Source organism: Odontesthes bonariensis, chromosome 19 (genome assembly GCF_027942865.1).
Source record: "Odontesthes bonariensis isolate fOdoBon6 chromosome 19, fOdoBon6.hap1, whole genome shotgun sequence".
NCBI classification, from domain to species: Eukaryota; Metazoa; Chordata; class Actinopteri; order Atheriniformes; family Atherinopsidae; genus Odontesthes; species Odontesthes bonariensis.
Genome location: NC_134524.1, coordinates 190,095 through 327,500, shown reverse-complemented (window position 1 = coordinate 327,500; position 137,406 = coordinate 190,095). Strand labels below are relative to the sequence as shown.

At 45.7% G+C, this 137,406-nt stretch overlaps 4 protein-coding genes and 1 long non-coding RNA gene across 9 annotated transcripts in view; 2 read left to right on the top strand and 3 right to left on the bottom strand.

Moving 5' to 3' along the window:
* The window catches only part of ctc1 (CTS telomere maintenance complex component 1), a 40,076-nt gene extending 5,027 nt beyond the window's left edge, over positions 1-35,049 (bottom strand). The window contains exons 1-23 of the mRNA XM_075451791.1: positions 34,812-35,049; positions 21,857-21,953; positions 20,198-20,297; positions 17,956-18,178; positions 17,284-17,525; positions 17,076-17,205; positions 16,349-16,681; positions 16,153-16,275; positions 15,847-16,076; positions 15,435-15,711; positions 11,665-11,867; positions 9,836-10,002; positions 9,644-9,758; positions 8,741-9,128; positions 8,515-8,604; positions 8,056-8,193; positions 7,934-7,980; positions 7,744-7,823; positions 5,710-5,845; positions 4,658-4,726; positions 4,430-4,586; positions 1,059-1,111; positions 814-970 (exon numbers count right to left, since the gene is read on the bottom strand). Coding sequence (XP_075307906.1) covers positions 814-970; positions 1,059-1,111; positions 4,430-4,586; positions 4,658-4,726; positions 5,710-5,845; positions 7,744-7,823; positions 7,934-7,980; positions 8,056-8,193; positions 8,515-8,604; positions 8,741-9,128; positions 9,644-9,758; positions 9,836-10,002; positions 11,665-11,867; positions 15,435-15,711; positions 15,847-16,076; positions 16,153-16,275; positions 16,349-16,681; positions 17,076-17,205; positions 17,284-17,525; positions 17,956-18,178; positions 20,198-20,297; positions 21,857-21,953; positions 34,812-34,862 — 3,606 coding nt within the window. The 5' untranslated portion in view covers positions 34,863-35,049. The remainder of the gene's footprint in view (positions 1-813; positions 971-1,058; positions 1,112-4,429; positions 4,587-4,657; positions 4,727-5,709; positions 5,846-7,743; positions 7,824-7,933; positions 7,981-8,055; positions 8,194-8,514; positions 8,605-8,740; positions 9,129-9,643; positions 9,759-9,835; positions 10,003-11,664; positions 11,868-15,434; positions 15,712-15,846; positions 16,077-16,152; positions 16,276-16,348; positions 16,682-17,075; positions 17,206-17,283; positions 17,526-17,955; positions 18,179-20,197; positions 20,298-21,856; positions 21,954-34,811) is intronic.
* An 11,773-nt stretch (positions 35,050-46,822) lies between these two features.
* hmgb2b (high mobility group box 2b) lies at positions 46,823-60,025 on the top strand. The gene is made up of 5 exons (XM_075450521.1): positions 46,823-46,978; positions 50,423-50,581; positions 51,211-51,362; positions 58,750-58,924; positions 59,015-60,025. Exons 2-5 carry the CDS (start codon positions 50,432-50,434, stop codon positions 59,138-59,140), a joined length of 603 nt encoding a protein of 200 aa, XP_075306636.1. The 5' UTR covers positions 46,823-46,978; positions 50,423-50,431; the 3' UTR covers positions 59,141-60,025.
* Positions 60,026-72,580: 12,555 nt separating this feature from the next.
* On the bottom strand, positions 72,581-98,782 carry atp1b2a (ATPase Na+/K+ transporting subunit beta 2a). The gene is made up of 8 exons (XM_075450851.1): positions 98,475-98,782; positions 92,534-92,662; positions 89,078-89,182; positions 84,945-85,024; positions 84,541-84,666; positions 83,055-83,114; positions 73,490-73,585; positions 72,581-72,749 (listed from the first exon to the last, which is right to left on the bottom strand). The coding sequence occupies exons 1-8, from the start codon at positions 98,581-98,583 to the stop codon at positions 72,585-72,587; spliced, it is 870 nt and encodes a 289-aa protein (XP_075306966.1). The 5' UTR covers positions 98,584-98,782; the 3' UTR covers positions 72,581-72,584.
* Positions 85,439-86,310, top strand: LOC142368645 (uncharacterized). Of its 3 annotated transcripts, XR_012767400.1 has the most exons (4): positions 85,439-85,526; positions 85,611-85,918; positions 86,003-86,128; positions 86,185-86,310. It is a non-coding gene; the product is annotated as an uncharacterized LOC142368645 (long non-coding RNA). The 3 variants fall into 3 exon arrangements; XR_012767399.1 differs by lacking the exon at positions 85,439-85,526 and having other exon boundaries at positions 85,541-85,904; XR_012767398.1 differs by lacking the exon at positions 85,439-85,526 and having other exon boundaries at positions 85,541-85,918.
* A 419-nt stretch (positions 98,783-99,201) lies between the features above and the next one.
* LOC142368986 (uncharacterized) lies at positions 99,202-121,188 on the bottom strand. Of its 3 annotated transcripts, XM_075451207.1 has the most exons (8): positions 121,087-121,181; positions 115,836-116,070; positions 106,340-106,825; positions 104,887-105,360; positions 103,125-103,524; positions 102,964-103,038; positions 101,896-101,970; positions 99,202-101,800 (listed from the first exon to the last, which is right to left on the bottom strand). In XM_075451207.1, the coding sequence occupies exons 3-8, from the start codon at positions 106,817-106,819 to the stop codon at positions 101,001-101,003; spliced, it is 2,304 nt and encodes a 767-aa protein (XP_075307322.1). In that variant the 5' UTR covers positions 106,820-106,825; positions 115,836-116,070; positions 121,087-121,181; the 3' UTR covers positions 99,202-101,000. The 3 variants fall into 3 exon arrangements, with proteins under 3 accessions (XP_075307322.1, XP_075307321.1, XP_075307323.1); XM_075451206.1 differs by lacking the exon at positions 115,836-116,070 and having other exon boundaries at positions 121,087-121,188; XM_075451208.1 differs by lacking the exons at positions 115,836-116,070; positions 121,087-121,181 and adding an exon at positions 117,981-118,516.
* Between the last annotated feature and the right edge of the window lie 16,218 nt (positions 121,189-137,406).

The following is a 137,406-nucleotide window of genomic DNA, read 5'->3' as shown; positions in this document are numbered from 1 at the left end:
CACAAACACAAACAAACAAAGAAACACATAAACACACACACAAACACACACATGCACACATGCACACACAGGTAGGTGTGAACACTCCTTTTCCTCCACAACAATAGGAATGACAGATAGAGCTGGGTATCGTCAGCATAGCGTACGATCCGGCCCAGTGAGGTGGTGTTCATGGCAAAGAGAAGAGTAACCAGTAAGATTCTCTTTCTGGTTTTTAAATCTCTGAATAGATTAGCACCTCCGGGCATTTCAGAACTACTCACAGAATATGTTCCAAATCCAGCTCTGAGATCATCAGGTGCTACTTTATTAAATATTTTTTTAAATGAAATATAAAAAGACGGGTGAAGAAGCTGCTTTCAGTTTTTATGCACCAAAAATCTGGAACTCTCTACCGGTGTATATTCGTCAGGCAACAGATATTACAAACTTTAAAAAGCAGCTAAAAACACATCTATACACCCTCGCCTTCAACTAGTTTTATAAATGTAATTATTATAATTACTATTTACATATTACATTTATTGTTTTTCTATTTTATTGGTAAATTCCTTTTTTCTATTTTTAGTACTTTATCTTTAATTCATAACTAAATTATAAGATGTTCTATTGTGCTCTATTTTGTTATTCTTGTAGTTATTTTACTTTATTTACTTTGTATATTGATCGTATTTGTAAAGCACTTTGAGCTACATTTTCTGTATGAAAGGTGCTATATAAATAAATTATTATTATATTACCGAATGGAAAACATACAGAAAGAAAAGAAACACAACGTATCAATCTAATCAATCAGAGACAGCAGGTACTGACCAGGCTCCGCCCCCGGGGGTAGACTCTGATGTCACCTTTAACCCTGAGCGCTCTCTGAAGCCCCTCCCACTGAGGATCAGCCAATCCCAGCAGAGAACGAACCACCGCACCTGAGAACCAGACGTGGGCCTCACCGGTGCCATCGTCAATCACCAGCCTGATCAATAAAGATAACTGAATCAGCTGAAGGTCGATGAGTGTTTGAACATCAAATCAATAATCAATCAAACAGAAAATGTTCTTACTTTGCTGTGGACTGAAAAACCGACGAGGACGATCCACACTGAGAGCTGCAGCGCTGAAGCAGAAACTTTATTTAAACCGAAGCAGAAACTTTATTTAAACCCAAGCAGAAACTTTATTTAAACTGAAGCAGAACCTTTATTTAAACCGAAGCAAAAACTTTATTTAAACAGAAGCAGAAACTTTATTCAAACTGAAGCAGAAACTTTATTTAAACCCAAGCAAAAACTTTATTTAAACAGAAGCAGAAACTTTATTTAAATGGAAGCAAAAACTTTATTCAAACTGAAGCCTGTGTCAAATACCTGTGTGTAGTACTTGTGTGTAATACCTGTGTGTAGTACCCGTGTATAGTACCCGTATGTAATACCTGTGTGTAATACCTGTGTGTAGTACCCGTGTATAGTACCCGTATGTAATACCTGTGTGTAATACCTGTGTATAGTACCCGTGTGTAGTACCTGTGTGTAATACCTGTGTGTAGTACCTGTGTGTAATACCCGTGTGTAGTACCTGTGTGTAATACCTGTGTGTTGTACCTGTGTGTAATACCCGTGTGTAGTACCTGTGTGTAGTACCTGTGTGTAATACCCGTATGTAGTACCTGTGTATAGTACCCGTGTATAGTACCCGTATGTAATACCTGTGTGTAGTACCTGTGTGTAATACCTGTGTGTAATACCTGTGTGTAATACCTGTGTATAGTACCCGTGTGTAATACCTGTGTATAGTACCCGTGTGTAATACCTGTGTATAGTACCCGTGTGTAATACCTGTGTATAGTACCCGTGTGTAATACCTGTGTATAGTACCCGTGTGTAATACCTGTGTGTAATACCTGTGTGTAATACCTGTGTGTAGTACCCGTGTGTAATACCCGTGTGTAATACCTGTGTGTAGTACCTGTGTGTAATACTTGTGTGTAATACTTGTGTGTGGTACCTGTGTGTAATACCCGTGTGTAATACCTGTGTGTAATACCCGTGTATAGTACCCGTGTGTAATACCTGTGTGTAATACCTGTGTGTAATACCTGTGTATAGTACCCGTGTGTAATACCTGTGTGTAATACCTGTGTGTAATACCTGTGTATAGTACCTGTGTGTAATACCTGTGTATAGTACCTGTGTGTAATACCCGTGTGTAATACCTGTGTGTAATACCTGTGTGTAATACCTGTGTATAGTACCTGTGTGTAATACCTGTGTGTAATACCTGTGTATAGTACCTGTGTGTAATACCTGTGTGTAATACCTGTGTGTAATACCCGTGTATAGTACCCGTGTGTAATACCTGTGTGTAATACCTGTGTGTAATACCTGTGTATAGTACCCGTGTGTAATACCTGTGTATAGTACCCGTGTGTAATACCTGTGTGTAATACCTGTGTGTAACACCTGTGTGTAATTCCTGTGTGTAATTCCTGTGTGTAGTACCCGTGTGTAATACCTGTGTGTAATACCTGTGTGTAGTACCCGTGTGTAATACCTGTGTGTAATACCTGTGTGTAATACCTGTGTGTAATTCCTGTGTGTAATTCCTGTGTGTAGTACCCGTGTGTAATACCCGTGTATAGTACCTGTGTGTAATACTTGTGTGTAATACCTGTGTGTAACACCTGTGTGTAATTCCTGTGTGTAATTCCTGTGTGTAGTACCCGTGTGTAATTCCTGTGTGTAATTCCTGTGTGTAGTACCTGTGTGTAACACCTGTGTGTAATACCTGTGTGTAATACCTGTGTGTAATTCCTGTGTGTAGTACCCGTGTGTAATTCCTGTGTGTAATTCCTGTGTGTAGTACCTGTGTGTAACACCTGTGTGTAATACCTGTGTGTAATACCTGTGTGTAATTCCTGTGTGTAATTCCTGTGTGTAGTACCCGTGTGTAATACCCGTGTATAGTACCTGTGTGTAATACTTGTGTGTAATACTTGTGTGTGGTACCTGTGTATAATACCTGTGTGTAATACCTGTGTGTAATACCTGTGTGTAATACCTGTGTGTAATACCTGTGTGTAATACCTGTGTGTAATACCTGTGTGTAATACCTGTGTGTAATACCTGTGTGTAATACCTGTGTGTAGTACCCGTGTGTAATACCTGTGTGTAATACCTGTGTGTAATACCTGTGTGTAATACCCGTGTGTAATACCCGTGTGTAATACCTGTGTGTAATACCTGTGTGTAATGCCTGTGTGTAATACCTGTGTGTAATACCTGTGTGTAATACCCGTGTATAGTACCCGTGTGTAATACCTGTGTGTAATACCTGTGTGTAATACCTGTGTGTAATACCTGTGTGTAATACCCGTGTATAGTACCCGTGTGTAATACCTGTGTGTAATACCTGTGTGTAATACCTGTGTGTAGTACTTGTGTGTAATACCTGTGTATAGTACCTGTGTGTAGTACCCGTGTGTAATACCTGTGTGTAATACCTGTGTGTAATACTTGTGTGTAATACTTGTGTGTGGTACCTGTGTATAATACCCGTGTATAGTACCTGTGTGTAATACCTGTGTGTAATACCTGTGTGTAATACCTGTGTGTAATACCTGTGTGTAGTACCTGTGTGTAGTACCTGTGTGTAATACCTGTGTGTAATACCTGTGTGTAGTACCTGTGTGTAATACCTGTGTGTAGTACCTGTGTGTAATACCTGTGTGTAATACCTGTGTATAGTACCTGTGTGTAATACCTGTGTGTAGTACCTGTGTGTAGTACCTGTGTGTAATACCTGTGTGTAATACCTGTGTGTAGTACCTGTGTGTAATACCTGTGTGTAGTACCTGTGTGTAATACCTGTGTGTAACACCTGTGTGTAATACCTGTGTGTAACACCTGTGTGTAATACCTGTGTGTAACACCTGTGTGTAATACCTGTGTGTAACACCTGTGTGTAATACCTGTGTGTAACACCTGTGTGTAACACCTGTGTGTAATACCTGTGTGTAATACCTGTGTGTAATACCTGTGTGTAATACCTGTGTGTAACACCTGTGTGTAACACCTGTGTGTAATACCTGTGTGTAATACCTGTGTGTAATACCTGTGTGTAATACCCGTGTATAGTACCTGTGTGTAGTACCTGTGTGTAGTACCTGTGTGTAATACCTGTGTGTAACACCTGTGTGTAACACCTGTGTGTAATACCTGTGTGTAATACCTGTGTGTAATACCTGTGTGTAATACCCGTGTATAGTACCTGTGTGTAGTACCTGTGTGTAATACCTGTGTGTAACACCTGTGTGTAATACCTGTGTGTAATACCTGTGTGTAGTACCTGTGTGTAATACCTGTGTGTGGTACCTGTGTGTAATACCTGTGTGTAATACCTGTGTGTAATACCCGTGTATAGTACCCGTGTGTAATACCTGTGTATAGAGGCTTCCACAGAGGGAGCAGCTCCACTGCAGCTGCAGAAAGAGGAAGCATACCACATGACCTCTGACCCGACCCATAATGCACCCCTGTTCGCTGCACGTAGACCACTGACCCAGGTGCATGATGGGAGCAGGAGGCGGGGCACAGCTGAGAAAAGAAACACCTGTCAACCAACTGACAACATAAATAAACCAACAGGAGAGCTGCTGTGAGGGTACCTGGAGTCTGCCAGTGACATCACAGTTATACAGCTGACAGGTAAGAAGGAGCAGTACACGCCTCCCGACCTGCAAGACACACAGGTAAACAGGTGCGCAACATGAACACAGGTAAACAAGCCTCACCTGAACTGAAGCTTCAGAGTCAGACTGACAAGTCTGACATGCATCTCTGCTTTCAAAAGGCCACGACCAGGGAAAACTGTGTCACAGGTGTGTTTAACTGTGTCACAGGTGTGTTAAACTGTGTCACAGGTGTGTTAAACTGTGTTACAGGTGTGTTTAACTGCGTTACAGGTGTGTTTAACTGCGTTACAGGTGTGTTTAACTGCCTTACAGGTGTGTTTAACTGCCTTACAGGTGTGTTTAACTGCCTTACAGGTGTGTTTAACTGCGTTACAGGTGTGTTTAACTGCGTTACAGGTGTGTTTAACTGCCTTACAGGTGTGTTTAACTGCGTTACAGGTGTGTTTAACTGCGTTACAGGTGTGTTTAACTGCGTTACAGGTGTGTTTAACTGCCTTACAGGTGTGTTTAACTGCGTTACAGGTGTGTTTAACTGCGTTACAGGTGTGTTTAACTGCGTTACAGGTGTGTTTAACTGCCTTACAGGTGTGTTTAACTGCGTTACAGGTGTGTTTAACTGCGTTACAGGTGTGTTTAACTGCGTTACAGGTGTGTTTAACTGCGTTACAGGTGTGTTTAACTGCGTTACAGGTGTGTTTAACTGCGTTACAGGTGTTTAACTGCGTTACAGGTGTGTTTAACTGCGTTACAGGTGTGTTTAACTGCGTTACAGGTGTGTTTAACTGCCTTACAGGTGTGTTTAACTGCGTTACAGCTGTGTTGTGTTTAACTGTGTTACAGGTGTGATACAGGACATAACCCAGAATCAGTGACTGTTGGTCAGTACTTATTGGATCATCATCGACTCTTTGCAGAAACCTTCAGGTGTTCTGCTCACTGACTCAGACTCAGCTGTACAGGTGTCTGTCCCACTGCATTCATCTGAATTCCAAGAATAATCCAGTTTAAACCTGAGAGCGTGTTACCTGGACAGCTTCCTCTGGAAGGCAGACAGCAGCACGATGTTGCCAGGCAACAGGCCAGGTGGGTAGGGGGTGTGGCTCAGGTCCAGGTACACTCTGAGACTCCTCCCACTTTGGTCACAGAGTGTGAGACGCACACCTGAGGGCACACACATTGTGATCAGAGAATGGAACTGGTCCCATAATATGTCCCAGCTTTTCATCTTTAAGGCATCGGTGAGTGTTGAAACATTTTAAGAGGAAATCTGACACAAACCTCTGAAATAGTCCAGGTGATGTCAGCTGACAGTTTTTAAACATTTGTTCGTATTCATTCATTCAAACAAATGATTAATAATAATAATAATAATAATAATTAACTAGAAAATTTCTGAAGAAAGTGTGCGTATCGCTCAACCAATCACGGCTGCTCAGGAATGGTTCGCAAGGCCTAAAGAAGAAGCATTCAAGCCTAAACGCCATCAAAGGATGACATGGTTGCTTCTTCTTAAAGCGGCGAACTGTCCCTTTAAAGCGGCGAACTGTCCCTTTAAAGCGGCAAACTGTCCCTTTAAAGCGGCAAACTGTCCCTTTAAAGAGGCAAACTGTCCCTTTAAAGCGGCAAACTGTCCCTTTAAAGAGGCAAACTGTCCCTTTAAAGCGGCAAACTGTCCCTTTAAAGAGGCAAACTGTCCCTTTAAAGAGGCAAACTGTCCCTTTAAAGCGGCGTGTATATACCTGTGTGTATACCTGTGTGTATACCTGTGTGTATACCTGTGTATACCTGTGTGTATACCTGTGTGTGTACCTGTGTGTGTACCTGTGTGTATACCTGTGTGTATACCTGTGTGTACCTGTGTATACCTGTGTGTACCTGTGTGTGTATACCTGTGTATACCTGTGTGTGTACCTGTGTGTATACCTGTGTGTGTACCTGTGTGTGTACCTGTGTGTGTGTACCTGTGTGTATACCTGTGTGTAATACCTGTGTATACCTGTGTGTATACCTGTGTGTATACCTGTGTGTAATACCTGTGTATACCTGTGTATATACCTGTGTATATACCTGTGTGTATACCTGTGTGTAGTGTGTACCTGTGTGTATACCTGTGTGTACCTGTGTATATACCTGTGTGTACCTGTGTGTATACCTGTGTGTACCTGTGTATATACCTGTGTATATACCTGTGTGTATACCTGTGTGTATACCTGTGTGTATACCTGTGTGTACCTGTGTGTATACCTGTGTGTGTACCTGTGTATATACCTGTGTATATACCTGTGTTTATACATGTGTGTATACCTGTGTATATACCTGTGTGTATACCTGTGTATATACCTGTGTGTATACCTGTGTATATACCTGTGTGTATACCTGTGTGTAGTGTGTACCTGTGTGTATACCTGTGTGTGTACCTGTGTATATACCTGTGTATATACCTGTGTGTATACCTGTGTGTAGTGTGTACCTGTGTGTATACCTGTGTGTGTACCTGTGTATATACCTGTGTGTACCTGTGTGTATACCTGTGTGTAGTGTGTACCTGTGTATATACCTGTGTATATACCTGTGTTTATACATGTGTGTATACCTGTGTATATACCTGTGTGTATACCTGTGTATATACCTGTGTGTATACCTGTGTATATACCTGTGTGTATACCTGTGTGTAGTGTGTACCTGTGTGTATACCTGTGTGTGTACCTGTGTATATACCTGTGTATATACCTGTGTGTATACCTGTGTGTATACCTGTGTGTAGTGTGTACCTGTGTGTATACCTGTGTGTGTACCTGTGTATATACCTGTGTATATACCTGTGTGTATACCTGTGTGTAGTGTGTACCTGTGTGTATACCTGTGTATATACCTGTGTATATACCTGTGTGTATACCTGTGTGTATACCTGTGTGTAGTGTGTACCTGTGTGTGTACCTGTGTGTATACCTGTGTGTACCTGTGTGTACATGTGTATACCTGTGTGTGTACCTGTGTGTACCTGTGTGTATACCTGTGTGTATACCTGTGTGTATACCTGTGTGTGTACCTGTGTGTACCTGTGTGTTCAGACTCGGCGCCCCTGTCCCTCACACTGATCCTCTCAGACAGCAGCCCCTGTAAACACACCACCTCGGAGCTGAAACACACAGATCCATCAGACTTATTGATCCATCAGACTTATTGATCAGAGTCCAACCAGCTGCAGTTCCTCAGGCAGCCACAGGTGGCAGCAGAAAGACGGCTTACCTGCAGCCCAACACCTCAGAGACCGACAGGACCGAGGGGGGGGCGACCTGAGGGGGGACACAGAGACAACGGGTCATGTGACTCAGCGTCATGTGACCGTTTATAATCTCTGGTTCTGTTACCTGTCTGCAGGTGGGCAGCCGCAGGGGGCGTGTCACAGTGTGGAACCTCCAATCGGATCTGACCTGAAGCGTGGACTCAGTGCGGAGCTCCACCTGACTCCACCCACGGATTCCACAGCCAATCAGAACCCTGGGGTCCTGTCGGAGAGAAACCAACGGACCAATCAGGAACACAGAACAGGGTCAGCATCAGGGTTCTGATCTCTGTTAACTTTTTAAATTTTTAATTAATAATTACATTTTTTAACTTAATTCTGATCTCTGTTAACTTTTTAAATTTTTAATTAATACATTTTTTAAAAATTAATTCTGATTTCTGTTAACTTTTTAAAATGTTAATTAATCTTTTTTTTTAAACTTAATTCTGATTTCTGTTAACTTTTTAAAATGTTAATTAATCTTTTTTTTTAAACTTAATTCTGATTTCTGTTAACTCTAAAATCATCACAGTTGTTTTACCTGAGTGTTGGCAGCCACGAGTCTGTAGAAACATCCGGGCTGGAGGACGGGGAACCAGCGGGCAGACGCACCTGAGAGCACCAGCACCACCTGCACACACACACACACACACATACATGTTTAGACACACACACACACACACACACACACACACACACACACACACACACAGGTGAACAGCTGACACCACAGGTGCATCATGGGATCCTCCAGCTGTGTCCCTCACCTTCTGTTCCGCCTCTCCGTCCATCTCCCTTTCTGCCATTGGTCCATTCTTCGGGTCCTGCCCCCAGCTGACCGCTGGACCAATCGCAGCAGATCTGACTGAGAAGCTCACACTGAGCCCCGCCCCCTCACTGTCTGACTCCGCCCCTGTGTTCTTCCAGGCGACGCCCTCCTTCTCCTCCACCCTGATCACCATGGAGACGCAGGGCTGGGAGTCCGCCGTCACGGTAACCGAGGAGGAGGAGGAGCCCGGTTCATCCTCTTCTCTTCTTCTCTTCCTTCCTGTGACATCATGTCCTGACTCCTCCCCCTTCCGCCTCAGGTGTGTAACCATGGCAACAGACGGGCTCAGAATGTGGACGTTATCCAGAGAGAACTGCAGGTAAACTCTGTCCAACACACACACAGGTGGTCAAGTGACTGTGTGAATACGTGTGTGCATGTGTGTGTGCGTGTGCTTGTCTGAACACGTGCGTGTGTGTCTGTGTGTGCGCACGTGTGTGCGCATGTGTGTGCGTGCATGTGTGTGCGTGCATGTGTGTGTGTGCGTGCGTGCGTGCGTGCGTGTGTGCGTGCATGTGCGTGCATGTGCATGTGTGTGCGTGCGTGTGCGTGCATGTGTATGCGTGCATGTGTGTGCGTGCGTGCATGTGTGTGTGTGCATGTGCGTGCGTGCATGTGTGTGCTTGTGTGCGCGCATGTGTGTGTGCGTGCGTGCATGTGTGTGCTTGTGTGCGTGCATGTGTGTGTGCTTGTGTGCGTGCATGTGTGTGTGTGTGCGTGCGTGTGTGTGTGTATGTGCATGTGTGTGCATGTGTGCGTGCGTGCGTGCGTGTCTGAACATGCGTGTGTGTGCGTGCGTGCGCGCATGTGTGTGCATGTGTGTGCGTGCATGTGTGCGTACCTGCAGTGTTTGTGTGTGATGAACCTGTCCTCGTCCAGGTGTTGATAGGAGGGGAAATCTGATTGGAGGAATCTCTCCGTTACCATGGTGAACTGCAGGACACACACCAGGCATCCTGAAACACACACACACATTTTAACCTCTGACCTTTGTGAGGACACAGTGTCGGGTCAGAACTATAAAGGTCCGTACCGATCCAGGCGGTGTTGAATGACGCCGTCTGACCTCCGTCCACCTCACTGGTTTCCGTGACGACGCAGGCCACCGCTCCTGTGGCGTCTCTGAGCTGAAGAGCGTGTTGGAGTTCAGACGTCTGCGAGGGAAGCTGCAATACGCCCACCAACAGCAGGGGGCGGGGCCTAAAACAGCGATGAAACTCATTAAAGCCACACCCACCAACAGCAGGGGGCGGGGCCTAAAACAGCGATGAAACTCATTAAAGCCACACCCACCAACAGCAGGGGGCGGGGCCTAAAACAGCGATGAAACTCATTAAAGCCACACCCACTAACAGCAGGGGGCGGGGCCTAAAAGAGCGATGAAACTCATTAAAACCACACCCACCAACAGCAGGGGGCGGGGCCTAAAACAGCGATGAAACTCATTAAAACCACACCCACCAACAGCAGGGGGCGGGGCCTAAAACAGCGATGAAACTCATTAAAGCCACACCCACCAACAGCAGGGGGCGGGGCCTAAAACAGCGATGAAACTCATTAAAGCCACACCCACTAACAGCAGGGGGCGGGGCCTAAAAGAGCGATGAAACTCATTAAAACCACACCCACCAACAGCAGGGGGCGGGGCCTAAAACACAGCGATGACTCATTAAAGCCCCACCCACCAACAACAGGGGGCGGGGCCTAAAACAGCGATGAAACTCATTAAAACCACACCCACCAACAGCAGGGGGCGGGGCCTAAACACAGTGATGAAACTCATTAAAACCACACCCACCAACAGCAGGGGGCGGGGCCTAAAACACAGCGATGACTCATTAAAGCCACACCCACCAACAACAGGGGGCGGGGCCTAAAACAGCGATGAAACTCATTAAAACCACACCCACCAACAGCAGGGGGCGGGGCCTAAAAGAGCTATGAAACTCATTAAAGCCACACCCACCAACAGCAGGGGGCGGGGCCTAAAACAGCGATGAAACTCATTAAAACCACACCCACCAACACCAGGGGGCGGGGCCTAAACACAGCAATGAAACTCATTAAAACCACACCCACCAACAGCAGGGGGCGGGGCCTAAAACACAGCGATGAAACTCATTAAAACCACACCCACCAACAGCAGGGGGCGGGGCCTAAAACACAGCGATGAAACTCATTAAAACCACACCACTAACAGCAGGGGGCGGGGCCTAAAACACAGCGATGAAACTCATTAAAACCACACCCACCAACAGCAGGGGGCGGGGCCTAAAACACATCGATGAAACTCATTAAAACCACACCCACTAACAGCAGGGGGCGGGGCCTAAAACACATCGATGAAACTCATTAAAACCACACCCACTAACAGCAGGGGGCGGGGCCTAAAACACAGCGATGAAACTCATTAAAACCACACCCACTAACAGCAGGGGGCGGGGCCTAAAACACAGCGATGAAACTTAGATCATAAAGTCCAATTCAAGCCAATTGGAATTCAATTAATTAAATTAAAACCACACCCACTAACAGCAGGGGGCGGGGCCTAAAACACAGCGATGAAACTCATTAAAACCACACCCACCAACAGCAGGGGGCGGGGCCTAAAACACAGCGATGAAACTCATTAAAACCACACCCACCAACAGCAGGGGGCGGGGCCTAAAGCACAGCGATGAAACTTAGATAATAAAGTCCAATTCAAGCCAATTGGAATTCAATTAATTGTAATCATAATTATTCATAAAATAATCCAATTCGTTCACATAGAGCCAATTCAAAAACAGTTTCCTAGCTAAGGAAACCAACAGATTGCACAGAAACATCCCTGTCCTAACCCTTCAGAACTGTGAAGCTTACCTGAGACCGGTTCCTGTCCGCGGGTCAGAGGACAGAGTCCGGCTGGACCAGGACAGAGCCGAGTTGATCTGGGTTCTGGTTTGATTGGACCCGTCCGGAGGCAGCAGGGAGCGCAGAGAGACGGAGGACCAGCAGGTGGACTGCAGAGACTGAAGGAGGTCTGATACACTGAGGTTCTGATGGGCTAAAGGGTCCGGCCTGTACTGCAGAGACACAGATGCAGCGTGTTCAGAACCTGACTTCCTCCCATCTTCCTGTTCTCATTTGTCTTTGCATGAAATCTGCACAAAATCTTTCAACTTATCTGGACTGTTGCTTGTTTTTAAATTCATTTAAATTATTTTATTTGTTTCTCTTTATATTCTTTTATGTATTTTAATGCTTCTTCCACTCCCTGCTGCAATGCTTTTATTTTATGTAAAGCACTTTGAATTGTTTGTACATGAAATGTGCTATATAAATAAAATTTTAGGGCTGTGACTCGATTAAAATTTTTAATCGCGTTAACTACAGGCTTTGAAATTAATTAATCGCATTTTAATCGCATATACTTTATCCTTTAGAAAATTAACATTTTCAACAATATTTCAACAAACACAGAACATATCCCTATTTGAAATCTGAAAGTAGCATGCATGAAAACACAGTATATGGAATCTTGGATGTTAAGCTGCGTTGGGCCCCCGTTAGCTTCCACGCTAGCTGCTACATGTTTAGCGTTGAGGTGATATGTGAGGCTTGATACGCTGTGGTGATACGCAAATTCCTTGTTGCATAATCTGCACACAACCACGCTCTTGTCGACGCTTCCATCCGTCTGTATTTAAAAAAATAATAATAATAAAATAAATAAATAAATAAATTATAGTGTGCGATTAAAATGCGTTATTTTTTTTAACGCGCTAATATGTGTGTAGTTAATTAATCGAAATTAAACCGCTAAAGTCCCAGCCCTAATAATTACAGATGAAATACAAATAAATATTACAGATTGAAGTGCAGTGGTAATATATACATCTATATTGAGAGATTGGGGAGCAGAGTTCAAAAGGCAGACAGCTCTGGGGAAGAAGCTGTTCTTCATTCTGCTGGTTCTGCTCCGGAGGCTTCGAAGGCGCCTACCGGAGGGCAGGGGGGCAATATTTTGCTTTCATAAGGATTATTCAAGACGTAAAATGCCAGATGTGTTCCCCCAAAGCGGCCTGCTGGGAATATATACAGGCTCACTTTTTGTTCACCAAAGGCAAGGCAAGTTTATTTGTACAGCACAATTCAACCACAGGGCGATTCAAAGTGCTTTACAGAGACATTAAAACAGTAGAAATAAAAAGCACGATTAAAATTTTGAACAAAAAAGAGAGAAATAAGAACAATAGATAAAATCAGATAAAATCAGCTGTTAAGACGTGATAAAGTTTTGAGCTTCATTCAAACGCAGCTGAAAATAGGTGTGTCTTCAACCTGGACTTAAATACACTGAGTGTTACCAAAGCTGGGGGGGGGGGGGGGCATCCGTCTCAGGAAAAACCAGCCTGGTGTTATCTATGAGGTGTAAATTTAACCTAACACCTACAAGGATGAAAGACTCTGGACCCAAATTCCAACCTTTTTTTAACAATTTAACAAAGAACTCTCAGCAACCAACTCACATGGATAAATAAAACAACAACAAACTGGTGTTATAGCTGCTGAACAGTGTGGAAACTCAGTCTGGGACACCCTACTCATCATTTTAAGACGTCTGGGACACCCTGCTCATCATTTTAAGACATCTGGGACACCCTACTCATCATTTTAAGACGTCTGGGACGCCCTGCTCATCATTTTAAGACATCTGGGACACCCTACTCATCATTTTAAGACGTCTGGGACGCCCTGCTCATCATTTTAAGACGCCTGGGACACCCTGCTCATCATTTTAAGACATCTGGGACACCCTGCTCATCATTTTAAGACGTCTGGGACACCCTACTCATCATTTTAAGACGTCTGGGACGCCCTGCTCATCATTTTAAGACGCCTGGGACACCCTGCTCATCATTTTAAGACATCTGGGACACCCTGCTCATCATTTTAAGACGTCTGGGACGCCCTGCTCATCATTTTAAGACGTCTGGGACGCCCTGCTCATCATTTTAAGACGCCTGGGACGCCCTGCTCATCATTTTAAGACGTCTGGGACACCCTGCTCATCATTTTAAGACGTCTGGGACACCCTGCTCATCATTTTAAGACGCCTGGGACGCCCTGCTCATCATTTTAAGACATCTGGGACACCCTACTCATCATTTTAAGACGTCTGGGACACCCTGCTCATCATTTTAAGACGCCTGGGACACCCTGCTCATCATTTTAAGACGTCTGGGACACCCTGCTCATCATTTTAAGACGTCTGGGACACCCTGCTCATCATTTTAAGACGTCTGGGACACCCTGCTCATCATTTTAAGACGTCTGGGACACCCTGCTCATCATTTTAAGACATCTGGGACACCCTACTCATCATTTTAAGACGTCTGGGACACCCTGCTCATCATTTTAAGACATCTGGGACACCCTACTCATCATTTTAAGACGTCTGGGACACCCTGCTCATCATTTTAAGACGCCTGGGACGCCCTGCTCATCATTTTAAGACGCCTGGGACACCCTGCTCATCATTTTAAGACGCCTGGGACGCCCTGCTCATCATTTTAAGACGTTCCATCACTTTGTACGTGCCTCACTACAGAAGTTACCAAAACATTACAATAAAAAATTCTTCCATGGAGCCACAGTGCCACCTAGAGGACGTGGATATCTGACACTAACGATATCGCTCTGGCTTTTAACCCAGCAGGGGACTGTTTCTGTTATTGTTTTATTGTTTTAATTGTTTTAATATTGTTGTTGTTTATTGTTGTTTTTGCATTGTATTTTGTGTTGTACAGCACTTTGTTTCAGCCACGGCTGAGTTAAAAGGCTATAAAAATAAAGTTGAGTTGAGTAATTAAAAGCTCCAGTAATTAGGAAGACTAATGACATGTGTGTTTCTCCCATTTTAATGCCTACAAGTGAGATTCAGTTGGACTAAAATGTACAAATAATAACCCAATTACATCTGGCTTTGGCCATTAGAAATGACCTCAGGTAAAGAAGCTTTGTTGTGTTTTTCTCTTTATATATCGAGGAATTCAGTGCCAATAACTGTTTTGTTCTCATGTTTGTGTTCATGCATATTCTTATTTTTATTATCAATGTCTGTGTTATGGACATCATATGATCTAATCAGTGAATGTGATGTTATTACGTGCTTAAAAGAGTCCACCTTATAAGAATATTATAAGGTATAATATATATATATAAGATATAATATTAAGTGTTGATTGGGCTAAAACGCGGAACGCCGTCCTCTTGACTTGATTCATCCTCTTTTTCTTAATTCAATCTCTTAACTTAACTCTGCCACATGCATTTTGACTTTGTTAAAACTTCATACCGACCAATCAGAGGTCAGATACCTGTGTGAGTGGACAGGTCAGAGGTCAGATACCTGTGTGAGTGGACAGGTCAGAGGTCAGAGGTCAGATACCTGTGTGAGTGGACAGGTCAGAGGTCAGATACCTGTGTGAGTGGACAGGTCAGAGGTCAGAGGTCAGATACCTGTGTGAGTGGACAGGTCAGAGGTCAGATACCTGTGTGAGTGGACAGGTCAGAGGTCAGATACCTGTGTGAGTGGAGAGGTCAGAGGTCAGATACCTGTGTGAGTGGACAGGTCAGAGGTCAGATACCTGTGTGAGTGGACAGGTGTGCAGCTCGTCCAACATCTCTGAGTAAATGTCTCTGCGCCGACGTCCTGTTTGTCTCCGCAGAGTTTTCATCAGCTTCCAGGAGAGCAGACACACACACTGATGCTGCAGCACACCTGGAAGCAGACTGACAGACAGGTGAGAGACAGACAGGTGAGAGACAGACAGGTGAGAGTCAGACAGGTGAGAGACAGACAGGTGAGAGACAGACAGGTGAGAGACAGACAGGTGAGAGACAGACAGGTGAGAGACAGACGGGTGAGGTCAGCTGGTGAGAGACAGACAGGTGGGGTCAGCTGGTGAGAGACAGACAGGTGGGGTCAGCTGGTGTCAGCCAATCACATCAGTCCAACAGAAGGACGATGACATCACACTGAGCAGGACACGCCCTCACCTGTGCAGCAGCTGTGAGGTCACGTGACACGCCCACAGGTACTCCGACACACCGGTGTCGCTCTGCAGCAGTAACCGTGGTAACACTCCGTCTCCAGGACAACGGGGGGAGGGCGGAGCCCCGCCCACCCTGCTGAAGGCGGTGACTCTGAGAGTGGAGCGCAGGCAGCAGCAAAGCATGCTGGGAGGGAAGTCGGGACAGGGCCGGTGCAGCAGGTGGACGTGGTGCAGCTGCAGGGAGAGACGATCGACCAATCAGTGAGCGCCCGTCAGAGCGGGGCGGCCAATCAGAGCGCAGCACACTCACCTCCACGCCGTCGCCCGCCCGCAGCTTCCTCCTCGCTGCCGGCTGATAGGCCACGCACAGACCCACCTCCCTGTCAATCACATACAGCCCCGCCCCCTCGCTCACCACCTCGGTCACTGTGCCCTATCACAGGAGAGGGGCGTGGCTTAGAGCACATGTCCACACTGCAACATGCTGTCAGCCAATCAGAGCTCACCTGGTAACTGATGACCCTGGACTGCTTCATCCTCTCTCCTGATTGGCCCACGTCCTCCCCAGGCTCCGCCTCCCCAGGCTCCGCCTCCTCACACCCCTCGTCAGCCTGTGACATCATCAGCAGGGGCGTGTCCTGCTGCGAGTCGGCGTGTGCGTGGTCAGCAGGAGCGTGCACGTGTCCCGGCGTGTGCGTGTAGTCCGTGCGCAGCTCAGAGCGTTCGGTCACACACAGGATGTTGTTTCCTCTCCAGCCTCGCAGCGCACACACACGCAGAGCCGTGACACACACGCTCTGTCCCACGCACACACACGGAGACCACCGCAGCCCGCCGTCCTGCACGCACACATCCAGGTACAAACACACACACAGGTAGACACACACACACACGCACGCACGTTGGTTGGTTACACACATAAGTTGCTATGATAAAATAATAATTAATTGCTTTAAATCTTTAATTTGGTTGCAGTACAGAGTACAATTACAACAACATTATCAATCTATTCACTTCCTGAAACTTCAGGAAGTGACGCCCCTAAGAGGAGCCCTGATTGGTTAAATTACACACACTTCCTGTAGTGTGTATACTTGCAGTACCACGTCCCACAGACGAGGGGTCTCCACTGAGCACACACACACACACACACACACACACACACACACACACACACACACACACACACACATCCTCCTCTTCCCCACAGTCTTCATCAGTTAGCTTTCCCACCTTTATGAGGACAGGAAGTGTGTGCGTGGCGTCCGTCAGCGTGAAGCAGAAGAAGGTCGTTCCTGCGACGGCCAGCAGGGGGCACACGGAGCCCACCCGCCCGTACACCGACACGCGCTGACCTCTGACCCTGAAACCACACGCAGGTCATTCAGAGCTCAGGTGCTGGCGCAGCCAACAGGTCATGTGACCCGGTCATGTGACCCACCTGTTCTGCAGGAACGCCGCCGCCTCTCTGACGCCCACCGCTCCGCTAAGCCCCGCCCCTCCGCTAAGCCCCGCCCCTCCCAAACCAGCAGCCAGTCCCTGCTCAGGACACAGCACAACAGGAGAGCCAATCAGCTCCAGGTGTCCTTGGTCCTCTTCCAGCCCCGATGCATCATGGGGAATGTAGTTCCAGTGGGGCAGGAAGACAGGACGGTTGAGCCACAGAGGGGAGGGAGACAGGCACTGTGGGTGAGACAGGTGAGACACAGACAGGTGAAAGAGACAGACAGGTGAGACACAGACAGGTGAGAGAGACAGGTGAGAGAGACAGGTGAGACAGGTGAGACACAGACAGGTGAGACAGAGACAGGTGAGACAGGTGAGACACAGACAGGTGAGAGACAGACAGGTGAGACACAGACAGGTGAGAGACAGACAGGTGAGACAGAGACAGGTGAGAGACAGACAGGTGAGACAGAGACAGGTGAGACAGAGACAGGTGAGACAGAGACAGGTGAGACAGACAGGTGAGACAGAGACAGGTGAGACAGAGACAGGTGAGACAGACAGGTGAGACACAGACAGGTGAGACATGTGAGACAGAGACGGACAGACTGAAGCTCCGCCTCCTCCTCCGACTCATCCTGAAGCTCCGCCTCCTCCTCTGACTCACCTCACACCTGACGCTGCCGCTGCTGTCCGTCAGCCTCCACTCTCCGCCCCGCCCCTCTCTCAGACAGCCAATCAGCAGCAGGTTGACCCGCCGCAGAGCCCGCTGCCCCGGCAGGGAGAGCTCCGCCTCCTTGGCCCACGCTCGGTGCTGATTGGTGCTCCAGGACAGGTTGCTGACACAGGCCAGGTGCTGCTGGGAGACCAGCTCAGAGACAGACAGCAGCCTGCAGACAGACAGGAGGACAGGTATGAGGACAGATATGAGGACAGGTAGGAGGACAGGTATGAGGACAGACAGGAGGACATGTAAGAGGACAGGTAAGAGGACAGACAGGAGGACAGGTATGAGGACAGGTAAGAGAACAGACAGGAGGACAGGTAAGAGAACAGACAGGAGGACAGGTATGAGGACATGTATGATGACAGACAGGAGGAAAGACAGGTATGGGGACAGGTATGAGGACAGGTATGAGGACAGGTATGAGGATAGACAGGAGGAAAGACAGGTATGGGGACAGGTATGAGGACAGACAGGAGGACAGGTAAGAGGACAGACAGGAGGACAGACAGGAGGACAGGTATGAGGACAGACAGGAGGACATGTAAGAGGACAGGTAAGAGGACAGACAGGAGGACAGGTATGAGGACAGGTAAGAGAACAGACAGGAGGACAGGTAAGAGAACAGACAGGAGGACAGGTATGAGGACATGTATGATGACAGACAGGAGGAAAGACAGGTATGGGGACAGGTATGAGGACAGGTATGAGGACAGGTATGAGGACAGACAGGAGGAAAGACAGGTATGGGGACAGGTATGAGGACAGGTATGAGAACAGGTAAGAGGACAGAAAGGAGGACAGGTATAGGGACAGACATGAGGACAGGTATGAGGACAGACAGGAGGACAGGTATGAGGACAGGTATGAGGACAGACAGGAGGACAGAAAGGAGGACAGGTATGAGGACAGGTATGAGGACAGACAGGAGGACAGGTAAGAAAACAGACAGGAGGATAGGTATGAGGACATGTATGATGACAGACAGGAGGAAAGACAGGTATGGGGACAGGTATGAGGAAAGGTATGAGGACAAGTATGAGGACAAGTATGAGGACAGGTATGAGAACAGGTAAGAGGACAGACAGGAGGACAGAAAGGAGGACAGGTATAAGGACAGACAGGAGGACAGGTATGAGGACAGACAGGAGGACAGGTATGAGGACAGATATGAGAACAGGTAAGAGGACAGACAGGAGGACAGAAAGGAGGACAGGTATGAGGACAGGTATGAGGACAGACAGGAGGACAGGTATGAGGACAGGTATGAGGACAAGTATGAGGACAGGTATGAGGACAGGTATGAGGACAGGTAAGAGGACGGACAGGAAGACAGAAAGGAGGACAGGTATGAGGACAGACAGGAGGACAGGTATGAGGACAGACAGGAGGACAGGTATGAGGACAGACAGGAGGACAGGTATGAGGACAGACAGGAGGACAGGTAAGAGGACAGGTAAGAGGACAGACAGGAGGACAGGTATGAGGACAGGTATGAGGACAGACAGGAGGACAGGTAAGAGGACAGACAGGAGGACAGGTAAGAGGACAGGTAAGAGGACAGACAGGAGGACAGGTATGAGGACAGGTATGAGGACAGACAGGAGGACAGGTAAGAGGACAGACAGGAGGACAGGTATGAGGACAGGTATGAGGACAGACAGGAGGACAGGTGTGAGGACAGACAGGAGGACAGGTAAGAGGACAGGTAAGAGGACAGACAGGAGGACAGAAAGGAGGACAGGTATGAGGACAGGTATGAGGACAGACAGGAGGACAGGTATGAGGACAGGTATGAGGACAAGTATGAGGACAGGTATGAGGACAGGTATGAGGACAGGTAAGAGGACGGACAGGAAGACAGAAAGGAGGACAGGTATGAGGACAGACAGGAGGACAGGTATGAGGACAGACAGGAGGACAGGTATGAGGACAGACAGGAGGACAGGTATGAGGACAGACAGGAGGACAGGTAAGAGGACAGACAGGAGGACAGGTATGAGGACAGACAGGAGGACAGGTATGAGGACAGACAGGAGGACAGGTATGAGGACAGACAGGAGGACAGGTATGAGGACAGGTATGAGGACAGACAGGAGGACAGACAGGAGGACAGGTATGAGGACAGGTATGAGGATCACCTGACCGGTGGCTGTGCTGGTTTCAGCAGGTGTGTGAGACTCACCTGTAGCTGACAGGTAAACTGTGAGCGACACACATCTTCTCCCGGATCGTTTGCAGCACACACACACTGAGCTGGGACACACCGTGGTCACAGGACACACCTGAAACAGAGAACTGATTGGTTGGTGGGGGGGACACTACCTAATGCTACGACCTATTGCTACTACCTAATGCTACTTCTTAATGCTACTACCCAATGCTACTACTGAATGTTACTACCGAATGCTACTACCGAATGCTACTTCCTAATGCTACTACCTATTGCTACTTCCTATTGCTACTACCTAATGTTACTACTACCTAATGTTACTACCTATTGCTACTACCTAATGCTACTACCTATTGCTACTACCTAATGTTACTACCCATTGCTACTACCTAATGCTACTTCCTAATGCTACTTCCTAATGCTACTACCGAATGCTACTACCGAATGCTACTACCTAATGTTACTACCCATTGCTACTACCTATTGCTACTACCTAATGCTACTACCTATTGTTACTACCTAATGCTACTACCTATTGCTACTACCTAATGCTACTACCTATTGCTACTACCTAATGCTACTACCTATTGCTACTACCTAATGCTACTACCTATTGCTACTTCCTATTGCTACTACCTAATGTTACTACTACCTAATGTTACTACCTATTGCTACTACCTAATGCTACTACCTATTGCTACTACCTAATGTTACTACCCATTGCTACTACCTAATGCTACTTCCTAATGCTACTTCCTAATGCTACTACCGAATGTTACTACCGAATGCTACTACCGAATGCTACTACCTAATGTTACTACCCATTGCTACTACCTAATGTTACTACCCATTGCTACTACCTATTGCTACTACCTAATGCTACTACCTATTGCTACTACCTAATGCTACTACCTATTGCTACTACCTAATGCTACTACCTATTGCTACTACCTAATGCTACTACCTATTGCTACTTCCTATTGCTACTACCTAATGTTACTACTACCTAATGTTACTACCTATTGCTACTACCTAATGCTACTACCTATTGCTACTACCTAATGTTACTACCCATTGCTACTACCTAATGCTACTTCCTAATGCTACTTCCTAATGCTACTACCGAATGTTACTACCGAATGCTACTACCGAATGCTACTACCTAATGTTACTACCCATTGCTACTACCTAATGTTACTACCCATTGCTACTACCTATTGCTACTACCTAATGCTACTACCTATTGCTACTACCTAATGCTACTACCTATTGCTACTACCTAATGCTACTACCTATTGCTACTACCTATTGTTACTACCTATTGCCACTACCTATTGTTACTACCTATTGCCACTACCTAATGCTACTACCTATTGCTACTACCCAATGCTACTACCCAATGCTACTACCCAATGCTACTTCCTAATGCTACTTCCTAATGCTACTACCTATTGCTACTACCTAATGCTACTACCTATTGTTACTACCTATTGCCACTACCTAATGCTACTACCTATTGCTACTACCCAATGCTACTACCCAATGCTACTTCCTAATGCTACTTCCTAATGCTACTTCCTAATGCTACCCACAGACAGACGGTGCTCCCTCTGAACCACCGCATTCCCCTGACGAACCTTTCCCGGTTCTGTCTGTTTCTGATGAACTCACCTGTGGACAGATCAGCAGCAGAGGGGGTGGGGCCACAGCTCACAGGACTCAGGTGTTGAGTGATGAAGGTGAAGATGTTCTTTAACCAGGCGGCCTCCTGAAACAGGAACAGCTGGTCAGTGATCAGTCTGAGCTGTGTCAAAGCTATGGTAGGTAATCCTAGAGAGCTAGCAAGATTCGAAAGTGGCCCCTCCTCTAAGCTCCACCCCATTACATTACATTTCATTACATTACACTTAGCTGACGCTTTTATCCAAAGCGACTTACATCTTATTTAGATACAGGGTATTGGTTACAGTCCCTGGAGCAATGTGGGGTTAGGTGCCTTGCTCAAGGGCACAGCTGGTCAGTGATCAGAGTCTGAGCTGTGTTAATAACAGGTGAGCCATAATAACACCTGCTCTGGTGTGTTAATGGCCTGATACAGCTGGATGGAAACAGAGAGAGAACAGCTGGATGGAAAGAGAGAGAGAACAGCTGGATGGAAACAGAAAGAGAACAGCTGGATGGAAACAGAGAGAGAACAGCTGGATGGAAACAGAAATAGAACAGCTGGATGGAAACAGAAAGAGAACAGCTGGATGGAAACAGAAAGAGAACAGCTGGATGGAAACAGAGAGAGAACAGCTGGATGGAAACAGAGAGAGAACAGCTGGATGGAAACAGAGAGAGAACAGCTGGATGGAAACAGAGAGAGAACAGCTGGATGGAAACAGAGAGAGAACAGCTGGATGGAAACAGAGAGAGAACAGCTGGATGGAAACAGAAAGAGAACAGCTGGATGGAAACAGAAAGAGAACAGCTGGATGGAAACAGAAAGAGAAACAGAGAGAACAGCTGGATGGAAACAGAAACAGAAACAGAGAGAACAGCTGGATGGAAACAGAGAGAGAACAGCTGGATGGAAAAAGAAAGAGAACAACTCATAACCATCAGCTCATAACCACCAGCTCATAACCACCAGCTCATAACCATCAGCTCATAACCACCAGCTCATAACCACCAGCTCATAACCATCAGCTCATAACCATCAGCTCATAACCATCAGCTCATAACCATCAGCTCATAACCATCAGCTCATAACCACCAGCTCATAACCACCAGCTCATAACCATCAGCTCATAACCATCAGCTCATAACCACCAGCTCATAACCATCAGCTCATAACCACCAGCTCATAACCATCAGCTCATAACCATCAGCTCATAACCAGCTCATAACCACCAGCTCATAACCAGCTCATAACCACCAGCTCATAACCATCAGCTCATAACCACCAGCTCATAACCACCAGCTCATAACCATCAGCTCATAACCATCAGCTCATAACCATCAGCTCATAACCACCAGCTCATAACCATCAGCTCATAACCACCAGCTCATAACCACCAGCTCATAACCATCAGCTCATAACCATCAGCTCATAACCACCAGCTCATAACCATCAGCTCATAACCACCAGCTCATAACCATCAGCTCATAACCATCAGCTCATAACCAGCTCATAACCACCAGCTCATAACCAGCTCATAACCACCAGCTCATAACCATCAGCTCATAACCACCAGCTCATAACCACCAGCTCATAACCATCAGCTCATAACCATCAGCTCATAACCATCAGCTCATAACCAGCTCATAACCATCAGCTCATAACCATCAGCTCATAACCATCAGCTCATAACCACCAGCTCATAACCACCAGCTCATAACCATCAGCTCATAACCATCAGCTCATAACCATCAGCTCATAACCAGCTCATAACCACCAGCTCATAACCAGCTCATAACCACCAGCTCATAACCATCAGCTCATAACCACCAGCTCATAACCACCAGCTCATAACCATCAGCTCATAACCACCAGCTCATAACCACCAGCTCATAACCATCAGCTCATAACCATCAGCTCATAACCACCAGCTCATAACCATCAGCTCATAACCACCAGCTCATAACCATCAGCTCATAACCATCAGCTCATAACCAGCTCATAACCACCAGCTCATAACCAGCTCATAACCACCAGCTCATAACCATCAGCTCATAACCACCAGCTCATAACCACCAGCTCATAACCATCAGCTCATAACCATCAGCTCATAACCATCAGCTCATAACCATCAGCTCATAACCATCAGCTCATAACCATCAGCTCATAACCATCAGCTCATAACCAGCTCATAACCATCAGCTCATAACCATCAGCTCATAACCATCAGCTCATAACCACCAGCTCATAACCACCAGCTCATAACCATCAGCTCATAACCATCAGCTCATAACCATCAGCTCATAACCATCAGCTCATAACCAGCTCATAACCACCAGCTCATAACCAGCTCATAACCACCAGCTCATAACCATCAGCTCATAACCACCAGCTCATAACCATCAGCTCATAACCATCAGCTCATAACCATCAGCTCATAACCATCAGCTCATAACCACCAGCTCATAACCACCAGCTCATAACCAGCTCATAACCACCAGCTCATAACCATCAGCTCATAACCACCAGCTCATAACCACCAGCTCATAACCACCAGCTCATAACCATCAGCTCATAACCACCAGCTCATAACCACCAGCTCATAACCAGCAGCTCATAACCAGCTCATAACCACCAGCTCATAACCATCAGCTCATAACCACCAGCTCATAACCACCAGCTCATAACCATCAGCTCATAACCATCAGCTCATAACCATCAGCTCATAACCACCAGCTCATAACCAGCTCATAACCATCAGCTCATAACCAGCTCATAACCACCAGCTCATAACCAGCTCATAACCACCAGCTCATAACCACCAGCTCATAACCACCAGCTCATAACCACCAGCTCATAACCATCAGCTCATAACCATCAGCTCATAACCAGCTCATAACCACCAGCTCATAACCATCAGCTCATAACCACCAGCTCATAACCACCAGCTCATAACCATCAGCTCATAACCATCAGCTCATAACCATCAGCTCATAACCACCAGCTCATAACCACCAGCTCATAACCATCAGCTCATAACCATCAGCTCATAACCATCAGCTCATAACCATCAGCTCATAACCACCAGCTCATAACCATCAGCTCATAACCATCAGCTCATAACCATCAGCTCATAACCATCAGCTCATAACCACCAGCTCATAACCAGCTCATAACCATCAGCTCATAACCATCAGCTCATAACCATCAGCTCATAACCACCAGCTCATAACCAGCTCATAACCATCAGCTCATAACCATCAGCTCATAACCAGCTCATAACCACCAGCTCATAACCATCAGCTCATAACCATCAGCTCATAACCACCAGCTCATAACCAGCTCATAACCACCAGCTCATAACCACCAGCTCATAACCATCAGCTCATAACCATCAGCTCATAACCAGCTCATAACCACCAGCTCATAACCATCAGCTCATAACCACCAGCTCATAACCATCAGCTCATAACCATCAGCTCATAACCACCAGCTCATAACCAGCTCATAACCACCAGCTAATAACCATCAGCTCATAACCATCAGCTCATAACCATCAGCTCATAACCATCAGCTCATAACCATCAGCTCATAACCATCAGCTCATAACCACCAGCTCATAACCACCAGCTCATAACCATCAGCTCATAACCACCAGCTCATAACCAGCTCATAACCATCAGCTCATAACCATCAGCTCATAACCACCAGCTCATAACCATCAGCTCATAACCATCAGCTCATAACCAGCTCATAACCACCAGCTCATAACCACCAGCTCATAACCATCAGCTCATAACCATCAGCTCATAACCAGCTCATAACCACCAGCTCATAACCAGCTCATAACCATCAGCTCATAACCATCAGCTCATAACCATCAGCTCATAACCATCAGCTCATAACCATCAGCTCATAACCACCAGCTCATAACCATCAGCTCATAACCAGCTCATAACCACCAGCTCATAACCATCAGCTCATAACCATCAGCTCATAACCACCAGCTCATAACCAGCTCATAACCACCAGCTCATAACCATCAGCTCATAACCACCAGCTCATAACCACCAGCTCATAACCACCAGCTCATAACCATCAGCTCATAACCAGCTCATAACCACCAGCTCATAACCATCAGCTCATAACCATCAGCTCATAACCATCAGCTCATAACCATCAGCTCATAACCAGCTCATAACCAGCTCATAACCATCAGCTCATAACCATCAGCTCATAACCACCAGCTCATAACCATCAGCTCATAACCATCAGCTCATAACCATCAGCTCATAACCACCAGCTCATAACCATCAGCTCATAACCACCAGCTCATAACCACCAGCTCATAACCATCAGCTCATAACCAGCTCATAACCATCAGCTCATAACCATCAGCTCATAACCACCAGCTCATAACCATCAGCTCATAACCACCAGCTCATAACCATCAGCTCATAACCAGCTCATAACCATCAGCTCATAACCATCAGCTCATAACCATCAGCTCATAACCATCAGCTCATAACCAGCTCATAACCATCAGCTCATAACCATCAGCTCATAACCATCAGCTCATAACCACCAGCTCATAACCATCAGCTCATAACCATCAGCTCATAACCAGCTCATAACCACCAGCTCATAACCATCAGCTCATAACCATCAGCTCATAACCATCAGCTCATAACCATCAGCTCATAACCAGCTCATAACCAGCTCATAACCACCAGCTCATAACCATCAGCTCATAACCACCAGCTCATAACCAGCTCATAACCATCAGCTCATAACCACCAGCTCATAACCACCAGCTCATAACCACCAGCTCATAACCATCAGCTCATAACCATCAGCTCATAACCAGCTCATAACCACCAGCTCATAACCATCAGCTCATAACCACCAGCTCATAACCACCAGCTCATAACCATCAGCTCATAACCATCAGCTCATAACCACCAGCTCATAACCATCAGCTCATAACCACCAGCTCATAACCATCAGCTCATAACCACCAGCTCATAACCAGCTCATAACCAGCTCATAACCATCAGCTCATAACCACCAGCTCATAACCAGCTCATAACCAGCTCATAACCATCAGCTCATAACCATCAGCTCATAACCATCAGCTCATAACCACCAGCTCATAACCAGCTCATAACCAGCTCATAACCAGCTCATAACCATCAGCTCATAACCATCAGCTCATAACCAGCTCATAACCATCAGCTCATAACCAGCTCATAACCATCAGCTCATAACCATCAGCTCATAACCAGCTCATAACCATCAGCTCATAACCAGCTCATAACCATCAGCTCATAACCAGCTCATAACCATCAGCTCATAACCACCAGCTCATAACCAGCTCATAACCAGCTCATAACCACCAGCTCATAACCATCAGCTCATAACCATCAGCTCATAACCATCAGCTCATAACCATCAGCTCATAACCATCAGCTCATAACCATCAGCTCATAACCACCAGCTCATAACCAGCTCATAACCAGCTCATAACCACCAGCTCATAACCATCAGCTCATAACCATCAGCTCATGACCACCAGCTCATAACCATCAGCTCATAACCACCAGCTCATAACCATCAGCTCATAACCATCAGCTCATAACCATCAGCTCATAACCATCAGCTCATAACCATCAGCTCATAACCACCAGCTCATAACCACCAGCTCATAACCATCAGCTCATAACCACCAGCTCATAACCACCAGCTCATAACCATCAGCTCATAACCACCAGCTCATAACCATCAGCTCATAACCACCAGCTCATAACCATCAGCTCATAACCACCAGCTCATAACCATCAGCTCATAACCATCAGCTCATAACCACCAGCTCATAACCACCAGCTCATAACCATCAGCTCATAACCACCAGCTCATAACCAGCTCATAACCAGCTCATAACCACCAGCTCATAACCATCAGCTCATAACCATCAGCTCATAACCATCAGCTCATAACCATCAGCTCATAACCACCAGCTCATAACCAGCTCATAACCAGCTCATAACCATCAGCTCATAACCATCAGCTCATAACCACCAGCTCATAACCATCAGCTCATAACCACCAGCTCATAACCATCAGCTCATAACCATCAGCTCATAACCACCAGCTCATAACCAGCTCATAACCACCAGCTCATAACCATCAGCTCATAACCATCAGCTCATAACCACCAGCTCATAACCAGCTCATAACCACCAGCTCATAACCATCAGCTCATAACCATCAGCTCATAACCACCAGCTCATAACCATCAGCTCATAACCATCAGCTCATAACCATCAGCTCATAACCACCAGCTCATAACCATCAGCTCATAACCATCAGCTCATAACCACCAGCTCATAACCATCAGCTCATAACCATCAGCTCATAACCAGCTCATAACCATCAGCTCATAACCATCAGCTCATAACCATCAGCTCATAACCATCAGCTCATAACCAGCTCATAACCATCAGCTCATAACCACCAGCTCATAACCATCAGCTCATAACCATCAGCTCATAACCATCAGCTCATAACCATCAGCTCATAACCATCAGCTCATAACCACCAGCTCATAACCAGCTCATAACCACCAGCTCATAACCATCAGCTCATAACCATCAGCTCATAACCACCAGCTCATAACCATCAGCTCATAACCATCAGCTCATAACCAGCTCATAACCATCAGCTCATAACCACCAGCTCATAACCACCAGCTCATAACCATCAGCTCATAACCACCAGCTCATAACCACCAGCTCATAACCATCAGCTCATAACCACCAGCTCATAACCACCAGCTCATAACCATCAGCTCATAACCATCAGCTCATAACCATCAGCTCATAACCACCAGCTCATAACCATCAGCTCATAACCAGCTCATAACCACCAGCTCATAACCAGCTCATAACCATCAGCTCATAACCATCAGCTCATAACCACCAGCTCATAACCATCAGCTCATAACCACCAGCTCATAACCACCAGCTCATAACCATCAGCTCATAACCATCAGCTCATAACCACCAGCTCATAACCACCAGCTCATAACCATCAGCTCATAACCACCAGCTCATAACCACCAGCTCATAACCAGCTCATAACCATCAGCTCATAACCATCAGCTCATAACCACCAGCTCATAACCACCAGCTCATAACCAGCTCATAACCACCAGCTCATAACCAGCTCATAACCATCAGCTCATAACCATCAGCTCATAACCAGCTCATAACCACCAGCTCATAACCAGCTCATAACCACCAGCTCATAACCATCAGCTCATAACCAGCTCATAACCAGCTCATAACCACCAGCTCATAACCATCAGCTCATAACCACCAGCTCATAACCATCAGCTCATAACCATCAGCTCATAACCATCAGCTCATAACCATCAGCTCATAACCACCAGCTCATAACCATCAGCTCATAACCATCAGCTCATAACCATCAGCTCATAACCATCAGCTCATAACCAGCTCATAACCATCAGCTCATAACCATCAGCTCATAACCAGCTCATAACCATCAGCTCATAACCAGCTCATAACCACCAGCTCATAACCATCAGCTCATAACCAGCTCATAACCATCAGCTCATAACCACCAGCTCATAACCACCAGCTCATAACCATCAGCTCATAACCATCAGCTCATAACCAGCTCATAACCATCAGCTCATAACCACCAGCTCATAACCAGCTCATAACCATCAGCTCATAACCATCAGCTCATAACCACCAGCTCATAACCACCAGCTCATAACCATCAGCTCATAACCAGCTCATAACCATCAGCTCATAACCAGCTCATAACCACCAGCTCATAACCATCAGCTCATAACCACCAGCTCATAACCACCAGCTCATAACCAGCTCATAACCAGCTCATAACCATCAGCTCATAACCATCAGCTCATAACCACCAGCTCATAACCAGCTCATAACCACCAGCTCATAACCATCAGCTCATAACCACCAGCTCATAACCATCAGCTCATAACCATCAGCTCATAACCATCAGCTCATAACCACCAGCTCATAACCACCAGCTCATAACCAGCTCATAACCAGCTCATAACCATCAGCTCATAACCATCAGCTCATAACCATCAGCTCATAACCATCAGCTCATAACCAGCTCATAACCATCAGCTCATAACCACCAGCTCATAACCACCAGCTCATAACCATCAGCTCATAACCACCAGCTCATAACCACCAGCTCATAACCATCAGCTCATAACCATCAGCTCATAACCATCAGCTCATAACCATCAGCTCATAACCAGCTCATAACCATCAGCTCATAACCACCAGCTCATAACCACCAGCTCATAACCATCAGCTCATAACCATCAGCTCATAACCAGCTCATAACCATCAGCTCATAACCACCAGCTCATAACCATCAGCTCATAACCATCAGCTCATAACCAGCTCATAACCACCAGCTCATAACCATCAGCTCATAACCACCAGCTCATAACCATCAGCTCATAACCACCAGCTCATAACCATCAGCTCATAACCATCAGCTCATAACCACCAGCTCATAACCACCAGCTCATAACCATCAGCTCATAACCATCAGCTCATAACCATCAGCTCATAACCATCAGCTCATAACCAGCTCATAACCAGCTCATAACCATCAGCTCATAACCAGCTCATAACCAGCTCATAACCATCAGCTCATAACCATCAGCTCATAACCATCAGCTCATAACCAGCTCATAACCACCAGCTCATAACCATCAGCTCATAACCATCAGCTCATAACCATCAGCTCATAACCACCAGCTCATAACCACCAGCTCATAACCACCAGCTCATAACCATCAGCTCATAACCAGCTCATAACCACCAGCTCATAACCATCAGCTCATAACCACCAGCTCATAACCACCAGCTCATAACCAGCTCATAACCAGCTCATAACCATCAGCTCATAACCATCAGCTCATAACCACCAGCTCATAACCATCAGCTCATAACCATCAGCTCATAACCAGCTCATAACCACCAGCTCATAACCATCAGCTCATAACCAGCTCATAACCACCAGCTCATAACCACCAGCTCATAACCATCAGCTCATAACCACCAGCTCATAACCACCAGCTCATAACCATCAGCTCATAACCATCAGCTCATAACCAGCTCATAACCACCAGCTCATAACCATCAGCTCATAACCACCAGCTCATAACCAGCTCATAACCAGCTCATAACCATCAGCTCATAACCATCAGCTCATAACCACCAGCTCATAACCAGCTCATAACCACCAGCTCATAACCATCAGCTCATAACCACCAGCTCATAACCATCAGCTCATAACCATCAGCTCATAACCATCAGCTCATAACCACCAGCTCATAACCACCAGCTCATAACCAGCTCATAACCAGCTCATAACCATCAGCTCATAACCATCAGCTCATAACCATCAGCTCATAACCATCAGCTCATAACCAGCTCATAACCATCAGCTCATAACCACCAGCTCATAACCACCAGCTCATAACCATCAGCTCATAACCACCAGCTCATAACCACCAGCTCATAACCATCAGCTCATAACCACCAGCTCATAACCACCAGCTCATAACCACCAGCTCATAACCACCAGCTCATAACCATCAGCTCATAACCACCAGCTCATAACCAGCAGCTCATAACCAGCTCATAACCACCAGCTCATAACCACCAGCTCATAACCAGCTCATAACCATCAGCTCATAACCATCAGCTCATAACCATCAGCTCATAACCATCAGCTCATAACCAGCTCATAACCACCAGCTCATAACCACCAGCTCATAACCAGCTCATAACCATCAGCTCATAACCACCAGCTCATAACCATCAGCTCATAACCACCAGCTCATAACCACCAGCTCATAACCACCAGCTCATAACCAGCTCATAACCACCAGCTCATAACCATCAGCTCATAACCACCAGCTCATAACCAGCTCATAACCATCAGCTCATAACCATCAGCTCATAACCACCAGCTCATAACCAGCTCATAACCATCAGCTCATAACCACCAGCTCATAACCATCAGCTCATAACCACCAGCTCATAACCATCAGCTCATAACCATCAGCTCATAACCATCAGCTCATAACCATCAGCTCATAACCATCAGCTCATAACCATCAGCTCATAACCACCAGCTCATAACCATCAGCTCATAACCACCAGCTCATAACCAGCTCATAACCATCAGCTCATAACCATCAGCTCATAACCACCAGCTCATAACCAGCTCATAACCATCAGCTCATAACCATCAGCTCATAACCATCAGCTCATAACCATCAGCTCATAACCACCAGCTCATAACCATCAGCTCATAACCATCAGCTCATAACCATCAGCTCATAACCACCAGCTCATAACCATCAGCTCATAACCACCAGCTCATAACCAGCAGCTCATAACCAGCTCATAACCACCAGCTCATAACCACCAGCTCATAACCATCAGCTCATAACCACCAGCTCATAACCATCAGCTCATAACCAGCTCATAACCACCAGCTCATAACCATCAGCTCATAACCACCAGCTCATAACCATCAGCTCATAACCATCAGCTCATAACCATCAGCTCATAACCATCAGCTCATAACCATCAGCTCATAACCACCAGCTCATAACCATCAGCTCATAACCATCAGCTCATAACCATCAGCTCATAACCATCAGCTCATAACCACCAGCTCATAACCATCAGCTCATAACCACCAGCTCATAACCATCAGCTCATAACCACCAGCTCATAACCACCAGCTCATAACCAGCTCATAACCATCAGCTCATAACCACCAGCTCATAACCATCAGCTCATAACCACCAGCTCATAACCACCAGCTCATAACCATCAGCTCATAACCACCAGCTCATAACCACCAGCTCATAACCACCAGCTCATAACCATCAGCTCATAACCACCAGCTCATAACCATCAGCTCATAACCACCAGCTCATAACCAGCAGCTCATAACCACCAGCTCATAACCATCAGCTCATAACCACCAGCTCATAACCATCAGCTCATAACCACCAGCTCATAACCACCAGCTCATAACCAGCTCATAACCACCAGCTCATAACCACCAGCTCATAACCACCAGCTCATAACCAGCTCATAACCAGCAGCTCATAACCACCAGCTCATAACCATCAGCTCATAACCACCAGCTCATAACCACCAGCTCATAACCACCAGCTCATAACCACCAGCTCATAACCAGCTCATAACCACCAGCTCATAACCACCAGCTCATAACCACCAGCTCATAACCACCAGCTCATAACCACCAGCTCATAACCAGCTCATAACCACCAGCTCATAACCATCAGCTCATAACCACCAGCTCATAACCACCAGCTCATAACCACCAGCTCATAACCACCAGCTCATAACCACCAGCTCATAACCAGCTCATAACCATCAGCTCATAACCACCAGCTCATAACCACCAGCTCATAACCATCAGCTCATAACCACCAGCTCATAACCAGCTCATAACCACCAGCTCATAACCAGCAGAACCAGCAGAACCAGCGGAACCAGCAGAACCAGCAGAACCAGTAGAACCAGCAGAACCAGCAGAACCAGCAGAACCAGTAGAACCAGCAGAACCAGCAGAACCAGCAGAACCAGTAGAACCAGCAGAACCAGCAGAACCAGCAGAACCAGCGGAACCATCAGAACCAGCGGAACCAGCAGAACCAGTAGAACCATCAGAACCATCAGAACCAGCAGAACCATCAGAACCAGCAGAACCAGCAGAACCAGTAGAACCAGCGGAACCAGCAGAACCAGCAGAACCAGTAGAACCATCAGAACCATCAGAACCAGCGGAACCAGCAGAACCAGCAGAACCAGCAGAACCAGCAGAACCAGTAGAACCATCAGAACCAGCAGAACCAGCAGAACCAGAACCAGCGGAACCAGCAGAACCAGCAGAACCAGCAGAACCAGCGGAACCAGCGGAACCAGCAGAACCAGAACCAGCAGAACCAGCAGAACCAGTAGAACCATCAGAACCAGCAGAACCAACAGAACCAGCAGAACCAGTAGAACCAACAGAACCAGTAGAACCAGCAGAACCAGAACCAGCAGAACCAGCAGAACCAGAACCAGCAGAACCAGTAGAACCAACAGAACCAGTAGAACCAGCAGAACCAGAACCAGCAGAACCAGCAGAACCATCAGAACCAGCAGAACCAGTAGAACCAGCAGAACCAGCGGAACCAGCGGAACCAGTAGAACCAGCAGAACCAGCAGAACCTCCTGTATTCTGCATCCTGCTGGGTGGGAACACCTGTCCACGGGACCACCGGTGTTATGCCAAGAAGTGCATCCCCATTCGCGGGAGCGCGCGTAAACCGTTTCAGGTGTGGATTATCACATTTACCAATAAAGTTGCAGTGATAATATTGAGCTAACAATGCTGCTTCATTCCTTCTTCTTTTCTTATTTCTTCATGTAGATGAATAATACATGTACACATGATACTCCGACAATTGTCCACTTTAGAGCATCTCTTTCACCTATTATTATATTATTGTACAAATATTCCAAAGTAAGAGCCGTGACTAACACTTTTCTAGTAAACCCGAAAGACTGTTGGAGACATTTTCTATGAATATCAATCTAGCGTAGCCCAGATAAAATAATCTAAAAATGAACTTAAAACTATGAAGTTTGATTATTTCAATTTTAGAGACAATTTTGGACTTGTTGAAATTCGCATCTGTTAGTTAAATCAGGTAAACAAATGATAACGTAGTAATATCATTCCGTTCCAGACTCTCTTTAAGGCAGCGGACCAGCAGGGGATGCACTTCTCGACATAACACCGGGTCCCGGACACCTGTGGGAGACAGAAGTCGGTACTGACCGCCTCGCTGCTGGGTCCGACCTGATCCAGGAACAGCTGCAGGGGGTCCATCTCCTGGTTCCGGGTCGGAACACCGGGTCGGAACACCGGGTCGGTACACCGGGTCGGAACACCGGGTCGGAACACCGGGTCGGTACACCGGGTCACAGCGTCTCTGAGGACCGGATCGATCAGAGAAGTGGCGCTGAAAAGCTTCAAATCACTTCCTGTTCTTCTTCTTCTGTAGTACGCCTCAAATAACTCCTCCTTCTTCTTCTGTGGTATGCATCTGACTCCGCAGACCGCCGCCTGCTGGCGTCACTGCGCAGGCGCGTTCAGCTCCTCTGCTGCATGACGTCAGAGCCCTCATCTTTAGTTTTCCTTCCAACCCAACAGAACCAACAAACCCAACAGAACCGTTCCTCTGCCACCAGGGACCCAACAGAACCGTTCCTCTGCCACCAGAGACCCAACAGGACCGTTCCTCTGCCACCAGAGACCCAACAGAACCGTTCATCTGCCACCAGGGACCCAACAGAACCGTTCATCTGCCACCAGAGACCCAACAGAACCGTTCATCTGCCACCAGGGACCCAACAGAACCGTTCCTCTGCCTCCAGAGACCCAACAGAACCGTTCATCTGCCACCAGAGACCCAACAGAACCTTTCCTCTGCCACCAGAGACCCAACAGAACCGTTCCTCTGCCACCAGGGACCCAACAGGACCGTTCCTCTGCCACCAGAGACCCAACAGAACCTTTCCTCTGCCACCAGAGACCCAACAGAACCGTTCCTCTGCCACCAGAGACCCAACAGAACCGTTCCTCTTCCACCAGAGACCCAACAGGACCGTTCCTCTGCCACCAGAGACCCAACAGAACCGTTCCTCTGCCACCAGGGACCCAACAGAACCTTTCCTCTGCCACCAGGGACCCAACAGAACCGTTCATCTGCCACCAGAGACCCAACAGAACCTTTCCTCTGCCACCAGGGACCCAACAGAACCGTTCATCTGCCATCAGAGACCCAACAGAACCGTTCATCTGCCACCAGGGACCCAACAGAACCGTTCATCTGCCACCAGAGACCCAACAGAACCGTTCATCTGCCACCAGGGACCCAACAGAACCGTTCCTCTGCCACCAGAGACCCAACAGAACCTTTCCTCTGCCACCAGAGACCCAACAGAACCGTTCTTCTGCCACCAGGGACCCAACAGAACCGTTCTTCTGCCACCAGGGACCCAACAGAACCGTTCATCTGCCACCAGAGACCCAACAGAACCGTTCATCTGCCACCAGGGACCCAACAGAACCGTTCCTCTGCCTCCAGAGACCCAACAGAACCGTTCATCTGCCACCAGAGACCCAACAGAACCGTTCCTCTGCCATCAGAGACCCAACAGAACCTTTCCTCTGCCACCAGAGACCCAACAGAACCGTTCTTCTGCCACCAGGGACCCAACAGAACCGTTCTTCTGCCACCAGGGACCCAACAGAACCGTTCCTCTGCCACCAGAGACCCAACAGAACCGTTCCTCTGCCACCAGAGACCCAACAGAACCTTTCCTCTGCCACCAGAGACCCAACAGAACCGTTCCTCTGCCACCAGGAACCCAATAGAACCGTTCCTCTGCCACCAGGAACCCAATAGAACCGTTCCTCTGCCACCAGGGACCCAACAGGACCGTTCCTCTGCCACCAGGAACCCAATAGAACCGTTCCTCTGCCACCAGAGACCCAACAGAACCGTTCCTCTGCCACCAGAGACCCAACAGGACCGTTCCTCTGCCACCAGAGACCCAACAGGACCGTTCCTCTGCCACCAGAGACCCAACAGGACCGTTCCTCTGCCACCAGAGACCCAACAGAACCGTTCCTCTGCCACCAGGGACCCAACAGAACCTTTCCTCTGCCACCAGGGACCCAACAGAACCGTTCATCTGCCACCAGAGACCCAACAGAACCTTTCCTCTGCCACCAGGGACCCAACAGAACCGTTCATCTGCCATCAGAGACCCAACAGAACCGTTCATCTGCCACCAGGGACCCAACAGAACCGTTCATCTGCCACCAGAGACCCAACAGAACCGTTCATCTGCCACCAGGGACCCAACAGAACCGTTCCTCTGCCACCAGAGACCCAACAGAACCTTTCCTCTGCCACCAGAGACCCAACAGAACCGTTCTTCTGCCACCAGGGACCCAACAGAACCGTTCTTCTGCCACCAGGGACCCAACAGAACCGTTCATCTGCCACCAGAGACCCAACAGAACCGTTCATCTGCCACCAGGGACCCAACAGAACCGTTCCTCTGCCTCCAGAGACCCAACAGAACCGTTCATCTGCCACCAGAGACCCAACAGAACCGTTCCTCTGCCATCAGAGACCCAACAGAACCTTTCCTCTGCCACCAGAGACCCAACAGAACCGTTCTTCTGCCACCAGGGACCCAACAGAACCGTTCTTCTGCCACCAGGGACCCAACAGAACCGTTCCTCTGCCACCAGAGACCCAACAGAACCGTTCCTCTGCCACCAGAGACCCAACAGAACCTTTCCTCTGCCACCAGAGACCCAACAGAACCGTTCCTCTGCCACCAGGAACCCAATAGAACCGTTCCTCTGCCACCAGGGACCCAACAGGACCGTTCCTCTGCCACCAGGAACCCAATAGAACCGTTCCTCTGCCACCAGAGACCCAACAGAACCGTTCCTCTGCCACCAGGGACCCAACAGGACCGTTCCTCTGCCACCAGAGACCCAACAGAACCGTTCATCTGCCACCAGAGACCCAACAGGACCGTTCCTCTGCCACCAGAGACCCAACAGGACCTTTCCTCTGCCACCAGAGACCCAACAGAACCGTTCCTCTGCCACCAGAGACCCAACAGAACCGTTCATCTGCCACCAGAGACCCAACAGGACCGTTCCTCTGCCACCAGAGACCCAACAGGACCTTTCCTCTGCCACCAGGGACCCAACAGAACCGTTCATCTGCCACCAGGGACCCAACAGAACCGTTCATCTGCCACCAGAGACCCAACAGAACCGTTCCTCTGCCACCAGAGACCCAACAGAACCGTTCATCTGCCACCAGAGACCCAACAGGACCGTTCCTCTGCCACCAGAGACCCAACAGGACCGTTCCTCTGCCACCAGAGACCCAACAGGACCTTTCCTCTGCCACCACACTGTAAACCCGGAATTTGTTTTCAATTAAACGTTTTAGTGTTCATTACTTATTCTATTATGTTTTGTAAAAATCTATGTAATAACTAAATCAAATTAGTTCTTTGGATTAGAAATGTGAAATTATACACTGCAATGATCATGTTAAGCAGAGATTACATATAAAGTTACGTTCTGTGAGGGAGGGGCGGAGCCTATTTGAAGTTCAACTGAGAGTCAAGACCTGTCCTGTGTGAGAGCGTGACCTGCTCGATTTTTGGAGAAAACTGAATTGTGTATTTAAAAATAAACTGTGGATGTTTTAAAGTAGTTTTAACGACACTAAGTAGACGGAAGAGTGTGTAAAGCAATTATTAAGATCGGTCTGGTTGCTAAACGTTTGCTAAAGGTTAGCTTAGGACTGCACCAGTCTTAATTCATTATTGCTGCAGTGAATTATTTGTGTTAATTTTTATTTGTTAATTTCAATGTTTTCTGAAATAAAATAACTTGAACAATTTAAAAGTATTTTTTAATTTCTTCCTTCCCATACAAATTTCTTTTTAAACAATATATTGTGGCGTGCTTTGGGTGTGTTGCCGCATTGCATTATGGGTGCTCTCTATTCCCCGTTTATGTGCTGTATTTAGTGCTGTGGTAGAGTTTGTATGGGTTTATGTTTATGTTCTGTACGCAGTCACGGTGTAGTACAAGGTTTTTCTTCGTGTTGCATTTTAACTAAATCTGCACCATAACTGAAAGTGGTGAGATAGAAAGTTACCACCACTTGTTCGAATACATGTGGTTTAGTTGAATTTCACTATTGTTCCTGTGAATTGTCTGTCAAGATAAAAGTGCTTACTGCAGGAGGAAGTCTGGACTAAGCCTTTTCTTGCCTCCACCTCTACCATTACTACAATGGTATATACAAACTATAAATCAAAACAGTATAAGTCATTAATTAAAATTTGAAGACAATACATTACTTATATCAACAAATGATGTTAAGAAATGCTTTTATATATATTTATGTGCATTTGACCTAAAATGGTTGGCTAGACCTCAGAAAAGAGATAAGCTATGTGAACTAATGGTTTTGAGTAAAGGTTACTAATGTAAACTTGAATATGTCTAAGTTATCTATGCCAATACAACTTAAAAGGTTTAGTTTCATGTTTTGTAAAAACTTAAACGGGATAAGGCAACGGGTTTCCACGCGATTTTCTAGTAAACTCAACTAGTTCGGGTTAAGAGTGCAGAGACCCAACAGAACCGTTCCTCTGCCACCAGAGACCCAACAGAACCTTTCCTCTGCCACCAGTGACCCAACAGAACCGTTCCTCTGCCACCAGAGACCCAACAGAACCGTTCCTCTGCCACCAGGGACCCAACAGAACCTTTCCTCTGCCACCAGAGACCCAACAGAACCGTTCCTCTGCCACCAGAGACCCAACAGAACCGTTCCTCTGCCACAAGGGACCCAACAGGACCGTTCCTCTGCCACCAGAGACCCAACAGAACCGTTCCTCTGCCACCAGGGACCCAACAGGACCGTTCATCTGCCACCAGAGACCCAACAGAACCGTTCCTCTGCCACCAGGGACCCAACAGGACCGTTCATCTGCCACCAGGGACCCAACAGAACCGTTCATCTGCCACCAGAGACCCAACAGGACCTTTCCTCTGCCACCAGAGACCCAACAGAACCGTTCCTCTGCCACCAGAGACCCAACAGAACCGTTCCTCTTCCACCAGAGACCCAACAGGACCGTTCCTCTTCCACCAGAGACCCAACAGAACCGTTCCTCTGCCACCAGAGACCCAACAGAACCGTTCCTCTTCCACCAGGGACCCAACAGGACCGTTCGTCTGCCACCAGAGACCCAACAGAACCTTTCATCTGCCTCCAGAAACCCAACAGAACCGTTCATCTGCCACCAGAGACCCAACAGAACCGTTCCTCTGCCACCAGAGACCCAACAGAACTGTTCCTCTGCCACCAGGGACCCAACAGAACCGTTCCTCTGCCACCAGAGACCCAACAGAACCGTTCATCTGCCTCCAGAAACCCAACAGAACCGTTCATCTGCCACCAGAGACCCAACAGAACCGTTCCTCTGCCACCAGAGACCCAACAGGACCGTTCCTCTGCCACCAGAGACCCAACAGAACCTTTCCTCTGCCACCAGAGACCCAACAGGACCGTTCCTCTGCCACCAGAGACCCAACAGAACCGTTCCTCTGCCTCCAGAGACCCAACAGAACCGTTCATGTGCCTCCAGAGACCCAACAGAACCGTTCCTCTGCCACCAGAGACCCAACAGAACCGTTCCTCTGCCACCAGAGACCCAACAGAACCGTTCCTCTGCCACCAGAGACCCAACAGAACCGTTCCTCTGCCCCCAGAGACCCAACAGGACCGTTCCTCTGCCACCAGAGACCCAACAGAACCGTTCCTCTGCCACCAGAGACCCAACAGAACCGTTCCTCTGCCACCAGAGACCCAACAGAACCGTTCCTCTGCCACCAGAGACCCAACAGAACCGTTCCTCTGCCACCAGAGACCCAACAGAACCGTTCATCTGCCACCAGGGACCCAACAGAACCAGATGCAGATGCAGATGTCAGAGTGATGGGAGGAGAGCAGATGCAGATGTTAGAGTGATCGAGGAGAGCAGATGCAGATGTTGGAGTGATGGGAGGAGAGCAGATACAGATGTTGGAGTGATGGGAGGAGAGCAGATGCAGATGTTGGAGTGATGAGAGGAGAGCAGATACAGATGTTGGAGTGATGGGAGGAGAGCAGATGCAGATGTTGGAGTGATGGGAGCAGAGCAGATGCAGATGTTGGAGTGATGGGAGCAGAGCAGATGCAGATGTTAGAGTGATCGAGGAGAGCAGATGCAGATGTTGGAGTGATGGGGGCAGAGCAGATGCAGATGTTGGAGTGATGGGGAGAGCAGATGCAGATGTTGGAATGATGGGAGCAGAGCAGATACAGATGTTGGAGTGATGGGAGGAGAGCAGATGCAGATGTTGGAGTGATGGGAGCAGAGCAGATGCAGATGTTGGAGTGATGGGAGGAGAGCAGATACAGATGTTGGAGTGATGGGAGGAGAGCAGATGCAGATGTTGGAGTGATGGGGAGAGCAGATACAGATGTTGGAGTGATGGGGGAGAGCAGATGCAGATGTTGGAGTGATGGGGGAGAGCAGATGCAGATGTTGGAGTGATGGGAGGAGAGCAGATACAGATGTTGGAGTGATGGGAGGAGAGCAGATACAGATGTTAGAGTGATGGGGAGAGCAGATACAGATGTTGGAGTGATGGGAGCAGAGCAGATACAGATGTTGGAGTGATGGGGGAGAGCAGATGCAGATGTTGGAGTGATGGGAGCAGAGCAGATACAGATGTTAGAGTGATGGGAGCAGAGCAGATGCAGATGTTGGAGTGATGGGAGCAGAGCAGATACAGATGTTGGAGTGATGGGGGAGAGCAGATACAGATGTTGGAGTGATGGGAGGAGAGCAGATGCAGATGTTGGAGTGATGGGGAGAGCAGATACAGATGTTGGAGTGATGGGGGAGAGCAGATGCAGATGTTGGAGTGATGGGAGGAGAGCAGATACAGATGTTAGAGTGATGGGAGCAGAGCAGATACAGATGTTGGAGTGATGGGGAGAGCAGATACAGATGTTGGAGTGATGGGGGAGAGCAGATACTGATGTTGGAGTGATGGGAGGAGAGCAGATGCAGATGTTAGAGTGATGGGAGGAGAGCAGATGCAGATGTTGGAGTGATGGGAGCAGAGCAGATACAGATGTTGGAGTGATGGGAGGAGAGCAGATGCAGATGTTGGAGTGATGGGAGCAGAGCAGATACAGATGTTGGAGTGATGGGAGCAGAGCAGATACAGATGTTAGAGTGAGGGGAGGAGAGCAGATGCAGATGTTGGAGTGATGGAGGAGAGCAGATGCAGATGTTGGAGTGATGGGAGGAGAGCGGATGCAGATGTTGGAGTGATGGGAGCAGAGCAGATACAGATGTTGGAGTGATGGGAGGAGAGCAGATGCAGATGTTGGAGTGATGGGAGCAGAGCAGATACAGATGTTGGAGTGATGGGAGCAGAGCAGATACAGATGTTGGAGTGATGGGAGGAGAGCGGATGCAGATGTTGGAGTGATGGGAGCAGAGCAGATGCAGATGTTAGAGTGATCGAGGAGAGCAGATACAGATGTTGGAATGATGGGAGCAGAGCAGATACAGATGTTAGAGGATGGGAGGAGAGCAGATACAGATGTTGGAGTGATGGGAGGAGAGCAGATGCAGATGTTGGAGTGATGGGAGCAGAGCAGATGCAGATGTTGGAATGATGGGAGCAGAGCAGATACAGATGTTAGAGGATGGGAGGAGAGCAGATGCAGATGTTGGAATGATGGGAGCAGAGCAGATACAGATGTTAGAGGATGGGAGGAGAGCAGATACAGATGTTGGAGTGATGGGAGGAGAGCAGATGCAGATGCAGATGTTGGAGTGATGGGGAGAGCAGATACAGATGTTAGAGTGATGGGAGCAGAGCAGATACAGATGTTGGAGTGATGGGGAGAGCAGATACAGATGTTGGAGTGATGGGGAGAGCAGATACAGATGTTGGAGTGATGGGGAGAGCAGATGCAGATGTTGGAGTGATGGGAGGAGAGCAGATGCAGATGCAGATGTTGGAGTGATGGGGAGAGCAGATACAGATGTTAGAGTGATGGGAGGAGAGCAGATGCAGATGTTGGAGTGATGGGGGAGAGCAGATACAGATGTTGGAGTGATGGGAGCAGAGCAGATGCAGATGCAGATGTTGGAGTGATGGGGAGAGCAGATACAGATGTTGGAGTGATGGGAGCAGAGCAGATGCAGATGTTGGAGTGATGGGGAGAGCAGATACAGATGTTGGAGTGATGGGGAGAGCAGATGCAGATGTTGGAGTGATGGGAGGAGAGCAGATGCAGATGCAGATGTTGGAGTGATGGGGAGAGCAGATACAGATGTTAGAGTGATGGGAGGAGAGCAGATGCAGATGTTGGAGTGATGGGGGAGAGCAGATACAGATGCAGATGTTGGAGTGATGGGAGCAGAGCAGATACAGATGTTGGAGTGATGGGGAGAGCAGATGCAGATGTTGGAGTGATGGGAGGAGAGCAGATGCAGATGTTGGAGTGATGGGGAGAGCAGATACAGATGTTGGAGTGATGGGGAGAGCAGATGCAGATGTTGGAGTGATGGGGAGAGCAGATGCAGATGTTGGAGTGATGGGGAGAGCAGATACAGATGTTAGAGTGATGGGGAGAGCAGATACAGATGTTGGAGTGATGGGGAGAGCAGATACAGATGTTGGAGTGATGGGGAGAGCAGATGCAGATGTTGGAGTGATGGGAGGAGAGCAGATGCAGATGTTGGAGTGATGGGAGGAGAGCAGATACAGATGTTAGAGTGATTGGAGCAGAGCAGATACAGATGTTAGAGTGATGGGAGCAGAGCAGATACAGATGTTGGAGTGATGGGGAGAGCAGATACAGATGTTAGAGTGATGGGAGGAGAGCAGATGCAGATGTTAGAGTGATGGGAGGAGAGCAGATACAGATGTTAGAGTGATGGGAGCAGAGCAGATACAGATGTTGGAGTGATGGGGGAGAGCAGATGCAGATGTTGGAGTGATGGGAGGAGAGCAGATGCAGATGCAGATGTTGGAGTGATGGGGAGAGCAGATACAGATGTTAGAGTGATGGGAGGAGAGCAGATGCAGATGTTGGAGTGATGGGGGAGAGCAGATACAGATGTTGGAGTGATGGGAGCAGAGCAGATGCAGATGTTAGAGTGATCGAGGAGAGCAGATGCAGATGTTGGAGTGATGGGAGGAGAGCAGATGCAGATGTTGGAGTGATGGGAGGAGAGCAGATACAGATGTTAAAGGATGGGAGGAGAGCAGATGCAGATGTCGGAGTGATGGGAGGAGAGCAGATACAGATGTTGGAGTGATGGGAGGAGAGCAGATGCAGATGCAGATGTTGGAGTGATGGGGAGAGCAGATACAGATGTTAGAGTGATGGGAGCAGAGCAGATGCAGATGTTAGAGTGATCGAGGAGAGCAGATGCAGATGTTGGAGTGATGGGAGGAGAGCAGATGCAGATGTTGGAGTGATGGGAGGAGAGCAGATACAGATGTTAAAGGATGGGAGGAGAGCAGATGCAGATGTCGGAGTGATGGGAGGAGAGCAGATACAGATGTTGGAGTGATGGGAGGAGAGCAGATGCAGATGCAGATGTTGGAGTGATGGGGAGAGCAGATACAGATGTTAGAGTGATGGGAGCAGAGCAGATACAGATGTTGGAGTGATGGGGAGAGCAGATGCAGATGTTGGAGTGATGGGAGGAGAGCAGATGCAGATGTTGGAGTGATGGGGGAGAGCAGATGCAGATGTTGGAGTGATGGGGGAGAGCAGATGCAGATGTTGGAGTGATGGGGGAGAGCAGATGCAGATGTTGGAGTGATGGGGGAGAGCAGATGCAGATGTTGGAGTGATGGGAGGAGAGCAGATACAGATGTTGGAGTGATGGGGAGAGCAGATGCAGATGTTGGAGTGATGGGGAGAGCAGATACAGATGTTGGAGTGATGGGAGGAGAGCAGATGCAGATGCAGATGTTGGAGTGATGGGGAGAGCAGATACAGATGTTGGAGTGATGGGGAGAGCAGATGCAGATGTTGGAGTGATGGGAGGAGAGCAGATGCAGATGTTGGAGTGATGGGAGGAGAGCAGATGCAGATACAGATGTTAGAGTGATGGGGAGAGCAGATACAGATGTTGGAGTGATGGGGAGAGCAGATACAGATGTTGGAGTGATGGGGAGAGCAGATGCAGATGTTGGAGTGATGGGAGGAGAGCAGATGCAGATGTTGGAGTGATGGGAGGAGAGCAGATACAGATGTTAGAGTGATGGGAGCAGAGCAGATACAGATGTTAGAGTGATGGGAGCAGAGCAGATACAGATGTTGGAGTGATGGGGAGAGCAGATACAGATGTTAGAGTGATGGGAGGAGAGCAGATGCAGATGTTGGAGTGATGGGAGGAGAGCAGATACAGATGTTAGAGTGATGGGAGGAGAGCAGATACAGATGTTGGAGTGATGGGATTAGAGCAGATGCAGATGTTGGAGTGATGGGAGCAGAGCAGATGCAGATGTTAGAGTGATGGGAGGAGAGCAGATGCAGATGTTGGAGTGATGGGAGGAGAGCAGATACAGATGTTAGAGTGATGGGATTAGAGCAGATACAGATGTTAGAGTGATGGGAGGAGAGCAGATACAGATGTTAGAGTGATGGGATTAGAGCAGATACAGATGTTAGAGTGATGGGAGCAGAGCAGATGCAGATGTTGGAGTGATGGGGGAGAGCAGATGCAGATGTTGGAGTGATGGGAGGAGAGCAGATGCAGATGTTGGAGTGATGGGAGGAGAGCAGATACAGATGTTAGAGTGATGGGAGCAGAGCAGATACAGATGTTAGAGTGATGGGGGAGAGCAGATACAGATGTTGGAGTGATGGGAGGAGAGCAGATACAGATGTTGGAGTGATGGGGAGAGCAGATACAGATGTTGGAGTGATGGGAGGAGAGCAGATACAGATGTTGGAGTGATGGGAGGAGAGCAGATACAGATGTTGGAGTGATGGGAGGAGAGCAGATGCAGATGCAGATGTTGGAGTGATGGGAGGAGGGCAGATGCAGATGTTAGAGTGATGGGAGGAGAGCAGATACAGATGTTAGAGTGATGGGAGCAGAGCAGATACAGATGTTGGAGTGATGGGGGAGAGCAGATGCAGATGTTGGAGTGATGGGAGGAGAGCAGATGCAGATGTTGGAGTGATGGGAGCAGAGCAGATGCAGATGTTGGAGTGATGGGGGAGAGCAGATGCAGATGTTGGAGTGATGGGAGGAGGGCAGATGCAGATGTTAGAGTGATGGGAGCAGAGCAGATACAGATGTTGGAGTGATGGGGGAGAGCAGATGCAGATGTTGGAGTTATGGGAGGAGAGCAGATGCAGATGTTGGAGTTATGACCGCACAGCTGCTCTGGGCTGACAGCTCACAGCTGGCTGAGGATGGAACAGACACACCTGAGGTGTCCCAAACATCTGCATCTGCAGCCCAGGATCCTGCAGCGTGTGTCAGAAGTGTTGGGACAGCAGCAGGCTGTAAAGGCTGCTGAATGTGTGATGATGGTCAGAAATATGAAAGGCTTCACAGAAACCGTTTTTTTATTCAGGCAGATTTATTTTCACAATTTTTCTCTTTGTACGCTGAAAACATAGTTAAATCTTCACGTGATGAAACACATGGACGCCATGTCTCCTCCACATTTGGTCTTTAGTGCTTGATGAGCATGTGCTGAAAAAAGCCTGAACCAAACTAATTCACCGTCAGAGTTCAGAGTTTGAAAATGTTTAATATTCATGAATATGGAAGCTGATTAATGTGGATGTTACTCTGAGCCTGATAAATGAGCGCATCAGTAAAACACGTCCATTACACAAGCTGCAGCCCGCTGCTGCTGCCGCCTGGTGCCCCGCCTCCTTCTCTACGCTGATTGGTCCTTCGGCCTGAGATATTTACCCTCTGACCAATCAGATGCCGACTCATGGGAGTAGCTCCGCCCAAGTTTGTAAACGTAGTTTGCCGCGCTGGTGGGCGGAACCATGGAAACAACGACATTTTGAGTGTCGGCTCTCTGAGCCAATCAGAGGGGGGGTAGCTCAGACAACGGCTGCCCGTGACCCCGCCCCCTGAATAGGAATGACCAACGGGGGGCGTTACTAAAGGGCGTGGCTGAGCTCCAGCTCGACCCAGTTTGAAAGTGAACCAACGGCTCCAGTCGCTGCTCCGTTCAACAACAACAAAAAAAAAAACCTGAAAACCCCGAAAACCCCGAGACCCGCTCCGAGTTTGCTCTACCTGCCCCGGCCCTCCTGACGAGTGAGTACCCCCCATCCGGGCTCCGGCTGCGGAACCGGGCCGCCTTTGTGTGTGTCTTACCTGGAACGGGCTTTGATTTGCCGGGTGTTTTTTTTTTTTTTTTTTTCTTCTTCTTCTTCTTCTTCTTCCCTGACGTGCGGCATCAGGAGATAAAAAGGCTGGAAAATAGGGATAAAATGGCCGCTGTTAACCGTCCGACCGAAGCGGTCTGAGCCATGTTGTGTTTACATTCGTGGGACTGTCCACGGCGTGTTGTTGTAAACACGAAACGCCCCATTGTGGAGTGTGAATGCCAGGAAATAGCCACGTCCCGTCCATACAACGTTGACCTCTCCGGAGCATAGTCGTAGCCCTCCGTTGAAAAAAATACGCAGCTCTTTGTCATCAAACTGTATTTCCTTTGCAGAATAAAAAGCTGTGCCGCTGTTTGTGTTTTAGAATAAATGTTTTTTTAATCAGAAAATATGGTGCGGTGGTTTTAAACGTCAGTGTGTGTGTGTGTCTGCTATAGCGGAGGGGGATGGGGCGGCCGCTCCGCAGAGGGCGGGAAGCAAATGGTGGTCCATTGTTCTGTCGGAGCTAGCTGTTAGCACCGAGAGGCTAACCGCAGAGCTAGCTGTTAGCACCGAGACGGCTAACAGCAGAGCTAGCCGTTAGCACCGAGACGGCTAACAGCATAGCTAGCTGTTAGCACCGAGAGGCTAACTGCTCCGTTGTCTTTGTTCACAAGGAGCCGCAGTCCGAGCGCCGAGAGGCCGCCGGATGGTGACGGCCGGGCCGAGTGGAAAAGGGCCGTCACACGGGTTTAATTACACCGTTTCACAGTTAAAACTCCCATTGTGGATTAAACCAGATATGTAGGTTTAAAGGGTCATTTCACGTAAATATGAAGGCTTCAACCAGCTTATTTTCCCACATTTTCAGTCATTTTATGTGTTTTAATGATGTGAGTTAAAGCATGAAACACAGTCGCTCCCCCCCAGTGATGATTATCAGCCTGTCCAGTTAGAGAAGATGAATAAAAAGTCTGAATCTGGAAACTTCTGCTGCTTTCTGTGATGTTGAGCAGGAAATTCAGAGGCCCTTCAGATGAATAATAATAATTATTATTGATGAATAATAATAGTTATTTATCAGAAAAGGGTATATTTATTTTATAATAATAAATGATAATTACAGGATTTTAGAAGCTTAAAGTGAATACTCTGACATTGTGTAAACCTAAATAATCTAAAAATAAAACGATCAGTAGTTTAGGTTCCTGACTGAAGTGAATCTGAGTTTTGGGTAATTTTTAGATGTGACTGTAGATGGATGGTTCTGATGGCACCGCACACCAGAGCAGGTGAACCCAGCTGGGCGCTCACAGAGGTGTTCGCTCCACCGCTCAGTTCCGCTCGCCAAAGAAACGTGTACTGTTCCGGTGAAATCGCTCCACGCTCGCTCAAATTTTAAAGAAGGAGAAATTCATCCGGGGGCACTGCGTGGCGTGCGTGTGGCGGCTTTTTTGGTGACACGATTTTTGAAGCGTAGGCTAACAGTTTAGTAATTGTTGAAGGCTCAGGTGAGCTCTGGGTGGTCCTGTGCAGGCCTTGGACTCGCCTTGGACTCTCCTTAAATTCTCCTTGGATTCTCCTTAGACTCGCCTTGGACTCTCCCTGGACTCGCCTTGGACTCTCCCTGGACTCGCCTTGGACTCTCCCTGGACTCGCCTTGGACTCTCCCTGGACTCGCCTTGGACTCTCCCTGGACTCGCCTTGGACTCGCCTTGGACTCGCCTTGGACTCGCCTTGGACTCGCCTTGGACTCGCCTTGGACTCTCCTTAAATTCTCCTTGGATTCTCCTTAGACTCGCCTTGGACTCGCCTTGGACTTGCCCTGGACTCGCCTTGGACTCGCCCTGGACGCGCCCTGGACTCTCCCTGGACTCTCCTTAGACTCGCCCTGGACTCGCCTTGGACTCGCCTTGGACTCTCCTTGGACTCTCCTTGGACTCTCCTTGGACTCTCCTTGGACTCTCCTTGGACTCTCCTTAGACTCGCCTTGGACTTGCCCTGGACTCGCCCTGGACTCGCCCTGGACTCGCCTTGGACTCTCCTTAAATTCTCCTTGGATTCTCCTTAGACTTGCCCTGGACTCACCTTAGACTCGCCCTGGACTCTCCTTGGACTCGCCCTGGACTCTCCTTGGACTCGCCCTGGACTCTCCTTGGACTCGCCCTGGACTCGCCCTGGACTCTCCTTACGGTGCGTTCACACCAGACGCGGTCGGGCAACGCGATTACATACAAAGTCAATGCAAAGACGCGATTAGACGCGGATTCGAGCCGGCGGCGCGATGAGGAGCGGTCGGGCGGTGCGGTGGCCGCCGCGCGAGTGAAAATATGCGATTCGCGCGAGTTCAAAAAATCCAATTTTGGCGAAATATTCGCGCCAGACAGCCTATCAGCGTTGAGATTCTGGACGACAGTGACGTGGAGACAGATGGACAGGCGCTGTCTGGGACATGCAGATGGGACTGTAGATGGAAATTAGCTTCTAAGCTACAATCTGGTGCAGGTCATCTATTTACTTTGTTATTAATGTACTTTGCACATGGTCCCTGACTAAATAAAATAAAAAAATTTAATCACCGCCTTCTCCATGAGTTCCGTCTGGATGACGGCCGCCTCCGAGCAGGCCACCAAACTGGGTCCCGGCGAGCCCGAAACACGCTGGGAGCGGCCGCCACGGGAGGATCGGTGCCGTGATCTCTCGGCGGGACGCCGGCTGCAGGCGCTCCGCAACCCCAGGGCCTCGAAAGAGTCCTGTATTGTTATTTTTGGTCATTACCTCCCCGAGTCGGCAGTGGGTAATTTGCGCCTGCTGCCTTCCTTAGATGTGGTTTTTCAGGCTCCCTCTCCGGAATCGAACCCTGATTCCCCGTTACCCGTGGTCACCATGGTAGGCGCAGAAAGTACCATCGAAAGTTGGTAGGGCCGCCACGGAGGGCCAGCGATCGGCTCGAGGTTATCTAGAGTCACCCAAGCGGCCGGGGTACCCCGCATGGGTATTGGGTCTGATAAATGCACGCATCACCGAAGGTCGGCGCTCGTTTGCATGCTTCAGCTCTAGAATGGCCACAGTTATCAGCGACCAAAGGAACCATAACTGATTTAATGAGCCATTCGCAGTTTCACTGTGTGTGTACTTAGACTTGCATGCTTGTGTTCATTTTATTGTGATCTTAACGCAAGTTTTAATTATTATTATTTTTTTTTTTTAAATATCGTTATCGTGAAAATCCTAAAAAATATCAAGGTTTTTTTGTGTTTTTTTTGCCCATATCGCCCACCCCATCAGCCGCACACATCTACATCACAGCCCGCAGTATTTATCTGATGAATGAAAGCCACAGGCGGTCCTCTCTGCCCGCCGTTCATCCATCTTTGTTTGTTCTTTTCAGGCCCCCATCATGATGCGAAAGGACGTGAACAAACCGAAGGGGAAGACGTCGGCGTACGCCTTCTTCGTCCAGACGTGTCGAGAAGAACACCGGAAGAAGAACCCGGAGCAGTCGGTCAACTTTGCCGAGTTCTCCAAGAAGTGCTCAGAGAGATGGAAGGTGAGACGGGTGGAGGGGATACAGACGGGTGGAGGGGATACAGACGGGTGGAGGGGATACAGACGGGTGGAGGGGATACAGACGGGTGGAGGTGAGACAGACAAAGGAGAAACAGGTGGGGGAGAGACGGGTGGAGGTGAAACAGAGGTGGGGAGAAACAGGTGGAGGTGAGACGGAGAGACGGGTGGAGGGGATACAGACGGGGGAGAAACAGGTGGAGGTGAGACAGAGAGACGGGTGGAGGGGATACAGACGAGGGAGAAACAGGTGGGGGAGAGACAGAGAGACGGGTGGAGGTGAGACAGACGAGGGAGAAACAGGTGGGGGAGAGACGGAGAGACGGGTGGAGGGGATACAGAGGTGGGGGAGAGACAGACAGACAGGTGGAGGTGAGACAGACGGGTGGAGGTGAGACAGAGGTGGGGGAGGTGCTGACAGAGGTGGGGGAGAGACGGGTGGAGGTGAGACAGAGAGGGGGAGGTGAGACAGATGGGTGGAGGATAAACAAACGGCAGGAACGTGAACCCGAGCTGAGGTCAGAGGTCACATGAGCTGCTCTGATAGGCCGAGCTGGGTCCCGTGTCAGAGGAAGAAGCTGAGGTCAGTGAATGTGCGCGCTCTGCTTCCAGGGTCTGACCCCCACCGATAAGAAGTGCTTCGAGGACATGGCCAAGGCCGACAAGGTGCGCTACAACCGGGAGATGAGGGACTACGTCCCCCCCAAGGGCTTCGGGAAGAGGGGCCGCAAGAGGAAAGACCCCAACGCCCCCAAGAGACCCCCGTAAGTACACACACAGATACAGATGCCGGGTCAGAACCCCGCAGACACCTTCTTGGATCTTGAAGACACAGTTGGGATTAAATGTCTGTGGATCCATCTGCAGAACCAGCTGTAGGAACACTCCAGGCCTCTGGGTGGCAGTAATGCTGGTTGTTCACCAGGATAAATCCCAGAGACGGCAGGCTGGGGAGGGAACAGATTAACGCCACCATGGTTGGTTTTAATAACTTTATTAATAACATGGCACAGTACAACATCCAGATAAGAGCAAGTAAGACAAATATATATATAATTAGATCAATAAAAGAAAAGAAAACCATGAGTGAATACAGAATAAAATAAACTTTTAAAAACCTCAGATCAATGAGCTCACTGTTGATTAAACAGCCAATCGGAACATCTTTAGAGCTGTGATGTCATCAGGCAGGAAGTGAAGCATACAGACTGATTAGTAACCTCAGAGTTAAACCGATGAGGGTATAAACTGTTCATCCCATTAAATCACATCTCCAAACACAGTCTGGAACAGATATTGATCAGTTTTTGAGCTTCGGGTCCATAAAGGAGGGTTTCCTCACATCTGAGAACATTTTTTTTGGGACATGAAACCAGAAGTTATTTCACTTTTTAAGCTCTCCGATTGGCTCATTAAAGCATTTAAAGGCTTTCTGTCCTCACTCTTTAAAGCTTTCATCCTTTTATTTCTCCACATGTAGATCATTTAACAGCTTTAATTAATAATGTTAATGTTCTGGAGCAGACATTAAACAAACCTGGTTAATAAATTATCTTGGGTTGGTTAATGACGATACAGATTTCTCTTTGAATAAAAGATTTACATTTTGGTGAATTGTTCCAAATATTGGTCTTCTGTAACGAGCTGATATTTATAATCATGACAAGAACATAACGAACTGTTAATAAAGGCTCAGCCCTCATGATGTCACTTTCACCAGAGGCCTGAGACACGGCTTCAATGATTGGAGGAGGAGGATCGCTCCATGAAAACATGGTGATCAGCTGAGAATCCAGAGCTTCTCTTTCTTATTTTTACTTTTTAACATAGTGTTGAGCGTCTCAGCTGCGGTTATACGAATCCCTTTAACGACTGAAAACCTGTGAGATGTGCCGAAAGGGCAAAGAACCCGACTGTTGGGGTCTTTGGTAACTAATGTGCCGAAAGGGACACAGCTAACGTCAAAGCTAACAATAAGCTTCACTTACATGTGAGGACGTAACATTACAGCTAACGTCAAAGCTAACAATAAGCTTCACTTACATGTGAGGATGTAACATTACAGGTAACGTCAAAGCTAACAATAAGCTTCACTTACATGTGAGGATGTAACATTACAGCTAACGTCAAAGCTAACAATAAGCTTCACTTACATGTGAGGATGTAACATTACAGCTAACGTCAAAGCTAACAATAAGCTTCACTTACATGTGAGGACGTAACATTACAGCTAACGTCAAAGCTAACAATAAGCTTCACTTACATGTGAGGACGTAACATTACAGCTAACATCAAAGCTAACAATAAGCTTCACTTACATGTGAGGACGTAACATTACAGCTTACATCAAAGCTAACAATAAGCTTCACTTACATGTGAGGACGTAACATTACAGGTAACGTCAAAGCTAACAATAAGCTTCACTTGCATGTGAGGATGTAACATTACAGCTAACATCAAAGCTAACAATAAGCTTCACTTACATGTGAGGACGTAACATTACAGCTAACGTCAAAGCTAACAATAAGCTTCACTTACATGTGAGGATGTAACATTACAGCTAACAATAAGCTTCACTTACATGTGAGGACGTAACATTACAGCTAACATCAAAGCTAACAATAAGCTTCACTTACATGTGAGGACGTAACATTACAGCTAACGTCAAAGCTAACAATAAGCTTCACTTACATGTGAGGATGTAACATTACAGCTAACGTCAAAGCTAACAATAAGCTTCACTTACATGTGAGGACGTAACATTACAGCTAACGTCAAAGCTAACAATAAGCTTCACTTACATGTGAGGATGTAACATTACAGCTAACGTCAAAGCTAACAATAAGCTTCACTTACATGTGAGGACGTAACATTACAGGTAACGTCAAAGCTAACAATAAGCTTCACTTACATGTGAGGATGTAACATTACAGCTAACAATAAGCTTCACTTACATGTGAGGACGTAACATTACAGCTAACATCAAAGCTAACAATAAGCTTCACTTACATGTGAGGACGTAACATTACAGCTAACGTCAAAGCTAACAATAAGCTTCACTTACATGTGAGGATGTAACATTACAGCTAACGTCAAAGCTAACAATAAGCTTCACTTACATGTGAGGACGTAACATTACAGCTAACGTCAAAGCTAACAATAAGCTTCACTTACATGTGAGGACGTAACATTACAGCTAACGTCAAAGCTAACAATAAGCTTCACTTACATGTGAGGATGTAACATCTGAACAACAGATTAGCAGCAGGGAACTATGTCGTGCAGCCATATCAGAATCAGAATAACTTTATTAATGCCTTGCGGGAAATTCTTTTGTTGCAGTGCTCTTATTGTGATATGCAGGATTGTCCAGCATGGATTTTATCCTGGACAGCATCCTTCTGTCTGACACTGCTGTCAGAGAGTCCAGCTCCTCTCCGACAACGTGGCTGGCTTTGCGGATGAGTTTCCTCAGTCTGTTGGCGTCCTTCACCTTCAGTCTGCTGCCCCAGCATGCAACAGCGTAGAGGATGGCGCTGGCCACCACAGACTCATAGAACATCCGCAGCATTGTCCGACAGATGTTGAAGGACCTCAGCCGCCTCAGAAAATAGAGGCGGCTCTGGCCCTTCCTGTAGAGGGCGTTTGTGTTTTTAGTCCAGTTTATGGTCCAAGTGCACCCCTAGGTATTTATAGTCCTCCACCATGTCCACGTTGACCCCACAGATGGAGACAGGGGTCACTGGGGCCTTACTCCTTCTCAAGTCCACCACCAGTTCCTTGGTCTTTGCCACGTTGAGCTGCAGATGGTTCTGCTCACACCAAGTGACACAGTTGTCCACCACACCCCTGTACTCCGTCTCATCACCATTACTGATGCATCCAACTACTGCAGAGTGGTCAGAAAGCTTCTGAAGGTGGCAGGTGTCTGTGCAGTAGCTGAAGTCTGTGGTGTACAGGGTGAAGAGGAAGGGAGAGAGGACGGTCCCCTGCGGGGCCCCGCTGCTGCAGATCACCTTGTTTGACCCGCAGTGCTGCAGGTACGTACTGTGGTCTGCCAGTCAGGTAATCCACAGTCCAGGACACTATGGGGGCATCCACCTGCATCGCCGTCAGTTTCTCACCCAGCAGAGCCGGCCTGATGGTGTTGAATGCACCGGAGAAATCAACGAACGTGACTCTCACAGTGCTCGCTGGCTTCTCCAGGTGAGCGTAGACGCGGTTGAGCAGGTAGATGATGGCGTCCTCCACTCCTAGTCGGGGCTGGTATGCGAACTGGAGGGGGTCCAGAAGTGGTCTGACCATAGGCCGGAGCTGTTCCAGGATGAGTCTCTCCAGGGTCTTTATGATGTGTGACGTCAGTGCCACGGGTCTGTGGTCCTTATGGGGCGCGGCACCTTCGGCACAGGAACGATGCACGACGTTTTCCACATCACGGGGACCCTGTGAAGACTCAGGCTCAGGCTGAAGATGCTGTGGAGGACTCCACATAGCTGGGGGGCACAGACTTTGCCTGAGTGGAGTCTGCTCAGCTGTCTCCTGACATGATCTGGGGTGAAAGTCAGTGGAGAGGTGACAGGAGGGGGAGGGGTGGAGGTGTTATGCCGGAGAGTGCAGTCAGCCTGGGAGCCGGGGGAGGAGGTGTGAGGGGGGCCATCACAGGAAGATGAGAGGCTGTGGGACGGGGGAGGGAGAGAGTGGGGGGTGGGTGCTGGCTGCAGGTGAGCAAGGTTCACAGAGTCAAATCTGTTGAAAAACAGATTCATCTCGTTGGCCATGTCCACACTGCCTGCCACTCCTCTGTTGCTGGATGGCCTGAAGCCAGTGATGGTCCTGATTCCACTCCAGACCTCTCTCATGTTGTTCTTCCTCCTGTACTTATCCTTGGCCTCTCTTATCTTCACTCTCAGCTCCCTCTGGATCGTTCGCACCTCCTCTCTGTTGCCAGCTCTGAAAGCTCTCTTCTTCTTGTTGAGAATGTTCTTTATGTCCTTTGTCACCCACGGCTTGTTATTTGGATAACAAAGGACAGTCTTCGGTGGGACGATGGTGTCAACGCAGAAGTTTATGTAATCAGAGACACACTCTGTGAGCCCATCAATGTCCTCCCCATGCGCTCTGCCAGTTTGTGGCTTCAAAGCAGCCCTGCAGGATCTCATTGGCCTCCTCAGACCATCTCCTGACAGTCTTGGTGGTTGCAGGCTGGCTCTTAGGTGCTGTTTACACATACCCGGGTATTTTGAAAAACGAAGACCTTTCCCTTCGTTTGTGCCTTTCGTTTACACACAAACGGAGTTTTTTCCTCCGAAAACGAAGCTAAAAAAAAACTCCGGCAAAAGTGGAGATTTTTTTAAATCTCCGTTTAGCGTTTGTGTGTAAACTGGTTGAAAGACGAAAACGGAGTTTTCAGAATGGAATGCGGAGTTGTGGTCATAGTACAGAGCCCCGTCCCTATCCGCCATAGTGGCAGGATAACGCCATTCATTGTTTATCTGGCAAGCATGGAGGTACTAGCAGCATTTATTTTGTTGAGAGCTATACTCGCTTGTGTGATTTTGAAAATTACACTCCTACAAAGTATTGAACAACAAAGGCGCATTACGGCGCGGAGGGCAACAATTGCGGAGCTTCTGTTGGCAGACAGAGCCCGGCCATACCACCGCCAGCGACGGCGATTCTGGATTACACCCGGACGGACTGCTTTATGGTGGGAACATTCTGAAAATGGCTTTGTTGTCCCGGAGGAATGGAGGGAAAATTTCAGGATGTCACGATTTTCACTTTCCCTAGCAGAACTGCTACGCCCGCACATCCAGGGTGAGAGTACTCACATGCGCGCTTCTGTTGATGTTGTGAAGAAAGTTGCCTGTCAGCGCTTCTCTATTAGGCTTCTGATTGGCTTGTGTGGAATTCTCATTGTTCTAACATTAGCATACAGCAGGTCGATGGTTCTCTCCTCTCTGGTGGGACACACTGTGTGAATGTGGGGAGTGTTGTCTCCATGGTGATGTGGTTGAAATCACCCGAGATAGCAATGAATGCACTCGGGTGTTGAGTCTGTGGCCGGGCTATGGCTGAGTGGATGGGGTCACTTGCCGCCGTCGGGTTTGCAGAGGGGGGAACATAAACAGCCACCATGATGACCTGTGTGAACTCCCCGGGCAGATAATATGGTCGTAGTCCAACAGCACAAAGTTCAATATTCGTGTCACAGAGACGCTCCTTGATGGCGATGTGAGCGGGGTTGCACCATCGGTTGTTCACGAGAACGGCGAGCCCCCCACCTTTGCTCTTTCCGCTCCTGGTGCGATCTCTGTCAGCCCGAACGGTGTGAAAGCCCTCGATGGAGACGTTGTCATCAGGAATATCCTGGTGCAGCCGTGTCTCCGTGAAACACATTAAACTGCATTCCAGGTACTCCCTCTGACTCGGGCCAGCGCTGTCAGCTCCTCCATCTTATTCTCCAGGGACCGCACATTTCCCATAATAAGCGAGGGGAGACACGGCTTAAATCGCCTTTCTGTGATTCTGCGTAGTCTCAACCCGTCCCTTTTCCTGCGTTTCTTCGTTCCTGCTCTGCACCCCCGATGTGTTCTCCTCCGAAGCTCCGCTGGGATATCAGCTGGTGTTTCCGTCAGGTCGGCCGGCCTCAGGTCGATCAGCTGTTCTCCGGAGTAAACAATGCGGACTCGATTCGCTGCGATACCGGAGTGAAGAAGTATCAGCGAACAGAACAGCAAAAACTTGCACTATCCTCATGTTCAGAGTTTGAGGTTTAAGTTAAATAAATAGTGTAAAATAAAAGTTTAGAAAGACACGAAAAGTAACAAAAGTGGTAAAATACGCGAAAGTAAACGGGAGCGACTGCAACAGGCTGCACACGAGTTGACGCATGCGCATTGTCTTTGTGTGACGGGTACCTGTGGCAGCCACACCATAACACCCCCACCACCGTGCTTAACAGAGGAGCTGCTATGCTTTGGATCTCGGGCTCTTCCTGTTGGTCTCTCCACACTTTCTTCCTGCCAGGTTCATCTGGGTTCATCTGTCCAGATCCAGAACTCTGCAGGTCCTGTGTGTGTGTGTGTGTGTGTGTGTGTGTGTGTGTGGGGCTAACTAGCTGTTGGCATGTAGCATTGTAGCCTGTGTGACCGCTCCTCTGTGTTTCTGTGGTTAACTAACGGTTAGCATGTAGCATTGTAGCCTGTCTGTTAGTGCTCCTGAAGTCTTCTGTGGACAGTCGTCTCTCACAGAGACCCACCTGCCTCCTGAAGATGGTTCTGGTGTGTCGGATCAGCTGTGTGACCGATCCTCTGTGTGTGTGTGGCTAAGTAGCGGTTAGCATGTAGCATTGTAGCCTCTGGTCTGTCGGATCAGCTGTGTGACCGATCCTCTGTGTGTGTGTGTGGCCAACTAGCTGTTAGCATGTAGCATTGTAGCCTATGTGTTTGTGTGGCTAAGTAACGGTTAGCATGCAGCATTGTAGCCTCTGTGTTTGTGTGGCCAACTAGCGGTTAGCATGTAGCATTGTAGCCTATGTGTTTGTGTGGCTAACTAGCTGTTAGCATGTAGCATTGTAGCCTGTGTGACCGCTCCTCTGTGTTTGTGTGGCTAAGTACCGGTTAGCATCTAGCTTTGTATCATCTGTGTTTCTGTGGTTAACTAGCAGTTAGCATGTAGCATTGTAGCCTGTGTGACCGCTCCTCTGTGTGTGTGTGGCTAAGTAGCGGTTAGCATCTAGCATTGTATCATCTGTGTTTCTGTGGTTAACTAGCAGTTAGCATGTAGCATTGTAGCCTGTGTGACCGCTCCTCTGTGTGTGTGTGGCTAAGTAGCGGTTAGCATCTAGCATTGTATCATCTGTGTTTCTGTGGTTAACTAGCAGTTAGCATGTAGCATTGTAGCCTGTGTGACCGCTCCTCTGTGTGTGTGTGGCTAAGTAGCGGTTAGCATCTAGCATTGTATCATCTGTGTTTCTGTGGTTAACTAGCAGTTAGCATGTAGCATTGTAGCCTGTGTGACCGCTCCTCTGTGTGTGTGTGGCTAAGTAGCGGTTAGCATCTAGCATTGTATCATCTGTGTTTCTGTGGCTAACTAGCTGTTAGCATGTAGCATTGTAGCCTGTGTGACCGCTCCTCTGTGTGTGTGCAGGTCAGCGTTCTTCGTGTTCTGCAGTGAGTACCGACCCAGCGTGAAGCAGCAGTTCCCGGGTTTGTCCATAGGAGACTGCGCCAAGAAGCTGGGCGAGATGTGGAGCAAGCTGTCCCAGTCCGAGAAGCTGCCGTACGAGGAGAAGGCCCAGAAGCTGCGGGAGAAATACGACCGGGTCAGAACCACACACACGGGCGCTGAGCTCTGATTGGACGGCTGGCTCAGGTGAGACGGGTTTCTAAGCCGCTTCCTCTCTGTGTTTCAGGACATGGTGGCGTACCGCGGCGGCGGCACGTACGCCAGGAACCCGAGCTCCTCCGCTCAGGGAGGCGAGGAGGAGGAGGACGAGGAGGGCGAGGACGACGACGAGGAGGACGACGACGACGAGTAGGGGGGCGGAGCCTGAGAGGGACTGAGAGTGTGCTAGAGGCAGGTCGCGTGTGTGTGGTTCAGAGGGCTGGCAGGTGAGGGGGGCGGGGCCTCACAGCAGGCGAGCTGAGGTCAGAAACGGGCGCGGCGGCGGCGACTCGGCCCGTTAGTGACAGAGGAAGAGGAGGGTTGCTCTGACTTCTGTCTCACCGCCATGATGATGTCACCGTGATGACATCACAGCGCACTCCAGGCTGAGGAACAGCCGGGGTCAGGTGAGGAGGTCAGGAGCGAAACAGCACGGCGGCGAACAGCACGGCGGCGAACAGCACGGCGGCGGCGGCCTGGGGTCCACTCCGGGATCGGAGACACGGCGGGCACCACTCCTGAATGTCTGCTGTGTGATGTCATCACGTGTCAGCGTACGGAGGCGGGGCTTCAGTCTGGGCTGGAAGCTGCTCAGAGAAGCTCCTTGCGCTCTGATTGGTCCGTTTCTTTTTAACCACATTAAGGTTAAAACGCCACGTTTCTGACGGGCAGAGAGGCGGTCGCTCTGAAACACACACACCTCACCTCAGAGTGTGCATGTGTGTGTGTGCACGTGTGTGTGTGTGTGTGTGTGTGTGTGTGCGCGTGTTGGAGGTCACATGATGTTAAACTGTCCCACACCTGAGGACAGTAGAGTAACTCCCCCCTCCCTCCTCACTGTTACCATGGTTACCCCTGCACCCTCCCCACCATCCGCCCCGTGTGTTGCCATGGAGACCCCTCCCTGCTCTTCGTCATCATCATCATCATGTTTTTTATTTTCTTACTGAGTTTTCAGAGTGTTTCTGTTCCCGTTCGCTGTCAGAGTAGAAACTTCAACTTTTATAATAAAACAACCAACTGAGGAAAAAACCGACAACACCGCCTCCTGCTTCTTCTTCTTCTTCTTCTTCTTCTTCTTCTTCTTCCTATGCACCACACGTCCTCTGCAGGCGGTCACCTGAGCCATCTTCACGTTTCCTTTGTTCAGAGTTAATTTTGAATCTGTGTGTGTGTCCACCAGGTGGTGCTGCACCTTACTTCCTGAATGAAAGCCAAAAACTCACTGAAATGTATTTAATGGAAGTTATTTTAGTTTATCTGATAAAAACAGTGGAGCTGTGCCTTTAAAGGGCCGACCCCCCAAATATTATTCATGTTCTGACTATTTCAGGCTGAAGCAGCGAAAGCGTCAGGCATCCTCGGGTAAAGAGATCCTCGGGTAAAGAGATCCTCGGGTAAAAAGATCCTCGGGTAAAAAGATCCTCGGTTAAAAAGATCCTCGGGTAAAGAGATCCTCGGGTAAAGAGATCCTCGGGTAAAAAGATCCTCGGGTAAAAAGATCCTCGGTTAAAAAGATCCTCGGGTAAAGAGATCCTCGGGTAAAAAGATCCTCGGGTAAAGACATCCTTAGGTTCAACTTCCAAGGGTTAAGACATCCTCAGGTACAACTTCCAAGGGTTAAGACATCCTCAGGTACAACTTCCAAGGGTTAAGACATCCTCAGGTACAACTTCCGAGGGTTAAGACATCCTCAGGTAAAGACATCCTCAGTTACAACTTCCAAGGGTTAAGACATCCTCGGGTAAAGACATCCTCAAGTACAACTTCCAAGGGTTAAGACATCCTCAGGTACAACTTCCAAGGGTTAAGACATCCTCAGGTACAACTTCCGAGGGTTAAGACATCCTCAGGTAAAGACATCCTCAGTTACAACTTCCAAGGGTTAAGACATCCTCGGGTAAAGACATCCTCAGGTACAACTTCCGAGGGTTAAGACATCCTCAGGTAAAGACATCCTCAGTTACAACTTCCAAGGGTTAAGACATCCTCAGGTACAACTTCCAAGGGTTAAGACATCCTCAGGTACAACTTCCAAGGGTTAAGACATCCTCAGTTACAACTTCCAAGGGTTAAGACATCCTCAAGTACAACTTCCAAGGGTTAAGACATCCTCAGGTACAACTTCCAAGGGTTAAGACATCCTCAGGTACAACTTCCAAGGGTTAAGACATCCTCAGTTACAACTTCCGAGGGTTAAGACATCCTCGGGTAAAGACATCCTCAGGTACAACTTCCGAGGGTTAAGACATCCGAGGGTACAACATCCGAGGGTTAAGACATCCGAGGGTAAAGACATCCTCAGTTACAACTTCCGAGGGTTAAGACATCCTCGGGTAAAGACATCCTCGGGTTAAGACATCCTAGGGTTAAGACATCCTCGGGTAAAGACATCCTCAGGTACAACTTCCAAGGGTTAAGACATCCTCAGGTAAAGACATCCTCAGGTACAACTTCCAAGGGTTAAGACATCCTCAGGTACAACTTCCAAGGGTTAAGACATCCTCGGGTTAAGACATCCTCAGGTACAACTTCCGAGGGTTAAGACATCCTCGGGTTAAGACATCCTCAGGTACAACTTCCGAGGGTTAAGACATCCTCGGGTTAAGACATCCTCAGGTACAACTTCCTCGGGTTAAGACATCCTCAGGTACAACTTCCGAGGGTTAAGACATCCTCAGGTACAACTTCCGAGGGTTAAGACATCCTCAGGTACGACTTCCGAGGGTTAAGACATCCTCAGGTAAAGACATCCTCGGGTTAAGACATCCTCAGGTACAACTTCAGAGGGTTAAGACATCCTCGGGTAAAGACATCCTCAGTTACAACTTCCGAGGGTTAAGACATCCTCAGGTAAAGACATCCTAGGGTTAAGACATCCTCAGTTACAACTTCCGAGGGTTAAGACATCCTTAGGGAAAGACATCCTCAGGTACAACTTCCGAGGGTTAAGACGTCCTCGGGTAAAGACATCCTAGGGTAAAGACATTCTCGGGTTAAGACATCCTCGGGTAAAGACATCCTCAGGTACAACTTCCGAGGGTTAAGACATCCTCGGGTAAAGACATCCTAGGGTAAAGACATCCTCGGGTAAAGACATCCTAGGGTAAAGACATCCTCGGGTAAAGACATCCTCGGGTAAAGACATCCTAGGGTAAAGACATCCTCGGGTAAAGACATCCTAGGGTAAAGACATCCTAGGGTAAAGATATCCGAGGGTAAAGACATCCTCGGGTAAAGACATCCTAGGGTAAAGATATCCTCGGGTAAAGACATCCTCGGGTAAAGACATCCTAGGGTAAAGACATCCTCGGGTAAAGACATCCTAGGGTAAAGACATCCTTGGGTAAAGACATCCTCAGGTACAACATCCCCTCGCGGCAACATTTCAGTGAGTCCTACATTCCGAAGATGTACAATAAAGTGTTTCTGGGGCTCAAGAGTGCAGGGCGAGTAGACATAACCTCCGATGGATGGACGTCATGCACGATGGAGTCCACATCACTGTAACGTGTCATTTCATTGACAACGAATGGCAAATGAAAACCCATGATTTACAGACTCGTAACATGTAAGACACACATTCAGGAGTTAATATCGGGCATGTTCTGTGAATAGTGGGGTGCATTGGACAAGTTACCGGCAACGCTTCCAACATTATTGTGGTCTTAAAACCAGGAAGTCTTACAGTTTGTGGTCTTAAAACCAGGAAGTCTTACAGTCTGTGGTATTTAATCCAGGAAGTCTTACAGTTTGTGTTCTTAAAACCAGGAAGTCTTACAGTCTGTGGTATTTAATCCAGGAAGTCTTACAGTTTGTGTTCTTAAAACCAGGAAGTCTTACAGTCTGTGGTCTTAAAACCAGGAAGTCTTACAGTCTGTGTTCTTAAAACCAGGAAGTCTTACAGTTTGTGGTCTTAAAACCAGGAAGTCTTACAGTTTGTTGTCTTAAAACCAGGAAGTCTTACAGTTTGTGGTCTTAAAACCAGGAAGTCTTACAGTCTGTGGTATTAAAACCAGGAAGTCTTACAGTTTGTGTTCTTAAAACCAGGAAGTCTTACAGTCTGTGTTCTTAAAACCAGGAAGTCTTACAGTCTGTGGTCTTAAAACCAGGAAGTCTTACAGTTTGTGTTCTTAAAACCAGGAAGTCTTACAGTTTGTGTTCTTAAAACCAGGAAGTCTTACAGTCTGTGGTCTTAAAACCAGGAAGTCTTACAGTTTGTGTTCTTAAAACCAGGAAGTCTTACAGTCTGTGGTCTTAAAACCAGGAAGTCTTACAGTTTGTGGTCTTAAAACCAGGAAGTCTTACAGTTTGTGTTCTTAAAACCAGGAAGTCTTACAGTTTGTGTTCTTAAAACCAGGAAGTCTTACAGTCTGTGTTCTTAAAACCAGGAAGTCTTACAGTTTGTGGTCTTAAAACCAGGAAGTCTTACAGTTTGTGGTCTTAAAACCAGGAAGTCTTACAGTCTGTGGTCTTAAAACCAGGAAGTCTTAGAGTCTGTGGTCTTAAAACCAGGAAGTCTTAGAGTCTGTGGTCTTAAAACCAGGAAGTCTTAGAGTCTGTGGTCTTAAAACCAGGAAGTCTTACAGTTTGTAATCTTAAAACCAGGAAGTCTTACAGTTTGTGGTCTTAAAACCAGGAAGTCTTACAGTCTGTGGTATTTAGTCCAGGAAGTCTTACAGTTTGTTGTCTTAAAACCAGGAAGTCTTACAGTTTGTGGTCTTAAAACCAGGAAGTCTTACAGTCTGTGGTATTTAGTCCAGGAAGTCTTACAGTTTGTTGTCTTAAAACCAGGAAGTCTTACAGTTTGTTGTCTTAAAACCAGGAAGTCTTACAGTCTGTGGTATTTAGTCCAGGAAGTCTTACAGTTTGTGTTCTTAAAACCAGGAAGTCTTACAGTTTGTGTTCTTAAAACCAGGAAGTCTTACAGTTTGTGGTCTTAAAACCAGGAAGTCTTACAGTTTGTGTTCTTAAAACCAGGAAGTCTTACAGTCTGTGTTCTTAAAACCAGGAAGTCTTACAGTTTGTGTTCTTAAAACCAGGAAGTCTTACAGTTTGTGTTCTTAAAACCAGGAAGTCTTACATTTTGTTGTCTTAAAACCAGGAAGTCTTACAGTCTGTGTTCTTAAAACCAGGAAGTCTTACAGTTTGTTGTCTTAAAACCAGGAAGTCTTACAGTCTGTGTTCTTAAAACCAAGAAGTCTTACAGTTTGTGGTCTTAAAACCGAGAAGTCTTACAGTTTGTGGTCTTAAAACCAGGAAGTCTTACAGTTTGTGTTCTTAAAACCAAGAAGTCTTACAGTTTGTGTTCTTAAAACCAGGAAGTCTTACAGTCTGTGTTCTTAAAACCAAGAAGTCTTACAGTTTGTGTTCTTAAAACCAGGAAGTCTTACAGTTTGTGGTCTTAAAACCAGGAAGTCTTACAGTTTGTGGTCTTAAAACCAGGAAGTCTTACAGTCTTTGGTCTTAAAACCGGGAAGTCTTACAGTTTGTGGTCTTAAAACCAGGAAGTCTTACAGTTTGTGTTCTTAAAATCAGGAAGTCTTACAGTTTGTGTTCTTAAAACCAGGAAGTCTTACAGTCTGTGGTCTTAAAACCAGGAAGTCTTACAGTTTGTGGTCTTAAAACCAGGAAGTCTTACAGTTTGTTGTCTTAAAACAAGGAAGTCTTACAGTTTGTGTTCTTAAAACCGGGAAGTCTTACAGTTTGTGTTCTTAAAACCAGGAAGTCTTACAGTTTGTGTTCTTAAAACCAGGAAGTCTTACAGTCTGTGGTCTTAAAACCGGGAAGTCTTACAGTCTTCGGTCTTAAAACCGGGAAGTCTTACAGTTTGTGTTCTTAAAACCAGAAAGTCTTACAGTTTGTGTTCTTAAAACCAGGAAGTCTTACAGTTTGTGGTCTTAAAACCAGGAAGTCTTACAGTCTTCGGTCTTAAAACCGGGAAGTCTTACAGTTTGTGTTCTTAAAACCAGGAAGTCTTACAGTTTGTGTTCTTAAAACCAGGAAGTCTTACAGTCTGTGGTCTTAAAACCAGGAAGTCTTACAGTTTGTGTTCTTAAAACCAGGAAGTCTTACAGTTTGTGGTCTTAAAACCAGGAAGTCTTACAGTCTGTTGTCTTAAAACCAGGAAGTCTTACAGTTTGTGGTCTTAAAACCAGGAAGTCTTACAGTTTGTGTTCTTAAAACCAGGAAGTCTTACAGTTTGTGTTCTTAAAACCAGGAAGTCTTACAGTTTGTGTTCTTAAAACCAGGAAGTCTTACAGTTTGTGGTCTTAAAACCAGGAAGTCTTACAGTCTGTGTTCTTAAAACCAGGAAGCCTTACAATTTGTGTTCTTAAAACCAGGAAGTCTTACAGTTTGTGTTCTTAAAACCGGGAAGTCTTACAGTCTGTGTTCTTAAAACCAGGAAGTCTTACAGTTTGTGGTCTTAAAACCAGGAAGTCTTACAGTTTGTGGTCTTAAAACCAGGAAGCCTTACAATTTGTGTTCTTAAAACCAGGAAGTCTTACAGTTTGTGGTCTTAAAACCAGGAAGCCTTACAATTTGTGTTCTTAAAACCAGGAAGTCTTACAGTCTGTGGTCTTAAAACCAGGAAGTCTTACAGTTTGTGTTCTTAAAACCAGGAAGTCTTACAGTTTGTGGTCTTAAAACCAGGAAGTCTTAGAGTCTGTGGTCTTAAAACCAGGAAGTCTTACAGTTTGTGTTCTTAAAACCAGGAAGTCTTACAGTTTGTGTTCTTAAAACCAGGAAGTCTTACAGTTTGTGTTCTTAAAACCAGGAAGTCTTACAGTCTGTGGTCTTAAAACCAGGAAGTCTTACAGTTTGTTTTCTTAAAACCGGGAAGTCTTACAGTTTGTGTTCTTAAAACCAGGAAGTCTTACAGTTTGTGTTCTTAAAACCAGGAAGTCTTACAGTTTGTGGTCTTAAAACCAGGAAGTCTCACAGTTTGTGGTCTTAAAACCAGGAAGTCTTACAGTCTGTTGTCTTAAAACCAGGAAGTCTTACAGTCTGTGGTCTTAAAACCAGGAAGTCTTACAGTCTGTGTTCTTAAAACCAGGAAGTCTTACAGTTTGTTGTCTTAAAACCAGGAAGTCTTACAGTCTGTGTTCTTAAAACCAGGAAGTCTTACAGTTTGTTGTCTTAAAACCAGGAAGTCTTACAGTCTGTGTTCTTAAACCCAGGAAGTCTTACAGTCTGTGGTCTTAAAACCGGGAAGTCTTACAGTTTGTGTTCTTAAAACCAGGAAGTCTTACAGTTTGTGGTCTTAAAACCAGGAAGTCTTACAGTTTGTGGTCTTAAAACCAGGAAGCCTTACAGTCTGTGTTCTTAAAACCAGGAAGTCTTACAGTTTGTGGTCTTAAAACCAGGAAGCCTTACAATTTGTGTTCTTAAAACCAGGAAGTCTTACAGTCTGTGTTCTTAAAACCAGGAAGTCTTACAGTCTGTGGTCTTAAAACCAGGAAGTCTTACAGTTTGTGTTCTTAAAACCAGGAAGTCTTACAGTCTGTGTTCTTAAAACCAGGAAGTCTTACAGTTTTTATTCTTAAAACCAGGAAGTCTTACAGTTTGTGTTCTTAAAACCAGGAAGTCTTACAGTCTGTGTTCTTAAAACCAGGAAGTCTTACAGTTTGTGTTCTTAAAATCAGGAAGTCTTACAGTTTGTGTTCTTAAAACCGGGAAGTCTTACAGTTTGTGGTCTTAAAACCGGGAAGTCTTACAGTCTTTGGTCTTAAAACCAGGAAGTCTTACAGTCTGTGGTCTTAAAACCAGGAAGTCTTACAGTTTGTGTTCTTAAAACCAGGAAGTCTTACAGTTTGTGGTCTTATAACCAGGAAGTCTTACAGTTTGTGGTCTTAAAACCGGGAAGTCTTACAGTTTGTGGTCTTAAAACCAGGAAGTCTTACAGTTTGTGTTCTTAAAACCAGGAAGTCTTACAGTCTGTGGTCTTAAAACAAGGAAGTCTTACAGTCTGTGTTCTTAAAACCAGGAAGTCTTACAGTCTGTGTTCTTAAAACCAGGAAGTCTTACAGTTTGTGTTCTTAAAACCAGGAAGTCTTACAGTCTGTGGTCTTAAAACCAGGAAGTCTTACAGTTTGTGTTCTTAAAACCAGGAAGTCTTACAGTCTGTGGTCTTAAAACCAGGAAGTCTTACAGTCTGTGGTCTTAAAACCAGGAAGTCTTACAGTCTGTGTTCTTAAAACCAGGAAGTCTTACAGTTTGAGGTCTTAAAACCGGGAAGTCTTACAGTCTGTGGTCTTAAAACCAGGAAGTCTTACAGTTTGTGTTCTTAAAACCAGGAAGTCTTACAGTTTGTGGTCTTAAAACCAGGAAGTCTTACAGTCTGTGGTCTTAAAACCAGGAAGTCTTACAGTTTGTGGTCTTAAAACCAGGAAGTCTTACAGTTTGTGTTCTTAAAACCAGGAAGTCTTACAGTTTGTGTTCTTAAAACCAGGAAGTCTTACAGTTTTTATTCTTAAAACCAGGAAGTCTTACAGTTTGTTGTCTAAAAACCGGGAAGTCTTACAGTTTGTGTTCTTAAAACCAGGAAGTCTTACAGTTTTTATTCTTAAAACCAGGAAGTCTTACAGTTTGTGTTCTTAAAACCAGGAAGTCTTACAGTTTTTATTCTTAAAACCAGGAAGTCTTACAGTTTGTTGTCTAAAAACCGGGAAGTCTTACAGTTTGTGTTCTTAAAACCAGGAAGTCTTACAGTTTTTATTCTTAAAACCAGGAAGTCTTACAGTTTGTTTTCTAAAAACCGGGAAGTCTTACAGTTTGTGGTCTTAAAACCAGGAAGTCTTACAGTCTGTGTTCTTAAAACCAGGAAGTCTTACAGTTTGTGGTCTTAAAACCAGGAAGTCTTACAGTCTGTGTTCTTAAAACCAGGAAGTCTTACAGTCTGTGTTCTTAAAACCAGGAAGTCTTACAGTTTGTGGTCTTAAAACCAGGAAGTCTTACAGTTTGTGGTCTTAAAACCAGGAAGTCTTACAGTTTGTGGTCTTAAAACCAGGAAGTCTTAGAGTCTGTGTTCTTAAAACCAGGAAGTCTTACAGTTTGTGTTCTTAAAACCAGGAAGTCTTACAGTTTGTGGTCTTAAAACCAGGAAGTCTTACAGTTTGTGTTCTTAAAACCAGGAAGTCTTACAGTCTGTGGTCTTAAAACCAGGAAGTCTTACAGTTTGTGTTCTTAAAACCAGGAAGTCTTACAGTCTGTGGTCTTAAAACCAAGAAGTCTTACAGTTTGTGTTCTTAAAACCAGGAAGTCTTACAGTTTGTGTTCTTAAAACCAGGAAGTCTTACAGTTTTTATTCTTAAAACCAGGAAGTCTTACAGTTTGTGGTCTTAAAACCAGGAAGTCTTACAGTCTGTGGTCTTAAAACCAGGAAGTCTTACAGTTTGTGTTCTTAAAACCAGGAAGTCTTACAGTCTGTGTTCTTAAAACCAGGAAGTCTTACAGTTTGTGTTCTTAAAACCAGGAAGTCTTACAGTCTGTGTTCTTAAAACCAGGAAGTCTTACAGTTTGTGTTCTTAAAACCAGGAAGTCTTACAGTCTGTGGTCTTAAAACCAGGAAGTCTTACAGTTTGTGTTCTTAAAACCAGGAAGTCTTACAGTTTGTGTTCTTAAAACCAGGAAGTCTTACAGTTTGTGTTCTTAAAACCAGGAAGTCTTACAGTTTGTGGTCTTAAAACCAGGAAGTCTTACAGTTTGTGGTATTTAAACCAGGAAGTCTTACAGTCTGTGGTCTTAAAACCAGGAAGTCTTACAGTCTGTGTTCTTAAAACCAGGAAGTCTTACAGTCTGTGTTCTTAAAACCAGGAAGTCTTACAGTTTTTATTCTTAAAACCAGGAAGTCTTACAGTTTGTGTTCTTAAAACCAGGAAGTCTTACAGTTTGTGGTCTTAAAACCAGGAAGTCTTACAGTCTGTGTTCTTAAAACCAGGAAGTCTTACAGTCTGTGTTCTTAAAACCAGGAAGTCTTACATTCATTGGTCTTAAAACCAGGAAGTCTTACATTCATTGGTCTTAAAACCAGGAAGTCTTACAGTCTGTGGTCTAAAAACCAGAAAGTACAGAGACTCTCCATGAACCACACAGACAGTTGTTTTGTCTTTTAATATTATTTCTTTAACTATTCCATAAAGACAAGGACATTTTCAGGCGGGAAAATTCAACCATTCACAAAGAAGTTACAGCATATGACACACAGCGGGACCATCTGATTGGTTGGTCACACTTTGAAGGAAGACAATTGGTGGAGAGCAGAACAGGTGGAAGGGGGGCGTGTGTAAAAGTGGGTTGTTGTCATGCTCAGCCCCATGGTGACAACAGTAAACAAAAACATGTAAACAAATCAACAAAAAGAAAACATGCAACTACTAACTGCCTAACTCGTTAACTAACCCATTTTCCCACAAACTTGTTATCTAAACTCATCAAGAGATTTAACTAATTAATCATCTACACAACTAATGAGCCAATCAGCTGCAGCCACAAAGGAAAGTGTGCGTGGCGGTTTCACGTGAACAGACTCAGCATCGAGCAGCGAGGTTCGTGCACGTGTCAGAGAGCACGTGCACGGCGAGCAGGACATGACAAACATGACAAACATGACACCTGAAGTTCTGATGTTGGTTTGACCCCCCCCAAAAAAACCAACATTTCTAACAACGTTGACCTCAAAACATGTTTTTTAATTTTACGTGTCAGATTATTTTGGTAAAACTCTTTTAGGGCCAAAACTGAATCATTTCAGCTTCTGAACTGGAACCAGGAAACTTAGGACATCAGTAGAGACGTCCACCCCCAGTTTCACCGTGATGAGACAAACCAGTCACTGAACTGGGTTCTGAACTGGGTTCTGAACTGGGTTCTGAACAGGGTTCTGAACTGGGTTCTGAACTGGGTTCTGAACAGGGTTCTAAACTGGGTTCTGAACAGGGTTTTACACTGGGTTCTAAACTGGGCTCTAAACTGGGTTCTAAACTGGGTTCTGAAGAGGGTTCTAAACTGGGTTCTGAACTGGGTTTCTGAACTAGGTTCTGAAGAGGGTTCTGAACTGGTTTCTGAACTGAGTTCTGAACTGGTTTCTGAACAGGGTTCTGAACTGGGTTCTAAACTGGGTTCTGAAGAGGGTTCTGAACTGGGTTCTAAACTGGGTTCTGAAGAGGGTTCTGAACTGGGTTTCTGAACTGAGTTTTGAACTGGTTTCTGAACTGGGTTCTAAACTGGGTTCTGAAGAGGGTTCTGAACTGGGTTTCTGAACTGAGTTTTGAACTGGTTTCTGAACTGGGTTCTAAACTGGTTTCTGAACTGGGTTCTAAACTGGGTTCTGTTCTGTTCAGAGTTTCAGGTGAAATGTTCTGACAGCAGATGGGTCCGTTCCCTGATTCTGGTCCTGATGAGAAACTCAGACTGGAACAACATTTAAAGAGCTCCATTCATCAGATCGATCAATAACTGACAGGAAATCCATCGTTCAGGGTTCCACATCCAGATGTTGATCAATCAATCGTTCAGGGTTCCACATCCAGATGTTGATCAATCCATCGTTCAGGGTTCCACATCCAGATGTTGATCAATCAATCGTTCAGGGTTCCACATCCAGATGTTGATCCTCTGTTTTCATCACCAAATTGAACCACAATGCAGCTGATTCCCTGTCAGAGCTAAATAATGAAAGAAGTTTCTGACAGAAACAGCAAGGACAAACAAATCCTCTGAGCTGCAACGGCTGTGTTCACCTGTCAGGAGTTTACTCCATCAGGTCAGCTGACTCCATCAGGTCAGCTGACTCCATCAGGTCAGCTGACTCCATCAGGTCAGCTGACCATGACGTAAGGAAAGATCAGAACCACCGTGGCAGAACTCACTGAAGATAACTTCTTTATATGTAAAAACTGAACACTGTACACACGGTCCACAAACAAAAAGTCATCGCTAATAATAAATACATAGATAAATAAATACATGAATAAATAAACAAATACATGAATAAACAAATACATGAATAAACAAATACATGAATAAACAAATACATGAATAAACAGGCTGGAGGTTGATATATGTGAGCTGATTTGCTCTGTGATTCATGCAGAATGATCGGTGACGGAGGAGACGACATCATCTGCGTACGCAGAATGATCGGTGACGGAGGAGACGACATCATCTGCGTACGCAGAATGATCGGTGACGGAGGAGACGACATCATCTGCGTACGCAGAATGATCGGTGACGGAGGACAGGACATCATCTGCGTACGCAGAATGATCGGTGACGGAGGAGACGACATCATCTGCGTACGCAGAATGATCGGTGACGGAGGAGACGACATCATCTGCGTACGCAGAATGATCGGTGACGGAGGAGAGGACATCATCTGCGTACGCAGAATGATCGGTGACGGAGGACAGGACATCATCTGCGTACGCAGAATGATCGGTGACGGAGGAGACGACATCATCTGCGTACGCAGAATGATCGGTGACGGAGGACAGGACATCATCTGCGTACGCAGAATGATCGGTGACGGAGGAGAGGACATCATCTGCGTACGCAGAATGATCGGTGACGGAGGAGAGGACATCATCTGCGTACGCAGAATGATCGGTGACGGAGGACAGGACATCATCTGCGTACGCAGAATGATCGGTGACGGAGGAGAGGACATCATCTGCGTACGCAGAATGATCGGTGACGGAGGAGAGGACATCATCTGCGTACGCAGAATGATCGGTGACGGAGGAGAGGACATCATCTGCGTACGCAGAATGATCGGTGACGGAGGAGAGGACATCATCTGCGTACGCAGAATGATCGGTGACGGAGGACAGGACATCATCTGCGTACGCAGAATGATCGGTGACGGAGGAGAGGACATCATCTGCGTACGCAGAATGATCGGTGACGGAGGAGAGGACATCATCTGCGTACGCAGAATGATCGGTGACGGAGGACAGGACATCATCTGCGTACGCAGAATGATCGGTGACGGAGGACAGGACATCATCTGCGTACGCAGAATGATCGGTGACGGAGGAGAGGACATCATCTGCGTACGCAGAATGATCGGTGACGGAGGAGAGGACATCATCTGCGTACGCAGAATGATCGGTGACGGAGGAGAGGACATCATCTGCGTACGCAGAATGATCGGTGACGGAGGAGACGACATCATCTGCGTACGCAGAATGATCGGTGACGGAGGAGAGGACATCATCTGCGTACGCAGAATGATCGGTGACGGAGGAGACGACATCATCTGCGTACGCAGAATGATCGGTGACGGAGGAGACGACATCATCTGCGTACGCAGAATGATCGGTGACGGAGGAGATGACATCATCTGCATCCGTCCTCAGTGGCAGTGACATCAGAGCGTGAGTGAGTGCTGATTGGTCTTGTCAGTGTGTTTTGGTTAAAGCTGCGTGGAGGGTCACATTGGAGAAACACCAAAGAAACAAAGAGTTTTGCATGACTAGTGGGGACAGAAAACAGCTGGAAGCCTCAGCCGGTGAAACATGGTGAAGCCGGTCAGTGAGAGGAAAATAAATAACCAGAAACGTGGTGAACGCAGCTTTAACGCGTGTCGGTGGGCGGGTCTATTTGTCGTTGATCCGGAGTTTGAAGGACACCCGTCCGGCGAACTTGTCCCGCTCGCCTCCGGCCGACAGCGTGTTGGAGATGACTTTACACTCCACATTGATGTCCGTGTTCATCGAGGCGTTCAGAAACTTCACCGCCACCAGAGGCTGAGTGTAGTTCACCTGAGACACCGAAGACAGAAAGTACTGAGTGTGTAATAACTACTGAATAACTACTGAGTAAGTACTGAGTGTGTAATAACTACTGAGTAAGTACTGAGTGTGTAATAACTATGTAATAACTACTGAGTGTGTAATAACTATGTAATAACTACTGAGTAAGTACTGAGTGTGTAATAACTATGTAATAACTACTGAGTGTGTAATAACTATGTAATAACTACTGAGTAAGTACTGAGTGTGTAATAACTATGTAATAACTACTGAGTGTGTAATAACTACTGAATAACTACTGAGTAAGTACTGAGTGTGTAATAACTATGTAATAACTACTGAGTGTATAATAACTACTGAGTGTGTAATAACTACTGAATAAGTACTGAGTGTAGTTCACCTGAGACACCGAACACATCCCTGATCAGCATCACCCAGGAACACATACACTCAGTACTACCTACTAGTACTGAGAGAGTACTACGTTATACTGACAACTTAGTACTGAGTATTGGGTTAATACTGAACGGTACTTACGGTAACAGTACTCAGTCAGTACTCAGTACTCAGTCAGTACTCAGTACTCAGTCAGTACTCTGTACTCTGTACTCAGTACTCTGTACTCTGTCAGTACTCAGTACTCTGTACTAAATACTCAGTACTCAGTCAGTACTCAGTCAGTACTCAGTACTCAGTCAGTACTCTGTACTCTGTACTCTGTACAGACTGTCTGCAGTTAGCTGACCTACCTGAGCTTTCTTGCCGTAATATGGATAATACATGAGGTTAAAGGTCCCGTTGGCGGGATAATACGCCAGCGGCCCCATCTTGTCACCGTCCTCCCTCTGAAGAAACAAACGCAAACATGAGTACTTCTGATCTGATGAATGACCTGAAGAAACAAACACAAACATGAGTACTTCTGATCTGATGAATGACCTGAAGAAACAAACACAAACATGAGTACTTCTGATCTGATGAATGACCAATAACCTGAAGTCCACCAAAGAACTCACCTTTTAAAATAAACTACAGTAAAAAGGAGACGTCATGAAACATGATGCCATGTTTGTTTATAGTTTTCAACTGCTTTGCGTTTCATGCTGTTTGTTGACTGTTTCATACTGTTACATGCTGTTTGTTGACTGTTTCATACTGTTTGTTGACTGTTTCCTACTGTATGTTGACTGTTTCATACTGTATGTTGACTGTTTCATGCTGTTTGTTGACTGTTTAATGCTGTTTGTTGACTGTTTGTTGACAGTTTCATACTGTTTATTGACTGTTTGTTCACTGTTTCATGCTGTTTCATGCTGTTTGTTGACTGTTTCATGCTGTTTCCTGCTGTTTGTTGACTGTTTCATGCTGTTTCATGCTGTTTGTTGACTGTTTCATGCTGTTTGTTGACTGTTTCATGCTGTTTCATACTGTTTGTTGACTGTTTCATGCTGTTTGTTGACTGTTTAATGCTGTTTGTTGACTGTTTGTTGACAGTTTCATACTGTTTATTGACTGTTTGTTCACTGTTTCATGCTGTTTCATGCTGTTTGTTGACTGTTTCATGCTGTTTCCTGCTGTTTGTTGACTGTTTCATGCTGTTTCATGCTGTTTGTTGACTGTTTCATGCTGTTTCCTGCTGTTTGTTGACTGTTTCATGCTGTTTCATGCTGTTTGTTGACTGTTTCATGCTGTTTCATGCTGTTTGTTGACTGTTTCATGCTGTTTCCTGCTGTTTGTTGACTGTTTCATGCTGTTTCATGCTGTTTGTTGACTGTTTCATGCTGTTTCATGCTGTTTGTTGACTGTTTCATGCTGTTTCATACTGTTTATTGACTGTTCACTGTTTCATGCTGTTTCATGCTGTTTGTTGACTGTTTCATGCTGTTTCATGCTGTTTGTTGACTGTTTCATGCTGTTTCCTGCTGTTTGTTGACTGTTTCATGCTGTTTCATGCTGTTTGTTGACTGTTTCCTACTGTTTGTTGACTGTTTCATACTGTATGTTGACTGTTTCATGCTGTTTGTTGACTGTTTAATGCTGTTTGTTGACTGTTTGTTGACAGTTTCATACTGTGTGTTGACTGTTTCATACTGTTTATTGACTGTTTGTTGACTGTTTCATGCTGTTTCATACTGTTTGTTGACTGTTTAATGCTGTTTGTTGACAGTTTCATACTGTTTGTTGACTGTTTCATACTGTATGTTGACTGTTTCATGCTGTTTGTTGACTGTTTAATGCTGTTTGTTGACTGTTTGTTGACAGTTTCATACTGTGTGTTGACTGTTTCATACTGTTTATTGACTGTTTGTTGACTGTTTCATGCTGTTTCATACTGTTTGTTGACTGTTTAATGCTGTTTGTTGACAGTTTCATACTGTATGTTGACAGTTTCATACTGTTTGTTGACAGTTTCATACTGTATGTTGACAGTTTCATACTGTTTGTTGACAGTTTCATACTGTTCGTTCACTGTTTGTTGACAGTTTCATACTGTATGTTGACAGTTTCATACTGTTTGTTGACAGTTTCATACTGTTTGTTCACTGTTTCATGCTGTTTCATGCTGTTTGTTGACTGTTTCATGCTGTTTCATGCTGTTTGTTGACTGTTTCATGCTGTTTCATACTGTTTGTTGACTGTTTCATGCTGTTTGTTGACTGTTTCATGCTGTTTCATACTGTTTGTTGACTGTTTCATGCTGTTTCATACTGTTTGTTGACTGTTTCATGCTTTTTGTTGACTGTTTCATGCTGTTTGTTGACTGTTTCATGCTGTTTCCTACTGTTTGTTGACTGTTTCATGCTGTTTGTTGAGTGTTTCATACTGTTTGTTGACTGTTTCATGCTGTTTCCTACTGTTTGTTGACTGTTCCTACTGTTTGTTGACTGTTTCATGCTGTTTCCTACTGTTTGTTGACTGTTTCCTACTGTTTGTTGACTGTTTCATGCTGTTTGTTGACTGTTTCATGCTGTTTCCTACTGTTTGTTGACTGTTCCTACTGTTTGTTGACTGTTTCATGCTGTTTCCTACTGTTTGTTGACTGTTTCCTACTGTTTGTTGACTGTTTCATGCTGTTTGTTGACTGTTTCATGCTGTTTCCTACTGTTTGTTTACTTTCATGCTGTTTCATACTGTATGTTGACTGTTTCATGCTGTTTGTTGACTGTTTCATGCTGTTTCCTACTGTTTGTTGACTGTTTCATACTGTATGTTGACTGTTTCATGCTGTTTGTTGAGTGTTTCATACTGTTTGTTGACTGTTTCATGCTGTTTCCTACTGTTTGTTGACTGTTTCCTACTGTTTGTTGACTGTTTCATGCTGTTTGTTGACTGTTTCATGCTGTTTCCTACTGTTTGTTGACTGTTTCATACTGTATGTTGACTGTTTCATGCTGTTTGTTGAGTGTTTCATACTGTTTGTTGACTGTTTCATGCTGTTTCCTACTGTTTGTTGACTGTTTCCTACTGTTTGTTGACTGTTTCATGCTGTTTCCTACTGTTTGTTGACTGTTTTATACTGTTTGTTGACTGTTTCATGCTGTTTCATACTGTTTGTTGACTGTTTCATGCTGTTTCATACTGTTTATTGACTGTTTCATGCTGTTTCATACTATTTATTGACTGTTTCATTCAAGATTCAAGATTCAAGAGGGTTTATTGTCATTCCAGCCATATACACAGTACACAGTGGAATGAAATAACGTTTCTCGAGAAGTTTTTCAGTGCAACAAACAGCAACAACAAAGAACAGCTGGGACAACAGAGGTGATCAGATCAGTCTGAGCGTTGAGGAGTCGTATGGCCTGGGGGAAGAAGCTGTTTTGTAGTCTGGTGGTGACAGACCGTATGCTGCGGTACCTTCTGCCAGATGGGAGGGGTGAGAAAAGTCTGTGTGAGGGGTGGGAGGGGTCTTTAAGAATCCTGGTTGACTTGCGGATGCAGCGTGTGGTGTAGATGTCTGAGACGGAGGGGAGAGTGGCTCCAATGATCTTTTCAGCCGTCCTCACCACACGCTGAAGGTTTTTGCGGTCCAGTTGGGTGCAGTTACCGAACCAGGCGGTGATGCAGCTACCCAGGAGGCTCTCTATGGTCCCTCTGTAGAAGGTGGTGAGAATGGTGGGAGGGAGGTGGGCTCTCTTCAGCTTTCTCAGGAAGTGGAGACGCTGCTGGGCCTTCTTTACGGTGGAGCCGGTGTTGAGGGACCAGGTGAAGTTCTTCGCCAGATGGACACCAAGGAATTTGGTGTTCTCCACAATCTCCACCGGGGAGCCTTCGATGTGCAGAGGCTCGTGGTCCCTCTGTGCTCTGCGGAAGTCAACAACCATCTCTTTAGTTTTGTCCACATTCAGAGACAGGTTGTTGGCTTTGCACCAGGTGATCAGCTTTTCCACCTCCTCCCTGTATGATGACTCGTCGTTCTTTTCGATGAGACCCACCACGGTTGAGTCGTGTGGTGCTGTGCAGTCGTGGGTTAGGAGTGTGAACAGCAGTGGGCTGAGCACGCAGCCTTGAGGTGCCCCTGTGCTCAGTGTGGTGGTGCTGGAGGTGTTGTTTCCGATCCGGACTGACTGGGGTCTCCCCGTAAGAAAGTCCAGGATCCAGTTGCAGAGGGTAGTGTTCAGGCCAAGCAAGCTCAGCTTCCTAGTCAGGTGCTGTGGGATGATAGTGTTGAATGCTGAACTGAAGTCTATGAACAGCATTCTGACGTAAGTGTCTTTTTTGTCCAGGTGCGTGAGTGCTAGGTGGAGGGTGGTGTTGATGGCGTCGTCGGGGGAGCGGTTGGCTCGGTACGCGAACTGCAGGGGGTCTAGGGTGGGAGGCAGATGGTTCTTGATGTGCTTCAGGATCCACCTCTCAAAGCACTTCATGATGGTAGGGGTGAGTGCGATGGGGCGGTGATCATTGAGGCATGACACAGGCGACTTCTTGGGCACAGGGACGATGGTGGTGGTTTTGAAGCACGATGGGACGATGGCACTGCTCAGGGAGATGTTGAAGATGTCCGTGAAGACATCTGACAGTTGGTCTGCACATCCCCTCAGCACACTCCCGGGAATGTTGTCTGGGCCAGCAGCCTTACGTGGGTTGACTCTTTGCAGAGTCTTTCTCACTTCAGCTGTGGTCAGGCATAGCACTTGTTCGCCAGGAGGGGGGGTGTTCTTCCTTGCCACCACATCATTCTCTGCATCAAAACGACTGTAGAACACGTTCAGCGCATCGGGCAGGGAGGCATCACTGTCACAGGCCGGTGTTGTTGTCCTGAAGTTAGTGATGGCTTGGATTCCCTGCCACAGCTGCTGTGTGTCTCCACTGCCTCTGAAGTGGCCGTGGATTTTCTGGGCATGCGCTCGCTTTGCATCCCTGATAGCCTGGGCCAGTGTTGCCCGCGCTCTGCTCAGGGCCTCCTTTTCTCCTGTTCTGAATGCTGCGTCTCTGGCTCTCAGCAGTGCACGCACCTCAGCAGTCATCCATGGCTTCTGGTTAGAGCGCGTGGTGATGGATTTGATGACCGTGACGTCATCAGTGCACTTACTGATGAAACCAGTGACTGAAGCCGTGTACTCCTCTAGGTCAGTGGAGCCGTTGGTGGTTGCTGCTTCCCTAAACATTTGCCAGTCAGTGCACTCATAACAGTCCTGGAGGGTAGAGAGGGCTCCTTCCGGCCAGGTCTTTACCTGTTTGTTGACTGGTCCGGAGCGTCTGACCAGCGGTCTGTATGCTGGGATCAGCTTGACGGAGATGTGGTCAGAATATCCCAGGTGGGGGCGGGGCTCGGCACCATATGCACCGGGTATGGGGGTGTAAACAAGATCCAGCGTGTTCGCTCCTCTCGTTGCAAAATCCACATGTTGGTAGAATTTTGGAAGCACTGTTTTTAGATTAGCATGATTGAAGTCTCCGGCGACAATAAGCAGTCCTTCTGGATGTTTGTTTTGGAGATCACTGATGGCCCCGTACAGTGCGGTTAGCGCTTCCTTAGCGTTAGCGCTGGGAGGAATGTACACAGCTACAACGTGCAGGGAGGATATCTCTCTCGGTAAGTAGAATGGTCTATATCTCACGACCGCGTATTCCACCAGCGATGAACAGGACTTGGAGACTAGGACAGAGTTGTTGCACCAGTCCGTGTTGATGTAAACACACAGTCCCCCGCCTCGTGTCTTACCGCACAGCGGGTCTCTGTCGGCTCGATGCGAGGCTAGTCCGTCTAGCTGAATGGCCGCCTCCGGGACGCGGTCGCTGAGCCATGTTTCTGTGAAAACATACACACAGCAGTCCCTAGTGTCCCGTTGAGTAGTCCGTTGTAGTTTGATGTAGTCCAGTTTATTTTCAAGTGAGCGGACGTTAGAGAGCAGGATGGACGGGAGAGCCGGTCGGCTAGCATTAGCCATCAGCCTCGCACGGATACCGGCTCTCTTGCCCCTCTTCCGTCTTCTCTCACACCGCTTTTGGCGCCTCCTCACCCGGCCCTTGTCTTCAGGCGAGCTCGGGAATTTGCGAAGCAGGCTGGTAGACTGTAGCGCATCCTTTGTCTCCGTTGGTATCGCCGTTGGGCAGTGTTTAAGTCCCATAAGTAGACTCCGTTGGTAGACTTTTTGTGACACTGCATCTGAGTGTTGCAGTCCAGCGGCCTCTCGAGTGCAGCCCGTAGACTTCAGACACATAACTTAACAATATAAATAAAAAAATACACTAAAATTACACTGTTTTACACAGTTTTTCCTCTCGAGGGGTCGCTGCGAAAACGATCGCGCCGCCGCTTTATGGTTACCTAGGCAACCTCTATTAATATACCTCTATTCATGCTGTTTGTTGACTGTTTCATACTGTATGTTGACTGTTTCATACTGTTTGTTGACTGTTTCATGCTGTTTGTTGACTGTTTCATACTGTTTCCTACTGTTTGTTGACTGTTTCATACTGTATGTTGACTGTTTCATGCTGTTTGTTGAGTGTTTCATGCTGTTTGTTGAGTGTTTCATGCTGTTTGTTGACTGTTTCATGCTGTTTGTTGAGTGTTTCATGCTGTTTGTTGACTGTTTCATGCTGTTTGTTGACTGTTTCATACTGTTTGTTGACTGTTTCATGCTGTTTGTTGAGTGTTTCATGCTGTTTGTTGAGTGTTTCATGCTGTTTGTTGAGTGTTTCATGCTGTTTGCTGACTGTTTCATACTGTTTGTTGAGTGTTTCATGCTGTTTGTTGAGTGTTTCATGCTGTTTGTTGAGTGTTTCATGCTGTTTGTTGAGTGTTTCATGCTGTTTGTTGAGTGTTTCATGCTGTTTGCTGACTGTTTCATACTGTTTGTTGACTGTTTCATGCTGTTTGTTGACTGTTTCCTACTGTTTGTTGACTGTTTCATACTGTTTGTTGACTGTTTCATGCTGTTTGTTGACTGTTTCATACTGTATGTTGACTGTTTCATGCTGTTTGTTGACTGTTTCATGCTGTTTCCTACTGTTTGTTGACTGTTTCATACTGTATGTTGACTGTTTCATGCTGTTTGTTGAGTGTTTCATGCTGTTTGTTGAGTGTTTCATGCTGTTTGTTGAGTGTTTCATGCTGTTTGTTGACTGTTTCATACTGTTTGTTGACTGTTTCATGCTGTTTGTTGAGTGTTTCATGCTGTTTGTTGAGTGTTTCATGCTGTTTGTTGACTGTTTCCTACTGTTTCATGCTATTTGTTGAGTGTTTCATGCTGTTTGCTGACTGTTTGTTGACTGTTTCCTACTGTTTCATGCTGTTTGTTGAGTGTTTCATGCTGTTTGTTGAGTGTTTCATGCTGTTTGCTGACTGTTTGTTGACTGTTTCCTACTGTTTCATGCTGTTTGTTGACTGTTTCATGGCCTCATCTGTCACACCTTTCCTCACTTTACTCTCTTTTTCCCCTGTTTAATTTCTCAAATGATATTATGTACATGTGACATTATTGTGGTCTGGTTCTGGTACTGATGGCCACCCTTCCTGGTTCTGGTTCTGATGGCCACCCTTCCTGGTCCTGGTTCTGATGGCCACCCTTCCTGGTTCTGGTTCTGATGGCCACCCTTCCTGGTTCTGGTTCTGATGGCCACCCTTCCTGGTTCTGGTTCTGACGGCCACCCTTCCTGGTTCTGGTTCTGATGGCCACCCTTCCTGGTTCTGGTTCTGATGGCCACCCTTCCTGGTCCTGGTTCTGATGGCCACCCTTCCTGGTTCTGGTTCTGATGGCCACCCTTCCTGGTCCTGGTTCTGATGGCCACCCTTCCTGGTTCTGGTTCTGATGGCCACCCTTCCTGGTCTTGGTTCTGATGGCCACCCTTCCTGGTTCTGGTTCTGATGGCCACCCTTCCTGGTCTTGGTTCTGATGGCCACCCTTCCTGGTTCTGGTTCTGCCAGAGGTTTCTTCCTGTTCAAAGGGAGTCGTTTCTCTCCACAGTCGCCTCAGGCACACTCAGGACGGGAGATTGGACTGAAGACAAGTTTCAGTTGGTTTCCTTAGCTAGGAAATTGCTTTTGAATTGGCTCTATATGAATGAATTGGATTATTTTCAAATTAATTAATTGGATTTAATTTGATTATGTTTACAATGAATTGAATTCCAATTGGCTTGAATTGGACTATATTATTTAAGTGCCTTGAGATCACATTTGTTGTAATTTGTGGCTATATAAATAAATTGAATTGAATTGTACGTTGACTGTGTTATTATTGTCTTGCATTTAATTAATTGGATTGAATTGTATCCTTGAATTACAATGGTTGTGATATGGCATTCTATAAACTTAAACTTAATTGAATTCAATTGGTCTCCGATGTAGTTCTCTATCTATTTCTATGATAAGAAAAAGTTTATTTCTATTCACTAAATTCTACTTTCTACGATCTTCACTTTCTACTTTCTTACCCACTCATCTTTCCCCACTTTGTATGTCTGAAGATGGCGACAGACACACAGGATGAAAACAGATTCAGACAGAAAGTAAGATTCATAAAGATTAGTCGTCCCCCCTCTGTTCACTGAGCTTAGCTCCACTGGCTACCCTTAGATCCACTGGCTACCCTTAGCTCCACTGGCTACCCTTAGCTCCTCTGGTTACCCTTAGCTCCACTGGCTACCCTTAGCTCCACTGGCTACCCTTAGCTCCACTGGCTACCCTTGGCTCCACTGGCTACCATTAGCTCCTCTGGTTACCCTTAGCTCCACTGGTTACCCTTAGCTCCACTGGTTACCCTTAGCCCCACTGGCTACCCTTAACTCCACTGGTTACCCTTAGCTCCACTGGCTACTCTTAGCTCCACTGGCTACCCTTAGCTCCACTGGTTACCCTTAGCTCCACTGGTTACCCTTAGCTCCACTGGTTACCCTTAGCTCCTCTGGCTACCCTTAGCCCCACTGGCTACCCTTAGCTCCACTGGCTACTCTTAGCTCCACTGGTTACCCTTAGCTCCACTGGTTACCCTTAGCTCCACTGGTTACCCTTAGCTCCACTGGCTACCCTTAGCTCCACTGACTACCCTTAGCTCCACTGGTTACCCTTAGCTCCACTGGTTACCCTTAGCTCCACTGACTACCCTTAGCTCCACTGGCTACACTTAGCTCCACTGGCTACACTTAGCTCCACTGGCTACCCTTAGCTCCACTGGCTACCCTTAGCTCCACTGGCTACCTTTAGCTCCACTGGTTACCCTAAGCTCCACTGGCTACCCTTAGCTCCACTGGCTACCCTTAGCTCCACTGGCTACCTTTAGCTCCACTGGTTACCCTTAGCTCCACTGGCTACCCTTAGCCCCACTGGCTACCCTTAGTTCCACTGGTAACCCTTAGCTCCACTGGCTACCTTTAGCTCCACTGGTTACCCTTAGCTCCACTGGCTACCCTTAGCCCCACTGGTTACCCTTAGCTCCACTGGTAACCCTTAGCTCCACTGGCTACCCTTAGCTCCACTGGCTACCCTTAGTTCCACTGGTTACCCTTAGCTCCACTGGTAACCCTTAGCTCCACTGGCTACCCTTAGCTCCACTGGTTACCCACCTCCTGCCCTCTGGGAGGCGCTGCAGGTGCATCAACACCGGGACAAACAGCCTTTATCCCAGAGCCCTAACCCTGCTGAATGTAAACTAACTGCCAACAGATTTATTTATGTATTTATCTTGTTACACCTGAGTTATAATTCCGAACACTCAGCTCACACAATGACTGCTGAATGATGAATGATGAATGATGGCGCCGACTGTTTAATGTTTGTTAAGTGATCTGAACTTTAAAGGCTCGGCTGTTCCTTTTGTTGTGCTGCTGGACGATGACAATAAATCTGACAAACACAGAGACTCGGACCTTTGCTCCACAGGTGATATAAGGAGACTCCCCGTCCTTCCCAGGTAACATCCCGATCACCTGGACACAGGAGAGAGGAACTCGTGAGACAGTTTTTAGAGTCCCCCCAGAGAAGGTCTAACGTCTGAGGTCTGAGATCTGAGATCTGAGATCTGAGGTCTGAGATCTGAGATCTGAGATCTGAGATCTGAGATCTGAGGTCTGAGATCTAAGATCTGAGGTCTGAGATCTGAGATTGAAAATCTGAGGTCTGAGATCTGAGGTCTGAGGTCTGAGGTCTGAGATCTGAGGTCCGAGATCTGAGATCTGAGGTCTGAGGTCTGAGATCTGAGGTCTAAGATCTGAGATCTGAGGTCTAAGATCTGAGATCTGAAATCTGAGGTCTGAGATCTGAGGTCTGAGATCTGAGATCTAAGATCTAAGATCTGAGATCTGAGGTCTGAGATCTGAGATCTGAGGTCTGAGGTCTGAGATCTGAGATCTGAGGTCTGAGATCTGAGATCTGAGGTCTGAGGTCTGAGATCTGAGGTCTAAGATCTGAGGTCTGAGATCTGAGATCTGAGATCTGAGGTCTGAGGTCTGAGATCTGAGATCTGAGGTCTGAGATCTGAGATCTGAGGTCTGAGTTCTGAGATCTAAGATCTGAGGTATGAGATCTGAGATCTGAAATCTGAGGTCTGAGATCTGAGATCTAAGATCTGAGGTATGAGATCTGAGATCTGAAATCTGAGGTCTGAGGTCTGAGGTCTGAGATCTGAGGTCCGAGATCCGAGGTCTGATGTCTGAGATATGAGGTCTGAGATCTGAGATCTGAAATCTGAGGTCTGAGGTCTGAGATCTGAGATCTGAGATCTGAGATCAGAGATCTGAGGTCTGAGATCTGAAATCTGAGGTCTGAGGTCTGAGATCTGAGATCTGAGATCTGAGATCTGAGGTCTGAGATCTGAAATCTGAGGTCTGAGGTCTGAGATCTGAGATCTGAGATCTGAGATCTGAGGTCTGAGATCTGAGGTCTGAGATCTGAGATCTGAGGTCTGAGATCTGAGATCTGAGATCTGAGGTCTGAGGTCTGAGATCTGAGATCTGAGGTCTGAGATCTGAGATCTGAGGTCTGAGTTCTGAGATCTAAGATCTGAGGTATGAGATCTGAGATCTGAAATCTGAGGTCTGAGATCTGAGGTCTGAGGTCTGAGGTCTGAGATCTGAGGTCCGAGATCCGAGGTCTGATGTCTGAGATATGAGGTCTGAGATCTGAGATCTGAAATCTGAGGTCTGAGGTCTGAGATCTGAGATCTGAGATCTGAGATCAGAGATCTGAGATCTGAAATCTGAGGTCTGAGGTCTGAGATCTGAGATCTGAGATCTGAGGTCTGAGATCTGAGGTCTGAGATCTGAGATCTGAGGTCTGAGATCAGAGATCTGAGGTCTGAGGTCTGAGGTCTGAGATCTGAGGTCTGAGGTCTGAGGGTCTGAGGTCTGAACGTACCCGGTTCAGTTTGATGAGGACGCAGGGCTGACCTCTGTCGTAACCATAGAAACGATCCGACACCCCAGAACAATCCCCCAACATCGTCCGGTTGAACTGACAGGAGCGCTTAGGGTTGTTCCTCACCTGTAGGAGGGTGGAGAACAGGTGGAGGTGAGAGAAGACAGGTGGAGGTGAGAGAAGACAGGTGGAGGTGAGAGAAGAAAGGTGGAGGTGAGAACAGACAGGTGGAGGTGAGAGAAGACAGGTGGAGGTGAGAGAAGAAAGGTGGAGGTGAGAACAGACAGGTGGAATGTGAGAGAAGACAGGTGGAGGTGAGAGAAGAAAGGTGGAGGTGAGAACAGACAGGTGAAGGTGAGACAGGTGGAGGTGAGAGCAGACAGGTGGAGATCAGACAGGCTTACCTCTCCACTGTCCTCCTGGATGAAGAACTGATCAGGGGGGCAGTTATCATTGGTCTGAACCTGGTAGGTGTCGTTGTAGGCTGCACACAAACAGAAAAGCAGAAAGGTAAACACAGACAGGTAAACACAGACAGGTAAACACACACAGGTAAACACAGACAGGTAAATACACACAGGTAAACACACACAGGTAAACACACACAGGTAAACAAAGACAGGTAAACACAGACAGGTAAAAGCAGACAGGTAAACACAGACAGGTAAACACAGACAGGTAAACAAAGACAGGTAAACACAGACAGGTAAACACAGACAGGTAAACACACACAGGTAAACACACACAGGTAAACACAGACAGGTAAACACAGACAGGTAAACAAAGACAGGTAAACACAGACAGGTAAACACAGACAGGTAAACACAGACAGGTAAACACAGACAGGTAAACACAGACAGGTAAACACAGACAGGTAAATACACACAGGTAAACACACACAGGTAAACAAAGACAGGTAAACACAGACAGGTAAACACAGACAGGTAAACACAGACAGGTAAACACACACAGGTAAACACACACAGGTAAACAAAGACAGGTAAACACAGACAGGTAAACACAGACAAGTAAACACACACAGGTAAACACAGACAGGTAAACACACACAGGTAAACACAGACAGGTAAACACAGACAGGTAAACACACACAGGTAAACACAGACAGGTAAACACAGACAGGTAAACACAGACAGGTAAACACAGACAGGTAAATACACACAGGTAAACACACACAGGTAAACAAAGACAGGTAAACACAGACAGGTAAACACAGACAGGTAAACACAGACAGGTAAACACAGACAGGTAAATACACACAGGTAAACACACACAGGTAAACAAAGACAGGTAAACACAGACAGGTAAACACAGACAGGTAAACACAGACAGGTAAACACACACAGGTAAACACACACAGGTAAACAAAGACAGGTAAACACAGACAGGTAAACACAGACAAGTAAACACACACAGGTAAACACAGACAGGTAAACACACACAGGTAAACACAGACAGGTAAACACAGACAGGTAAACACACACAGGTAAACACAGACAGGTAAACACAGACAGGTAAACACACACAGGTAAACACAGACAGGTAAACACAGACAGGTAAACACAGACAGGTAAACACCAACAGGTAAACACAGACAGGTAAACACACACAGGTAAACACAGACAGGTAAACACACACAGGTAAACACACACAGGTAAACACAGACAGGTAAACACAGACAGGTAAACACACACAGGTAAACACAGACAGGTAAACACAGACAGGTAAACACACACAGGTAAACACAGACAGGTAAACAAGGACAGGTAAACACACACAGGTAAACACAGACAGGTAAACACACACAGGTAAACAAAGACAGGTAAACACAGACAGGTAAACACACACAGGTAAACACAGACAGGTAAACACACACAGGTAAACAAAGACAGGTAAACACACACAGGTAAACACACACAGGTAAACAAAGACAGGTAAACACACACAGGTAAACACACACAGGTAAACAAAGACAGGTAAACACAGACAGGTAAACACACACAGGTAAACAAAGACAGGTAAACACAGACAGGTAAACACACACAGGTAAACACAGACAGGTAAACACAGACAGGTAAACACAGACAGGTAAACACACACAGGTAAACAAAGACAGGTAAACACATACAGATAAACACAGACAGGTAAAAGCAGACAGGAAAACACACACAGGTAAACACAGACAGGTAAAAGCAGACAGGTAAACACACACAGGTAAACACAGACAGGTAAAAGCAGACAGGTAAACAGAGACAGGTAAATGCTGACAGGTAAACACAGACAGGTAAACACACACAGGTAAACAAAGACAGGTAAACACAGACAGGTAAACACAGACAAGTAAACACAGACAGGTAAACACACACAGGTAAACACACACAGGTAAACACACACAGGTAAACACAGACAGGTAAACACACACAGGTAAATGCTGACAGGTAAATGCTGACAGGTAAAAACAGACAGGTAAACACACACAGGTGAACAAAGACAGGTAAACACAGACAGGTAAACACAAACAGGTAAACACAGACAGGTAAAAACAGACAGGTAAAAGCAGACAGGCAAACACACACACAGGTAAATAAAGACAGGTAAACACACACAGTTAAAAGCAGACAGGTAAAAGCAGACAGGTAAACACAGACAGGTAAAAGCAGACAGGTAAATACACACAGGTAAACACAGACAGGTAAACACAGACAGGTAAAAGCAGACAGGTAAACACACACAGGTAAACAAAGACAGGTAAACACAGACAGGTAAACACACACAGGTAAACAAAGACAGGTAAACACAGACAGGTAAACACACACAGGTAAACAAAGACAGGTAAACACAGACAGGTAAAAGCAGACAGGTAAACACACACAGGTAAACAAAGACAGGTAAACACAGACAGGTAAATACACACAGGTAAACACAGACAGGTAAACACAGACAGGTAAAAGCAGACAGGTAAACACACACAGGTAAACAAAGACAGGTAAACACAGACAGGTAAATACACACAGGTAAACACAGACAGGTAAACACAGACAGGTAAAAGCAGACAGGTAAACACACACAGGTAAACAAAGACAGGTAAACACAGACAGGTAAACACAGACAGGTAAACAAAGACAGGTAAACACATACAGATAAACACAGACAAGTAAAAGCAGACAGGAAAACACAGACAGGTAAACACAGACAGGTAAAAGCAGACAGGTAAACACACACAGGTAAACACAGACAGATAAACACAGACAGGTAAAAGCAGACAGGTAAACACACACAGGTAAACAAAGACAGGTAAACACAGACAGGTAAATACACACAGGTAAACACAGACAGGTAAACACAGACAGGTAAAAGCAGACAGGTAAACACACACAGGTAAACAAAGACAGGTAAACACAGACAGGTAAATACACACAGGTAAACACAGACAGGTAAACACAGACAGGTAAAAGCAGACAGGTAAACACACACAGGTAAACAAAGACAGGTAAACACAGACAGGTAAACACAGACAGGTAAACAAAGACAGGTAAACACATACAGATAAACACAGACAAGTAAAAGCAGACAGGAAAACACAGACAGGTAAACACAGACAGGTAAAAGCAGACAGGTAAACACACACAGGTAAACACAGACAGATAAACACAGACAGGTAAAAGCAGACAGGTAAACACACACAGGTAAACACAGACAAGTAAACACAGACAGGTAAACACACACAGGTAAACACACACAGGTAAACACACACAGGTAAACACAGACAGGTAAAAGCAGACAGGTAAACACAGACAGGTAAACACACACAGGTGAACAAAGACAGGTAAACACACACAGGTAAACACAGACAGATAAACACAAACAGGTAAACACAGACAGGTAAACACAGACAGGTAAAAGCAGACAGGCAAACACACACACAGGTAAATAAAGACAGGTAAACACACACAGTTAAAAGCAGACAGGTAAAAGCAGACAGGTAAACACAGACAGGTAAACAAAGACAGGTAAACACATACAGATAAACACAGACAGGTAAACAGAGACAGGTAAACACAGGCAGGTAAACACAGACAGGTAAACACAGACAGGTAAACACACACAGGTAAATACACACAGGTAAACACAGACAGGTAAAAGCAGACAGGTAAATACAGACAGGTAAAATCAGACAGGCAAACACACACACAGGTAAATAAAGACAGGTAAACACACACAGTTAAAAGCAGAAAGGTAAAAGCAGACAGGTAAACACAGACAGGTAAACACAGACAGGTAAACACAGACAGGTAAACACACACAGGTAAACACACACAGGTAAACACACACAGGTAAACACACACAGGTAAACACAGACAGGTAAACACAGACAGGTAAACAGAGACAGGTAAAAGCAGACAGGTAAACACAGACAGGTAAACAGAGACAGGTAAAAGCAGACAGGTAAACACAGACAGGTAAAAGCAGACAGGTAAACACAGACAGGTAAACATTAGCATTAGTAAACAAGCCTTACGGGACAGGAAGGTGTTGAGGTTTTGGATGAAACCGTCCCAGCTCTCAGTTTCTGATACCGAGAAACCGATCTCCATCTGATCACCCCTTGGACGAATCATCATCCCTGAAACACAAAAACCAATGGTTAACCAATCACAGTCTGAGCCTCATTAACAACCAATCACAGCCTGAGCCTCGTTAACAGCCAATTACAGCCTGAGCCATATTAAATAACCAATCACAGCCTGAGCCTCGTTAACAACCAATCACAGCCTGAGCCTTATTAACAACCAATCACAGCCTGAGCCTCGTTAACAACCAATCACAGCCTGAGCCTCGTTAACAACCAATCACAGCCTGAGCCTTATTAACAACCAATCACAGCCTGAGCCTCGTTAACGACCAATCACAGCCTGAGCCTCGTTAACAACCAATCACAGCCTTAGCCTTGTTAACAACCAATCACAGCCTGAGCCTCGTTAACAACCAATCACAGCCTGAGCTTTGTTAACAACCAATCACAACCTGAGCCTTATTAAACAACCAATCACAGCCTGAGCCTCGTTAACAACCAATCAAAGTTTGAGGAATTGGTGCAGTATCGAATTTAGAGTGAGAAACAGAGTAGGAAAGACACCTCAGCTGAGATGTAGTCTTCCTAAAACGTAAACTGCGGTTGTGTCAAAGCTGTAAAATGTATCAACAAACCCTTCAGTTCAGTTAAAGCTGAGAGTCTCCTGTCACATATAAACTTTGAATGGGGTCTGTGTGATGCTTTATGGCTGAGTTATAAGGCCTCTAAAATAGTTAAGTGCTTTTCATTGCATTTTCCCATCCACAATTTTCCCACTTTTTCCCATTTTGCCGGAATTCCTTTCAACTAATGAGAGCCAAAAGTCATAACACACCATTCCCGATCGATGCGCACGCAGCGGTGTGCTTTTTATGCCGGTCGGACCATCGCTGCTAGACTAGCAGCGCGCCGAACTTTAGGGCGGAAACGGGCTGAATGGGGATAGCTGACCATGCTAAAAAAAAGCTGAAAACAGTTCAATTTTAGCAGTAAAAACTGTTGCTAAGGTATTGGTTGAAGGAATTTTGTGACATTTGTGTACTACCAAACTTAACATTGGAGTTAGTAAGAGAATTTGAGAGGTTGATCTCGGTTCAAGGCTCATAGCTGAAATTCTGTAAATGTGAGCTCTTTAGTAGTTACATTGGCTGAAAGAGGACAATTTTTCCTACATTTTAAGGTATAATTTGTTTCTCTAAGTTAAACTGTATGAAAGTTAGAGGAATTTGTTTGAAAAATTTTAAACTTATCAGCACGCACTCAACTGTGTGCTCATTCATAAAAATCAAGAAGGAGCAAAATGTTCATGTTTTTGAAACGGTCATATTTCAAAATTGGCTGAAGATTTGAAAAAGCTGAAACAAATGGTAATAGCTGAATGTCTTGTGAACATTTTAAAGTTTGAATGGTGTCTCTAGCTGAAAGCAAGCAGAAATAGTTGGAAAGACGAAGATAATTTAGAAGAGCTGAAAGCAGTTTCCATTCAAATAAAAGTGGAATATCTTAAAAAGTGTAAAAGGTAAAAACACCAAAAATGATAGCAGGAATCTGCTGAAAGAGCTGAACGTTTTGATACCAAAATTGTAGAAATAGCTGAAAGTATGCAGGAGTAGTTAGGTGCCGAAAACTGGCGGAATAATAATAAAAAAGAGAAACAGGAACTTAATAGTGAGAATGCCTTAAAGCATTCTCACAATGAAAGTCTGGCAACAGATTAGTAAGTGTGTCTAATGCCTTCAGCATTGGTCCCATAATAAATAAGTCTGGAGACTGAAGACAGTAACTTCCAGTACCTCTGAACCATATGGGTCTGATCCTGAAGTTGTTTTTTCCTGAACATGCCAGCGGTTGAGTCTGCAGTAGGATGCAGAAGGTGAACCTAGGATGATCTAACCCTCATCTGATCTGATAGACTGCACCCAGAGATCATTGAGCCAGAAAAATCCAGCACAGAAACAAAAGTGGCAGCAACACATCCCGCCGTTCCTCAAAGGAGAGTGAATGTTGTGTGTAAATGAGAGATGCTTTTTATTTTTCATTTATTTTATTCATGTGGAACAACTTTTATTGTGTATTAAATTAAATTATAGTGATTTATATGTGAAAATGTATGGTGAAATGGTCATGTGCTCATGTACCTTTTAGAACCAGTTTTGTACACCAACCTGCCCAGGGACTACAGGTGGAAACTAGCATTTCCTGATATAACCTGGTACAAAGCATCTTTCCTCATGGTCAATGTTTATTGTACACTGTTCCTGTTCATATAAAAACATACCATACCATACCATACCAAAGATGAGACTTTATTTTGAATAAAAACCTTTTTAACTTGACCGTTTGTCACCACCTGGAGGTGAGCAGTGAAAGGGAACCATGGATTAGAAGCTTTAGGTTTCTATGTGCAGAAACTGGTGATAGATGGAGATTTAACCTTGTAGCACCCACAGTTGCAGATATGCAACAAGCTTTTTATTTATTTACATTATATTTTATTTACATTTTTATTTACATACATTATTTACATCCATGTGTAATATTTTTTTACATTAGATTTTATGTGCTGACAGTTGTCACAGCATCATTTTCTTGGCTCAGTGAATTACACTCTGCTCTGCGGTGGTCTGTTCCAGTTGGTTCTGCTCTCGTTTGGTGTGCTCTGCTCTGTCCACCTTTCACAGCGGTAATGGGAGCTCAGCTCTCCAAATTGTATTATTATGATTTTTTTTTGCATTTTTTTATTAGCTTCATGTGCACATCTTTTATTTACATTACATTTTTATTTACATTACATTTTTTGCATTTTATATGTGCTTCACTTTTTCACAACAAAGATGTGTGAAATCTGTTTGATTTGTTGTTGAATGGAAAGTTTATGATGGTTGTGTTCCGCACTTTGTATTAAGAATGTTCAATAAAGGTTTATTATATACATTTTATTGTGGTAGCAGCAGTTACTGGTGAATTTTCACTAAACCTTTTTTGCCAAACGATCTGCAGAGAATGACTTGGTTTTGTGAACTAAATTAATCAGGAAAGCCCACAGTTGCAAATATGCAACATTGTCTAAAATGATCAAAAATAGCCCAATTCCAAAAATTCCAAAAAATATTGGTTTATTCCCACCCAAAAAGATGCAAGAAGAGCCAAAATTATTTTTTTCAATGATTATTCATATGCTTGGGTGCTACAAGGTTAAAGATTTGAGAACATTGTGAGTTCAACCTGACCAATCTGCACCTGAGCTAAGGTCAGGTGCAGATTGGTCAGGTTGAACTCAAACCTCCCGTTTGTGTGGGCGGAGCCTCGCTGCAGGTGATGGAACAGGTGTGTGGGGGCAGGTAAACACTAACACCTGCAGGGCAGGTGTGGTAACCCCTCCCTGATGTCTGACGCTCTGACCTGGAGTGGCCAGCCGGTCCTGCCAGGTGGGCTTGTAGTCGTCGAGCGTCAGCAGCATGATGTACATGGTGAGGGTGAACATCCCCGCCAGAAACAGGTAGAAGACCAGGTAGAAGAGCAGGATCAGGCCTGGAGGACAGAGCAGAGACATTCAGACCCTCAGTGCATCACATCCCCTCCCCCCCCTTTCAGTAAATGTCATCTTTATAATCCTCTTGTGATAAGCCCCGCCCCCTGCCGATGACCTACATTCAGAATGAATAGAGGGGGAAGGGGAGATCTAATCCAACCAGTGTCTCCGTCTTCTTATTGATTATTTGTGACAGAGTTTGACCAAAGTTTTATCCATAAGCTTTAACCATGGACACAAAAAATGCTGCCCTCTGATTGGCTGTTGTAATCAGGCCCAGTTCAGGCCACCAGTTTAACCAGCATTTCTAATCAGCAGGTAACCACGGCAACAGACAGGACTGTGGAACAGTTTAAGATCATTGGCAGCCATTCAGCGTCCGGGGAGCATGGGGGCGCGGTGCCTTGCTCAAGGGCAACTCAGCCTGAGGTGGGCTGCTGTCGGTTTCACCAATTTTGAGTGACGAGACTGGGAATCGAACCCCCAACCTTCCTTATTGGCCGCCCTCGTTAACTAAACTCAGGGTGAGGGTTAGGGGGTAACCCTAGGGGTTAGGGTTAGGGGGTAACCTTAGGGGTCAGGGTTAGGGTTAGGGGGTAATCCTAGGGGTTAGGGGGTAACCCTAGGGGTCAGGGTTTGGGTTAGGGGGTAATCCTAGGGGTTAGGGGGTAACCCTAGGGGTTAGGGTTAGGGGGTAACCTTAGGGGTAAGGGTTAGGGGGTAATCCTAGGGGTTAGGGGGTAACCCTAGGGGTCAGGGTTTGGGTTAGGGGTAATCCTAGGGGTTAGGGTTAGGGGGTAACCTTAGGGGTCAGGGTTAGGGTTAGGGAGTAACCCTAGGGGTTAGGGGTAACCCCAGGGGTTAGGGTCAGGGTTAGGGGTAACCCTAGGGGTTAGGGTTAGGGGTAACCCTAGGGGTTTTGGTTAGGGGTAACCCTAGGGATTAGGGTTAGGGTTGGGGTAACCATAGGGGTTAGGGGTAGGGGTAACCCTAGGGGTTAGGCTTGTGAGTTTTTACTCAGTGGCTCCCCTCCAATGCGTTTGAACAGTCGCCATGGAGTTTGGTGTAGGAGCCAGGGGAGTACACTACAACTCAGAACCTGGCTGGCGGTTGCTGCCTGTAGTGTTATGGTCCTGGAGTAACTCAGGAGGCCGTGGGAAACTCTGTGTGATCTGAGTTGTGTTTCAAGTGGGTGCAACAGACACAGGGTACATACAGGTGTGTGTTATGTGCTGCAAAAGGAGGGAGAGAAGAAGAAAAGTTATTACATTTTATTAAAAGTATATTCAAAATTACTATTAATTTTTCAAAAAAGTGGAATGTGAACCCCGATCATGGCTAGGCGTGCAGCCCTGTGACACCGCCTGGTCCTGTTACCTTAGGGTTAGAGTTTAGTGAAAGGTTATATAACACACAATCATTGTTGAAATTATTAGCTTTGTTATAAAAAATAAAGAATTTAGTTTTAAAAATGTGGCCTGTACACTCCGACTTATGGTTAGGCGTGCAGTCCTTTGCCCCTCCCCCAGTGCGGGTCTCAGGGTTAACGCATCGTTCACAGCTCTCCATCTTGGACACATTGATGTAAAACTGATATTTTTCTTCCTGCTGGCTGGAAATAAAATGATGCTGTTGTTAAAATTGTAAAACACTAACATGTCCAAGACTTCCTTTGACTCCAAAGAGATCTGGGTGAAAAGCGATGGCAGAAATGTCCATTGGGCCAAAGTGTGAGCCTTATGATGCATGTATTTAATCTTCTGGACATATAGGGAACCCCCCTGGATCTCAGATTTGTGTAATTGTTCGGCGTTTTGTATTTGTTGTTTTTGCTTTTTTTGTTTTACCTTTAATCTCTGTACTCTGTAAATAATGAAATGATCTATAGATAAAGAAGAACTGACCCGGTGTCAGTTCTTCTTTATCTATCTATCTTTATCATCAGGCTGGAGGACCGGCTGGAGGACCAGCGGGACACCATCCTGGACACGACCCAGTTTAGGCCCCGCCCCCCCGCTCTGAGAGGTTAGTGTTAGCTACATGTTCATCATGTGACATCCATCAGAGAGAAATGCTGTACTTTCCCTTTAAGAGGAGCATGGTCCTCATAACTGCACTGATCCCACCGTGTGTGTGTGTGCAGATTACTGTCCAATCAAACTCGTCCGTCGACTTTAATCCAGATTAACACACACTCCTCACTTTGGTGTCATCAAGGCCAAACGTCCACAGCCCCAGTGCATGATGGGAGATATGGCATGATCATCGTCATCAGAATTGAGTTGAACATCAGACTCCACCTGCCTGATGTTAGACTGGGCAGAGCCTTCCGTTATCAGGCCCCTCTCTGTGGAACCAGCTGCCAGTTTGGGAGGCAGAGCCTTCAGTTATCAGGCCCCTCTCTGTGGAACCAGCTGCCAGTTTGGGAGGCAGAGCCTTCAGTTATCAGGCCCCTCTCTGTGGAACCAGCTGCCAGTTTGGGAGGCAGAGCCTTCGGTTATCAGGCCCCTCTCTGTGGAACCAGCTGCCAGTTTGGGAGGCAGAGCCTTCGGTTATCAGGCCCCTCTCTGTGGAACCAGCTGCCAGTTTGGGAGGCAGAGCCTTCGGTTATCAGGCCCCTCTCTGTGGAACCAGCTGCCAGTTTGGGAGGCAGAGCCTTCAGTTATCAGGCCCCTCTCTGAGGAACCAGCTGCCAGTTTGGGAGGCAGAGCCTTCAGTTATCAGGCCCCTCTCTGTGGAACCAGCTGCCAGTTTGGGAGGCAGAGCCTTCAGTTATCAGGCCCCTCTCTGTGGAACCAGCTGCCAGTTTGGGAGGCAGAGCCTTCAGTTATCAGGCCCCTCTCTGTGGAACCAGCTGCCAGTTTGGGAGGCAGAGCCTTCAGTTATCAGGCCCCTCTCTACTTTTAAGACCAGGCTTAAAACTTTCCTTTTTGATAAAGCTTATAGTTAGGGATGGCTCAGGTGATCCTGAAACATCCCACAGTTAAGCTGCTATAGGCCCAGACTGCTACGGGGCCTCATCTGTCACACCTTTCCTCACTTTACTCTCTTTTCCCCTGTTTAATTTCTCAAATTAATTCATGTACATGTAACATTATTGTGGTCATTAACTCGTGTTTCCCTGTTCCAACAGGTATCCTTTGAATGGTGTTACAGTGTTTGTTGTCCCCCCCTTTCTGTCTTCTCAAACCCAGCTGGTGGAGGCGGATGGCCACCCTTCCTGGGTCTGGTTCTGATGGCCCCCCTTCCTGGGTCTGGTTCCGATGGCCACCCTTCCTGGGTCTGGTTCCGATGGCCACCCTTCCTGGGTCTGGTTCTGATGGCCACCCTTCCTGGTCCTGGTTCTGATGGTACGCTCAGGACGGGAGATTGGACCGAAGACAAGTTTCAGCTCAATCTGTTGGTTTCCTTAGCTAGGAAACTGTTTTTGAATTGGCTTTATATGAATGAATTGGATTATTTTTTAAATATTTATGATTACAATGAATTGAATTCCAACTTCATCCTGCAGCATCTGGACTCCCTAGGAACCTACGCCAGGATCCTGTTTGTGGATTTCAGCTCTGCATTCAACATGATTCTTCCCACTCAGCTCCAGGACGAGCTGTCTGTGCTCTCCGTGCCCGACTCCACCTGCAGGTGGATCCCAGACTTCCTAACAGACCGGAGTCAGCGGCTGGGGAAGAGACCTTAAGCACAGGAGCTCCACAGGGCTGTGTACTTTCACTTCTACTCTTCTCCCTGTACACCAACTGTTGCACCTCCAGCCATGACTCCGTTAAGCTTATTAAGTTTGCGGATGACACCACCACCCTCATCGACAGTGGAGATGGTCGTAGACTTTAGGAAATCCACAGCCCCCCTGCCCCCCCTCGCCCTCACCGACACCCCCATCACCACTGCGGACCGTCACCGGTTCCTCGGCACCGCCATCACCCGGGACCTCAAGTGGGAGCCGACCATCAGCTGGAAGGCCCAGCAGAGGATGTACTTCCTGCGACAGCTGAGGAAGGCCAAGCTGCCGGCCCAGCAGCCGGCCCAGCTGCCGGCCCAGCTGAAGGCCCAGCTGCCGGCCCAGCTGCCGGCCAAGCTGCCGGCCAAGCTGCCGGCCAAGCTGCCGGCCAAGCTGCCGGCCAGGCTGCCGGCCCAGCTGCCGGCCAAGCTGCCGGCCCAGCCGCCGGCCAAGCCGCCGGCCAAGCTGCCGGCCCAGCCGCCGGCCAAGCTGCCGGCCAAGCTGCCGGCCCAGCAGCCGGCCCAGCTGCTGGCCAAGCTGCCGGCCAAGCTGCCGGCCAAGCTGCCGGCCAGGCTGCCGGCCCAGCTGCCGGCCAAGCTGCCGGCCAAGGTGCCGGCCAAGCTGCCGGCCAGGCTGCCGGCCCGGCTGCCGGCCAAGCTGCCGGCCCAACTGCCGGCCCGGCTGCCAGCCCAGCTGCCGGCCCGGCTGATGGTGCAGTTCTACATGGCCATCACGGAGTCCATCCTCCGCTCCTCCATCACGGAGTCCATCCTCTGCTCCTCCATCAGGGAGTCCATCCTCCGCTCCTCCATCACGGAGTCCATCCTCTGCTCCTCCATCACGGAGTCCATCCTCCGCTCCTCCATCAGGGAGTCCATCCTCTGCTCCTCCATCACGGAGTCCATCCTCTGCTCCTCCATCACGGAGTCCATCCTCTGCTCCTCCATCACGGAGTCCATCCTCTGCTCCTCCATCACGGAGTCCATCCTCTGCTCCTCCATCTGGGAGTCCATCCTCCGCTCCTCCATCACGGAGTCCATCCTCCGCTCCTCCATCACGGAGTCCATCCTCCGCTCCTCCATCAGGGAGTCCATCCTCCGCTCCTCCATCACGGAGTCCATCCTCCGCTCCTCCATCACGGAGTCCATCCTCCGCTCCTCCATCAGGGAGTCCATCCTCTGCTCCTCCATCAGGGAGTCCATCCTCTGCTCCTCCATCAGGGAGTCCATCCCCCCGTCACAAGAACAATCATCATTAAAATTGCACTAATGAAGCTGCACTGTTGTTGCTCTGTATACTGTTGTACACACCTTGTACATTTTATATTCATATATTTTTATTCTTTATTTTTATCATTATATCCTATGTTACATGTTTGCACCTTTACGCCGCAGCAAATTCCTAGTTAGTGAACACTGTTCACTAGCAATGGCAATAAAACTGATTCTGATTCTGAATTGGCTTGAATTGGACTTTATTTATTATCTAACTGCCTTGAGATGACATTTGTTGTATTTGGCGCTATATAAATAAAAATGAATTGAATCAGAACTCAGACCCACAAAGACCCAAATGTTGCCCCAGAACCACAAAGACCCAAATCCCCCACAGGACAGAGGACAGAAACCCAGCACCTGAGGATCCCGGTGAGGAACATCTGGATCCAGGGTGGGGGCTTAAAGGCAATTCAAAATGCTTCACAGCTACATAAAATCACAAGAAGGCAATAAAATCATTTAAAATAAAAAAAAATGAAATAAAATAATAAAATAAATAAAAATAATAATAATACAATTAAAAAAAATATCATTAATTAATTAATTTAAAAGTGAAGAGGTCCTGACCCAGTTCTGACCCGGTTCTGACTGGGTTCTGACCCGGTCCTGACCCGGTTCTGACTGGGTCCTGACCCGGTTCTGACCCGGTTCTGACCCAGTCCTTCCCCGGTTCTGCCTCAGCAGCAGGCAGGTGGACCTGCCGCTCAGTTATTGATCACCCGTCATCATCCTGATCGACCAGGAGCGCGTTCACAGGCACCCCCCCCCCCTATATAACCACACAGACGCGCGCGGACTCACCCCAGCTCGAGGCCGTGCGGCCCAGCAGCTCGTGCTTGCGCGGGTTCCAGAAGAACTCGTGCCACTCGCCGGAGTCCTTGCGCCGGTCTTCCTCCTTGGATCCGGACATGATGAGGATGAGGAGAAAGGATGCAGAAGGTGTGCGTGCTCACACGGCGCGCGCGTCCGCTGCTGCTTCCTTTCGGCGCGAGAATCGATCCGCGGATCGATGATGATGAAGATGATGATGGAGGCGGCGGCGATGAAGGACAGACGGAGCAGGAGAGGACACTGCGGTAACACCGTGTGACGTCACAGCCGCTGCCGCCGCAGCCCGCCAATAAGGGAGGAGCGCGATGCGCCAGGCCCCGCCCCTCCTGCGCGCTGTCCGTGCGCGCGCGTGTGTGATATGATGGCAAAGGACATTTATGTTTTTACCATGAGGGGACACGTGAGGATGACGTCACTCACGTCTCTCACAGCTGCTGTCAGCTTCAAAAGTGCATGACGTCATCAACCTTTAAACGGGGTGGCTGTATGAGACCCAACAGAAAAGAACCGGGTCAGAACCAGGTCAGAACCGGGTCAGAACCGGGTCAGACTCATCCGGTCCAGGAGACCTCCGCAGAACCCTTACAAGTGGTTCTGATGTCACAGGGGAACCTCTAAAATGGTTAATTCAGAACCCGGTTCAGAACCTGGTTCTGACCCGGTTCCTCCTCTCCAGAGAACAAGACGACAGAACACGTTTAATAAGCCACGTTTAATAAAGAGGTTTATTCATCAGACACAAAGAAACAAACATGTGAGCAGGACTGTGATGATCCATCCGTAGCAGAACCAGAACCAGAACCAGAACCAGGACCAGGACCAGGACCGGAACCAGGACCAAATATCCTGGATCAGAACCAGACACGAACACAATGTCAACTGTCGAGTGTTTGTGAGGTTCTGCTCTGACTGGGTCCAGATCAGGTAAAATATGGGGTCCGGCTCCTGGTTCAGGACCGATCAGAACCAGAGGCTCCTGGTTCAGGACCAATCAGAACCAAAGGCTCCTGATTCAGGACCAGAACCAAAGGCTCCTGGATCAGGACCGATCAGAACCAGAGGATCCTGGTTCAGGACCAGAACCAAAGGCTCCTGGATCAGGACCGATCAGAACCAGAGGATCCTGGTTCAGGACCAATCAGAACCAAAGGCTCCTGGTTCAGGACCAGAACCAAAGGCTCCTGGATCAGGACCGATCAGAACCAGAGGATCCTGGTTCAGGACCAGAACCAAAGGCTCCTGGATCAGGACCGATCAGAACCAGAGGCTCCTGGTTCTGGACCGATCAGAACCAAAGGCTCCTGGTTCAGGACCAATCAGAACCAGAGGATCCTGGTTCAGGACCGATCAGAACCAAAGGCTCCTGGTTCAGGACCAGAACCAAAGGCTCCTGGATCAGGACCGATCAGAACCAGAGGCTCCTGGTTCTGGACCGATCAGAACCAAAGGCTCCTGGTTCAGGACCAATCAGAACCAGAGGATCCTGGTTCAGGACCGATCAGAACCAAAGGCTCCTGGTTCAGGACCAGAACCAAAGGCTTCTGGTTCAGGACCAATCAGAACCAGAGGATCCTGGTTCAGGACCGATCAGAACCAAAGGCTCCTGGTTCAGGACCAGAACCAAAGGCTCCTGGATCAGGACCGATCAGAACCAGAGGCTCCTGGTTCAGGACCGATCAGAACTAGATGCTCCTGGTTCAGGACCGATCAGAACCAAAGGCTCCTGGTTCAGGACCAGAACCAAAGGCTCCTGGTTAAGGACCGATCAGGACCGATCAGAACCAGAGGCTCCTGGTTCAGGAGCGATCAGAACCAGAGGCTCCTGGTTCAGGACCGATCAGGACCGATCAGAACCAGAGGCTCCTCGTTCAGGACCGATCAGGACCGATCAGAACCAAAGGCTCCTGGTTCAGGACCGATCAGAACCAAAGGCTCCTGGTTAAGGACCAGAACCAGAGGCTCCTGGTTCAGGACCGATCAGAACCAGAGGATCCTGGTTCAGGACCAATCAGAACCAAAGGCTCCTGGTTCAGGACCGATCAGAACCAGAGGATCCTGGTTCAGGACCGATCAGAACCAGAAGCTCCTGGTTCAGGACCAATCAGAACCAGAGGCTCCTGGTTCATGACCGATCAGAACCAAAGGCTCCTGGTTCAGGACCGATCAGAACCAGAGACTCCTGGTTGACCGATCAGAACCAAAGGCTCCTGGTTAAGAATCAGAACCAGAGGCTCCTGGTTCAGGACCGATCAGAACCAGAGGCTCCTGGTTAAGGACCAGAACCAGAGGCTCCTGGTTCAGGACCGATCAGAACCAAAGGCTCCTGGTTAAGGATCAGAACCAGAGGCTCCTGGTTCAGGACCGATCAGAACCAGAGGCTCCTGGTTAAGGACCAGAACCAAAGGCTCCTGGTTAAGGACCAGAACCAGAGGCTCCTGGTTCAAGACCAATCAGAACCAGAGGCTCCTGGTTCAGGACCGATCAGAACCCAGTCTGTCAGAAGTGGACGTGTCCTGGGTGCGGGTCGGGCGGCGGGCCTCCTGGGGGAACATCCTGCAGCAGGTTCCGGCCCAGCGGCCTGCTGATGTAGTTCTGGACCAGAGCCTCGTCGGTCCACTCTGGCCGGGCCAGCAGCTGGTCCATGTGTGGTACCGGGCCCCGGTGCAGAACCGGGTACTGGCCGACGCCGGGCTCCCGCTCCAGCAGCGGGTGAGCTCGGAGCGGCCCGTCGGGTCCGTAAGGGGACAGCACAGACGGGTCCCGGTCCAGGGTCTGCAGCTGGTGCTGGTCCAGATGGTACAGCTGCTTCTTCAGAACCTGGTCCTGCTCCAGTCTGGAATGGCACAGCTGTTTCTTGTGGATGTGCAGGTGGTCCTGGTGGTCCTCGTGGTACTGCGGCCTCTTCTGAGGGTCGTCCTGGTCCATCTGGGCCGGGTACGGCTGCTTCTTCTGGTTCTGGGTGTGGTCCTTGGCCTGCTGATCCATCTCGGCCTGGTACTGTTGCAGCTGCTGCTTCTTCTGGTTCTGAGTCTGATCTTGGTGTTCCTGGTTCTCCTCCAGGTCCATCTGGGCGTGGAACTGCTGCTTCTTCTGGCTCTGGATTTGGTTGTGGACCTGGTTCTTGATGTCCTTCCAGTGCCGCCCTCTGAGAACCGGCTCCAGGTCCAGGCAACGCTGACAGACCTCCTTCCCCGGCACCGATTGGACCAGAACGTGGACTCCCAGCTGCCTCCAGATGGCCTCCTTCTCCGCGGAGGACCAGGGACGCCGGCGGACTTTCTTGGGAGCCGCGGTACCTGAAAGACCAGCAGACAGAACAGATCTCATTAAGACCGGACGGATCAGAACCTTTGCTGCGTCCCAGGACTCCAAGGAGCCTCCCAGGACTCACCTGCACCTGGGGTCTGCAGTCTGGACTCGGTAGGAACCGCGGAGTTTAGGTTTGTGCTGCCATTCTTGGGCGGACCTGCAAAGACAGACGGACCATCAGCGCATGTTCTGAGTTCTGAAACGTTGTTCTCAGAGGTTCTGGAGTCCAGACCGGGTCATCGGCGCCTCATCAGAGGCTAAAAGTATAAACACCTTCATCTATCCAAGGCAGGTGCACCTGGGCTGGGATTTACCTAGGCCTGGATTTACCTGGGCCTGGATTTACCTGGGCCCTGATTTACCTGGGCCGGGATTTACCTGGGCCGGGATTTACCTGGGCCGGGATTTACCTGGGCCTGGATTTACCTGGGCCTAGATTTACCTGGGCTGGGATTTACCTGGGCCTGGATTTACCTGGGCTGGGATTTACCTGGGCCTGGATTTACCTGGGCTGGGATTTACCTGGGCCTGGATTTACCTGGGCCGGGATTTACCTGGGCCAGGATTTACCTGGGCCTGGATTTACCTGGGCCGGGATTTATTTGGGCCGGGATTTACCTGGGCCTGGATTTACCTGGGCCTGGTGCACCTGGGCCTGGATTTACCTGGGCCTAGATTTACCTGGGCCTGGATTTACTTGGGCCGGGATTTACCTGGGCCGGGATTTACCTGGGCCAGGATTTACCTGAACCAGGTGCACCTGGACCTGGATTTACCTGGGCCTAGATTTACCTGGGCCTGGATTTACTTGGGCCGGGATTTACCTGGGCCGGGATTTACCTGAACCAGGTGCACCTGGACCTGGATTTACCTGGGCCTGGATTTACCTGGGCCAGGATTTACCTGGGTCTGGATTTACCTGGGCCTGGATTTACCTGGGCCGGGATTTACCTGGGCCTGGATTTACCTGGGCCTGGATTTACCTGAACCAGGTGCACCAACAGGTGCGGAGCAGGTTTAGGACAGGTGAGGGATAAGCTTTGTTCTTCAGGTCAGAGACTAAACTTAGGACAGGTTTATGGACCTACAGCTGGACTGGTTCTGGTTTATGATCAGTAGTTTCTGGACCCACAGTGAAGTCAGAACTCACCATCTGGTCTCGGGTCCTTCTCATTTCTCGACTGGACCGGCCGTTTCTTCGCTTTAGCTCCTCCTTCTGAAACATCTACAGAGAAAAAACGATCCAAAGATCAATCCATGCCGGCTCTACTCCCACGTTTCGGTCGGGACGGCGCAGACTCGGGGTCTCACCTTCTTCTGGACCCGGGTTCTGCAGCCCCAGGTTGTCCCACTCCCTTCCCAGCATGTGGTAGAAGTCGGTGGTCTTGGCGGCGGCCTCCCAGTCGCCGTCCTGCAGACTCTCTCCGATGGCGATCTCGCAGACCGTCTTCAGCGTGGTCTTCACCGACAGCGGCGGGCGGCTCCAGCGGTACCCCGCCGCCTTCCTGGCGGCCGACAGCGCCAGGCTGAGGCGACCCGGAGCCAGGAGGTCCTGCAGGGTCTGGATCCCAGAGTCCAGGGACTTAGCAGCCAGCAGTAACCTGCCCAGCTCCCTCAGCTTCTGGCTGACGTAGTCGTACCGCCTCTGGCTGCCGTCCTGGTTCCCCATCAGTTTGTTTCCATACTTACAGATCAGCCAATCGGATTTCACCTTTGAAGGGGAACAGGTGTACAAGTGTACAGGTGAACAGGTGTACATGTGAACAGGTGTACAGGTGAACAGGTGTACAGGTGAACAGGTGTACAGGTGAACAGGTGAACAGGTGAACAGGTGTACAGGTGTACAGGTGAACAGGTGTACAAGTGTACAGGTGAACAGGTGTACATGTGAACAGGTGTACAGGTGAACAGGTGAACAGGTGTACAGGTGAACAGGTGTACAGGTGTACAGGTGTATAAGTGTACATTTGAACAGGTGTACAGGTGTACAGGTGAACAGGTGTACAGGTGTACAGGTGTACAAGTGTACAGGTGAACAGGTGTACATGTGAACAGGTGTACAGGTGAACAGGTGAACAGGTGAACAGGTGTACAGGTGTACAGGTGAACAGGTGTACAAGTGTACAGGTGAACAGGTGTACATGTGAACAGGTGTACAGGTGAACAGGTGAACAGGTGTACAGGTGAACAGGTGTACAGGTGTACAGGTGTATAAGTGTACATTTGAACAGGTGTACAGGTGTACAGGTGAACAGGTGTACAGGTGTACAGGTGTATAAGTGTACATGTGAACAGGTGTACAGGTGAACAGGTGTACATGTGAACAGGTGTACAGGTGAACAGGTGAACAGGTGTACAGGTGTACAGGTGAACAAGTGTACAGGTGTACAGGTGTACAGGTGAACAGTTGAACAGGTGTACAGGTGTACATGTGAACAGGTGTACAGGTGAACAGGTGAACAGGTGTACAGGAGTACAGGTGTACATGTGAACAAGTGTAAAGGTTTACAGGTGTACAGGTGAACAGGTGAACAGGTGAACATGTGTACAGGTGTACAGGTGTACAGGTGAACAGGTGTATAGGTTTACAGGTGTACAGGTGAACAGGTGAACATGTGTACAGGTGTACAGGTGAACAGGTGAACAGATGTACAGGTGAACAGGTGTACAGGTGAACAGGTGAACAGGTGTACAGGTGAACAGGTGTACAGGTGTACAGGTGAACAAGTGTACAGGTGTACAGGTGAACAGGTGTACAGGTGTACAGGTGAACAGGTGTACAGGTGAACAGGTGAACAGGTGTACAGGTGTACAGGTGAACAGGTGTACAGGTGAACAGGTGAACAGGTGTACAGGTGTACAGGTGAACAGGTGAACAGGTGTACAGGTGTACAGGTGTACAGGTGAACAGGTGAACAGGTGTACAGGTGTACAGGTGTACAGGTGAACAGGTGAACAGGTGTACAGGTTTACAGGTGTACAGGTGAACAAGTGTACAGGTGTACAGGTGAACAGGTGAACAGGTGTACAGGTGTACAGGTGTACAGGTGAACAGGTGTACAGGTGGACAGACCTCATAGGACACGCTGTCCTGGTTCATGCGATGCAGAATCTCGCTGCAGCTCTCCGACGCTCCACTTGAGATCGGCAGAAGGCGTGACGCCGCGGCCTGGACTCGGGTCCGCTTCCTGGGCTGGTTCCCGGCAGAGTCCGGGGTCAGGTTCTGGTCCAGATCGGGCTCAGAGCTTTGGTTCGTGGTCGCTGCTGTGGGGGGATCCACAGGTGCGTCCTCTGTGGAATCTGCAGGGTCGCAGGAAGGCTCACTCGTCGTGGAGTCGGCGTTGGCGGTGCAGCTCGTCTCCGCCAAAGAGACGGGGTACTTGGAAGGGTCGATGGCGAGCTTCTTCCGGCAGGACACCTGATGCTTCCAGAGGTCGGCCCGGAGGAAGAAGCCCAGGCAGAGAGGGCAGGGCAGGTAGTTCCTGGCATCGACCTCTTCTGAGGGCTGACGCCACGGGATGATCTCGCCACTGCCCTGCCGGATCACCTGACAGACAGACAGGAAGTGAGATGAGGCAGTCTCAGGTGAGCACACACAGGTGAGCCAACAGGTAAACCCATAGATAGGGATGGGAATTGATAAGATTTTTACGATTCCAATTCCATTTTCGATTCTGCTTAACGATTCGGTTCTTTGTCGGTTCCCTTATCGATTCTCATTTGGAGAAAAAGGACAACAAACCGGTCGATTAGCATCAACTTTGTTTAGTTTAGAAGTAACACGAGTCGTGACCTCACAAACCCAACAACGGTGAGGTCCACATTGGTCTATCCTGGCCTGGGTAATTTAACTCTTCCTGCTCTGGTGAAAGGAGAAGCTGGAGGTAGAGGTGAACTGGGGGTAGTACCACCAGCCTCTGGCTCTGAGCCAGTCAGGCTCTGTCTCTCATGATTTCATCTAAATGTAATGCCTGAGAAGGCATTCATTTAACCTTAACCGTTACTAACAGCAGCTTTTACAATCAGGCAAATGGTGCTAACATGATAGGCAGTGTTTGTTAGTTTGTTAGTTAGTTACCTGCAGTGTTAGCCGAAGACATGCTAACGTTGCTAACGCTGCTGGGTTCAGATTCACCAACGTTAGTCCGGAGCGGATCGAAAACGCGACATTCATTCATAGTTATTGCATGTTGGTAGTATTTTCTCCCTTTGGTGAAATATTCACTTTGCAAGTTGCCCTGTTGTCGTCTTTTTTAGGGATGTGTAACCAAACTTTCGAGCGTTTGTACAGCTTGGGCGCCATGTTTACTGTTGGCTGCTGGCTGCGCTGGACTCGCCACGCAACGTTGCGTGGTGACGTCATTCGCGCCCACTGGAATCGATAAGGGAATCGTTTGCAAAATCGCCAAACGATTCCAAGGAATTGAAACACTGGGAACCAGTTCTCAATGAGAAACCGGTTTTCGATTCCCATCCCTAGACGTAACACATCTAGCCATTCTATAGACATCTACGGGTAAACCAACCTCGATGTTGTGCAGGTAGTTGCCCCTGCAGCGCAGGTGTTCCAGCAGCAGGTGGCGCTTCTTGGAGCCCGGCGGGAGGCCGCTGGCGGCCACCACTTCCTGTTCGTCGGCGTGCTTCCTCAGCAGGTGGCGAGCGATCTTCACCTGAGGCCGCCGGCAGAACACGCAGTAGTGCTTCTTGTCCCAGCGCCGCTTCCCGCCGCTCCACGTCCTCTTCACCGTCACCCCCTCCTTCTTCTCCTCCTGGCCCCGCCTCTTTTGCTTATGGCCCCGCCTCTTTTCAACTGTGGCCCGCCTCTTCTCCGCGGTGCCCCGCCTCTTTCCTTTCTGGCTCCGCCTTGCTAAGGTGCGGCGGCGTGGCTGATGGGCGGCGGTGGCTTTGGGCAGGTCTTTGTCAGCAGAGGGGGGCGTGTCCTCCACCTCTGTCTTATTCCCCATGGCAACGTCGGCATGGTTGTCCATGGTAACAGCAGTCTCCATGACTACCTGAACAAACAGGTGTTCAAATTAAAGATTAAAGACATGTCCAGATATCAGCAAATAGGAAACAACAACCACAAAGTCAACGTGAAGACACAAGAAGAGCACAATGACCTCAGAAAGAACTTTCAAACTGGTCAAAAACACACCAACATGCTTTCTGTCATCAGCTAGTCATACACATATGTTTTTTTCTTGTCTGAGATTGAGCTCTTATTGGTCCTCCTTTTACAATCCTCTTTCAAAAGCTCTAAACAAGCCAGTGCCTTCGAGCCCTTTAACCTCCATCTTTGGTGAGCCTGAAGATTTCACACTCTTCACCAACAGGGAAAATAATTGTATCGCTTTTACATCTTTGGTAGCTCGTAGACGTATTTTACTTCATTGGAAGGATAAGATCCTCCCTCCCCTAACTCTTGGCGAAAGGACTTAATGTCATTCCTATACTTACAAGTACAGTATCAGGGGGTGCTCTGACAAATTCTATAAAACTTGGAATCCCATTCTTTCTTTGATCGATTCCATTCCTTCTCTAGATGATTAATGATGAGGATGGTTGGTGCTAATTAAGATGGTGTGTATATATATCCTGTCAGAGTTCTGTAAGAAGCCAGTGTGTCTATGATTCAATGTAGTGGTGGTCATAGCGTATTTGTGCTGTTTGGACTCCTCTGAATGTTCCCTTTTATAATTATTATTATCATTATTATTATTTTTACTACTATTATTACTATTATTATTATTACTACTATTACTATTATTATTATTACTTTTATTATTATTATCATTATTTATTTATTTATTTTTCCTGTTCACCCCATACCTCCCCCCTTTTTTTTCTTTGGGGTGGGGATAGAGTTGTGTTTGCTTATTAGCATTATTACCCATTGTTATGTGACTAAGTCAAGTAAATGTGACTACGTTGGTGGAGGTGATTGTGGGAGTTCTAAAAGGGGAAAAATAGGTGAAATGTATCCTTTCAGATTGATCTTGGATTGTATATTGACAACCTAATAAAGATATATATGTAAAAAAACAAAAAAAAACCCACCAACATCTGGCTGAGTTCCTAATGAAACCTGACTCTGCAAGGGTCATGCATGCTGCCTGCCGTGCAGACCGAAGTGCAGACCGAAGTGCAGACCGAAGTGCAGACCGAAGTGCAGACCGAAGTGTAGACCGAAGTACAGACCGAAGTGCAGACCGAAGTGCAGACCGAAGTGCAGACCGAAGTGCAGACCGAAGTACAGACCGAAGTGCAGACCGAAGTGCAGACCGAAGTGCAGACCGAAGTGCAGACCGAAGTACAGACCGAAGTACACACCGAAGTGCAGACCGAAGTGCAGACCGAAGTACAGACCGAAGTACAGACCGAAGTGCAGACCGAAGTGTAGACCGAAGTACACACCGAAGTGCAGACCGAAGTGCAGACCGAAGTACAGACCGAAGTACACACCGAAGTGCAGACCGAAGTGCAGACCGAAGTACAGACCGAAGTACAGACCGAAGTGCAGACCGAAGTGTAGACCGAAGTGCAGACCGAAGTGCAGACCGAAGTGCAGACCGAAGTGTAGACCGAAGTGCAGACCGAAGTACAGACCGAAGTACACACCGAAGTGCAGACCGAAGTGCAGACCGAAGTGTAGACCGAAGTGCAGACCGAAGTACAGACCGAAGTACACACCGAAGTGCAGACCGAAGTGCAGACCGAAGTACAGACCGAAGTACAGACCGAAGTGCAGACCGAAGTGCAGACCGAAGTGCAGACCGAAGTGTAGACCGAAGTGCAGACCGAAGTGCAGACCGAAGTGCAGACCGAAGTGCAGACCGAAGTACAGACCGAAGTGCAGACCGAAGTGTAGACCGAAGTGCAGACCGAAGTGCAGACCGAAGTGCAGACCGAAGTGTAGACCGAAGTGTAGACCGAAGTGCAGACCGAAGTGCAGACCGAAGTACAGACCGAAGTGCAGACCGAGCAATGGCTTGGTCCTATTTTCTCTCCCTTCGTATCACTAAATAAAAAGAGTATTTGTGGTACTTCAAATAAACACGTGAAGACTTTTTATTACTTTTTTTTGCAGACCAACAGGTGGCGCCAAGGCCAAGCGAAGTGCAGCTGCAACAAATAATCATTATAATCTCCACAATAATACTGGTCCACATCACTTCCTGTTATAGACTGACCTCTGCCCCCCCATCACAGAAAGGAAAGTTGATGTGGCCCCCACCAAAAAAAGTTTGGGGACCCCTGGGCTAGAGTTACCCCTCTTTCTCTGGGTTGAGTTACCTCCCTTTGGGAAACGGAAAACTCAGAGTTTCCCTCATTTCCGGTTAAATAAACTCAGTTTCCCTCATTTCCGGTTAAATAAACTCAGTTTCCCTCATTTCAGGTTAATAAACTCAGTTTCTCTCATTTCAGGTTAAATAAACTCAGAGTTTCTCTCATTTCAGGTTAAATAAACTCAGAGTTTCTCTCATTTCAGGTTAAATAAACTCAGAGTTTCCCTCATTTTAGGGTTAATAAACTCAGTTTCTCTCATTTCAGGGTTAAAAAACTCAGAGTTTCCCTCATTTCAGGGATAATAAACTCAGAGTTTCCCTCATTTCAAGGTTAATAAACTCAGAGTTTCTCTCATGTCAGGTTAAAAAACTCAGAGTTTCCCTCATTTCAGGGATAATAAACTCAGAGTTTCCCTCATTTCAAGGTTAATAAACTCAGAGTTTCTCTCATTTCAGGGTTAATAAACTCAGAGTTTCTCTCATTTCAGGGTTAATAAACTCAGAGTTTCCCTCATTTCAGGGTTAAAAAACTCAGAGTTTCCCTCATTTCAAGGTTAATAAACTCAGAGTTTCCCTCATTTTAGGGTTAATAAACTAAAGAGTTTCTCTCATTTTAGGGTTAATAAACTCAGAGTTTCTCTCATTTTAGGGTTAATAAACTCAGAGTTTCTCTCATTTTAGGGTTAATAAACTCAGAGTTTCCCTCATTTCAGGGTTAATAAACTCAGAGTTTCCCTCATTTCAGGGTTAAAAAACTCAGAGTTTCCCTCATTTCAAGGTTAATAAACTCAGAGTTTCCCTCATTTTAGGGTTAATAAACTCAGAGTTTCTCTCATTTCAGGTTAATAAACTCAGAGTTTCTCTCATTTCAGGATTAATAAACTCAGAGTTTCCCTCATTTCAGGGTTAATAAACTCAGAGTTTCTCTCATTTTAGGGTTAATAAACTCAGAGTTTCCCTCATTTCAGGGTTAATAAACTCAGAGTTTCTCTCATTTTAGGGTTAATAAACTAAAGAGTTTCTTTCATTTTAGGGTTAATAAACTAAAGAGTTTCTCTCATTTTAGGGTTAATAAACTAAAGAGTTTCTCTCATTTTAGGGTTAATAAACTCAGAGTTTCTTTCATTTTAGGGTTAATAAACTCAGAGTTTCCCTCATTTCAGGGATAATAAACTCAGAGTTTCCCTCATTTCAAGGTTAATAAACTCAGAGTTTCTCTCATTTCAGGGTTAATAAACTCAGAGTTTCTCTCATTTCAGGTTAAAAAACTCAGAGTTTCTCTCATTTCAGGGTTAAAAAACTCAGAGTTTCCCTCATTTCAAGGTTAATAAACTCAGAGTTTCCCTCATTTTAGGGTTAATAAACTAAAGAGTTTCTCTCATTTTAGGGTTAATAAACTCAGAGTTTCTCTCATTTTAGGGTTAATAAACTCAGAGTTTCTCTCATTTTAGGGTTAATAAACTCAGAGTTTCCCTCATTTCAGGGTTAATAAACTCAGAGTTTCCCTCATTTCAGGGTTAATAAACTCAGAGTTTCCCTCATCTCAGGTTAATAAACTCAGAGTTTCCCTCATTTTAGGGTTAATAAACTAAAGAGTTTCTTTCATTTTAGGGTTAATAAACTCAGAGTTTCTCTCATTTCAGGTTAATAAACTCAGAGTTTCTCTCATTTTAGGGTTAATAAACTCAGAGTTTCCCTCATTTCAGGTTAATAAACTCAGAGTTTCCCTCATTTCAGGGTTAATAAACTAAAGAGTTTCTCTCATTTTAGGGTTAATAAACTAAAGAGTTTCTCTCATTTCAGGTTAATAAACTCAGAGTTTCCCTCATTTCAGGTTAATAAACTCAGAGTTTCTCTCATTTCAGGGTTAATAAACTAAAGAGTTTCTCTCATTTCAGGTTAATAAACTCAGAGTTTCTCTCATTTTAGGGTTAATAAACTAAAGAGTTTCTCTCATTTCAGGTTAAATAAACTCAGAGTTTCCCTCATTTCAGGTTAATAAACTCAGAGTTTCTCTCATTTTAGGGTTAATAAACTAAAGAGTTTCTCTCATTTCAGGTTAATAAACTCAGAGTTTCCCTCATTTCAGGTTAATAAACTCAGAGTTTCTCTCATTTCAGGGTTAATAAACTAAAGAGTTTCTCTCATTTCAGGTTAATAAACTCAGAGTTTCTCTCATTTTAGGGTTAATAAACTAAAGAGTTTCTCTCATTTCAGGTTAAATAAACTCAGAGTTTCCCTCATTTCAGGTTAATAAACTCAGAGTTTCTCTCATTTTAGGGTTAATAAACTCAGAGTTTCTCTCATCTCAGGTTAATAAACTCAGAGTTTCCATCATTTCAGGTTAAATAAACACAGAGTTTCTCTCATTTCAGGTTAATAAACTCAGAGTTTCCCTCATTTCAGGCTTAATAAACTCAGAGTTTCTCTCATTTCAGGTTAATAAACTCAGAGTTTCCCTCATTTCAGGTTAATAAACTCAGAGTTTCTCTCATTTCAGGGTTAATAAACCAAAGAGTTTCTCTCATTTCAGGTTAATAAACTCAGAGTTTCTCTCATTTTAGGGTTAATAAACTCAGAGTTTCTCTCATCTCAGGTTAATAAACTCAGAGTTTCCATCATTTCAGGTTAAATAAACACAGAGTTTCCATCATTTCAGGTTAAATAAACACAGAGTTTCTCTCATTTCAGGCTTAATAAACTCAGAGTTTCTCTCATTTCAGGTTAATAAACTCAGAGTTTCTCTCATTTCAGGTTAATAAACTCAGAGTTTCTCTCATTTTAGGGTTAATAAACTAAAGAGTTTCTCTCATTTCAGGTTAAATAAACTCAGAGTTTCCCTCATTTCAGGTTAATAAACTCAGAGTTTCTCTCATTTTAGGGTTAATAAACTCAGAGTTTCCCTCATTTCAAGGTTAATAAACTCAGAGTTTCCCTCATTTTAGGGTTAATAAACTAAAGAGTTTCTCTCATTTTAGGGTTAATAAACTCAGAGTTTCTCTCATTTTAGGGTTAATAAACTCAGAGTTTCTCTCATTTTAGGGTTAATAAACTCAGAGTTTCCCTCATTTCAGGGTTAATAAACTCAGAGTTTCCCTCATTTCAAGGTTAATAAACTCAGAGTTTCCCTCATTTTAGGGTTAATAAACTAAAGAGTTTCTCTCATTTTAGGGTTAATAAACTCAGAGTTTCCCTCATTTCAGGGTTAATAAACTCAGAGTTTCTCTCATTTTAGGGTTAATAAACTAAAGAGTTTCTTTCATTTTAGGGTTAATAAACTCAGAGTTTCCCTCATTTCAGGGATAATAAACTCAGAGTTACCCTCATTTCAAGGTTAATAAACTCAGAGTTTCTCTCATTTCAGGGTTAATAAACTCAGAGTTTCTCTCATTTCAGGTTAAAAAACTCAGAGTTTCTCTCATTTCAGGGTTAAAAAACTCAGAGTTTCCCTCATTTCAAGGTTAATAAACTCAGAGTTTCCCTCATTTTAGGGTTAATAAACTAAAGAGTTTCTCTCATTTTAGGGTTAATAAACTCAGAGTTTCTCTCATTTTAGGGTTAATAAACTCAGAGTTTCTCTCATTTCAGGGTTAATAAACTCAGAGTTTCCCTCATTTCAGGGTTAATAAACTCAGAGTTTCTCTCATTTTAGGGTTAATAAACTCAGAGTTTCCCTCATTTCAGGGTTAATAAACTCAGAGTTTCCCTCATTTCAGGGTTAATAAACTCAGAGTTTCCCTCATTTCAGGGTTAATAAACTCAGAGTTTCTCTCATTTTAGGGTTAATAAACTAAAGAGTTTCTTTCATTTTAGGGTTAATAAACTCAGAGTTTCTCTCATTTTAGGGTTAATAAACTCAGAGTTTCCCTCATTTCAGGGTTAATAAACTCAGAGTTTCCCTCATTTCAAGGTTAATAAACTCAGAGTTTCCCTCATTTTAGGGTTAATAAACTAAAGAGTTTCTCTCATTTTAGGGTTAATAAACTCAGAGTTTCTCTCATTTTAGGGTTAATAAACTCAGAGTTTCCCTCATTTCAGGGTTAATAAACTAAAGAGTTTCTCTCATTTCAGGTTAATAAACTCAGAGTTTCCCTCATTTCAGGGTTAATAAACTAAAGAGTTTCTCTCATTTCAGGTTAATAAACTCAGAGTTTCCCTCATTTCAGGTTAATAAACTCAGAGTTTCTCTCATTTTAGGGTTAATAAACTCAGAGTTTCTCTCATTTTAGGGTTAATAAACTCAGAGTTTCTCTCATCTCAGGTTAATAAACTCAGAGTTTCTCTCATTTTAGGGTTAATAAACTCAGAGTTTCTCTCATTTCAGGGTTAATAAACTCAGAGTTTCCATCATTTCAGGTTAAATAAACACAGAGTTTCCATCATTTCAGGTTAAATAAACACAGAGTTTCTCTCATTTCAGGCTTAATAAACTCAGAGTTTCTCTCATTTCAGGTTAATAAACTCAGAGTTTCCCTCATTTTAGGGTTAATAAACTCAGAGTTTCCCTCATTTCAAGGTTAATAAACTCAGAGTTTCCCTCATTTTAGGGTTAATAAACTAAAGAGTTTCTCTCATTTTAGGGTTAATAAACTCAGAGTTTCTCTCATTTTAGGGTTAATAAACTCAGAGTTTCCCTCATTTCAGGGTTAATAAACTCAGAGTTTCTCTCATTTTAGGGTTAATAAACTAAAGAGTTTCTTTCATTTTAGGGTTAATAAACTCAGAGTTTCCCTCATTTCAGGGATAATAAACTCAGAGTTTCCCTCATTTCAAGGTTAATAAACTCAGAGTTTCTCTCATTTCAGGGTTAATAAACTCAGAGTTTCTCTCATTTCAGGTTAAAAAACTCAGAGTTTCTCTCATTTCAGGGTTAAAAAACTCAGAGTTTCCCTCATCTCAGGTTAATAAACTCAGAGTTTCTCTCATTTCAGGGTTAAAAAACTCAGAGTTTCCCTCATTTCAAGGTTAATAAACTCAGAGTTTCCCTCATTTTAGGGTTAATAAACTAAAGAGTTTCTCTCATTTTAGGGTTAATAAACTCAGAGTTTCTCTCATTTTAGGGTTAATAAACTCAGAGTTTCTCTCATTTTAGGGTTAATAAACTCAGAGTTTCCCTCATTTCAGGGTTAATAAACTCAGAGTTTCTCTCATTTTAGGGTTAATAAACTAAAGAGTTTCTTTCATTTTAGGGTTAATAAACTCAGAGTTTCTCTCATTTCAGGTTAATAAACTCAGAGTTTCTCTCATTTCAGGGTTAATAAACTCAGAGTTTCCCTCATTTCAGGTTAATAAACTCAGAGTTTCCCTCATTTCAGGGTTAATAAACTAAAGAGTTTCTCTCATTTTAGGGTTAATAAACTCAGAGTTTCTCTCATTTTAGGGTTAATAAACTAAAGAGTTTCTCTCATTTCAGGTTAATAAACTCAGAGTTTCCCTCATTTCAGGTTAATAAACTCAGAGTTTCTCTCATTTCAGGGTTAATAAACTAAAGAGTTTCTCTCATTTTAGGGTTAATAAACTCAGAGTTTCTCTCATTTTAGGGTTAATAAACTAAAGAGTTTCTCTCATTTCAGGTTAAATAAACTCAGAGTTTCCCTCATTTCAGGTTAATAAACTCAGAGTTTCTCTCATTTTAGGGTTAATAAACTAAAGAGTTTCTCTCATTTCAGGTTAATAAACTCAGAGTTTCCCTCATTTCAGGTTAATAAACTCAGAGTTTCTCTCATTTCAGGGTTAATAAACTAAAGAGTTTCTCTCATTTCAGGTTAATAAACTCAGAGTTTCCCTCATTTCAGGTTAATAAACTCAGAGTTTCTCTCATTTCAGGTTAATAAACTAAAGAGTTTCTCTCATTTCAGGTTAATAAACTCAGAGTTTCCCTCATTTCAGGTTAATAAACTCAGAGTTTCTCTCATTTCAGGGTTAATAAACTAAAGAGTTTCTCTCATTTCAGGTTAATAAACTCAGAGTTTCTCTCATTTTAGGGTTAATAAACTCAGAGTTTCTCTCATCTCAGGTTAATAAACTCAGAGTTTCCATCATTTCAGGTTAAATAAACACAGAGTTTCTCTCATTTCAGGTTAATAAACTCAGAGTTTCCCTCATTTTAGGGTTAATAAACTCAGAGTTTCTCTCATTTTAGGGTTAATAAACTCAGAGTTTCTCTCATTTTAGGGTTAATAAACTCAGAGTTTCTCTCATTTCAGGGTTAATAAACTCAGTTTCCCTCATTTCAGGGTTAATAAACTCAGAGTTTCTCTCATCTCAGGTTAATAAACTCAGAGTTTCTCTCATTTCAGGGTTAATAAACTCAGAGTTTCTCTCATTTCAGGGTTAATAAACTCAGAGTTTCTCTCATTTCAGGGTTAATAAACTCAGAGTTTCTCTCATCTCAGGTTAATAAACTCAGAGTTTCTCTCATTTCAGGGTTAATAAACTCAGAGTTTCTCTCATTTTAGGGTTAATAAACTCAGAGTTTCTCTCATCTCAGGTTAATAAACTCAGAGTTTCTCTCATTTCAGGGTTAATAAACTCAGAGTTTTCACTAGACCTGCATGTTAACGGACCCTTTGGAGGCTTTACAGGTGGAAAACACACACTTGGGGATGCAGAGGGGCAGAAAACCACCGTAAGGCCCCAAAATGACTCCTAAAAGATGATAAACAGCCAGAAAACACACCAACTGACAGAGCAACCACAGCTCAGAGGACCGGCGGTGGTATTTATCTGCACCAACCTGAAATAAAGGTGGTGTTTCGGTGTTTCCACATCTCAGTTACTGGGGGAGGGGCACCGTCTTTTAGCCCCACCCGGTTCTGCTGTGTGACCAGAACAGCGCCGGCGCCACGGGGGGGGCACTCGCGGGCATTGCCCCCCCATCCACGCCGGCGTGCCCCCCCTGGGTTCACTTTGACGTTTGACCGGAGATTGCCTCAAACACTGCAGTGCATGAGGGGACACGATCTAAAAGTCTTAAATAAAAAACACGTTTTTTAAGGTCTTAAAATCAGGCATGCAAACTGCTCAGGGGTGAAAAAGGTGACAAGGGTACACGGACACACGGCACGCGCGGAAAAGCGGAAACATGAGACGCATTAAGTTGTAAATTATACAAAATATATATTATAAAATATACAATATGTCCCATTTGCATTAAGTAGAGAACAGCTGTGCAGCATAAAAGATGAATTTATAGGTACAGTAGGCCTATCAATTGCATTTACTGTACTATTATGTGTTTGATATATAACATCACAGGTCTTCAAAAGCATTTAACTGTAGTATCATACATTTAATTACATTAAATTTAACGAAAAAGTTAGTCCCATGGTCCTTAAAGGGATACTACAAGTATGTAGGATTAAAAGTTTAATTAATTACTGCCCCAAGACAGCCTATGCTTAGTAATAGCCTGAACGATAACTCTCCCGACTAGGGCTGGGTAAAAAAAAATCGATTAAATCGATTTTGGATCGATTTCATTTAAAATTTGCATAATCGATTTGTAGGGCATGAGATCGATTTATTTTTTTTTCATGAATGATTTTTTTCATGAAGTTACTGGTTCCAATCCACACGGCTACGGTAAGAACCATGTGTTCCCCAGTCCAAGCAGTCATCAACCCACTAATTCTGGGCACCTGTAATTATACCTAGAACTAAGTTAGCTACCATAAAGGAAGCGCTCCCCCAAGTGGCTAAATCTAAAACTACACTAAAACCTACCTATAGGTGAGACTAAAATGGCTCCTACAAATGTATTTAATTAAGTAGGCTGTCACGTTGAATATAGTGTAAAATCTTGCTAATACTTCTTTCCACTGGGTGGCTTCAGGTGTTACTAATATAATGTAACAATCTGTTAACCCTATCAAGCCACAGCCCTTTGAAATATTGATGTCAAAATGCAACATTTTGAGGTTAAATCCTGGCACCAAGAGAAGCAGATGGAACCGATTCGGATCGAATCGAATCGTGATTAATCGATTTAAAGCCCTAAGAATCAAAATCGAATCGATCCAGGAACTTGGCGGTGATACCCAGCCCTACTCCCGACCACTTTCGCGGTCCGCTGTCATTAAACCATGAAAGTGACCGTTTGGCATGCCGAGCCAAACGAGCTCCACGGGAAAAACTTATATCAGCAATTCACCTGACGCACCGCCAGAGACAAATTTGTATCGACAGCTGGCACTCTAACATGAAAAACATTCTCGCGGCAAGCTTAGTTAAACGGCATTTTTTCATGACAGTGTAAGTTTTGAGACATGCATGCCCCGAGCACTACGTAATCCTACATTGTGCCCCTTTTAACTTCGATTGATGGTGCATCATACTGGATGAACAGGAGTGCACCTGTAGGCTGTCATCATCAACGGGGGTGTGGGCGAACAGCGAGGGGATGGGGGTCGCACTCTCAAATACGACCTGTGGCAGAGCTCTCCGGACTCTGCATTGATAAACTCACGACGAATGAAACGACCTCCTCAAATGGGCAAAATGTTCCCTTTCCGTGATTATCGGAGGGTATTATGAAGGGGCATACCTCGTTAAAAAGCCAAGTCCGGCGACAATTAAGGTCTCCATTGACATTGGCTAAAAGTATTAGCAAAGCCCTGAACTTGTGTTGGAGGCGCTAGTTAGCCACTCTACAGTTACCTCGAGTAGCACTAACACAAACGGAGTTCTGTGAGGCGGTGAAATATCGAGGAATTGTAGACTATTTCAAGTCTGTTATCAAGACATTTAGCCGACACTTGTATTAAAGACACTATTAAAAGCACATTAATTGATCTAACGACACAATTCGTTATGAAGACTATTTCAGGACATTGTAGCATTTTAGCTTCAGAAGTTAACAACTGTAAACATTAATCCCTACCTGTCCTTGTCGCAATTTCCACCGTGTGGGGTCCGGGGGGGGGGGGGGGGGGGAATAGGGGTTTGCCCTCCTCACTTCTGATTGGTGATAGTGCTTCTCTCACACGCCACGCTTGTCAGTCATTTGTTGTCACGAGAAGAGAGCGGCGGTGATAGGTCTAGTGTAGTTTTGAGGTTCACAGTTCCACTCGCTAGTTGACATGCTCACCCCCCCCCATTTTTTTTTTCTCCTCGGATCTACGCGATTCAGAAGAATGACTCATTTTGATTTCAAAACGGCGAATTTCGCCGAAAGGTGGCAAGTTTGCATGCCTGTAAAATGTCTTAAATTTCTCTGATTTTCGAAGAGTGGCATTAAATTTCATCTGGGCGGAGTGAAAGAAAGATATGTCTGGAGAGAGCTTTTGTGTGTGCGCCAGTACTTCCGGTGAAAACTTCCGGTGATTTGACAGCTAAGCTAACGCGTCAGGTTAGGGCCAGTGGCCGTAAACAAAGGTTATAGCCGAGAAGAAAGATGATAATATAATGCAACTAAAAAGACTAGCTTTCTTCAGTAGCCTAATGCTTACCGATTTAGCAAGCCTAGCAGCCTCGTTGCTAATGCTAGCCGCCGTAACGTTACCCACCATACCCGACGTCAAGGAGTTAGCTGAGCAGGGGCAAGAGTATGGGGCTGGCAGAGTTAACTTCATAATGGGTGAGTGCAGGTTTCATTCACTTGTTTTCATTCTTTCACAGGATTGATTCACTTCGTTGGTTTATCCGATTGCTGGCCGCCGAGCCATTACGTGTCTGGGTTTGTGTAGGTTACTGATCATGGTTGTTAGCAGCCGATAGTCAGGTTGTGTGTTGGGTGTGTATTTTTTCTATGGGTACATGCCATTGACTGAGCGGTCTGTGCTCGTTTTTTATTTCTATTTAATTAGATTGGAGATACTAATTAATACTGAGGGGGGCTGGTCCCGGGGAAAATTGCCAGGCCCGATTTTTTTTCCCAGTCCGACCCTGAACTACATGTTCAAATGCGTTCTGATGTCGGCTCAGCGCCAGTCTGAATTCACTGTGGCCGTGCGTGGGCGTTGCTGTTGTTGTTGCGCTCCTGTTTGCTCGTTGTGTTATTAGTATTAATGGCGACTAGAAAGGGGCAAACGTGATCTGGGCTTTGCGTTCAATTTATGCACCGATGATTATACAGAGTGGATTAAACTGTGCAGGCTTCGAGATGTCTCCGAATGCCTACTTTAAAGGAAGCGTGATGTGTTTGCCAGGGCTGCCTAAACGAGTTGCCAACTGTCCCTTCAAATAATGGAATCGTCACGTATTTGGTAACAAAAGGACAGTTCCTTATTGGGCTGAAACGGGGCCCACAATTCGGTTAAAATGCAGAAAACTGCATCTAAGAAATACCAAATTTTTCTGGGGGAGGACCCCCACACCCCCCGCTAGGGCGCCCCCCCTACTCATTTAAATGCCCGTCCAATAGCTTGTCTCTGCCGCCGGGTCTGGACCAGAACAAACAGGGTCCGCTAGTCCTGAGCCTCTCAGTCATCAAACAGGGTCCGCTAGTCCTGAGCCTCTCAGTCATCAAACAGGGTCCGCTAGTCCTGAACCTCTCAGTCACCAAACAGGGTCCGCTAGTCCTGAACCTCTCAGTCATCAAACTGGGTCCGCTAGTCCTGAACCTCTCAGTCACCAAACAGGGTCCGCTAGTCCTGAACCTCTCAGTCATCAAACTGGGTCCGCTAGTCCTGAACCTCTCAGTCATCAAACAGGGTCCGCTAGTCCTGAACCTCTCAGTCATCAAACAGGGTCCGCTAGTCCTGAACCTCTCAGTCACCAAACAGGGTCCGCTAGCCCTGAACCTCTCAGTCATCAAACAGGGTCCGCTAGTCCTGAGCCTCTCAGTCATCAAACAGGGTCCGCTAGTCCTGAGCCTCTCAGTCATCAAACTGGGTCCGCTAGTCCTGAACCTCTCAGTCATCAAACAGGGTCCGCTAGTCCTGAACCTCTCAGTCATCAAACAGGGTCCGCTAGTCCTGAACCTCTCAGTCATCAAACAGGGTCCGCTAGTCCTGAACCTCTCAGTCATCAAACAGGGTCCGCTAGTCCTGAACCTCTCAGTCACCAAACAGGGTCCGCTAGTCCTGAGCCTCTCAGTCATCAAACAGGGTCCGCTAGTCCTGAGCCTCTCAGTCACCGAACAGGGTCCGCCAGTCCCGAACCTCTCAGTCACCAAACAGGGTCCGCTAGTCCTGAGCCTCTCAGTCACCAAACAGGGTCCGCTAGTCCCGAACCTCTCAGTCATCAAACAGGGTCCGCTAGTCCCGAACCTCTCAGTCATCAAACTGGGTCCGCTAGTCCTGAGCCTCTCAGTCACCAAACAGGGTCCGCTAGTCCTGAACCTCTCAGTCATCAAACAGGGTCCGCTAGTCCTGAACCTCTCAGTCACCAAACAGGGTCCGCTAGTCCTGAACCTCTCAGTCATCAAACAGGGTCCGCATAGTCCTGAGCCTCTCAGTCATCAAACAGGGTCCGCTAGTCCTGAACCTCTCAGTCATCAAACAGGGTCCGCTAGTCCTGAACCTCTCAGTCATCAAACAGGGTCCGCTAGTCCTGAACCTCTCAGTCATCAAACAGGGTCCGCTAGCCCTGAGCCTCTCAGTCACCAAACAGGGTCCGCCAGCGAACCAGTCACTTTAAATCGACTGTTTTCTGAATGGAGTCTGGTGCTGCCTTCTACCCCGCCCGCACCGCACTGCTCTGGGACTGGACCTGGACCTGGACCGGCTCGGTCCACACCAGCACCGAGCCGCAATGGTTCGGCCCTGGTTCGGGCCACAACAGCACCGATGGTTCGGCCCAGGTTCGGCCAACAACATCACCGATGGTTCGGCGTGTCCGATAATGGAAGCTTGTTTACCGTTAGCCTGAGAGCTATCCTCCAGGAGGCTAAAGACAGCACCGAGGAGCTAACGTACAGCGGGATGACGTCATGAGCGGGTAACCGACACCGGACCAGAACCGAGCCGCGGCCGACGGGCACGCGCAAACAGAGAGCGCAGGTGAGCGAGCCTGAACATGTGTGAACATCTTTAAAACATCCTCACCTTGCTAACGGAGCGCCACTCTTTACTTCTTCTTCCTCCTCCTCTTCCTGACTGCTGGGAGCGTCAGAGCGGCGCGTCACCCCCCCCTTCTGGCGCACAGCGGTGACGTCATCCTGACAGGTTACGGTCAGGTTCTGATGACGTCATCAGTGGACCAGAAACCAGAGCCGGCTCATTGTGCTGCCCTGACAGCTGACCGGAGGGTGATGATGGCACAAGGATGGAAGAATATAAAACTACTTCATTCAAATTAATAAATAAATAAATAAATAAATAAAAGTAATTAAAGGGAACTGTGAGAAACAGGGTGCTCTGTTCTTCCTATGTAGGAGAATGTGCAACCACTCAACGTCAGGAACTAGATGTCCCAGTGAAATATGTGTTGCATCTTGCTCACAAGATTGTTTATATCAGGGCTCTCAAGTCTCACGCAATGAGCGTGAGACACACGCATTTCAACAAGTTCACACGCTCACACGCCACACATGCCATTTCTCACGCTGAGAAATGATCAACTTCGTCGCACAGAAATTCTAATGGCCGATACTATTAACGAGTCAATGGCAGGTTACTGTGCGCTCTACAGCTCAGAACTATAGCTCTGGTACAGCTGTCTTGATTTAGTAACCCATCGGCAAATCACAAAATAGAATTTCTCAGCCAATCACAAAACAGAATTTCTTGTTGCCGGGTGTGAAATAGCTTTCAGCTGCAAGCACGCGTCCCATGAATGCACAGCGGACATAGCCTATTATGCTCTGAATGCTGCAGAAGTTGTAGACGAGCTGGAGGTGGAAGAGAACCGTCAGGATCATCAGCAGGTCATATCTTCATTTATTTGAATCTTTTATTAGTTACTATAGTTTTCCTACTCCTTGTAAAAGACCAATACCTGCCGATTAAAGTGTTCGTTGGAGTAGTAGGCCTAAATATTCAGCACACACCCTTTGACATGAGCAACTTAATGAAAAATGAAAAATATGTAGGAGTGTAATTAGGCTTCCGTGGTTAATTCTTTTCAAAGGTGACTGGTATGAACAGATTCCCAATAAGGCCATCTACAATTGCCAAACTGGTATTAGTTCTGCCACACTGAAATGCTGATGCAGAGAGGGTTTTTTCCATGGTGGGGCTCAATAAAACCAAGACCAGGAACACTTTGGCTCTGAATGGAACTCTGTCATCCATCATGACTGAAAATGGCTGACACTGAGCCACAGTGCTTTAAATGGGAGCCCCCAATATCAGTCATCAAGCATCAACATCTGCCACAAACACTTAGGCTACAACACTCATAAAAAAAGTTGTTTGTTAAGACTTTGCATACCTAAAACAATTTATTTTAAAATATAGCAGAATTTAGTGTAAAAGTGAAGATTTGTGATTTTGGTATAAATAAAACAATTTATTTGTTCTTTAAAGGATAAGACCGTTTTTTTGACATTGGGCCCTTGATTTCACATTATAACATGATGTTCTACTCACCCCTGCTTGTTGTTGAACATTTGGAGCTGTTCCGAAGATATTCGCGAGGCGTCTGGCTGCTCTCTTGAGATATTCGGCCATGAAACGGTTTCCTATGGGCAAGCTTATACAGGCACAAACTATGCTGTTTATAATTTATTAATTACTCTACTCTAGCACTGATAACGTGGAGGTGCGTCGCTTACTTAAAAAAATCCGGGTTATTGTAATTTTGATTTTTTTGTCGTAAAGTGGGTGTTACTGACGTCCTCGTGGTGCTACTGCCACAGACAGCCCACAGACCTGCTGCCTATTTATTCATTCGGCTAAAATTCAAAATTAGTAACCCGGATTTTTTTAAGTAAGCGACGCACCTCCACGTTATCAGTGCTAGTGTAGAGTAATTAATGAATTATAAACAGCATAGTTTGTGCCTGTATAAGCTTGCCCATAGGAAACCGTTTCATGGCCGAATATCTCAAGAGAGCAGCCAGACGCCTCGCGAATATCTTCGGAACAGCTCCAAATGTTCAACAACAAGCAGGGGTGAGTAGGACATCATGCTATAATGTGAAATCAAGGGCCCAATGTCAAAAAACCGGTCTTATCCTTTAAGTAGCTAGTTTATGGCGATGGGATACTGCAAAGGACCCCCCCCCCCCCCAAAAAAAAAAAAAACCCGAAAGAAACCCCCCCACGCACATGGCCCGGCCCCTGCCCCGCCCGAATCTCACTTCAAGCAAACTTGAAAACTTGAGAGCCCTGGTTTATATGTATATATATATATATATATATATATATGTTATATATATGTTAATACAGGTGTCTATGGAAGCCTGTTTCCGCCAAAGTAAATTTAGAAATACTATCTCATAGTTATGAGATACTAAGTAAAAATTATTAGATGCTAAGTCCAAATTATGAGATACTATTAATAGTATCTCATAATGTGTTTGTTGATATCCTTTGAATGGTGTTACGTGTTTGTTGGTATCCTTTGAATGGTGTTACGTGTTTGTTGGTATCCTTTGAATGGTGTTACGGTGTTTGTTGGTATCCTTTGAATGGTGTTACGTGTTTGTTGGTATCCTTTGAATGGTGTTACGTGTTTGTTGGTATCCTTTGAATGGTGTTACGTGTTTGTTGGTATCCTTTGAATGGTGTTACGGTGTTTGTTGGTATCCTTTGAATGGTGTTACGTGTTTGTTGGTATCCTTTGAATGGTGTTACGTGTTTGTTGGTATCCTTTGAATGGTGTCTCGTGTTTGTTGGTATCCTTTGAATGGTGTCTCGTGTTTGTTGGTATCCTTTGAATGGTGTTACGGTGTTTGTTGGTATCCTTTGAATGGTGTTACGTGTTTGTTGGTATCCTTTGAATGGTGTTACGGTGTTTGTTGGTATCCTTTGAATGGAGTTACGGTGTTTGTTGGTATCCTTTGAATGGTGTCTCGTGTTTGTTGGTATCCTTTGAATGGTGTTACGGTGTTTGTTGGTATCCTTTGAATGGTGTTACGTGTTTGTTGGTATCCTTTGAATGGTGTTACGTGTTTGTTGGTATCCTTTGAATGGTGTTACGGTGTTTGTTGGTATCCTTTGAATGGTGTCTCGTGTTTGTTGGTATCCTTTGAATGGTGTTACGGTGTTTGTTGGTATCCTTTGAATGGTGTTACGGTGTTTGTTGGTATCCTTTGAATGGTGTTACGTGTTTGTTGGTATCCTTTGAATGGTGTTACGTGTTTGTTGGTATCCTTTGAATGGTGTCTCGTGTTTGTTGGTATCCTTTGAATGGTGTCTCGTGTTTGTTGGTATCCTTTGAATGGTGTTACGGTGTTTGTTGGTATCCTTTGAATGGTGTTACGTGTTTGTTGGTATCCTTTTAATGGTGTTACGGTGTTTGTTGGTATCCTTTGAATGGAGTTACGGTGTTTGTTGGTATCCTTTGAATGGTGTTACGGTGTTTGTTGGTATCCTTTGAATGGTGTTACGTGTTTGTTGGTATCCTTTGAATAGTGTTACGGTGTTTGTTGGTATCCTTTGAATGGTGTTACGTGTTTGTTGGTATCCTTTGAATGGTGTTACGTGTTTGTTGGTATCCTTTGAATGGTGTCTCGTGTTTGTTGGTATCCTTTGAATGGTGTTACGTGTTTGTTGGTATCCTTTGAATGGTGTTACGTGTTTGTTGGTATCCTTTGAATGGTGTTATGGTGTTTGTTGGTATCCTTTGAATGGTGTTACGTGTTTGTTGGTATCCTTTGAATGGTGTTACGTGTTTGTTGGTATCCTTTGAATGGTGTTACGTGTTTGTTGGTATCCTTTGAATAGTGTTACGGTGTTTGTTGGTATCCTTTGAATGGTGTTATGCTGTTTGTTGGTATCCTTTGAATGGTGTTACGTGTTTGTTGGTATCCTTTGAATGGTGTTACGTGTTTGTTGGTATCCTTTGAATAGTGTTACGGTGTTTGTTGGTATCCTTTGAATGGTGTTATGCTGTTTGTTGGTATCCTTTGAATGGTGTTACGGTGTTTGTTGGTATCCTTTGAATGGTGTTACGTGTTTGTTGGTATCCTTTGAATGGTGTTACGGTGTTTGTTGGTATCCTTTGAATGGTGTTATGCTGTTTGTTGGTATCCTTTGAATGGTGTTACGTGTTTGTTGGTATCCTTTGAATGGTGTTATGGTGTTTGTTGGTATCCTTTGAATGGTGATACGGGTTTGTTGGTATCCTTTGAATGGTGTTACGGGTTTGTTGGTATCCTTTGAATGGTGTCTCGTGTTTGTTGTTGTGTTCAAAACTGGCCCAAATTTGTTTAACAAAGGTGGGCCAAGTGTGTTTCCTTATATGTGGGCCACTTTAGGCTCACATCCGGATTAGTTGATACTCACTTGCCATATATCGGCCAAAACTGGCCCAAATATGTTCCAACAAAGGTCGGCCAAGTGTGTTTTTTTTATATGTGGGCCACTTTAGGCTCATATCTGTTTTGTCTGGGCCAGAAGAATGCCTACAGTGCCGGATCGTTGCCTCAAGTGGCCCACATCCGCATGCTATCTGGGATTATACTAAATAAACAAAGAACTTGGCATGGCATAGATAAATAAATCCTTAGCTTAGTGAAGGGGACAAAGATCCTGGAAATAACAGGTAACAAGGGAAACAAGGCAGGCAGGTCAGGTGTGTAATGCAAGTATCTCACAAGGTAACAGGGGAGCCTGGGAACTAAATAGGGAGTGAGTGATTACGTGAGTGGGTGCAGCTGGTGGGGAATGAACTAATGACTAAAACTCACAACCAAGACATGAACTGAAAATCAAGTCATCATTGAAGTCAAGTCATCTTGTATTGATCTTGTATTGTTTCATAGTAGTTATCTTGTATTGTTTCATAGTAGTTATCTTGTATTGTTTCATAGTATTTATCTTGTATTGTTTCATAGTATTGACCTTGTATTGTTTCATAGTATTGATCTTGTATTGTTTCATAGTATTGATCTTGTATTGTTTCATAGTAGTTATCTTGTATTGTTTCATAGTATTTATCTTGTATCGTTTCATAGTATTTATCTCGTATTGTTTCATAGTATTTATCTCGTATCGTTTCATACTATTTATCTTGTATTGTTTCATACTATTGATCTTGTATTGTTTCATAGTATTGATCTTGTATTGTTTCATAGTATTGATCTTGTATTGTTTCATAGTATTTATCTTGTATTGTTTCATAGTATTTATCTTGTATTGTTTCATAGTATTGATCTTGTATTGTTTCATAGTATTTATCTCGTATCGTTTCATAGTATTTATCTCGTATCGTTTCATAGTATTTATCTTGTATCGTTTCATAGTATTTATCTTGTATTGTTTCATAGTATTTATCTTGTATTGTTTCATAGTATTTATCTCGTATTGTTTCATAGTATTTATCTCGTATTGTTTCATAGTATTTATCTTGTATTGTTTCATAGTATTTATCTCGTATCGTTTCATACTATTTATCTTGTATTGTTTCATAGTATTGATCTTGTATTGTTTCATAGTATTTATCTTGTATTGTTTCATAGTATTTATCTCGTATCGTTTCATAGTATTGATCTTGTATTGTTTCATAGTATTGATCTTGTATTGTTTCATAGTATTTATCTTGTATTGTTTCATAGTATTTATCTTGTATTGTTTCATAGTATTTATCTTGTATCGTTTCATAGTATTTATCTTGTATTGTTTCATAGTATTTATCTTGTATCGTTTCATAGTATTGATCTTGTATTGTTTCATAGTATTGATCTTGTATTGTTTCATAGTATTGATCTTGTATTGTTTCATAGTATTTATCTCGTATCGTTTCATAGTATTGATCTCGTATCGTTTCATAGTATTTATTTCGTATCGTTTCATAGTATTGATCTCGTATCGTTTCATAGTATTTATTTCGTATCGTTTCATAGTCCTTTTCTTGTATTGTTTCATAGTATTTATCTTGTATTGTTTCATAGTATTTATCTTGTATTGTTTCATAGTATTTATCTCGTATCGTTTCATAGTATTGATCTCGTATCGTTTCATAGTATTTATTTCGTATCGTTTCATAGTATTGATCTCGTATCGTTTCATAGTATTTATTTCGTATCGTTTCATAGTCCTTTTCTTGTATTGTTTCATAGTATTTATCTTGTATTGTTTCATAGTATTTATCTCGTATCGTTTCATAGTATTGATCTCGTATCGTTTCATAGTATTTATTTCGTATCGTTTCATAGTCCTTTTCTTGTATTGTTTCATAGTATTTATCTTGTATTGTTTCATAGTATTTATCTTGTATTGTTTCATAGTATTTATCTCGTATCGTTTCATAGTATTTATTTCGTATCGTTTCATAGTCCTTTTCTTGTATTGTTTCATAGTATTTATCTTGTATTGTTTCATAGTATTTATCTTGTATCGTTTCATAGTATTTATCTTGTATTGTTTCATAGTATTTATCTTGTATTGTTTCATAGTATTTATCTTGTATCGTTTCATAGTATTTATCTTGTATCGTTTCATAGTATTTATCTTGTATCGTTTCATAGTATTTATCTTGTATTTACCTTGTATTGTTTCATAGTATTTATCTCGTATCGTTTCATAGTATTTATCTTGTATTGTTTCATAGTATTTACCTTGTATTTAACTTGTATTGTTTCATAGTATTTGTCTTGTATTTGTCTTGTATTTGTCTTGTATTTGTCTTGTATTTATCTTGTATTGTTTCACAGTATTTATCTTGTATTTATCTTGTATTTGTCTTGTATTTGTCTTGTATTTATCTTGTATTTATCCTGTATTTATCTTGTATTTATCTTGTATTTATCTTGTATTTGTCTTGTATTTGTCTTGTATTTGTCTTGTATTTATCCTGTATTTATCTTGTATTTATCTTGTATTTATCTTGTATTTATCCTGTATTTATCTTGTATTTATCTTGTATTTATCCTGTATTTATCTTGTATTTATCTTGTATTTGTCTTGTATTTGTCTTGTATTTATCTTGTATTTATCTTGTATTTATCCTGTATTTATCTTGTATTTGTCTTGTATTTATCTTGTATTCATCTTGTATTTATCCTGTATTTATCTTGTATTCATCTTGTATTTATCCTGTATTTATCTTGTATTTATCTTGTATTTATCCTGTATTTATCTTGTATTTGTCTTGTATTTATCTTGTATTCATCTTGTATTTATCTTGTATTTGTCTTGTATTTGTCTTGTATTTATCCTGTATTTATCTTGTATTTATCTTGTATTTGTCTTGTATTTATCTTGTATTCATCTTGTATTTATCCTGTATTTATCTTGTATTCATCTTGTATTTGTCTTGTATTTATCTTGTATTTATCTTGTATTTATCCTGTATTTATCTTGTATTTGTCTTGTATTTATCTTGTATTCATCTTGTATTTATCTTGTATTTGTCTTGTATTTGTCTTGTATTTATCCTGTATTTATCTTGTATTTATCTTGTATTTGTCTTGTATTTATCTTGTATTCATCTTGTATTTATCCTGTATTTATCTTGTATTCATCTTGTATTTGTCTTGTATTTATCTTGTATTTATCTTGTATTTATCCTGTATTTATCTTGTATTTGTCTTGTATTTATCTTGTATTCATCTTGTATTTATCCTGTATTTATCTTGTATTCATCTTGTATTTATCCTGTATTTATCTTGTATTTATCTTGTATTTATCCTGTATTTATCTTGTATTTATCTTGTATTTATCCTGTATTTATCTTGTATTTATCTTGTATTTATCTTGTATTTATCCTGTATTTATCTTGTATTTATCTTGTATTTATCCTGTATTTATCTTGTATTTGTCTTGTATTTGTCTTGTATTTATCTTGTATTTATCTTGTATTTATCCTGTATTTATCCTGTATTTATCTTGTATTTATCCTGTATTTGTCTTGTATTTATCTTGTATTTATCCTGTATTTATCTTGTATTTATCCTGTATTTATCTTGTATTTATCTTGTATTTATCTTGTATTTATCTTGTATTGGCCCTAACCTGAACCCAGATCTCTGGGATCATAAAGGATCCGGCCGCCCGCAGAAACTGTCAGAGGGTGCGTCAGGGCACTTCCTGTTTCAGAGGGTGCGTCAGGGCACTTCCTGTTTTGCCACAACACCGATACCATGGCAGCTGCACCCTCACCTGTTCAGACTTGCCACAGAGTTATTTAGCTTCCAGTTTTACTGTGGAACCGCTCCCGCATACAGAGACTCTCACTGATCAGTGAAAGGATTATTGACGAAGCTGAACCGTGTTACCATGGCAACACAAACGCACGCTAACTTTCATAAATCCTTAACCAAAAAGTTAACCTCAGTTAATCCTCACCTCACGGCCCCCCCACCTGAATCAGATCCAGACTTCTGTTTAACTCAGTCATTCAGGCTGATGCTCCTTCTGGATCGCTGGGTTCCTCTCAGGAACCTGGTTCTGGTTCTGGTTCTGGTTCTGGTTCCTCTTTACTCTGATGACATTTTTATCCTGAAGATGTTGTGTGAACTTCCCTAAACCCAATAGTACCTGTATAATAAAATAACAAATTATTACATAATGAAAGAATAAATAATAATAATAAGCTGTCAATAAATTAATTCCAGATTCACAGAACACATGTGGAGACGACATCCAATTAAATTATAACTCTTAAAATACATTTCTACATGATTTTGGCTAAATTTAATGCAAAGAAATCAGGCGTTTTTTTTCTCACTTTTTTCCAATATTTTCATCTTTACTTCATTGGCAATCAATTATTCCCCCAAATTATGACATCAGTCAATATGCCATTCTGTTCACCAAACAGTGTGTTCATTCCACAGAAAAAAATAGAAAAATCCAACTAAAATCATTGGATCTGTGATGATTTCACTGCTAGGCCTAGTTGGCGATCAACAGGCATAATAATAATAATATATAATAATATAATAACATATAATATATAAACATATTTTATAATATTTATAACATATAATAACATAATAATAATAACCAAACTGGTTCCACGCTGACGATAAATCAGGAAGTCCCATAAACCCACCGGTTCGCCTGGGGTCCCCACAGAGCACGAAAACAAGTACACCCACACACACACACACACACACACACACACACACACACACACAGGTCTGACGTCAGGAGGCGGAGCCATGGGCGGGGCCAGGGAGACGGCAGCTTATTTAAGAATAACAAACAACCCACAGTCTCTATTTCTTCCTGACTTCTACCTGCGAGAGCACCACGACATCATGGTCAAACTACAGGTGAGAGAGGACAAGTAATCAATAATATGTATTGATCTGATCAGGAACCAGCAGAGAGAGGACAAGTAATCAATAATCTGTATTGATCTGATCAGGAACCAGCAGAGAGAGGACAGGTAGTCAATAATCTGTATTGATCTAATCAGGAACCAGCAGAGAGAGGACAGGCAGTCGATAATCTGTATTGATCTAATCAGGAACCATCAGAGAGAGGACAGGTGGTCAATAATCTGTATTGATCTAATCAGGAACCAGCAGAGAGAGGACAAGTAGTCAATAATCTGTATTGATCTGATCAGGAACCATTACAGAGAGGACAGGTAGTCAATAATCTGTATTGATCTAATCAGGAACCAGCAGAGAGAGGACAGGTAGTCAATAATCTGTATTGATCTGATCAGGAACCATTAGAGAGAGGACAGGTAGTCAATAATCTGTATTGATCTAATCAGGAACCATCAGAGAGAGGACAGGTAGTCAATAATCTGTATTGATCTAATCAGGAACCAGCAGAGAGAGGACAGGTAATCAATAATCTGTATTGATCTGATCAGGAACCAGCAGAGAGAGGACAGGTAGTCAATAATCTGTATTGATCTAATCAGGAACCAGCAGAGAGAGGAAAGGTAATCAATAAACTGTATTGATCTGATCAGGAACCATTAGAGAGAGGACAGGTAGTCAATAATCTGTATTGATCTAATCAGGAACCAGCAGAGAGAGGACAGGTAGTCAATAATCTGTATTGATCTGATCAGGAACCATCAGAGAGAGGACAGGCGGTCGATAATCTGTATTGATGTAATCAGTAACAATCAGAGAGAGGACAGGCAGTCGATAATCTGTATTGATCTGATCAGGAACCAGCAGAGAGAGGACAGGCAGTCGATAATCTGTATTGATCTGATCAGGAACCATCAGAGAGAGGACAGGCGGTCGATAATCTGTATTGATCTGATCAGGAACCATCAGAGAGAGGACAGGTAGTCAATAAACTGTATTGATCTAATCAGTAACAATCAGAGAGAGGACAGGCAGTCGATAATCTGTATTGATCTGATCAGGAACCATCAGAGAGAGGACAGGCGGTCGATAATCTGTATTGATCTGATCAGGAACCAGCAGAGAGAGGACAGGCGGTCAATAAACTGTATTGATCTAATCAGTAACAATCAGAGAGAGGACAGGCGGTCGATAATCTGTATTGATCTGATCAGGAACCATCAGAGAGAGGACAGGTAGTCAATAAACTGTATTGATCTAATCAGGAACCATCAGAGAGAGGACAGGCGGTCGATAATCTGTATTGATCTGATCAGGAACCAGCAGAGAGAGGACAGGCAGTCGATAATCTGTATTGATCTGATCAGGAACCATCAGAGAGAGGACAGGCGGTCGATAATCTGTATTGATCTGATCAGGAACCAGCAGAGAGAGGACAGGCAGTCGATAATCTGTATTGATCTGATCAGGAACCATCAGAGAGAGGACAGGCGGTCGATAATCTGTATTATAAATGTTCAGCAGCTGCTCAGATGTTCTGTTTAATGGTGATGGACTGAGCCGGCTCAGTAAAACTGCAGCTGAGGTTTCACTGAGCCGGCTCATCTGGTCCAGGTGTGATGTGGTCTGCAAACACAGCTGTCGGCGTCTCTTCTGTCCGACTTCTGAAATCATAGATCAGGATTTAACCTGGACCTGCCACACCTGGACAGAGTCAAAGGTCTGCAGGTCTGGAGTCGGCTGCTGAGTCTGCCGGTTAACGTCGGGTTAAAGCTCATGTTGGCTTCGCCTGATTGTTTATAAAAAACAGGGAAGGGTTACGCTGCCTTCCCAGGTATGCAGGTAACAGGTCAATGTAGTTCCTGTTGCTAGGAGACAGAACGTAGAGTTCACACAGTTGTTGTTTTATTGTTTAGACTGAGACCAGATCCAGAGAAAGACCCGTCTCCTGGTCAGACTGGTTCTGTGTTACAGTTAGCAACTCTTCAGTAATCTCAGAGGAACCTAAGGACTGACTGGGGCAAACTGTTGGCTTTATACCCCAGATCGTGTTGTTTGTCTGAATGTGTGTGTTCACATGTGAGTGTGTGCGTTACAGTGTGTGTGTTTGCATGTGTGTGTTTTCAGATGAGCGTTACCGTGTGTGTGTGTGCATGTGTGTTTTACAGTGTGTGTTACAGTGTGTTACAGTGTGTGTTACAGTGTGTGTGTGCATGTGTGTGTTACAGTGTGTTACAGTGTGTGTGTGTGCATATGTGTGTTTCAGATGAGCGTTACCTGTGTGTTCCTGCAAATGATGGTGGACCAAGGCATTCTGGCATTTTGTCCAAAATGTGAACCAGGTAACAGAGTGTGTTACAGTGTGTGTTTGTTACTGTGTGTTACAGTGTGTGTTACAGTTTGTTACTGTGTGTTACAGTGTGTGTTACTGTGTGTTACAGTGTGTTACAGTGTGTTACAGTGTGTTACAGTGTGTGTTACAGTTTGTTATTGTGTGTTACAGTGTGTTACAGTGTGTGTTACATTGTGTGTTACAGAGTGTGTTACAGTGTGTGTTACATTGTGTGTTACAGTGTGTGTGTGTGTGTGTGTGTGTGTGTGCATGTGTGTGTTACAGTGTGTGTTACAGTGTGTTACAGAGTGTGTTACAGTGTGTGTTACAGTGTGTTACAGTGTGTGTTACAGAGTGTGTTACAGTGTGTGTTACAGTGTGTTACAGTGTGTGTTACAGTGTGTTACAGAGTGTGTTACAGTGTGTGTTACAGAGTGTGTTACAGTGTGTGTTACAGTGTGTGTTACAGTGTTTGTTACAGTGTGTGTTACAGTGTGTGTTACAGTATGTGTTACAGAGTGTGTTACAGAGTGTGTTTCAGTCTGTGTTACAGTGTGTGTTACAGTGTGTTACAGTGTGTGTTACAGTGTGTGTTACAGTGTGTTACAGAGTGTGTTGAAGTGTGTGTTACAGTCTGTTACAGAGTATGTTACAGTGTGTGTTACAGTGTGTGTTAAAGTGTGTTTTACAGTCTGTGTTACAGTGTGTGTTACAGAGTGTTTTACAGTGTGTTTTACTGTCTGTGTTACAGTGTGTGTTACAGAGTGTGTTACAGTGTGTTTTACAGTCTGTGTTACAGTGTGTGTGTTACAGAGTGTGTTACAGTGTGTGTTACAGTGTGTTACAGTGTTTGTTACAGTGTGTTACAGTGTGTTACAGTGTGTGTTACAGTGTGTTTTACAGTCTGTGTTACAGTGTGTGTTACAGTGTGTGTTACAGTGTGTTTTACAGAGTGTTTTACAGTGTGTTTTACAGTGTGTGTTACAGTGTGTTTTACAGTGTGTGTTACAGAGTGTGTTACAGTGTGTGTTACAGTGTGTTACAGTGTGTTACAGTGTGTGTTACAGTGTGTTTTACAGTCTGTGTTACAGTGTGTGTTACAGTGTGTGTTACAGTGTGTTTTACAGAGTGTTTTACAGTGTGTTTTACAGTCTGTGTTACAGTGTGTGTTACAGTGTGTGTTACAGTGTGTTTTACAGTCTGTGTTACAGTGTGTGTTACAGTGTGTGTTACAGTGTGTTTTACAGTGTGTGTTACAGAGTGTGTTACAGTGTGTGTTACAGTGTGTTTTACAGAGTGTGTTACAGAGTGTGTTACAGTGTGTTACAGTCTGTGTTACAGTGTGTGTTACAGTGTGTGTTACAGTCTGTGTTACAGTCTGTGTTACAGTGTGTGTTACAGTGTGTTACAGTGTGTGTTACAGTGTGTGTTACAGTGTGTTACAGTGTGTTACAGTGTGTTACAGTGTGTGTTATAGTGAGTGTTACAGAGTGTGTTACAGTGTGTTACAGTGTGTGTTACAGTGTGTTACAGTGTGTGTTACAGTGTGCGTTACATTGTGTGTTACAGTGTGTTACAGTGTGTTACAGTGTGTGTTATAGTGAGTGTTACAGAGTGTGTTACAGTGTGTGTTACAGAGTGTGTTACAGTGTGTTACAGTGTGTGTTACAGAGTGTGTTACAGTGTGTTACAGTGTGTGTTACAGTGTGTGTTACAGAGTGTGTTACAGAGTGTGTGTTATAGTGTGTGTTACAGAGTGTGTGTTACAGTGTGTGTTGCAGTGTGTGTTACAGTGTGTGTTATAGTGTGTGTTATAGTTTGTGTTACAGTGTGTGTTATAGTGGTTATTACAGTGTGTTACAGTGTGTGTTATAGTGTGTGTTATAGTTTGTGTTACAGTGTGTGTTATAGTGGTTATTACAGTGTGTTACAGTGTGTTACAGAGTGTTAAGAGTGTGTTACAGAGTGTGTTACAGTCTGTGTTACAGTGTGTATTACAGAATGTGTGTTACATTGTGTGTTACAGAGTGTGTGTTACAGTGTGTGTTACAGTCTGTGTTACAGTGTGTGTTATAGTGTGTGTTACAGTGTGTTACAGTGTGTGTTACAGTGTGTGTTACAGTGTGTGTTACAGTGTGTTACAGTGTGTGTTATAGTGTGTGTTACAGTGTGTTACAGAGTGTTACAGAGTGTTACAGAGTATGTTACAGAGTGTGTTACAGAGTTTGTTACAGTGTGTGTTACAGAGTGTGTTACAGTGTGTGTTACAGTGTTTGTTACAGTGTGTTACAGTGTGTGTTACATAGTGTGTTACAGTGTGTTACAGTGTGTGTTACAGTGTTTGTTACAGTGTGTTACAGTGTGTTACAGTGTGTGTTACAGAGTGTGTTACAGTGCGTGTTACAGTGTGTTACAAGTGTGTTACAGTGTGTGTTACGGAGTGTGTGTGCATGTGTGTGTTACAGTGTGTGTTACAGTGTGTGTTACAGTGTGTGTTACAGAGTGTGTTACAGTGTTTGTTGCAGTGTGTTACAGTGTGTTTGTTTACCCACAGGTTACTTTGTGATCAGGAACTGCTCTTGGACTGGTGACGTCTTCATTGGAATCCAGTGTGAACTCTGCCAGAACTGCTTAGGTAAACACACCTGGAGAAACCCACTGCTCCTGTACCTGGTCCAGGGCTCGGTGGACTCAGTGGACACCAGAGCAGAACCAGACGTCCGTTCAGACTTTCCAGAACCTTTTACATTTATTGTGCTTAGTTACTGCTTCAGTGTACTGTTGAACCAGATGCTCTGATCAGGTTTCTGAATTAATTATTGGATTTTTGATAATTGTTGTGTTAGTGACTGGTTCACAGTTTATTGTGTTCTGCTTCCTCCAGCTCATCATATGGAGATTGTGGTTCCATGTTCTGACTATGCCAACTCCGTATGTGGAATCAGAAGCACAACCACGGTGGCAATGACCACCATCAACCCCACGTCAGGTAAACTCACCTTCAGCAGACACACAATCAGAGGAAGTCTGAGCCGCTCTGACCTCTCTTCCTCCATTTCCTTCTCCTCCAGAGTCTTCTCCTGACATGTGGATCATGATCACTGCTGTGTAAGAATCAATCACTTGTATTGATCTTTAATTAATCAGGTTAGAATGGTTTTTACCATTCTGACGCTCTGATGTTCACATTTGGTAACGAGGCAGTGAAACCAGAACACAAACTGAGGTTTTGTCCATTCAGAGGTTCCTTTGCTGCTTCCTGAATAACTCACTACTCAGTAATGTCTGACCCTCTGCAGACCTGACAAGGGTTAGACAGATGTAAGGACCACAGCTGTTGAGGTGGGGGTGATGGTGTTCTGGTAGGGCAGTGAGGACATGTCACATGGTCAGAACCAACACTTGCTACACAGAGAGCCAAAAACGTGTAACAGCTGGCTCTGGGTCCACTCTAGGTCCAGGTCCAGTTTGGGTTATGGTCCAGTTTGGCTCAGGGTCCAGTTTGGGTTATGGTCCAGTTTGGGTTATGGTCCAGTTTGGGTTATGATCCAGTTTGGGTTATGGTCCAGTTTGGGTTATGGTCCAGTTTGGGTTATGGTCCAGTTTGGCTCAGGGTCCAGTTTGGCTCAGGGTCCAGTTTGGCTCAGAGTCCAGTTTTGCTCAGGGTCCAGTTTTGCTCAGGGTCCAGTTTGGCTCAGTTTCCAGTTTTGCTCAGGGTCCATTTTGGCTCAGTTTCCAGTTTGGCTCAGGGTCCAGTTTTGCTCAGGGTCCGGTTTTGCTCAGGGTCCAGTTTGGCTCAGGGTCCAGTTTGGCTCAGGGTCCAGTTTTGCTCAGGGTCCAGTTTGGCTCAGGGTCCAGTTCGTCTCAGGGTCCAGTTTTGCTCAGGGTCCAGTTTGGCTCAGTTTTCAGTTTTGCTCAGGGTCCAGTTTGGCTCAGGGTCCAGTTTGACGATATGCCAGACTGAAGGGAGCATTTGATTGGCTACATTTCTGGACCTAAAATCCGTTTATACGCTGATGATCAGGAGCTCTTCAGCAGACAATAACAGATATGTAGCTTTCAGGGTACCCTGTGCTCTGAAGCGAGGCAGAGGGCTCCTGACCACTCTGCAGAGTTTGAAGTGGGAATGAGTTGTTTAAAAATGTCCCATAATGCACATGGCTTCAAAGTGTGATTCTATGGTTGATGAGGGGCGGGTTGGCAGAGGTTCTAATTGTGTTTGTGTCTGCAGATCCGCATCGATGTCCCTTCTCCTCCTGGTGGGACTCTTCTTCACTTTGCTGTCCTGCAGAAAGAGTTCTTACTACAAATGTATGGAGCTCCTCCCCTTAAAGTCTGTCCACCTGGGACCAGAGCCCCGCCCATCCTGTGACTTACCTGCTGGTCCTTCCCTTCCGTGACCGAAGAGGATCCTAAAGAGGATTTCCCAGTTCATCTCAGCAGTGACGCTGCTCCTGATCCAGCTCCCCCGAGACCTGCAATCCAGGTGCAGGCCAGGTGTGGCCCCACCCTGTTAGAGCCCAGGTGCAGGCCAGGTGTGGCCCCACCCTGTTACACCAGGTGTAAGGTTCAGTTTAGGGCTAGTTAGAGAAGTGCACCAGATGTAGTTCAGGGTTAGTCCAGAATTACTCCAAGGTTAGTCCAGGGTAAGTCCAGAGTTAGTCCAGGGTTACTCCAATGTTAGTTCAGGGTTAGTCCAGGGTT

Bases quoted from the DNA above. Each gene is read 5' to 3' on its own strand.
- hmgb2b (XM_075450521.1), top strand. From the start codon at position 50,432: ATGATGCGAAAGGACGTGAACAAACCGAAGGGGAAGACGTCGGCGTAC. The intron at 50,582-51,210 runs GTGAGACGGGTG...CTCTGCTTCCAG, and splicing joins AGTGCTCAGAGAGATGGAAG to GGTCTGACCCCCACCGATAA. The intron at 58,925-59,014 runs GTCAGAACCACA...TCTGTGTTTCAG, and splicing joins TGCGGGAGAAATACGACCGG to GACATGGTGGCGTACCGCGG.
- atp1b2a (XM_075450851.1), bottom strand. From the start codon at position 98,583: ATGTCCGGATCCAAGGAGGAAGACCGGCGCAAGGACTCCGGCGAGTGG. The intron at 92,663-98,474 runs GTGAGTCCGCGC...TCTGTCCTCCAG, and splicing joins CCGCACGGCCTCGAGCTGGG to GCCTGATCCTGCTCTTCTAC. The intron at 83,115-84,540 runs GTACGTTCAGAC...TCCTGTGTCCAG, and splicing joins TCCTCATCAAACTGAACCGG to GTGATCGGGATGTTACCTGG.
- LOC142368986 (XM_075451206.1), bottom strand. From the start codon at position 106,819: ATGGAGACTGCTGTTACCATGGACAACCATGCCGACGTTGCCATGGGG. The intron at 105,361-106,339 runs GTTGGTTTACCC...TCTGTCTGTCAG, and splicing joins ACTACCTGCACAACATCGAG to GTGATCCGGCAGGGCAGTGG. The intron at 101,801-101,895 runs GTGAGTCCTGGG...CTGGTCTTTCAG, and splicing joins ACTGCAGACCCCAGGTGCAG to GTACCGCGGCTCCCAAGAAA.